Raw genomic sequence first — 125,792 nt, forward strand, 5'->3', positions numbered from 1 at the left:
TCAGAACTTGGTGAGCCTTGGATCGCTTCACTCTGCATGAGCCCGGACAGACTGAGCTTGTCAAAATCAAACCAAATTTTTGGCCGATTTTTGCTCTGGACTTATAATAATCAAATCTCCAGTTATGAAGCCATTAGTGGCACAGAAAAAAAACCCAGCCCTTAGAAAAACTTCCTGCATGACCTCGACATTAATTTATTAAAACCAATCCTCTAGGACGGTGGTTCTCAACCTTGGGGTCATGACTCCCAAGGGGGTCCCGACTCCCAAGGGGGTCCCGAGATAATTTACAGGGGTCGTCAGATGGTTGTAGAGAAAAAAATAAACTAACATATTTTAAATAAAATACAATAGCTACAGTAGCTATCACATAGAACAACTATGGAGCAATAGCTTTTCAGATAAAGTATTCCAGCTCAAGACTTGGGCCGACCAGAGGTGTCCGACAGCAGCACCATCAACTGAGAAATGCAAAGCGCCTGCGGTTTTAACAGAGCCCCGAGCTCCCAAGCTTCAGAAATATCACCCTGACTTTCTGCAATATGGATTTACAAAACGAAACACACCTCACACATCAACAAACCCATAGTTTTATCAACACAAGGAGGGAGAACTACGGAGCTAAAACTAGGGACAAGAGTTGAAAATGAACAATAGCTATAAACTCTCTATGCAGTACATCAGTTTCACACTCTGCATTGGATCTATGTTAAATTGCATCATCCCTATCAAATAAAATTCAAATAAAATAAATAAATAAATAAAAGACAGTGGTGAGTGAGTATGCTAAAGTCCCTGCTAAGGCCCTGGCAGCTTCATATGAAGTGGCATATCATATATCATTCATGACGTGGCGAACGACATTAAAAACCAACTCATGAACAGAGTAAAGAAAAGATTTTCACTGCAAACGGACAAATCAACAGATGTGTCAGGTTATGTGCAGCTGCTGTTTGTAAGATATAGCCATGAGGTAAAAATGTATGAGGATATGTTGTTTTGCACATCACTGGAGGGAACTTGCACAGGTTGCGTCATTTTTAACAAGCTGGACAGTAAAATGCACGCAGAGGGACTAAGTTGGGAAAACTGGGTCTCCATGTGTACAGATAGAGATGCTGGTATGCAGGGGCCAGCATTTTGGAAGTCGCTCCGCATGTGAAATTTTCACACTGCATTATCCAGAGAGGCCTTAGCTAGCAAGAACCTTGAGCCAGAACCCAGTGGTTCTCCAAAGGCAGTTAAAATGGTTGTGAAAACCACACAGTTTGCCACCCTGTGCCATGAAATGGGATCAGACCATGAATCACTACTGTATCACACAGAGGTCAAATGGCTAAAGTATTGACCGGACTGAACTGCGTCTAGAGGTCCGTATCTTCCTATCAGATTGTGGTTCTTCCCTCACTGACCATATGACTGACCTGAAGTTGGTAGCTCACTGTAAATGTAAAATTTTGTGTATTGAATGCTAGTGCACCAGTCCACAGTTTAAACAGCATTTAAAATGAAGCTGGAGCGATGGGCCATGTGAGTCGAGGAGGACTGTGTTGAAATGTTCCCTGAACTCGAGGACTTTATGGACAGTTATGACATAAGCATCCAAACAATGAAGGGAGTTACTGCCACTCACCTCAGAAGCCTGCTTGACAGGCTTTCAACAGATACTTCCCAAAATATGACACGCCAGAGAAACACAACTGGATACGCCAGCCTTTCACTACCTCCAGTGCGCAACACCTGTCGTTGGAACTGGTGGATGCCCTGTTGGACCTCTCTTCTGACTGCACATTACACACTGCTTTCGTATCATGCACATTGGAAGAATTGTGGCTGTCAGTGGCTGCGGAATACTTAGGACTATCAAAAGCTGCAATGGATGTACTTATTCCTTTTGGATCTACATATTTATGTGAAAAAACATTTTCCACACATTCATCAAGAACAAATACAGATCACGGCTCATCAGAGTTGACGATGATCTTTGTGTGGCAGTCTCCAACATAAAACCAAGAATACAGGTGCTTTGCTCAAATAAACAGGCCCAGCCATCCCACTAAAATGTGTGAGGGTAAGTGAATGATGTCCCTGCTACATATTGAAAAAAAATTAATGAACTGATTGATGGCAACAAGCCATTAAATGGAAACAGACTGAATCTCTATTATTACAGGACAATGTACTGAATGAACTGGTACAAACAGAATTGGTGTAAACAGATACGAAAACAGTTCTTAAACTAAGGCCTGTAAGACCATAATGCTATATACAGCACTCTGTTTTTATACATGTTAACAGGCCCAGTTACCTCAGTAATATGAGAATGTATGTATATCTAGTATTGTTCTTTTAGGCCTAAAGCAGACATGTTGACTGTGAAGGTGCTGTTATTTCAATAAATCTAAAAACAAATCTAAAGCCAAAATTAGTTGTTCTGTCTCGAACACCAAACTGATTATTCTTGGGGGTTGTAACCCAAAAAGGTTGAGAACCACCGCTCTAGAAGAGTTATCCCGATTTGGTCAATCGGCCGGCCTCTCTATTGTCCTGTTTAATGATAGGCTTCTCATTCAATCTACACAAAAGCAAAAGAGTGTTCTGCTGATTATGGTTGACCCTAAAAGTAATTGGCAGGCTGCTTGCCAAAGCAGGGAATTAATCTAATGTTTTGGAGCAATGATGAATCAAAAGCATTCAGAGGAGATAAATCACAAGAGGCCCAACAAACAAATGACAGTGACTGTAATTATCAAGAGGACTTTGTTTTGCAGCTTCACCGAAGAACTCTGTGTACTGAAAGAGAGGCAGTAAACCTCTGTGAGACTGAGGACGCAGTCTCAGCAGACTGCCGAGCTTTTGTGTAAATTGATGCCTGGCTTGGGGAGGCTGCAGATTACTAATATCTGCTGAGAGGTGTGAACACGAGGTTGCTGGTTCAAATGCAGAACCACCTGGGAAAATGTGTGTGAGGAAAGTTAGTATGAAATGCTTTCCCCCTTCCCTTGAGGCTCGATGTGTCGTTTCAAAAATCTGTGACCCATCAGATTCTGTGACCCAAAACATTGGCCGCTCCGGCATCTACGAAACACGCTGCTAAAGTTCAACCCCGGCCAGGCAGCAAACTGACCACTTTCCTCCCATCTATCTTGTTAAGATTCATGGCGGGTGCCGTAAAACACAGTGAGTGAGCGTTGTTAACTCTTGTAGGGAGTGAACATCGCATACGTTCAGTTCACTGTTTACCAAAAACATGAGCACGTTCAATGAACGGCGCTCTTTGAGCGTGTTCATTCATGGCACTGTCCATAGCAATGGTGGCAAACCAAACTGACTAAAAAATATACACACTTTTCTGAAACCAAGAAATAATTAAAACTGACGGCCATAATATAATCTTTTATTTTTAAATTATTCAGGAGACCTTTGTGTTTCTCCGTTGAGGCGCATTGATCAAAATACTTTGGGAATCAGCAGATTCTCCATCTTCTATTTTTTCAGATAAGTAAAGGTTAACAAGGACACATTGAATGATTTTGTTTCTGTGTTTGCAACTTGTTTTTAATCAGCATCTATTCTTTTCTATTTTGTGATCACTGAGTGTCTTCAATTGGTGAATGCAAATCAGATATAAATGGGTGGTTGGAAAATCAAACAACATTTGTTTCCAAATTTAACAATAAAAATAATTTAGAATCCAATTACCAATCATGACTGATGAATTATGAAAATATGTCAGCAGGAAAATGCCAAAAAAACAGGCCTGTTAGTTATTATGTTGTGATGTTCTGTTTGATGTGGTACAGTTTTCTCTCCAAGACACTTTTGCCACTTCCGAGAGAACTGCTTTCTCTGCAGGCGATGTGCTGAAGGTGCTCCTTGTGGATCTTTTTAAAGAGCATAAATATGGGTATTCATAGGATTCTGGAGAGCTTTCCGAACGGTGCAGAGCTGTCCCTCACCACTACCTCAGGATGGATGTTGGGCAGACACTCGAGTGGGAAGAGAGAGAGGGGAGGAGGGGGCAGTTAGGAAAAACCGAGGAGGGAGAGAGACGAGTGAGGATGCAAGCCAGTGCTTTCATGTCTTTCCAGTCCTTCCTCTCACATAAGGGTTTACTCAGAGAAATCTGCCGCCTGTGATTCTTCATAGAGTTCTGAATTGGCCCCATCGGTAGGATTTGTTTGCACAAAAGGGAGACATTTGGACTGGGATTATCACAGGCCCAGACCTCCATGTCTCTGCTCAGTGCAACAGCCTGCCAGAGATGGTCCTTCTTGCCAAACTTTTGCAACTCTGAACTGAGTCGGTGTGCATGGGGCTATAGTAAGAGCAATACTTGGTGTTTAAAGAGTTTGGTAGGTGGTGTCCTTTTTTTTTGGCTTCCCAAAACACAAAAGCAAAAGTGTAAAGAATGGGTCAAACAGTGTGTTTATCGGCTGTAATGTAAGCTACAACCGTTAGCATGTCTGGCTAACTAGCTTACTACGAACAGATTTTTAGCATATCATGAATGTAGACATTAAGTGCATATTTGAAACTCCTTTTACAAGATTCTCAAATGTGTGAGTTTGAAAGAAAAAGTCAGAGACAAAGTTTGTAACGTTAGCGTAATTAGCTAGCTAGCTTTGGCTGGTAAAGTCTGCCAGTGACATTCGTCATTCCAGCCAGAAAAATTGGAAGGTTGCCCACCATAAATAGAAGCCTGCTTTTGGTGGGGGTTTTTGTGTTTGGTTTTCTGCTTTTTTCGTGTGTTATGATAGTTTTTATTTTATTTTATTTCTGTGATGAAATCTACCATAGCTGATGCTCAAGAACTGCAGATGAAAATTTGCAATGTGGTACAGATCATTTATTTTCTGTCCCTGCGAATAAATATATAAAAGTATAAGTAAAGGATGTGCCCAGGAACCCCTCTAAATGCCCATTTCCACTTCATTACCATCCTTTCCTCTGGCATTTTTTCACCCTCAAATTAATTCTCAGCGTTACACCATTTCTTTATTGCTAACTGGAGAAAAGAACGGATATTTGCAAAAGTTCGAAACATCAGTATTTTAATTAGATAATTAATCGCAAGATTAGTGTGTCAACATTTTCTTTTGCAGTTGTGTTTCAACCATCTGCTGTGTATCATGAAGTATGCTGCGTACAAGAGAACAAGCAAGGGAAGGCACTGATTAAAGGAAATTTGGTAAAAAAAAAGAGCTTCTCATTAATTTGAAGCAGTAGCACAGAACTCTCTGTGTTTCCCCATTGAACATAAAAATGGTGCAGCTGCTTATCCAGCTCCACAAGTATTAAAAAAAAACCCAAAGATTAGTCTTGTGAAATAATTTCAATCAGATTTCCCTTCAAAAAGATAAAATGGCATTGCATCATATCTCTTACAGAAGCATGAAAATGTTGATTCTCTCCCTGGGCCAAACACACAGTAGCATCAGAGCCACCACAACAAAAATAAATAAATAGATAAAATGCAAGGATGCTCATGGGAAGAAGAAGACAGAAATGAGACATGGGGGATTTGCAAAATGAGAAAAAAACAAACATTACAGCTGGTTTTGAGGCACAGCTGCATCTCATCGGCGGAGCTTGAACCCTGAAGTCTTTTCACTGCCCTTTATGAAGCAGATGCAACTTCTACCTCTCCCGCTTCTTCGACTTTACATTATCTCCTCTTCATCTTCATCACCCACTTCTTGCTGCTCCACTTCTGAGCACTGCTATTGTGAGCATAATGGTCTCAGATGCACAAAAACAGAGATTTAAAAACACATAAGAGGGAGGGTGGAGGAAGGGAGAGAGAAGCTCCAGAGATGGCGGTGGCATTGAGTATATTTTTGTTAAGCTTCTTTACTCATGCCCCACAGATGTACAAGAGATGATGCAGCTACCATCGAGCAAAGACCTGGAGAATATCATGTTTGCCTCATTAAAAACGACACTCTCAGTGAGGTGAGCTCAAACAAACAGACAATAGGAATAATAAGACGCCCTGCAGCCCTTCACATATTCAAATGAGTGGGCTACACGCAGATTTGCTCTTCATTATTTAAAAATGTTCCGTCCATGCTCACTAAATACGACCAGCCATCGGGATGAAATAAGCAGAGAGGGGAAAAAAGAATCAATTCCAGAGTAGTTCATAACTGCGAAACAAATTAGTCTCCAGACAATTAGGGCACATGAATTTTGCATTGTGTCATGTGCAATATGAAGCAGAACACCTCGAATGCAGCAGCTAAAAGGTGAATTAATCAGTTAATTAATCAGAGGCTTTTCACTGAATTACACACACACGTTTCAACAACTTAAAGGGGATGGAAAAAGATATGAGAAGAGTCCCTTGATATAATTGCATATGCATCTTCATTGACATAAGGAGTAGTCCGTTGTTGAATAAAAATACTTTAATTAAAAGTTTACTCCCAGAACTACTATTTAAAATTCAGATTGTTCTAGATACCACAAGTTATTTTGTGTTATTCCATAGTGTTTCAAAATGCATTTATTATCACATTTATAAACACAGTCATGACTTTCACTCCATCAGTATGAAATTACCACTAAAGAAACAAACACTTCGTCAAATGTGTTAAAAATAAAACCTTCCTGTCAAAAACTTTAACCACTGTTACTCTTCATCTTTTTATTTCAATAAAGTGATGATTTTTAAAAAAAGAAACCCTGAAAAAAGACAGACAACACTGACATATCATGTTTTACGTTGATATGTTAAAGTTGTTAGCAAACAGTTGCTTATTTACTCATCGAGCAGATACGGAGCAACATTATCATTATCATTCATTATTCACTTTCCTCATATGTCTTGGCAGAAATCCAACACATATGTATCAGACATATGTATCAAAGCCTAGAGAAATAAAACCAAACTATCTGCATGACTAGATATCACAAATGTTAAGTGAAAAGTCTAAATTTTTCTATTAATTTGGGTGAACCACACCTTTTTAAATGCAAATGTTGATGTTAATTAAATTCCTGTAGCGCTATAGAGTGGCAAAATGTAGATTTATGTAGATCATAATGTGGGTTATTACTTCAACTAAGGAATCTCTTTTTCTGGTACATGACTTGATAAAGGCAGCCTGAATCTAAGGTTCATTTATTCCTGGAGAGAATCATGGTGAGAGACTGGTGGTTTTTACGTCCCATCATCAGGACACATTGTGTGCAGTAATGGTGGCATCTGCCTGAGCGCACACACATTTTTGTAAACACCATAACTTTGTAACGATTTATGAGAGAAACATCACTACTCACACAGGCTCATCCTCGAGAGAAGAAAATCTGATTCTGAGTCTGGAACACCTTGATTTATCCCAAAACTTCTATGACTCATTAGGGCTGACAGTACATGTTCCTATACCAATCATAAGTGAGGAGAGGGATGATGACTTATAAATATGGGTTAATTAAGGAATTATTTTATTATTATTAAGGAATTGCCTTAATTAATGACTAATTTACTAGAACAGGTTCTTGTTATTAATTAATGAGGATTATAAAGATTAATTCCACTGGTCAACAAACTCCAACAATAAAATAAACAACCAGCCCACATGTGTTTTTAGCCATGCTAGTGGCATGACTCTATAGATGGCAAAGTCAGTCCGTTGGTCGGTATTTCAACAACTATTGGATGGATTGCCATGACATTTTATACGGCATTCATGGCTCCCAGAGGATGAACAATACTGACTTTGGTGATCCCCTGACTTTTCCTCTAGCGCCACCATGAGGTTGACATTTGTGATTTTGAGTGAAATGTGTCAATAGCTATTAGATGGATTACCATGCAGTTTGATACAGACATTCATTTTCTCCAAAAGATGAATTGTAATCACTTCGATGATTCTCTGACTTTCATCTCGCGCTATTACCAAGTCAACATTTTAATTTGTCCAATACTTTGGTTTATGACGAAATACCTGCAAAACTAAAGACATCCCCATCATCCTCAGCTGTGCTTTGTGTTTAGTGCTAATTATCAAATGTTAGCATGCTGACACGTTAAACTAAGATGGTGAACACGGTAAACATTGTACCTGCTAAACATCATGTTAGCATTTTCATTGTGAACATGTTAGTATGCTGACATTAGCATTTAGCCTCACAGAACTGCTAGCATGGCTGTACATACTTTGTATAGTTTGGTCAAACTAACTTTTTTTTTTTTTAAACCACGACAAAAAATTAATAAAGACAAAAATACTTAACTATATAAAACCACATAAATCACATGATCAATCATTCTGGAGTGATTATCCTGACAAAATACTTTACCTCAAAATTGAAAGTTTGACATGGTAACATTCCCACATCCCCCAAATACAGATGACCTGATCTCATTATGCTCATAGTTAGCTGCAAAGCAATGCTCAGACACTGACTATGGGGCTTGTTTTGGGTCCAGGTTTGTAGTATGTATACCTTTTTATACTTTTTGTGCTTTTTTGTTAATTTTCTGCCACTCAAAAACATCAATGTGGCCATTTTTGTCAGGGAATACTGCAGAAGGCAATAAAGTAAAATGTATGTTTAAATTATGCATATGTGAGGGAAGTACTGTGAGTACAAAGCATTAGAAACAAGTCCTCAAACAATGGTTACAATAGAATTCCATTCAATATGCAAATTTTCTCCATGTTTTCAAGGCAATCACAAGTATGCTCAGTCATTGCTCTTTCCTGGACATGGTCTATTTTTGTATTGAATGGAAATATGTATATTTTCTGAATAAAGTTTTTTTTTTTCCTGCACATTGCAGTTTACAGTATCCAGGAAGAGGAAAAGGATGCATTTTTTCATGGCACAGACAAACACTAATAGGGATTCAAGGAAATAAAAGTTGTCACATCATAAATTGATTATGTCTGTTAAATTTCACTGTAATCCAGTTTTCCTTCCTTCCAGTCTTGTGTTTGTTGTCAGTTGAGGAGTTGCAGGCCCTGCATACTGACAGCATGACGGAATCTAAACAGACTCAGTCACCAAGATTTAGTCTTCACTTTTCAAAGCAGAAGGAGTAACATGTACATTGGTCAAATGGATGTTTTATCAGGCAGCTCTTCTGAACTTATGACAGTCCTCTGAACACCCCAGTGGGCATGGAGGAGTCTCATCAAAGGGTGTCATTAGACTGACGAGAGAAATGAACGGTCAGATTCAAAGCTTCCTTTGTGTGTAATTAAGGAAAATTATCCTTCACAGTTTTGGCAGGGCAGCGGGCTGATGAAAATTTCCCTCCGCTGCGGTCAGACTGCAAAGAGGATAGTAAATAACTCCACTGAAAGATGTCAGAATGTCTTATCTAACATTTACTCCAAAACTTGTGCAAAAAGCAGTTACATGGAGTTGACACATTTTCTGAACATCTCCTTTTGGAGTTAATAATAATTCAAAATGCACTGACAAAAAAAAAAATTAAATAAAAAATTTAAAATATCACTTTATATAACATACTTTGAGGTAATTATTTGATGGAGAAGTTACAAACATATCAAAACAGCTTGGTTTGCTTTGGCAAAATTCATAAAAAGAAATCCATAAAAGTTTATTGTAAAACATAAGCCTAATTTAATTAATTGTTAAGCTGTATGTTTTCAACAACGTAGCCTGTAACCATCTGTCCAATGTGATGATAGATAACTTTGTTTTGTTGCAGTCCAAGTAGCACTCAATTTAAAGCTTCAGTATAGACAACACTGTACATTGGCAAATAGACTCAAAACTCTTACTTAATGTTAAATGGCGACAAGTTATGTGTTGTGTGACTGCACACAGCCCAGTTACGTTTACCACCCTGCCTGTCTCCAGTGGGTCACATATGTTGCATTGTCCCCCAGCTCTCTCTCTCCCCTGACTTCCTGTCGTCTATCTACTGTCCAGTTTCTAATTAAGGCATAAAATGCCACAAAAAATACTTTAAAAACAAACAAAAAAAATCTATAGTGTAAATTTTAGTGTTTACTTCACACAGGAGACTTTTGTTCCATGACTCCTCACTTGAAACATACCGTGTCTTAGAACAGTAGGCCACCAAGCCTGATGAGAAGTGCTGTATTAAAGGAAAACATCAACATTTTGGGAAATAGGTTCAGTTTCTTACAGAGAGTTAAATGAGAAGATTATTATTAATTTCATGTCTATAGGTAATAAGTATGGAGCTGGAGATGGGGCATGGTTATCCCAGCTTTGTATAAAAACTGGAATCAGTGGGAAACAGCTAGCCTGGCTCTGTCCGAAGTTAAAAAATACTATATTTTAGTATCCTTTGGGCTGTGCGCAGACACCTCACCTTACCGACATCACTGATGTGCAATAGGTTGGTACCAATGATGTTCTGGGTGGTTTTAATCACCCGCTGCAGAGCCCTGTTGTCCTGGGCCATGCACATCCCATGCCAGTTTGTCATTTTTGCAGTCAGGATGCTTTTGCTTGTTCCTCTGTAAAAGTTACCAAGTCACATACCATGTAATCACAACCTTTCGAATGTGATCTGAGTGATTGGCTCTCAATATGTCCTCAATGCGTCTTTTACATTTACACCTGTACTTATAGCTGTCCACTTGTAATCGGATCAGTAAGGACGCATGTTAATGCAGGTGTGAACAGGGTCTAAGAAATGTTCAGGTCCTCTGTGTAGTTCTGTCAAGGCACCGAAGCTGGAACCAAACAAAAGAAGTACCTACTCTAATTATTCTTAGTGTTAAGCCATTGTGATGAGCCAAATCCTTTACCTTGACTGTGAACATCCTCATCAACATCATGTTTCCTCAGTGGAGGAAATTTTGCTGTTTCACTCTTTAGCCTGAATACTAAATACTACCACCTGAAACTGTCAGGAGAACCTTTTCATACTTAATGTGCTCTCACTGGAAATCAACCTGAAATCCAGCTGCCTGTTACAGAAAAACTATTGTGTCACATTGAATTTCATCTCTTGCTTTCTTTATTTTATTACTCTACGGCTTGCAGAGGTGTTTTTCTTCATTGCTTTCTTTTTTTTTTTTAATGAACACACAGGTCTGCCAGATCCCCCACACCACCGCCGCCACTGCTGCTGCTGCCACACTCTTTCCTTCCCAATTCCTTTTGTCTTCCCAGCAATGCCGCCTCTGGCATTGTGATCACAGCTTCAAGGTCCCAGAGGCCTGAGCTTAAGTTGAAAGTAGCAAGAGAAAGGAACTCCAATTAGCTTTTTCCTCCTTTAATAATTTATTTTCAATAAAATAAAAGAATCACAGTCTCTTTAAGAAAAATAACAGGACAACATCTGTGCTGGTTTGTGAGCTCCTGGAGGTACTGCAAGTGATTTGACATGAGTTTGGCAATTTCCTCCCACTCTATCGAAATTAAAATGACAAACACTGACAGAGCATTGCACAGCCAATGCCATCTTTTCTCTGTCAGCATTCATTTTCCCCATTCCTGTTAGCTACTGTTTAGCAGGGGGATTTTTCCGCAGGGATTCTGGGGATTCCCAAACTGAAACAAATTACAGTAAAGCACTGATTATTTTGCCTAATGCTTTTAAATATAGAAATATCCACTTCTAGAGTCCTGCAGGGAACTGAAATTTGGGCCTGAACCTGGCCCAAACCCAATTTTAACACCAAATCACACACTCTTAGCTGCTTAGCTCTCTGCTACTATAATCCTGTGATGTGAGATGGAAGGTAGTGATGAGACAGATTCCCATGTTCACAACAACTTGAAGCAGTTGTATGATTGCAGAGCTGTTTGAGGATTAAACATACTGTGCATTGGCAACATAGCACTATATCCATGGAATTTGGTGGATGTGAGACGTACATTATTTGTCTGTTTTTTCAGGTTTTTTGTATTATTTAGGACTTATTATGCTCATTTCCAGCTCTCTATTTTTATTATGGGATTCCACTAAAGTAGTTTTGCATGATTCACAGTTAAAAAAAAATGTATTTATTAATTTATCTTATACTGGCTCTTCATGCAGACCGTCAGTTCATTCTCTGAAAAAAGCCGTTTTAGCTCATGCCTCTTTAAGCCCACTTTCTTCTGATTGGCCAACTTTCCGGAAGCCTGCCAAAGGGCAGTGAGCCACTGTAACCAGTTCTCTTTATACAGTATACCCAGTGCTGTGACCCCACACCACCACCTCATTGTTTTGCCGGGGAGCTGGACGGCTATGACAGCTACAGTAATTTAGCTTGGAAAATAGCGATATGGGGCACTAAACTGGATGAATTTACTGTTTATCGGACCACAAATGAGACAAGAATTAGGTTGGAAAAACGATAGACGCCACCAAAGCGGAGTGTTTCTGGGGGCCGAGCCTCACTGCTTACTGTACAAAAACACACAACTTTTAGAACTCTGTTCTGCCTCAACTCTCTGTGACTTATGGCGTTTCCTGATGGACAGATAGCTTTAAAGTAACCGCTAACTGCTGTCATTGCAGCTGGTGGTCCTTTTAGCTTAGCTGACTGCCCGGACTGAGAGCTTGGAGCCCCAAATGAGTGTTGGTGTTCACAACATTAGCACAGGAGCTTTGGACCACCGGGAAGAAGAGGTTTTCAGGACCAGGCTCTGAGCTCCCAGTCTGGGCAGAATCAGCTAGCTAATAGTACTAGCTGTACAGCTAACAGAGCTAACGGTAGCTATAGTTAGCAGTAGTTAGCGGTTACTTGAGCAACAAGTAAAGCCATCTGTCCATCAAGAAACTAACTAACTTTCCATCACAACCGAAAAAGCACTTTCTGTGAGACACACTGAACAACCTCCAAAAACTTGAAGGCCAATAGAGGAACTGCATTCAAGGGCACTTAAATATGTTAATGTTCTCTCTAAATGTTGATGTATTTTCATTCTACTTTTTAAATTGCTCATTACGACCAAAGCTACTCATATGTGCATGACAATGCCACTCTCACAAAATTCAATGCATGGCAAGATTGTACTCAATGTGCATTTTCTTGTCCACATAGAGGTAAAGCACCTTCCTCTTTTCTACTTAATACAGCATTTCATAGCACTATCTTCCACTTATTGTACAATAGACATCATCCTCTCCAATTTTCTCACCTCCTCACAAACTTTCTTATGATGCTTGGAGAGGGAGAAATATAGCAGGCTGAAAAGTCTAAGCCAATCAGCGTTGTTGAGCTCCTTCTTGGATGTTCAGTACAAGGTAGCCTGGAAAGCTGACAGAGCCAATCATCACCAAAAGGCCATACATACCCCCAGAACCTCCCCCTCCCATCCGGGCACCTCCTCATGTCACATTAACCTCCCCCCGCACGGCGAAAGATGTGCGTGCATCCCACCAACCTGGAGAATCTAGCGTCATCTGAAGAGTGCTTTCATTGGCAGGATCATCACGTTGCAGCTCTTCAGCCCCCGAGGCAAATACTGTATCTCCTCTGAATTACTTTGTAAGACACTTAAACTGCTTCAAAACAGGTAATATCACTCCTGAGATCTGCTAAGAAGTCTTTATCACTTTATTTGCTATTTGAAATAAACACAATTTATAGGCCCAACATGACATTTTTTACTATAAATTTGCAGAATATTCACCCTTAAATGTATTTAAGAGTTGGAGTCATACATTTAAATTCATCAATTTTTGTTTACATTTGGATTTAGTGTGCCTTTAGCAGTCCTGCAATACGCTTGTATTTCTTTATAAAGAGAGTGTAAAATCTGCTTTAGAAATACAGTGAAAGTTTATTGATCTTCATGGGCAGATTAGGTTGCTGTAACCGCACTAGTAGAAGGGTTCTGCAGGAAACAAAGAAGCATCTCAAAGCAAGGTGTAATGCTGTGTTTGGACTGATGTTAATGCTGCATGAAAAAATCATCACCATTCCCACCACTACATTTGCACAGCATGGGTGCTGACGCAGATCTGCTAGCATGTTAACTGGCCACTGACAAGCTATTATCACAATGTTATTTTATGGATTGGTTATTATGGTTATTTTACCAGGTCTGGGTTTGACGAAAATGTTACAATGGATACATTTCAGTAGGAATTTACTATTGAAAGTGACTTTTGTTGTCTTATTATTACAATGGCATTGAGCTGTGCCCTCTTCATTATCTGATTTTCACCAGCCAGACATTCTGAACAGAAATTATTATTAAATGTATCATTTATTTAATTGATTCTTCTCATAATAATCCTTTTTAGCTCTGAAAACTCAAATAACAGTGATAAACTGTTAATGTTATCTTTGTTGTAGACAGTTTTACTGATTTTTGGACAGTTGGGATTTCGCTGTCCACCATAAAATGATTGTCGCTGTGATAGCTTTACAAAAATCCTTCCCTCTAGTGTAATAAAGACACCTGATGTAAACTAGCATCTGAATCAATATGCACTATGCAGGGATGCAGAATAAGCAGGAAGTGCCACAATCAATAACAAACCTTTTTAACGTCTATCCTCTGAAAACAAATTTACTCCAGAAAAGTATCATGACTACAGTTGAACAGAAATGAAGCTTAGTGTAAGTTCAATCAGGAAGACTGACTATCTTCATGCTGATCTATTTATATATTCTCTGTTCCCACTTCCACCTCAATCAGTTGACTCACTCTTTAAGTTAAACCAACCAGATATTGCCATGACCTCGGTAAGCCAATCATCTCGTTGCTGTCAAAGTTAAAACTGTTCCTTTCTCTGCTGCTGTCAGCTGTCATTTCAGTGTCAGCTCGATGCAGCCGTCCTCCACCCTATTCACCTCTGATTGTCATCACAACCAGTCTGCCCAGTTGGTCCCTTCTGTGAGCTCATCAGAAGTCCTGACCAAAATCTCATCCATCCAGATCTTCAGCCATTGCTCTTAACCCCTTCATCACCTCCACCAGTGTCTAGACTCCATCGGAGGGGTATTACTGTACAGCTCACGGCATCACTATAATATGACGTCACGACGGGGTCTAATCGCCTGTTCATTTTTCTTCACCTTTCCTATTTGTGCACGTCAGTACATTTTATTATTCTTTAAATTAAGTCTCTCCTGATTGAAATACAGTATGTATGCTATGCAACACACTAATGTGAACTTCTACATAATCATATACAGATGACACAGAGTAAAAAAAATAGATACAACCTTTTAAGTAAAACTCAAATATAAAGTTTTCATGTTTTGTTTGAACAAGACCACTTGTTTAATTTTTAATCTTGTTAAAATTATGAACCATAAGCAAATATCTTTATAAACTTTATGTAAAACATGTTTGTTCTTTCTTACAGTTTGTTTCTGTGTTCTCTTTATTTTTATCAGTTCTGTAATTCTTTTTGAATCCCCGAAGAAGAGTTATGTTTCTCAGACAAAAGTTTCCTTTTCAAGAAGTCTCTTTGAAATGTATTTCCCTCCACTCAAGTCGAAGGTTGTTTTTCTTCTAAATCTATGGTTTCTTAACTTCAAAAGGAACCAAAAACCAAGTACAGTGTAACTTCCAGCACCATTTCAGTGTGTGTATGCTCTTGTACTTCTATCATTAGAGGTGAGGTCCGATTTTTTTTTTCGCACATTGAGACTGAAGACATTTTGGTCAGTCCTCAGGGTCAAGAATTGGTCAAGGTTGGAATTTGGTTTTGGTTACCGTTTGAGTCTTCCCAAATTTTGTTCAGGGGTTTAGGATCGTTCGTGTCTTGGTCATCTCACTATCTTTGGCTCCTTTAAGATGACGCAATCTCACAGAGAGCACAAACTCTTAAATTCCTTGTGCCTTTTACTGGTTTAGAGGACAATTAAAAGCCAAAACGACATTTGTCACCTGTTTGTCATGGAAAATGGATTGTGATGGCTACATTTATTAAGTTTTCTTGCTTTTTAGAAGGTGAAAATCTTTTTTGTTTAGTTTGGGCAGAAATTAAGGTAAAAGTAGCTCAACCACACCTATAATACCTTTACTTCCTACACCACCATTTTCTTTCTAGTCATGTTTCCTTCACTGGTAAAACTCTTTCTTTCCTCACTTATTGTGTTTCACAAAACACGAGGAGACAATGGTCCAAAAGGAAGTGTTTTATCTAGCTCTGAAAACAGCTAAAACAAATGCATGTTTATTATTAAGGAAGTGTTTTATCTAGCTCTGAAAACAGCTAAAACAAATGCATGTTTATTATTCCTCATTTTCCACTTTCTGGGGACACTTGAAGTACGTGTTAATATGTACAACAAGTGACTGGGTAACAGAAACTGCCTCTGTTTCTTCTTTTGTTTGTTTTAGAGAAACATTGTTATTATGATGTCTCTACAGTGAATTGTGAAAGTCTGCCACAAACAGGTCACAGCTCTCCTTGTATTTGCACATTAAAAAGCCTCACAGTTTCCCCTCCTTATTATTATTCTTTTTTTTCTCTCTCTCTACAACAGTGAAAAAGGTCCCTGCAGATGTTCCCTTGGCTTTCATGTCAAAAGCCATCTGACTGATACGAGGAAATGTCAGCCGAATCCAAAAGTGAAAAAACAACCTGATTATTCCTTTCCGTGAAAGGTCACCTGTGACACAGTATCTCGAAAATGTAAGATAAATTTGTACATTAGGTGTACCCAGGCTGGTCACATGCATCTGTCTCCGATCAGCCTAATAAAGAAACAATTGGCTATAGACATGCCATAGACACGCAAAAGATCAAATCTATGGGTTTCCGATAAACCCCATATAATTCAACAGCGACTGCAACTCATATGACTTTTGTTATGCCTTCACAGTGAGTGTACACGGTTTATGGCAGCTGACATTGGTGTGTGTCGCACCACGAAATCTGATGTCTCCTTCAGGCTGATTGTGCGCATGCAGTCATTTTGTTTTCTTCCACAGGTGACCGCCTTGTTCACTCATACAGGCAATGTAAGAAGATTGCTTTTTATGGATTGCATTCTTAACGGTTGGGAGTGATGCTTTTCTTTGGCTGGCTGGGGTGCTCTGTACAAATACACAGTGGATGATGGAGACACTTTGCATTGTGCATCGGTACAGCACCTCGTGGAAAGATTCTCCTCTGATAGACGTGGCAATTTCAAGTTGCAGACTATCTATGTTTGCAGGAATATTGCACAACTGAGGTAATATTGTGATGTACATCTTTTGGTGATTTACTGTATATTGTAGGTATAATAAAACCAATATAGGACCAGAGTGGATGGATGAGAACAAAACATACACTGGTGGTGTTTCATGTGGTTCCCTGCTGAGGATGGCACAAATTTCCACTGGAACTCTGACAGTGAATGCAGCACAGTGCGTCTTTCCTCTTGCCTAATGATGCAAATTATTAAAATGATTTCCCTCCACAACCTGTTTCATGCATTTCCTTCCAGAAATAATTGAGGAATCTTTTTATGTTTTCAATTAACTGCTTCTCTTTCTTCCTCCCTGGTTGACATTCATTCTAATTGCTAAAGATTCAGGCTTTACTTGGAAATGTTGCGGGGCATCACAATAATAGGCACTTTATTTTCCCTGTCAATCTTCCACAATGGGAAGGAGAAGTGTGAGGGGAGTTTACAAATAATTACTGGAAGAAAAATATACATTTTTTCCTGCTGCAGAAAAAAAAATCATATTCCTCTCAGGGAGTAATTACAGTCAATACTGACACAGTACAATTGTATAATTTTTCAGGAAATTTGCTGCACTCACACGTGATACATATACATCTCTAATCCTTCGTAGATTTGTTTCTGTTGCCTATACCATAAACCAAACCCTTTTGCATCAGGTTCCTCTTGCGTCTTGCGCTTGTGTTTCATTGCTTAAGAACAAGTTTGATACTGGAAATCACCTGTGCTCCGTTCTAAAGGAAAATGCCACTAAAATGTTTTTTTTCTCAACCCATGCAGGCTTGAAAGGTGGTTATTAAGGTGGTTATTATGAGTTGGAAGTTTTGTCCTTCATAGAAACAGCAGCTGTGGTCAATTTCAATCAATTTTGGTTACAATGGATGGTGACTCAGTTTCCCTGAAAAGAATGATGAAAACATTTATAGAAACCTCTCAGGCCACTTCTGCAGTGCAATTCACTTCTCCACTGTCCATCTATGTGCTCAGTATGTTCAGGGCTGCCAACTTTTCAATTTAGTTTGGAATCAGATTCAGTAGGCCTATCGGTGAAGCTGGTGCATTTTATGAGTAGGCCTTCTGTCGGGGTCATCAGTTCTCAACCCTCGACATAAATATACAAGCGGATGTGATTGAATAACACATGCATGTGTTACTTCATAACACATACATACAGACTCTAAATTACATCTGAATGGGGCTTCTGCTGTACATCCTCTCCAGTTCCAGTTGATGAGAATAAACTCACCGTCCTAACTCTTCCAGTGTCCTGATGGAGGTGAAAACTAGGCTAGCCTTCCTGGCTGTTTCCCTTGGGAGGAAGTGGCAGATGTACAGAACCATACTGGCCCTCCCTAGTACATATACAACACACTCACACAAACACACACTAAACTAGAAAGCTCTCCAGGGTTCTGTCTCAAGCTAAGCCAAAAACCCAAGCTGGGTAATCCCAAGGGAACTCAACTCTACCACCGGCTCTCCCCTACAATCCTATTGGGTGATAAAATCCAGAGAGCAAATGGAGGTAGGAGGGGGCGCTTGTTTTGTTCACAGTCCTATATGGTACTGTTGTCCCTGTGGAGAAAGTGAGGATGGCAGAGGGCGCAGCTCGGACACATTGGTGTTTCTTGACTTTGTGAGGGCCCAGCTGAGTCTGGCCAGCTGTGAGCACGCTTTATAACATCATAAAAACACACATATACAGTATACACACTATCATCCCTCTCCTGGGGTTTAGTAGCACACCACATACATTTTACGCAACAGTTAAGATTCATCAGCCATGATTATGTCATGTAACAGAGGTGGAAGCAAAATCAACAGGAAAACATTTTCTTTCATCACTCAAAGCATTCTGGAAGCACAACAATCAATTTCAGACTAATCCGACAAAATGCAGCGGCCATCTAATCAGGAGCAAGGCCGCAAGGTTTGCCTTGAATCATGGCACGGCAGCATCATGCCGGATGCCTGGTGCTGGCATGGAAAATCAGGATAAACACACCAAAGAGCCAAAACGTGCCAGAGAAGAGACTGTTTGACAAGCCAAGATGGGGAAAAAAATCATTGGAAAAATACATCAACTGAGCTCGGCAGTAAAGATAACACAGACAGATACTGTAAGAAGATGTCAATAGTGCTATATGGAAAATCACCGAGCACTGTAATAGCAGTCAGTGAAATATTAGTAGGAGGCCATGTGTAGGAATTTGTTGTTGATGTTTTTGTGTAAATTTCAAGTTTTTCTAGCATATAGAAAAAGAAATGTCTGTACAGTACAAACAGTAGCTTGTAAAAATAAAGAAAGCACAGAGGGCAGCATCCTTAAAATGGCCAACTATGCCGCATTGTGATTAATATTGACCTGACAATGATATTCAGAGACTTCATACAGCGTAAATTAGCTCCTAGCATCAAAATATCAACTTTGGGGATACATTATAACAGACTATGCAGATATGATTTACAGTCATGAAATATTTACACCTAATATCCATATACAATCTGTGAACTGATGGAGTGGCCTAATAACACCCCATTTCCCATCCCCCTGTGCAAAGCAACCAAAGGTCAACATCTGCTCTCGCCAGTTTGGAAAACACTGGGAGGCAGAGGATGACTGGGGGGGTTCATTAAGTGGCAATCACAATCTGAAGTGTGAGGGCGGAAATGAAGAGGCTGTTACACTATGTTGTAGGATAAAATCATTGCACCCAGTTTCAAGCACCAAATCCTGATATGTGAAATTTTAACTGTATCTCTACGTGCTTTGTCTTTAAAGACATACACCAAAAATCAATACAATAATTTTTTCCAAAAGTAAAGAGTTTCCATGGTGGAAAAGTACCAAAACATCCATAGAAACCTCCCAAACAACTTCAGTAGCTGCAGTCAAATCCATTTCTCCACTCTCCATATCAAAGCTCAGTATTTTATTTCATATTATCAAACAGGGTAGATTGGCTGAGCATACATGGTCTTTTATAGCAGCAGCCTGTTAACAGTTGCACTGAGAAATAAATTAAAAGTGGGATTCCCGGTAGCTCACCTGGTAGAGCGTGTGCCATTAAGGCTGAGTCCTTACCGCAGCAGCGGTTCAACTCCAACCCACAGCCTTCTCGCCCCCCTTCCTGTCTCTATCTATAGCCATCACTGTCCAATAAATGCAAAATGCTTAAAACAGACAGATAAACAAAACAGAATAACTGACAATGAGCAAGGTAAGTGGAAGGAATTATTATTACTTAATTTTCCCCACAGACAAAATATGGTTATGAATCTCTCCTGGTTAAATCATCAGCAGTAAAGCTGAGTACTGTCCTCAAGCACAACCCTGTTCTGACAGGAACAGTTCTACTAGTGCATTCAATAACTAGCCAGCAAACATCTAAATTCACTTTGCATTTCCAGTTGTAGTTCACTGATAAGCTCTCAGGTACATCACTCAAATAATTACTTTTCTTACAAACAAAACACTAGAGTCATGAAAACCAGTACAGCCACTGTAAAGCCAGTTTTCCTGTCCAATAGAAGAACAGGAGATGGGTGCCCTAATGCAGACCAATGTGTGCACTTACAGACAAGCTCAAGAAGGTTATGCATGAGAATTTAGTGTAGTAAGCTACATTTTGGCAAAAATATGAGTGTTTGGATATTCAGAGGATAGAGACAGAGAATGGAGCTGCAACATTGGTTTGAAAAATAAAATAAACTTTGTTATCTGTTCTCTGTGAAGGAGCAAACTATAAAGTTTGTGCAGCCACCTTTGAGACACTGAGGGCTTAAACAATTATTGGCTACACAACACACGCTTGTAATACAGGGTTAAAAAGGGTAATATGAAAGGGATGATCACTCTATGCAGAAAGTTGGCATAATTTAAGCTGCAGTGGACACATTTGCATTTTCATGGCCCTGAATAACAACAAGTGGGGATTGTTTCCTGCGGTTCAAACTCTTCAGTACCCAGATGTCAGTAAACCTCACACATCACTCTCATGTTCAACCTGGCTAGTCTATGATGCCTTATATCAAAGGAAACCGCAGGGACAAGAAGGGAAGAGACATTTGTAGTCTCTTCTCTAAGATTTTTTTCCCCATCTGCTGTGGTTGGCTGTTAAATTCAGTATATCTGATCCACCATGCAACACTTGTTTCAATAAAATTTTAGATATTGGATTTGATTTGCATCCTCATGTGCACAGCATGTATGGATCACTCTGCATGGCATCTCGCATTTCACACATCTCATCACCGCGGAGGAGAGAGACGGTCCCTGCGGTGATACATAGCAGCTTCTGCCAGGGGTCCATCATATAAATAAATACACAAATACACTAAAGCACAAACACACATTCACTCGGCCATGCTGTGATACTTGGAGCAGACTGACTGAATTTGGAGAGGAAAAAAGGTAATCCAGTTTATTTGCTTATTGACTGGCAGGTTATTGCATATCAGGTTTGTGAAACAGAACGTTGAACATCAGCTGACTAACTGTAAAATCAGATCATGATAAAACCTGGCTCATACTACATCAAGTCGGATTTTCTCTGATCCTCCTCAGAGTCATCCGAATCGTCACCTCCGGGACCGCACAGAACTCTTCTCCAGCAACGTCCTCTGTTTTCTCAGTGTACAAGTGAGCGGCTCTCCATCCAGATTATTTATCAGGCTGGAACATGGGAACTGAGAGAATGGTAACTAACTGTCAAGAAAGAAATTGGTCGAGCCCTTTTCGTCTCTCCTCTGCTGGTTCAAGATGGCAAAAAACCAAAAACACATCAATCTTGCATGTTGTTGAGAGATTTCAGACACCTTTTCAGGGAGATTTGGTTTGTCATTTGAATAATTTGTGTCATTGTTGTTTCAGGGCCGGACCATATCAGCAATTTACAGCAGCTGTGCGGTCTCTAGCCGTGGTGTCTTGTTTGGTCTTTCAAACTATGACAAACTTTGTGTGACAGTTGTGTTTGCACTGTAACACTGATTCAATATAGAAAAGCGCGAGGCTCCCAAACCTAACTTGCCATATATGGTACTCTGGTAGCTCAGCTGTTTCTTGCTCTACACAACTATTTTGATTTATCTTCTGACTACATGGCCGTGACTCCCTTTTCACCCCTCTAATTTCAAATTCCCCTTAGATTTGTGTAAGATTGTGTAAATCAGAGAATGCATACTTTATAAATTTGTAAGATAATAAGCATTTTTATTGTAGTACTGACTCTTGCACTTCTTAAACTTGTTCTACCGTTGATTATCAACTTGCTAAATGTTCCTACTGTAATTTAGATGTGATTATTGTTCATTATGCATTTTAAAACTTTTTATTATGTAGTCAGAGTACACTGCAAGACTGAAAGCAAAAGCCTTCCCAGCCAATGCAGAGCTTGGTTTGACAGGACCAGGTCCAGTCCTTTCTTTTCTTTTTTTAACTGCAAAGATACTTCTTACAGTAACAAGGAGCTGAATCATAAATCAGACAGCCAGGACCAGCAGCCACTGCACATGTCCATCACAAAGCACATGGCAGTTTGCATGACTGCAGTCCAAAAGTCACTGTCAGACCGCCAGCTAGTCACAAAACAGGCAACTGTCACAAGGAAGAGATATAGCTGACAATTAGGAAGCTGTCATTGTCATTCTCTCCCAATCATTCACATATGAAATTGACCAGTGGTCTAGAATGGGTGGATAAACTTCATCTAGTATTTTTCTTCCTTTTTTTGCTTCACTGTTTTCTCTCATTATTTGCCGTTGATGCTTCACAGAGACTTTACCCACCTGTCAATTCTCACTAGCGATTTGGCCATCAACCACAACACGGAGAGGGCATCTGGCATGTCCCAAGTTCTCCCTTCGCATGACTTCCAGGAAACCGCTGTGTCCATGCAGTGGATGAACCAAAAATTAAATAGTAGAAAACTGGGAGAGTATGCTGGGATGCCGTTTAATAACCTTCTGCTCTTTCCACATCTGCATGAACTGAGAGGAAAAAGAAATCATTTGAATGAACAGCTCTGAACTGAACTGCTATCTAATCTTGTTGGTAGTGCATCAGAATGAACATTCATTTAAACATGAATGAGATGAAAACTACAAATGCAACTCTGGACTGAAATGGTGCCTTAAAGGACTTAGGCTTGGGTTTATCAATTATGATATATTTAACTTGTCAGTTTCTTTGCTGAGGTCTGAGGATGTTGCAACACCAGAGAATATTTTTAAGAATAGAGTTCATTAACAACAAGACCAGAATAGCCTCATAGTCAGGCTGATTCTTAGTTCGTTATTCAGTCTGTTCATGTTAGCCGTATCTGTCCTGCAGACATCATTATCAGTCAATACAGAAGCTGCGGTAGCGGTTGCTAGGACCAGCTAACTAACGTTTGTCATATCAATCAAAAAAATGTGTTGAGTAGACTTTATGGCACAGAGGAATAAGATGTATCAGGTTTTAGATACACAAACAATACTTAATAAAAATCAGTTCTTTGTTGGTCTCGGTGACAATAACTAAAAGTATTAGTAAAGTTGTTTCCTTTGCTGGGCAATGTCACGGCATCCCTAGATCCCAGTGAGTACACAAACTCTAAAGGGTGGCTAAAACTGGAACAAATAATAATTATTAGTAAGAATTAGATAGTAAAATGGTTAAAAATGTACATGTTGTTATTCAAAAGTTATAATTTATTTGACGAAATCATTTTTAAAAACTATTTTACGATTCTAATCTTACAGAAACTGAAAATTGAGTATCAACATAGCATATCCTATCCAAAAAGTAGGAGGTTGAGACTCCAAAAGAATGTGCTCTGCCCTATATTTAATGATTTCTTTCCATGACACTTGCTGTTTCTGCACCTTTGACAGTTCATACCAGCATCATCCTCATTTTGCCTTTTTCCTTTTTGCCTTCATTTTTTATTGTCTGTCTATCTATCTATCTATCTAGGTCTTACTTTTGTTTCATCTCTGCCTCTGTGTCTGTGCGGGTTTACCATGCTCCTCTAATTGTTTTCTCATCTCACTCTCCGGGGATGTGTAGGCATGGCCTTATTATCCCGGCTGATCGATGTGATTTATAGGTTTAGGGAGTAAGACATTCAATCTCCTGGGGATAAACCGAAGAAATCAATCACACACACTCTGTGCTGTGTGTGTGGGCCAATCCAGACCTGAAAACTACTTTCTCCAAAGACCATCATGGAAGCAGTAGCACTCTTCAAATCTAGCTTCTGTTCTTTTTTCTCCCAAATACTCAATTTAATTTTTATGCCAGCATAGGGCTTTGTGCGTATGCTAAAAATATACACTATCTTGATGTTATTCAGCTAAAACACCTGGAAACACATTTTTCTCACAAGTTGCTATTTTGTGTCTTTCACTATAGTTACGCTGATTAATTTGTTTATGCCATTGCACTGTGCAGTAATTTGCCATGATGCAGATGGCCTCCTTGTTAACGTAATCACGCTGGCCCTCATGAGGACAGCAGGAAATCATATAGCTGTGGAGATAATTCCCACTAAGATTGTAATTGCTGCCATTTTTTTCCCAAAGATTTTTAATGGCATTCATCTTCATTAAAGAAGAAACAGCAAGTTGCATCACATATGATTCAGGCCTAGATTGAATGTAAACTTGCAGCTTGTTTTTTATTGATCCTATACATGACTCAGGCTGGCTGATAAAGGCTTAGGGGCAATAAAAACCCTTTAAACACTGTATTCGATTAAAGTTAATCTGATTTGTTAAAATCTCTCCCTTATCCTTGATGATGGATCACACTGTACACCTGCCAGAGAGATGTGTGACGTCAAATCAACATACGGCAAGCTGTGTTAGTCGCAGTGTGACTTCCACAGGATCGATACCATCCAGTTTAGCATTCAGAATAAGGCTTTGGGCTAAACAGAAGAAGTGTTACACGTGTAAAAGACTGTGGATCATCTCCATCCAGCAGCTTCCTTTAGCACTAGCCTTAAGCTAATGCCATCGACAACTGGTATTAGCAAAGTTGTGAGACAGGTTACTGCTAGTTAACTGTCTTTTGACTGTGTTTTTTGGCTTTAATTTGAAATAGAACATTGTGCTTTAAAGTCATCAACAGGCTGTTGTTTATATAAGGGATTTTCATTATAGGAACTAACCCATGACTGAGACTTTAATTCAATTCAGTTCAATTTTATTTATATAGCGCCAATTCATAACAGAAGTTATCTCATTGCACTTTTCCTATAGAGCAGGTCTAGACCGTACTCTTTATAATATTAATTACAGAGACCCAACAAATCCCACCATGAGCAAGCACTTGGCGACAGTGGCATGGAAAAAATTCTTTGGACAGAACCAGAGTCAATGGGGGGCGGACATCCGCCACTGCCGTGAGAGACAGAGAGAGAGAGTGACAGAGAGAGAGAGAGAGAGAGAGAGAGAGTGGTTTTGGGGGAGAGGGAGGCACAATGCAAATACCACCTTTTTTTTTTAAATAGTAGAATAGTAATTGTAGTATTAATATTAATAAATTAGTAATAATAGGAATGACAGCTATAGGAAAAATAATGTCAGCATCAGTAACAGAGCCAATACCAACAAGTGTAGCAGCTGCCGCCGAGCAGGAACACGGGGGCAGCAGGTGGCCCACCACAGATCCAGACTCTGCAGCTCCGGAGGCAGAAATAACTGCTGAAAGCGACAGAAGGAGAGAGGAGAGAAACGAGAAAGCACAAAACTACGGAAGAGAGAAGATGTTGAGTTAGTAACATGCATTAATGGGATAAAAATGTACACAGATGGAGAGGGAGAGAAGGAGAGAGGAAAGAGGTGCATCATGGGAAGTCTCTCGACAGTCTAGGCCTATAGCAGCATAACTAAGGGATGGTTCAGGGCTCACCTGAGCCAGCCCTAACTATAAGCTTTATCAAAGAGGAAAGTCTTTACATGGCCAAAACTTTAAAGCTCCTATAATCAAGATTTATATATTAACAATGCAGCTCCTCTCGGCTTTACGGAGCTTTTAGAGCAACTTTCATCTCATTGTTCTGGTTTTATCAGCCCACAGGTTATGTCATTTTTGATGCAAAGTTGACATTGTTTGTCTTTGTTATGACAATTTGACATGAAACTAAGACAACAATATGAGCAGGGAAAATATTCAATGTCAAAACCAAACCAACCACATTTGACATTTGATTTCGGGATGAACGGTCTCTTTAAGCTGCACTTGGACTTTTTCATCGGATACTTGACCTCACTTGAGGTAAACCTTCACTTAGACTCTGACTTAGAGACTTGAGCTTTGACTCTGACTTTGATTTGGTGACGTATGAACATCTCTGGCTTTATGCGACACCAGTCGCTGAGCTCATCGGAAACACTCCTCAGCCTGCGGGGACACAACCGGTTTACTATCGCTGGATGATTTTTATCTGTTTTCCAATGACTCAGTAACTTCAATTAACTCCAATTAGACTTGTTTAAGGACAATTAATCATTAATTAACCAAGGGAGGAGGGTGGTAAATATTTATTTATTCATCATACATATTTCTTGTTTTTCTCATGATTATTTTATGAGCCATTTTTTTTATAATGTGTGGTCATGTGTGCAGCATTTTAATGTAACGGGATGGTGTCCCTGATTGCACATTCATCATGGATGTTAGACCATAATCTTTTATCCCTGCTTCAGACAGTCTGTTGATAAAATCCAGTGGAGAGCATAGACCACAAAGTTAATAGACTATCACTCCTCCTAAAAAGAACTGATTGTACTATTCAGGAGGGTCACATACACAGTGAGAGGGGTCGCAACAAAAGCGAGAGCAAAAGAAAAACTGGGGAAAAGTGAGTGAAGTGAAAGAGTGTATTTTGAGTCCTGCGGGTTATTCAGGGCCTTTCTGCTACAATTGCCGTCTCTAAACATTCATGAGCCATAGAGAGAGTGAGGGAGGGAGAGAGAGGCAGAGTAGGGGAGGCAGAGAAACGATGGGAATGGATGGAGCAATAGCACAGCGCTCAGACACAAGAGGGAGAGCTGGAGAGGCAGCTGCTGTGTGAGCTCGTCCACAACGCTTTGAGCAGGTATAGTGAGCACAGGCAACAGAGGGCGAGGTGGAGAGAGAGTGCAGGAGGAAAAGGAGGGAGGGAGGGACTAAGTCTGTCTTTTCACCTGAAGATTACTTTGTCTCACACTTCTCTTACCCTGAGTGCTGGAAGGAGCAGTGACAAAGGAGCTGAGTTCATCAGGAGTTGCCAGCTCTTGCTCTCTTGCCTTTTTTTTTTCTCTCTTCTACACGGGGGTCAGCTGGACTTCTCTGCAAAAACCCCGTTGATCAGCCTCCACTGGAAAGACTGAGAAATAGAAACTGGCACGTCAAGGAGAGAAAAAGTGAGAACACTGCAGTACATGGCACTGGCTGCAAAGGAAGAGAAGTTTCACTGAAAATCTACGACTGAGAGCTTTTAAAGGTAGAATTTGGATTTATTTGTGTAATATTTCTTTGTTAATATGCATCTGATAACACTGCATCACCTCAACTGGTTGTAACTGAATGCGACTACTTACATCTGGATGTAAAATCCCCATCACATATTGATTTGTTGCACATAATGATCAGAACAACCTGTTACAAGGTAAGTCTTTAAATGCTGCCTTTCAGTGCTGGCGGACTGTCTTCTATCTATGTATATGTGTTGTGTTTATCAATAAGCAATCATCATCATTTTTAGAGGAGCAGCAGCACTTATTTTACTTAAGTGAGCCACATGTGGGAAAATGGGTTACAACATTGTAAAGTAGAATAGAGTCATGAAAGGAGGAAGAAAACAGGTTGTGTTAAAAAGGTAATCTACAACAGAGCAGAGAATAAAGAGAAAAATCAGAAGAAGGAGAGATAGTGGGAGAAACAGGGGGAGTTAGAATGAGCAGGGAGGAGGTAGAGAAAGAAATACATGAGTGTGAATGAGAGTTGGACTGAGAAAGACAGATAGAGAGCGTAAAAGAGGAATAGGAGGAGGGGGGATGGAGGACTGGAGTGGCGGGGGCTTGCTGGCAGCCAACTCAGTAACCAAGGCAGCTGACATGAGGGAGAGCCAACAGGGGACAGTGGGATTTCTATTTTTCACCCTTGCCGAGATACGCCGGGGCTCTGCCAAGTCCCCTGCCTCATCCCCCACGGATAAAGATTTCATTGTGCGGCGCTGTGACCGAATTCATTAAGCATCTACATGTACTCTCCCCTGGCCGCACTTACTCTCTGACGCGCTCTATCTCTTTTTTTCCCCAAACTCCTCCGCTCCCACTCTCCGGCTGATACTCACTCTCTCCATCTGCTCCTCCTCCCCTCTCGCTTTCATTATAGTCTCAACTGGCCCTTTAATCAGCTCAACTCGCGCTGCATCAACAGTTGTATTTTGTTAAGCTCTGCAGTGAATAGTAAACACATATGCAATGATTCTTGAGGGAGGATTTCTATCAAGACTGGGTCTAAACCCAAAGTTTATCAACCTTGGTTTCGTGATGACACATGGGGTCGCTCTGTATGCAATGGGGGGGCCAAGGAAGATTTAATAGATGGAAACTTAGCAACTTTGCTGGCGTGTGTTGTGGGAATTTGGGAAATTTTAGGCCAGGAAAGAGTTGTGAAATGTTGACTTTTTGCAGTTTCAATGTCACAATGAAATTCTGTAAATGCAAAAGGAAAAACTAAATTGTCTATTTCGTTGTTTTGTTTTTTTCATTTCTTATTCAAATTTACATTATCTCCAGAATGACAACATTAAAGTGACTATAATAAATGATTTCATAATAACACTGAATCACATGACTACGTATATGTGAAAGGGTTCACTCGTAGTGACAAACCCAAAGACAAATATCAGTCTGCAGTGCCCCTCATCTCTATGGAGCTTTTTAGCATCTTTCAGCTTATTGTTTTGGTTTCACTGCCCACAACTTTACTGTTTTGGGCATCAACTTCTTTTCCAGCAGCAGCAGGCAGCTGTTTTCAGTGAAAAAGCTGCCCAGCACCAAACAGCAGACAGACAGTTAGTGACTAGCTGGTGAACATTGTGGATCACTTAGCAGCAAGAGATCCAGACATTTCCCTTGAGAGTTGGTGGTGACCAAATCAGAGCTAGAAGGAGAGTGAATGCTAATGTTACATTTCTGCTTGATGTGTAAATTAGCAGAATAAATTAATTAATTTAAATTTCCAAGTTTTAGGGATGCCTCTTGTTGAATTGCAAATTTCTACGCCAAATCGTTAAATGTCAGTAATGTAAATTTTTAAAGCTACATTTTGGAGATTTTGACGCCCCAAGTGGGAGTATCAAAAAAGACACTGTGGCGAACAACAAGGAACATCCCTCAACTTTTGGGTATAGTCCCTCAGAATTTATGTTCATTTCACAAAATTTTTATGAGACTGCATTGGGGGTATCTAATAAAAACTGACCTTACCACATACTTTAGGGATGCAAATCTCAAATTTGTTTCAAAAGAAATAACACTTCCTCTCGAAACATGATTTAAATACTTGGCAACATCCACATGCATACATTCATTTTAATGTTTTCTCACAGTTTTCTTTAAATAATCAGTTTATTTTAGAGGTCATGGTGAAAACAAAGGTACCATTACATTAGAGAAGGGAATGACTGAAGTTGGCGAAAGGTGGATTCAAATGGTTTTTGTATGTGTTCACTATATATATCATGCATTAGTCTTTTCATGCCTTTCTCCACATTGAAGACCAAGTCATCATCTCTTTAGGTAAAAGGCTGGTAAAAGGCTCCTTATTGTTTCCAAGATGTGAGACACTTTGCTTGTGGTGAAATCAATAGCCCAGTAAATTCTTAATTGAATGACTGCAGGGCCTGGAGCCTGATAGTGCTTTATGGGCTACCAGAAGGAGCCTTTGAGAGCACACGGAATAACAAGGACCCTGCCGGCATTGTTGTGGCCTGGAAACAACGTCAAGTCAATCAGCCAGGGCTGGCAGCGACAGCGGCGGTTGGAGTGTGTTAGCGCTTGTACACCTGCCATGTTACATTTGAGCAGAGGCTGGTGTCATATTACCTTCAATTGGCTTTTGTTTCTTTTGAAACACTTTTTTTTGGCTCATTTGATCATTATGCAGCACATTTTCCCAGTGTTACTCGACACCAGGGAGTGGTATCATGGATGTCATCATGGTGATCGAAGACAGAAAACCACCCTCAGGGTTGTCGGGAAATGGACACTGAGTATCAAAACAAGATGTAAGTTTTCTGTACACAAAACACCCTCATAGTATTTTGTAGCAGAGCGAATCCTTTTGTTGGAGCTGTAACTCATCTAGCCGAGCTGTTGATGGATTGACTGACCTCGGGGCTATTGTTACCACTTCAACAGAAGCAAAAGACTACAATGCATTCTTTTGGTCAATTTTCTGAGTGTCATGCTTGTTTCGCGCTGCAGAATCTCACCGATGACTTTGTTAACCAGTTTGTCCACAATGGAAAGTGTGTAGATGTTCTATAGTAGAAATTATATACTGAATTAGCATTCTTTTAAATTGAAATGAATGGAAGTCTTGATCATTTTGTGGATTGAACAGTATAACAAAAGCCAAATATTTAGTTTTACTCAGAAAATTGAAAATGAGCATAAAAACAGGTGGCTGGAAGCACACTGACAACCAACCTCCCCCAACAACCTCATCTTTGAGGGCAACTGCTCCAAAAAACTTAACTGAACTTAACTTTTGTGATTAAAGACATGTTGTCCAACCTTGTTCTGATGGAGCATATTTTGTCCCAAACTACAGCAAGGATTAGAAATATTAACAGTTTTAGTAAAATATGTCTGCACTTTAAAAAGATTCAAAGCCACAACCAGCACTACAAGTTAAAGAAGAGGCACAAGGTGGACAAATGGACTGAGGCAGCTAAAAATACAACTATAATTTAAACTGTCAGAACCAACACACCTAATACAACTCAACACAACCTTAAAGAACACCTACAGAAAGTAATATGTTCATTCCCATGGCATTCTGAGTTTTTAAATACAGGCAACACTTCCCCTTTTCTCTCGCAATAAAGTACAATAATGTTCATGTTCATGTGTGCATGGGCCATTGTTTGTGTGTTTGTTGAAACAAATTCCTCAATGCCCGAGTCTGATCATTCACCAGAAGATGCAGGTTTTCATTTCATTAAACTGCCCCTGCAATTCCCTCTAAACTCTGACAGTGAATTTTTCCATCCCCTCTTGGGCTGAAGAAAGCAATCATGTTTTCACTTCATTTTTTTCCAGGACTGACTCTCAGGTAATGGATCTATTGAAAATGATGCTTAAAGTAATAGACAGAAAAACGTCATCTCTGAAATTAATTTGAATTGATTCTCCCCAGTCTCTTTCCCCTTGCTCTGACAAGGTTTTGAGAGGGAAATTTCAAACATTCAAGGCCACATGTAAAAATCAATTTCTTAATTAAGCTGATCCGAGAGATGAACTGTCTCTCTCAGTAGTCCTCACTGTGGACAGGAGAGCAGTCGGAGCACATACCAAACTTGCCTTAACTGTTGCATGGTAACATACTGTAGAGCTCATTTGTGTTCACTGAACAGTTGGTGATTTTCAATAAAAGACAGCTCTGTTTATTAATTGGAGCATTTGTGAAGCACATAAAGTCCTCAAAAGATGATTGTCTTGATTTGTATGTACACACACTGCTCACTGAAATGATCAAGATGACAAATTACTTCTCAAAAAATGAGAAGGCGGTAAAGACAGTTTGATGCCATCTTGTTTGCTGTGAATCTTTAGAGCTGCCCCACAGTGCAGTGTGTGGACACGTCATCATCCAATGAAAAACAATAGTACTACGTACACGCCAGCCCAAACAACTGATGGTGGCTGTGTTTGTCAAAAGCTGCCAAAACTGGTATCAAACTGGAACAAAGCTAGGTTTTGCAATAGAATACAAGTAAGTTAGCAAGCCCATGTTAGCTAATGCAGCCTAGACTTGCCTTGAATATTCTAGCCTAATGTTATCTCCTCGAATGGACTCTTTTACATCTCTGGTTGTTTGAATATGAGGGAAGGTGTGTGGTCGTGATAGAATACAAATTAGGATAGGAGAAGAAAGCTTTTATGTTGTTGAAACAAACAGCAGTCAGACAAACAGAAATCCGTTCTAGTCTACCAACGTTAGCTTGACTGAGGTGGAACACACATGGACTGCTAACTTCCATGGTGTGTTTAAGTGTCTTTGGATGTCATTTTAACCATTTTTAGCTAATCATTAGCAGGCTACCTAGTTTGCACATGGGTAAACATTAATGCAATCAAATATCTCTTTAACATTACTTACATCATCATTAGTGGTTTCCAAGAAGAAAAGCACAAGACTCCTTTCTGTCTTTTTACCAGATATGCGTGGTCTTTTATGTCTAGGCTGTAGCAGGCAGACATCTTGGCATGGAAGTAATAAGGGAACATGATATCTTGTTACAAGATGGTGACCCAGTCTTTCCAAATAGAGTTGCTCACTGAGTACATACGGCAAAAAAATATTCAGGCAGCAGATTGTTTGGGCCAAATGTGTGGTTTTAACCTTTTTTTTTTCAATGGACCTAATTGACTGGCTCAAAAAACAAAGAGCAATTTTGGAGTGTCTTTAATACTCAGAAAACGTAAAAGTGCTGCTGTTTTGTAATGATGGTGCGTGGAAAAAATCGGTCACATGACCTGCAGTTCTGACTTTGGCCACTACTGCAAAATAATCACACAGGCCAGTTCTGGACCTCAGAGCTTGTGTGAGGGCAGTCCATGCAGTGCACTCTGCGATGGGATTGGAGGACTGACAGTAAACAGGATGATGTCAAACTGTCTTACTTCTGCCAATACAGGTGACCGAGTAGTTGAGGAGGATGCCCCCCCCCCCCGCACACACACACTGAAATGTCACCAGCTTAATTAATGTGCTCACTGTCAACCTGTTCAAACATCCTACCCACTCAGTTATCATAGTCTGGATTAGAGCGCTAGGAAAAACACCTAAAATATAAGCGCAAACTGTGATCCGCAATTACATCAAAAACAAACATCCCCTTTTTAATTTTTTAACAATCAATCTCCTAGGCATAGGCGGAAAATAAACAGCTAATCGACCTTCAGTGAAGGCCAAAATAATAATCACATTGCATAAGGAATACAGAGTGACCTTGGTCCTGGCAGACAGTGATTACGTTTTATTGGCCCAAAAATAGGAGCCCAATACTCACCGCTGTACTCTGGCTGAATAAAATGGAGCACGGTGGGGAATGAAATATAGTCTCTGGAGTCTGTGAGCTCCAGTCAACTTTTTCTCTCCTACAGCAATGGAGGGGATGAGCAGCCATAAATCTGACCCAGAGATCCATTAGGTTTTTGTGCTCTGCAGTATCAGGCTACTCTCTTTTTCTCACTCTGTCCACTGCTCTTTGGACTAATATTGTAAGTTGCCTGGCTTTACTGATTCAGGCTTAACTGCCAACTGAAGAACGCAGGGCCAGCCCACAGCTTATTTACCCGCTAGGCGATCTTGTTCCTTTTATACTCAGAATTGAATTGTTTGAAATTGAATGGGGGGTGTCTGTAAACATGCAAGATAAAGTGCATAAACACATCCTATGTGCCACATGTACCTATCCAAACCCAACATACGTAATTTAAAACAGACTCAATCTGAAAGGGATCCAAGGACCAACACCAACACTTGCAGCAGCATAATGCATCTCCAATTAACGAGCAGCCAGTATTTAACACATACCAGCAAATGTGACTAGCCTAAAATACAAAGCCTCTTTATTGACCTCTTACCGCCTACTTAAACTTTATTACCCCCCTCATTTTGACAACCAACTTGCCGTAACATCTCCACTCAAGTTGTACTACTAACTTTTTCGACATAGTTAAAGACACGTTGTACAACCTTGTTGGTCATGCATGTTTTGTCCTTAAGGAGGAAAAAATATAAGGATTCAAAATAACTACATTTTTGGCAAAAAAAAAACTTCTGCTACGAATTGACAAGCAGCTGAAGTCGAACAGTGTAGCAATAAATGCAATTTTTCTTACACTTCACAGCTTACACCATTTGTCTTGCGTTAAAATCTTTTTGTATGCGACTTCTACGCACCACGTGATCAGAGCTCATTGTGAATCCAGAAAAACCTGACCGATAGTGTTAATGAAATGTTGGCATACAGACCCGAGACCAGCAGCATTAGAATTGGCTATTTCCTGACCTAGTTAGACTGAATATAATTTTGACCCAGCCCGAAACAGGAACCAGGAGGTCATTTTTAGACCTCTACCCACACCATTCATGAAAATTGTTATTTTAATAATCGGAAATGTTTAGAATACTTTAATCAGCGATAAATATAGACAATCGCGCTGACTGGCTGACAATGGTTGTGATTTTTGGACAATACCAAATGCTCCTGCCTGGGAAAATTAGAGATGTTACAATAAAGAAAGAGATGACTGACTTATGAGCAAATTATGGCCATTTAAATGTATCATGTTGCTTTGTATTGATCAAAGGAATTCAGGATAAAAAGAATTTTGTTGCAGGAGCTCAGCAGTTATAAGTGAAAATGTAGAATTCGTTAAAAATGACCTTTTTTGTAGCGCTCTTCACAAAAGAAGCAATCAATTCTTCCTTGGCTCTGTATCTTCTCCTTTTCATGTCCAGGCTTGATGTGAAACCTGTTACTAGAGTGTTTGTGTGTCTGTGTGTGTGTATGTATTTTTTCTTTGTCTCTAACCTGTGAATACGTGTGTGTGTGTGTGTGTGTGTTTTGGGGGTGGGGTGTTTGCATCAGCACAGATTGCTCATGAAATATGACCTCTGGAAAAGTTTCCTGTACGTATTCTCCTCCTTGAACTCCAATCCATTATCTTCAGGTATCAAATTCATCCCAACAGGTGTAGTGTGCTAAATGATATGGGCGGTGGCAGACTGCCACAGATGCTGGGATGAAAGAGAAGCACGAGATCAAGTGCAGAGCAATGGCCCTCCTTATACACACATATACCCACATACCTTACACATTTCACAGGGGCCCTATACTGCAGTTATCACCCGCATCATCTGCAGCTGTGAGGAAAGTGAGAGCGTCACGCCATGACAGTCATCTGATGGAAGTTTAGTGAGGTTTCTTATGTTCTTTTTTTTCTGTCTTGCAGAAGATGTGACTCAAGCTTTGAAGACATATTGCATTGTAAGATACAGTTTGCTCTCTGATTGGCTGGAAAGCTTTTATCTGAGCTTACCTCAAGCATCATTTTTCTTCCATGTCCTGAAGCATCCGATCGATAAAGCAAGAGTCATGTAGACAAAGAAGACAAAATCAGAAAAGAGAAGTCACATCTGTTCCCTACTGTTTACTAAGACAGGCAAGAATTGCTAGTTGTTTGAGGTAAAAAAAATAAACCTTTGGCTACACTTTTTGCATTATAGTGCTGGAAATAAAAAAGTTTAGACTCATCCACTCCTGCCAAACTCTACTACACCTCTATCAAATAATACCTGATCACATCCTCCTTCAGACATAAATTCTGTAACATTGCTGAATTCATCTATGTGTCAAAGTAATGGCTTTTGGGCTTTTAAAGCAGCTGAAATCAATATTTTTATATTAATACTGCATCAAATGACAGTCTGTAATGTGAAAGGGGTCGCTTGTAGTGATGAACCCACAGACAATTATCATTTCTGCAGTTTTCCTTGGCTGTAAGGAGCTTTATAGCTTCTTTAAGCTCACTGTTTTGGTTTACTCTCACTGTTCTCATAGCTTTTTTCCCGGCCGCAGGCAGCTGATTTCAGATTTAAAAAACTCTAAAACCCCAATATACACTATCTGCCCAGCACCAAATGACCAAACCGACAAAGTTAGCGACTAGGTGGTGAACATGGGGAAGCATTTAGCAGCTAGAGAGACAAATAAGTCCCTAAAGAGTTGGTGGTGACCAAAAAAGAGCTAAAAAGGACAGTGAATATTGACTTTACATTTGTAGCCAGAAACACGACTCCAAATGAATGTTAATGTTGGTCCGTGTTGGCTAGATGTGTAAATGTGCAAATAATTGCTAACACGTTTACCCTATCAATCAAAAAAGGTGCTAAGATGTCAGTGTTGTGTTTACAGCTTGTTGCACTGCCAAAAATAAGTTAATGCAAGCTCAAGAGACAAAAAGATGTTTGTTGTTCCTTTTTGGTCATATTCTTTATATAAAGTTGGATATCATTATTCATACTGATCATTGATGTTCTGAACATTAATGTGGTTTTCCGAAGGTTTTGTTTCTTTTTAGCGCCAAAATATGAGGATAAAAATTCAATGAAAACACGCAGTGTTTAGGGGAACTTACTCAAACATGATGCTCAAACGTGTAACATTTCCAGCACATTTAAGAATCCTAAGTCTAAAATGGGATTCATTATGTTATTATGTTAATCTACATGTTCTCAGAGGTGATTGACGACATAAACATTAGACTGGTTATAAGGAAGATAAATATCAAGCTTAACAAATTAATGCATGACATTCAATCATAGTTTTCTTCAAGTACGAAATTTTCTCCTCAAGCTGAAATAGCTTTTGCTATTGGCAGAAATGGAATACAATATTTATAAGTATGTTTTCATTAGTGTATAACCACCTGAAAATAAGAACTGTTGTGATTTTGTTACCTTTGAATAAGCCGTTCTTATCCACAGAGGGAGCGGGTCTCCTTCCACGGAGGTCGCCATGTTGCACTGCCATGTTTCTACAGTAGCCCACAACAGACAAACCAATCACTGGCTCTAGATAGGGCCGTTCGTGTTTTTCGCGAGTTTCACGGTCATCATAGTTTCTCCTACATGCTTGGAAGGGGAGGGTTAGATGAGTGGTATTCAAATGGTTTCAAACTGCAATTTCACTGCTAGATGCCACTAAATCCTACACACTAAGATGAAATTACTTGTAAAGACATATTTTCTTGCAGTTGAATGATACATGTTGCTGAACCCCATTGAAAGAGCTCCAGTTAGAACCTATTACTTTGCTCATGCAAAGTCCCTGCCTTGTGTTCATAAACACTGTTTGATGGGGCCGACATCACTGACGGCTTGTTGCAGTGATGGGTGGGAGTGGCGAGGCAGGGACCTACCATTCCCCCCCTTTACACACAAACCCAGATGAGCCTTTTGATCTCACTCAACCCCAGTTCAAAAGAGATCCACCCCTCAACCACAGTGATAACCCCTGAAAACACTCACTTCAACACCTGTTCTCCCTCCCTTCCCTTTGAAATGACATTACCTATGTCCTCTTTTTCAGTTGAGGAGTGTTTAGGAGTAGATGAGACAGAATGGAAGCTGTAGAGGAGGAGTGAAGTGAAGTGAAATAACCACAGCAACAGTTATGATATCTAAAAATCATTGTTTCAACAGCATTTAAATGACTATATTTGTTGTCAGCTGGGCTTCATGTCATTTAAAGAAGTATTAAATGATTTTTTGGACACTTTGGGGAAGCAGAACAACCTGTATTCACAACACGAAATCACCTCATATGTTCGCTAACAGTTGCCTATTTCCACTCAACTGGACACAGAGAAACATTTGCATTTATTTGGAGTCTTGTTTCTGGCCACATAACGAATGTTAAGTACAATATTCACTCTTCTTCCAGCTCATTTTGCTCATCTTTGTGTTACTTTAAGCACTATTAATTGATTTCTTGTGCTCAACTATGTTCACCAGCTAGTCGCTAACTTTGTTTGCTGTTTGGTGCTGGACAGGTAGCGGGTGGGTTTATCAGAGCTTTTGTTTTGTCATGGTAGCAGTAACAAGCTGCTGTAGTGGCCTAGTTTTAACCTAGGCGTTTAGACGTTTTTTGACGTGTAAATTACCAAATCAGTGCTTACTGGTTTACGTTTCATATCCAAGAGTACAGCTCCCAAAAAATTAATTGCATAAATATATCATTGCTAGTTAATGGCGCAATGTCAGTCGAGGACACAAGCACAATCCCTTCTTAACTTCAGTGGCGAGCTCTTGTGGCCATATGTTTGAGTTAGAGCCTGTCTTGTACAACAACCTACCCCGCCTTGTCAAGTGGGCCCTAGGATCCATGTTTGCAATCACTTCAATTCTTAAATCCTACCTTTAAATATTTGAAGAGCCAGACATCGAATTAAGAACAAGGAGAAGAGAGGCTGCACAGAGTACATGCAAGAATAGGAATGCATTCATAATGAATGCGTCTCAGTTCCCACTCTTGATTTATTTCAAGGCAAATGAGCATAGCAAGTGAAATTAACTTGTTTTACACACTTAACATGTGATGCGAATGGCAAATGTTTTTCCTGAGTTAGGAATGCAAGGACTTGCATCTGATTATTATTTAAAGGGAAATACACTTTTTCTTTGTCAGATATAAAATTGAGAAGTTCAGACATTCCAGGTGTGAATTTTATTCCTTTATTTTTTAGGGAAACATACTTCCCCTCTTCCTGGCTTGTGTATGTCAACTTCAGTTTGTCATTTCTGACATTTCCCAGAATATGTTTTTGAAAAGTGCCAGACAACATGCTGTATGCAGCTGTGGGTTACGTGTGAGCAACAGTCAAGAAAAAATGGGAGTCATGCAGTGTGTCCATGTCCTGTAGCTGTATGGCATCATGGTCTACTGAACCCACTGTTGTTTGAAAAATTGGTCTCTGTCTTACAATGGATTTTTCTCTGTATGAAGCTTCAGATGGCTGAAAATGTTGTCTTGCTATCAGACGTCACTGTGGTTGGGATATTTTTATGGATCACATCACCAACACAGATATCTACATGAGAAAAGAAATACACCACCAAACAAGAGAGATTTAAGGGTTTTAGGATGGACCTTTTCTGTAGATGACAACATACAGTACTATTTCAAAGATTAGATATAATTTGGGAAATCGCTGCAGGCAGAGAACCCACTGGGTAGGTTTATGGTTTAAGATTCTGAACTACACTTCAACAAAACACTCAATCCCTTCGTTTTCATTCTCTGGTGGGCAAACCAACCAAAAACTGCAAAAATAATAATAATTTTCCCTTTTTTTTGTTGTTAGTTTGTTTTGTAATGGGAATTGGAAGCACACATAATCATGAGAGAACCTGTATTTGAAACAGCAGGACAAACCTTCAGAGTCATGTTTCATTTGCTTAGAGGACACTCTAATCTGTCAATTCAACACCGACAGCTTTACACATTTGGTGTTGCCGGATGGATTTGTTTTTATGGCTGAATGTTTATTAGAGCAACTGAAGTAAATGACTTCTCTTGAGGAAAATGCTACAGCACAGTTTATTCCCTGTTCCTACAATTACACAGCTCCATATAGTGCAACACTTAACAACACTCACTACACTTTTTTTGTTTACTACAGTTTTGAAATCATAATTTGCAAGTTTACAGTGTTGTGTTCTGCCTTGTAAGAAAATTATGATTAGTATTCAAACAGAAGGAGAGAGGGTGTGTGTGATTCTGTTTGTAGACCATCTGAATGTGCCAAGCTGAAATGAGTGAGCTGAAACAAAAGTCAGAGCATTGATATAGTGAGTAAGAAAGAGAAAGTGAGACAGAGACAGATGTATGTAAACAAAGCAGGCAGAGAAAAGGCGAGGTGGAAGCCTGCTGAGTGTTGGACTCTGGATTTGTCTCCTCAGCTGCTGGCTAAGTCTGTCATCTGTTCAACGGCTGAATCAACATCTGGTGAAACCCGCATAAACACAGCTCTCTGAGCCACCGATGGAGAGGCAGTGAGGGAGAGAGAGAAGCTTATACACTGGACTGGGTGTCACAATTGTAATACACCTACAGAGAAAAAAAACACGAGAAGCAGAAGCCAGAGATACAGCATTTTAAGCACATCTGTAGTCAATTCTGTTGGAAGTAATGCATTAGAAAGCAGGTTCCCTACTGTAATCACATTACTGTTTACTGTAATAGAGTAATGCTGGATATTAAAGTTCTAATTTTAGTCATCACATCACATTTACTGATCTTATCAACAGGTCATGACTCATATTACATATGCAGTATTAAAAATAATTCTGAAATATCATACCTTTTTAAGTCTATATTTATTTAGTTTGCCCTGCTCCTGCATTACAACAAAGGGAGAACATAGGTAGAGGATGCATGCAAGAAAGACGAGAGGCAGTGAGATGAGAAAGAGATCCGACATGACAGAGGAGGAGGAAGAAGCTTTTTAATAGCCAGAGGAACATATTTAGTTTAGCTTGTCATCTGGCAAAGCTCAATAGGCATTTTAGGCATTTCCAGGAGGTTAGGGTAGGTTAGGGTGTGGTGAGTGGAACCAAATTACTTTGCAGGCAATTAGTTAAACCTTGATCAAACCAAAACTTTAGACTGCACGGCTCATTTATTTGAGTCTGAACACCAGTTTAAAGGTGCACCCTTCCTCAGAACAAACATGGCACTGTGTTTAAAAAATGCAAGGGTCTGCATTGGTGTGCGTGTGTTTGCTACAGGTGCTGGTTAGAAGATGAAATATGGAAGGCCAATCTGAGTAATATATCCATAAGTTTGAAGGTTTGTTAAACACTTAACAGCAATTTATAATAGGAAGGATTTTACAACTCTGCAAAGTTATCATAGTGACGATCATTTTCTCTTCCTCCTTGACAATCATGAAGTAACGGTACAATTCCGCCGTTTGCGTTATAAAGTTATATACCAGAAATGTGTGCTTGTATGTATTTGATTGGCCAATGTGGTGTGTTGCCGGACAACGTTGCATTGTGTTGTGGCCAGGTTGAATTAGCAACCAAAGCCCGCTGTGTCTTTATCGCGGCTGCGTCAACACGGTAGTCTCATTGAAATGAGAGGGGCTACAATCAATTTTCATAGTGCTAATGTCAGTCTTAACCCTGATTGTCGGCTTTCACACTAACCGTTGTACTAATCTTTGGTACGTTTACATAATGCTTTCCTTATCAGAGTGCCAACCATATTAACAGAAAACAATGTTGAGCTATGCAGGATTCTCATAAAAAATTGGAAGTACAGAACCCCCAAATAAACAACTAAAAGCAGAGATCTACGTACGTTCCAAGTGATTTTTTGTTTTTTAATTTGATTTAGGTCTCGCATTAGGACTAAACTGCATCTCCCATCTCAATTGCTTCTCTCAGAGTTGAATAAGACTAAATTGACTCATAAAATAACAAGATTCTCAAATGTTCATCCAGTTTGAGAGAGAAGGTGGGATTGACCTCTATCAGGAAGCATTGATTGCTTTTTCTTCCTTGCATTACTTCATCGATGTCACTATAAAACAGTATGGCAATTTGCATGCATACTCTATATTGTAATTCAGCAACTGATGTAAAATGATAGATGACAGAACTTAAATTCAGTTAATAACAATTTTTAGTCTCACTGGCTGTAGTTAGGTTGATTACAGAAGGTGATGAACTCGTATTTTACACTTCAGTCAGCATCACTTTAGTCAAAGAAAACTCTGTTCTGGGACCTGGGAGTAGCAAACCCCCCCCCCATAGGGTAAAGAACAGAGCAGGCGTAAATGACAACAGAAAGGACATTTATTAAGTCAGACATAGCATGAAAAGGAGGAGATGTGGTGGAGGCAGGTTGCAAAGTGGCTTGCAGAGGAAGTAGCTAGGGTAGGCAGGCTAAAGCAGCTTAAATAAGGCGCCCTGTGTGAGATTTTCCAATTGGGTACATAGAAGGGAATCAGCTGAGCCAGCTGATGTGGGCTGGCTTTGAGCTCAGCAGCTGTCAGCTGATGTAGCTGGGATTGTGAGCTGAGCCTGACTTTGTGGCCTGCCTGAACTAAAGCTATGCTCAATTTTCGGCAGCAGCAACAGTGGTTTGGAATAAATAAAAGAACTGTATAGTTAGCATAAAAGGCGAAGAAAACATCGCTATCTACAGAAACTAAATCTTCATCAACAAGAAATTCAAGAGAAAGGATGCCACAGTGCCTCCAACACTGTTTGATAAGTGATCGTTGGAAAGAACGCTGCAGAAACAGTGATGGCAACATAACACCACAGATGGCGCCAAAGTTAACTAAAAACAATTCACAGATTACCACTTTAAATGATGTGTTTCAGTCAGCCATCACGGGCCATCCTCAATGCATCAAGCTGTCGTTCTATTTCTGGGCAGTGGGAGAGAGATGTCCTATATCAGTGCCTGTTCAAGCTCGCTTTATGGGAGACCTCCTCCTCTTGCAGTTCAAGTCAATTGTCAACATGATTTATGGAGATGTGAGCTATCTCTAGACTGGCTCCTCAATCTTCCACTGATGAATTGGTACCATCGGCCCATGTAACCGTCGTTTGTTTTCTTCACTGGCCAATTTCCATCCACGCTAACAAATTAAACCTGCCATGTTTTTGAGGAAGCAATTTTTTTCTCCCTTCTCCTTTTTCCATACATGACCTGCTCAACAATTACCAGAGATGTGTGATTGACACCAAGGACTGAACTTCACAGAACAGTTTGCCACATCTTTTTTTCCTCCTCCAAGCCTCTGATATGAGTAATATCCAGATTTTTAATGGAGGTATAGTGTCATAACATTTAATGGTTAGGAACTTGGTTTGGATGACATGTTCTTTGAGGACATTTATCGGACTTCACACAGCTCCCTCTGAGACACTGAAGGCTTTATACAACTTTATACGAGTCTCACATCTCTCAAAGACACGCACCACTTATTGCCCCAATCATCTCGTATATCTCACCAACACCAATACAACTTGATTAATGTGACTGGTTTTTATGAGCGGGAAAAAAAGTTCTGCAAATTACAGAGACAATTATAATACCACAGGAAACTCTTCGAAAAACAATGGAAAGCTCCTGCAATCGACATAAGCGGTGGTAACTTTTTAATGTTTGGCTATTTAAGTTTATAATTGACTCCTCTCCACCCCCACTAAAAGGAAATGAGGGTCCAGTGAGCAATCAGCCATATCTTTATCCAGTAACTGTTGCCCTGCTGTGCCCTGACCTGCCGGCCTGCAGAAAAAGGGAAATTAACTGCCAGCAAGGTGGCTGAAAGGTAGGATAAAACTGAAAAGGCAGCAGGTTTCGTGCATGCAACAGCCAGTATGTCCATACAGCCTGTGAAAGTGTCACCGATCAAAATCTCCAAATGTCATCAACATACTTAAAATGTCAGTACAGCTAAAAGGTTGTAATGCAGAACCTCATCAACAACTTGAAGTATTCTTCAAGTACATGCAATATGATTTCATATGAATCAGAAATCAGAATCAGATCAGAATCAGAAATACTTTATTGATCCCCGAGGGGGTCTTTTGTTCCACGCAGCTCACTATCACATCAGTGCACACAGGAATAGAAGTACTAAGCAAAAAATATAATACACTATAATACAGGTCAGAAAATAAATTAAGTACCAAGTGGGTATAAGTATAAAATTAAAATAAGTGGGTTTACCGGTTGATGATAATAATATGGTATAAAGTAATAGTGCATGAACTGCCAAGTTAAGCTTATTAAGATTATAATGAGACGGAGGATATTGCACAGCAGTAATAGAAGTATGAATAAATATCAATAAATAGGGAATTTTAAACTGAAAAGAGTATATTGCACCGGAGTATTAACACAGAATATTGCACAATTATGTCAAGTATTGCAGAGATGTTAATGATCTAATGTCCAGTTTAATGACCTAGGGTCATACAGACTGACACTTAGAGGGAGGAGTTAAAAAGTTTGATGGCCACAGGCAGGAATGACTTCCTGTGGCGCTCTGTGGTGCATTGTGGGGGGATGAGTCTTCCGCTGAAGGTGCTCCTTTGTTTGACCAGCACGTCATGGAGCGGGTGGGAGACACTGTCCAAGATGGCATGTAGTTTGGCCAGCATCCTCCTCTCTGACACCACCGCCAGAGAGTCCAGCTCCACCCCCACAATGTCACCGGCCTTACGGATCAGTTTGTTAGCGTCCGCTACCCTCAACCTGCTGCCCCAGCATGCAACAGCATACAGGATAGCACTGGCCACCACAGACTCATAAAACATCCTCAGCATTGTCCGGCAGATGTTGAAGGACCTCAGTCTCCTCAGAAAATGTAATCCTATAAAGAGCTTGAGTGTTCGTAGCCCAGTCCAGTTTATTGTCCATGTGTACTCCCAGGTACTTGTAATCCTCTACAATGTCCACACTGACCCCCTGGATGGAAACCGGGGTCACTGGTGCCTTGGCCCTTCGTAGGTCTACAACCAGCTCCTTAGACTTTGTCGCGTTGAGCTGCAGATGGTTCTGCCCACACCATGAGACACCACAGCCCTGTACTCAGTTATGACGCTCACTTTAAAATCAAAGCATTTTGTTAACAAGACTAAGAGTCCAGTGCCACACTAGCAGCTCTGTGAGGCTGTACATCGGCACAATGTTGCTTTGAGCTAAATGCTAACATAATCATGCTAACATGCTCACATTTCATGGCAATCCACCCAATAGAAATTTAACTCTAAACCACAAATGTCAACCTCATGGTGGCACTAGAGGAAAGGTTGAGGGATCACCACAGTGTTTAGGATTCATCCTGTGGGCACCATGAATATCTGTATCAAATTTCATGGTAATCCACCAAATATTATGGAAGCCCTGAGAGGCAAATGAAATAACAATTCTGGTGATCAATTTTCTAAGTCTCTAAATTGTTTTCTCTCCTGTGTTTATGACTTAAGAATAGGTGAAAAAAGATTTTGCCAGGATAATCTTTCTAAGTTCATTAATTTTATTTTATTTTTGCATGTCAAACAGGTGGAAAAAAGTTTTGAAAGGTGAAAAAAGTTTGTTTTTCCATCAGCTTTGAGCACCACAAGTCGAGTGCCATCTAGTTCCATTATATTCCAGAGAAGGCACACATCTCTACAGTCGATATCTCCAAAAGTCATACCAAAACAATCTAGATGGGTAAATAGCACTACAGGTAAGAGGAAAAATATGTATTTTTGATTTGGGGGTGAATTTTCCTTTTAAACAAGCATGCATTAAAGGTCCAGTGTGTAACATTTAAGAGGAACTATTGGCAGAAATGGAATATAACATTTAAGTATGTTTTCATTAGTGTATAATCGCCTGAAAATAAGAAGGGTGATGCGAGTGGTATTCAAATGGTTGCAAACTGAAATTTCACCACTAGATGCCACTAAATCCTACATACTGTACCTTTATATTATTTTATTATACAATATTTATATTTGAGAATTTGGTTTGAAATGATCAAATCATGAAAGATAATAAAACTGACAAAAAAGCTAAATATTCACTTTCCTGCAAGAAGCATATTTTAAAAGCAACATCCCTTGATCTGCCAGAAACAATGCCAGATTCTTGTGAGGCCAACACGGCAAAGAGAATTATTGAGAAGGACGTGTTTGGTAGGAATGAAAAGTAATCCCACTGTTCATGACTCTGACATTAATATGAGTTAATATCCACCAGCAAATTGATTGTCAAAATGAAACAACAAGATGCTGGTTGTCAAAATTCCTAGTTATTTGGTATATTTCCACTGAGCATTTAGAAACTGGAGGAATTAAAAAAGCTGTGGAGCACTGAAAGAAAAGTAATCGGGCTAAAAACAGCAGCAATGGTGATTCATGGTAGCTGTGGATTTCGGGAGACGGGAAGAAAAGCGTTAGGCTTTTAAGACTCTTCATCACCCCCCCCCCTTCTTTTTTTCCACTTCCGCACAACACAAAACAACACAAAACGCACACAAAGGCATGCACGTCACACTCTGGAGTATCACCACATATATTGCCAGCTGAGAGAGATGGATGGGGCAGCAGTGGTTCCTGATTTAGTCCGTACAATGAGGCTGAGTGATTTTCTCTGTGGAGCATGTCTTGCCTCTCTTAACTCTGCGAGGGGGAACTCGTCTCCCCGACCAACCAACCCCACCCCACCCCACCCCCCCACCCCACCCCCGCCGTGCTGTTCAGAAGATTGCCTCCCTTTTCCTGTTGTGATTTGGGTGATAACTGCTAATGGATGGAGCCCTGGGCACATTTAGGAGGAGAAATGTTGTTGAATCTTGCTTTGACTCTGTAATAAGATGGGAATGCTGGAAAACATGTTAACCTGGTGCTAAATGGTCTGTATCATATATTTTTGTCTTTTTGCACATTAGCAGGCCAGCATCAATTTTATCAATTGTATGTTAGATTATAAACTATAATGGATTTTTCTCCACCCATTCAATGCTCAAGACCTTGGAGGAAGTCAAATAAAGTAATGTTCTCCTTCTTCACATGTTTCTGTACAAAACCCTTAAACAACAGCTCAGCAAGGGGAAACTAAAGCTGTATCATCATAAACTCATATACGCAGGCACAAACACAAACACATGTGAACAAAGACTGGTGTGCCTGCACAGCCTGTACAGGCGTCTTTTAGCTTGCCTGGGGGTGGGCAACCCTTATCGTCATGTTGAACAAATGCACTGTCAAAGCTGCACTTTAAAGATGGGATGTGTCACAGGGGGCATGTGAGAAGCCCACTCGCCTGGAGGCAACACGGACGAACAGTCTGAAACAGAAGGCAGGGAGGATGAAGCAAACACAACAGGCGGCAGCGACAATCCTTGACATTTCACTGCGAGCACTCGTCTTAACGGCTGCTGAATACATCCTCTGAGCAGAGAAATGATAAATATCTGACGGGTGAGGAGGGAGAGCTTTAGCCAGATCTCCAGAGGGAAGAGTTATTGGTTTTGAGGTGAGAAGCCTGAGACACACAGGGAGTCCATTAGACTTTCATCCAAACAGAGCCAAATTAGATGATGGCTTTGTGCTCTGGGGCACTAGTCCACAAAACTCCTTACTTCATAAAACACCCGTCTGAGCATGGAGAACCTTCTTCAAGGGGCATTAAATGATCTTAGGGCTCATTATGTTTGAGTTTTATTTATGGAAAACAAATCTGGGAATAAAACGGTGTTTAAGAAGTGTATGAAAACGGAAAAAAAATATAGTCCTCCAAACCAAATAACAACAGGTTCTTTGTCAATGCCTGTCATTTTCTAATCTAACGCCCGTGTCGATATGTCAGTTATGGAAAGATTGTGGTTTGGGTTAAAAAAAACTGCAGTTAAGTTTAAGGAACAACCTTTGTCATGGTTGAAAGACAAACAACGTTGAATGTTGGACGCTTTGTTGAGCCTTCCATTCAACTGACCTCCTCCCTACAGGTGATGTGTTCAGACAGAACACAAACAACTAATATACTGACCTCAGATCTGACCAGGAACTACAGTGTCTCTTCTTTTCTTTTTACCTTTGTACGTTGAAGAAGATTCATAAAGCTGTGCCCACTCGCACCTTTCCATTCAATTTTATGCAATCATGCAGCATCTAAAATTTGCTTTGTCTGAACATACTTGAAGAGGTTTTGTGGTGCAACGTCGGCGACTATTTTCGCCTTCGCTGCTAACTGACAACTGTTAGCACTGTTTTCATTGTCAGGAAAACTTCAAGCAACCTTTCAAATTTGACCAAACGACCAAGTGCTGTCGTTTTTCTTGCATAGCCACGTATCCCGAGGAATTACGTCAGTATTGGACGATTACAAACCTCACGATTTCCGTTCAGTGCCAAAACACAGGAAGTAGTTTGCACTTTATGTAGCGAGGCAGACGGTAATGGTGTGGAGGTCAGGGTGCTGGATGTAGCACAGAGTTTGCATTCAATTAACACTTGCCTTTTCATTAATCATAACCTTGATCTTTCCCTAGCCTTAACCTGTGATGTTGCTTAAAGTGCAGATAACCACATACATATTTTCTGACTTCAGAAAACGTTATATTTCTTTTCTTAGCAAGTCAACACAAAACCAGCGAATGTCAAAGAACGCGCTGGACAGCAATAGATTGAGCGGCCTGGACAACGGTCGTGACATGACCAAGTTGCCTAACCTTCACCATACCTTAATCATTTTATTTGTCATGATCACAAACTTTCCCTAACCTTAACCATACTGCAGTTACAATGCCCAGATATTGTAGAAAGCGATAATTTGAAAAACATTGGAATTGGATTTAAAAAACAATGTCACCCAACATCTTTTTTTTAGACTCAATATCAACGTTCTTTTGAGGACAGTTTATGTAGCTTACTCCGAGGGTCATTTTCTCCCCATTTTTCTCTTCATTTTCCAGATTTTCTGAGCTGTCTTTGTAGCAAAAGGATTTTGTTTACTCTCAACTATGGGGATAATTGTCCTCTTGCAGCAGGAAACACAATTTACGGGGAAAATGCTTGATTTAAACATTTTTCAGTACATTTCTTTTTAAACCTCTTTTCCCCTCTATCAGTGACCAAAGAAAAATCGACAACTTTCACAGATTAATATAGTTAACCTATAATTAGAGCAGAGATGCAACAGATTTAGATGAATTACCTGTAATACTGGAGACGACTCTAAGACAGCATTGCTCTTATTTGTTTTTTGGCTTGAAAATAAAATCTGAGAACAGGAGTAGGCTGGTGGGGAGTCACAAATCTCCGCACCTGGCAAAGTACCTGTTGCTATATTTGAGTGTCATGTTGTGAAATCAGACACCAACGATTGTATCACTTTTAAATGAATCTGTCGGTGGTTTGAAATGCAGCTACAATTGACATTATCTTTGCTGTGGTATCAAGATTGCATCATTTGTTTCTCCTCAAACAAGAAAACAGTGATCATCCTACTGGCTGAATATTTCACCGCTGCTAGATTGAACCATTTGTTGAGATGTTTTTTTTTTTTTCAGGTCTCCTTCTGTTCGTCTCCTCCTGTTATCCTATTCGTATGCCCCCTTTTCACCTCTCTCTATTCCGTCTGTCTAGCACGCTGCCTCAGTGGGCTTTCATGCTTCAGTAGGTGTACATGCACCTAGATAGAGCTTCATAAATGGGAAGATAGGTCAAACACTAACAGAAGCAGGAGTGTAGTCGATGCAGTGCTTAAAGCTAGACGCATGGGCAGTGTGGCCAATTATTTTTTTCCTTCGCTCCATGTCCGCTTCCTTTCCTTTTCTGTTTCACATGTACAAATACACTGATGAGTCCTGCGTCACAGTGAAAAGTACCCTTCTCTTGTTAAAGGCTTTAAAAAACGTGTTGAGGGGAGCGGGTGTGGTGTGTGGGTGGACTGCTTTTTGTGTCTTCATATCAGTTTTATCTATTCTGACAAGTTTCCTGGCTATTCTGTACAATGCAGTGGCATAAGAGGAGGAAACCAACCTGTGCTGGCCCCAGTAAGAACTTGTGAAAATCAATGATTTTTAGATACGCTCGCTATCAATCCTGACATCTGCTCTGCCTCCTCTTCATCTCTTTCCTCTACGGAGCACAACAACAAGAAAAACAAGCCTCAGAAACGTTGTGCTTTGTGTGCGTGCATGCACATGTCGGTTCGGAGCGTGTCGGGGCGAGAGGGGTAGTTTGAGTACAGAAGGAAGCTAAATATTGGGTAAAGTTGTGGGAAAGGTTGCAGGCTGGAGAGCACTCACTCTAAATTATGCTAATTTCACTCAAAATTTCACTCCTGAGCCTCACTCCAACAGCGGTGGTGAGTGGATGCGATCTGAGACGCTCAAGGTCTGGGAGTGAAAGTTTGCACATCTCACTGTTAGAGGGATGCAGTTATTCAGGGATGGAGTAAGGATGGAAATATTCACTCACACACAGACAACTGTGACTCAGCTGTGGAGGGTATGAGGGGAGTTTTTCGGTGAGACTGCTGTTGTTGTTTTGTATTTATTTTATTCTTTTATTTTTCATTTATTTATTTAATCTATTTTTCTATATAGTTTTTCTTCATATTATTATTTATTACAATTATTTATTTTAGATTTTTTTTCAATTTTCAAAATATAGAACTGTATTGATTTTTTATTTTATTTGAATATATTTTATTTTTTCCTTATTCATTTATTTTATATTACTAATTAAACATTTATTTATTTTAGTATTCTATGTTTATATACTATTGTCTTTACCATTATTTTCTTACTAGCATGATACAGGTAGCATCACCAATCGAGCAATGTCCATCTTAAATGACAGACGAGTCACATCTGCTGGTTGTAAAACACACAGCAGAGATCAGAGAATCATGGCATTCTGGTCCTGAATTTTCTTTTATCCATTTGCTCTCCCGTCAGCCTTACTCAATTTCAGACGTGCTGGGAAGTTATTGAGACCCAATATTCTCTTACCCCACATTCCCACTCGCCTCTCTCCTCTACTTAAAGAGGCTAACATGAGACGCGACAGGAGGCAGAAGATGGAAGATTCGGCTCCTCTGCAGCAGAGTAAGCTTTAAATTACCAGATAGATTAGAACCAGCATCAGAGGGGCACAACAGGCCTCTCAGGGATCGGAAATATGTGGCGCGAAGAGGTGCAGGTCAACATTAGAGTGCATCCTAGAGCCACAGCTGCATATGGGCCCTGTCGCCACTAGCTGATGGCATGTGGAATTACACGTAATGATGGATGAGAAGTACTTGGTGCAGGCTAGACGATAGGCTCTGGGGTTAGGGTGAAGGATCGCAATCGGAGAGCAAGACAGCATACTCATGTCTAATTCACGAAGCTCAGTGAAACACCAGTGTAGGTTTCTGGGTGGGAGATGGTGTCTGTTCCTTTCAATGTGGAGAATGCAGTTATTATATGGGTGAGTGGAGAGGGAGGTGGACGGAGGACTAAATGAGGAGTGAAGATGTAATCATGGTTGGACAGCAGTGGAGAATCTGGAGAGGCAGATGACACTACAGCTGTGCTGTTACAGTGCTTCAGTTTCACTTTTTTGAGGCGTTTAGTTGCAGATAGTTTAACAACCTTTTCAGCGACAGAGCTGCTCACGGGGGCAGAAATAAGTTTTAACTTTTTTATAAAGTTTTCAGCAACACCAGAGGTTGGCAGCAGGTCCGTAGCTACTAATGAGGACACTGAGGTCATGTCCTCAGTATTTTTTGTCTCTGTGTGAATTAAGAGGTTTTATGAAACTGGGGAATTTATACTACTAATTCGATTAAAAGCTTACATACAGTATGGTGGGTATTTAATAATATGATTTTTAAACTCAGTTCACTTAAGTAAATAATAAAAACTTACAATTCCAAATAAGTAAAACATGTACATTTTTAAATTTTCGTTTTCGTTTTTTTGCCTTGTGGTGACTTGGACTCATGGACCGCAGTACTTCTAAAATCCTCGCTACAGCCCTGGTTGGCAGGAAGTCGCTGACAGTGCAGCTACAACGCCACTGGAGGTGCAACAGTTGTCTCACATTATGTGAAGATGCCTCTTCAACATTTTTGTTGACATCTCTGCAGAGATGAGTTACTGATGGAGTTCTGAAACTTTATATTGGCCACTAAACACCCCCTCTAACAATAGGAGTGCGGCAGCAAGGTGGCAGTATTCCTCATATTTCTTCATAGTCCTTTGTATTGGATGAAGTCAGGTCAAAATTTATATGATCATACTTTTAGCTATAGTATTGTAATTGATCACATACCATCTATATAAATAGTTGTTTATCCATTTTTGACATAAAGTTTGAGAAAATCCAACGTCTTCCATCATCAAACGGTTCTGATGGCCATAAGGAGGCACTAGTCCTTAGCTGTCAGTCATTCACTCTCCATTGGAATCAATTACTTTCAGTTTCTATCAGTCCAACAATGTGTGAAGATCAGTGTTACCAATTTAGTGACTTTCTCACTAGCAACGTTTTGGTCAAAACTTAACTCCTCTCCTTTGTAGAGAGTCAACAATAGTTTTCTGTGAATGTGCTCTCATGTGTCTGTGGCTCACTGGACTGACTGTTTTCAGTGAGCGTTGGGGACATCAGAAGCACGTTCAGTCCACCAATCAGCAGCCAGACAGAAACGCGAATGAGCTGTGAATGTGTTGTTCACCTGAATAAGACACACAGCTGTTGATGAACGCAGGTTGCATGGTAACTCTCAAATTATTTTTGAACTTTCAGGTTTAGACAACATGAAATAAAAGGATTTAATGCTGTAATGAAAAATATAGTTCAAATGTCATGGACTAGAGGGGAGTAGAAATAGGAAGAAGAAAGTAGATGGCACCCTTGGGCCTCTGGTTGTGTCATTTTGTTCTTTTCTGTGCTAGTCCCCATTCCCTTTGGGTTCTATTACAGCCTATACTAACTCCTGCTGCCCGACCAGATACAAACATAATCCCTCTGTGGTATAGTGAAGCCAAAACTCGGGGCAGGGAGCATGTTTAACATCTCGATTCTTCTCATTCCACCGTGGGGGAAGCGGTCTTGGCAAGATTGTGCTCCAAGATCAACACGAGGTTGACGGCCATCTGGTCTACAGCACTGAAAATCCTCAAATGGCAAATACCACCCACAGCCTGGGCTCTGTCTCCCAACAAACACAGCAGCAGCAGGCTTCAACAATCAGTCAGGCAGGCCAGCCCAACAGCAGACCAGCGGCCCCAGACCAAACTAGGGAGATTAGATCAAACAAACCATCCCGTGTGGGAAGGTGGCACGTCTCTTTAAACAGAGAGGTGACTGGCTTTGTACTCTTATTTATAGCAGCGTTTATCTGAGGGAGAATAGACTTTGTGAAGGCCAGGAGGCTCAGTCATCCGAGGGAGCAGGGTTTGTGAGGCAGTCAAGGCTGTGTTATACCACACTCCACGCTGGATGGAAAGGCGCTGTGCACAGGAGTACTATTATCCTCCTTCGCTAACATGCCCCCTCTGGATCATCATTTCTATGAGAGCTGCTATAAATCATTTTTACTGCAATGGAAACATCTATTGTGATTGCTTGCCCTTCTATTGGCAAATGTCATTGTCATAATAACACCTGGGAGGGTTGGCTTTACTGTGATTATGAGTGCCACGCTGATGTGGCTAGGTGTGCAGCACCAAATAATCAGAGTGAAGAACATCCTCAGGGGGAGGATGACTTTTATACAGCAGTTACCAGCTCGTGTTCTGTATGAAAAGTTCTGTGTGAGAACTTGAATAAAAACAGGAGGAATGTCAACAGTCGCTCTGTGGTTACATCCATGCAAGGCCCTTAAAACATATTTTATCAGTCAGCTTCTTATTATAAGCGATGGGATTCTACATGAACACACTATTTTCTGTGAGAGTTGGAACAGCTTTGGTTATTTCACAGGAGAGATTTCTACGCTACATAGTAACATTATACAGTTTGTACTGCATACAAATCTTAGTATACATATATTGTATATCGTTAGTATTCAATAAAACAATGTACTTTTTCAGTTTTGTGCTAACAGGAAGTGATAGAAGACATGTGCAGACAGATGTCTATCAACCTGCAACCTTTCAAAAGTGAAGTAAAGTGGTTTTCCAATATTTAATACTTCATTTTCTGTTTCCGAGATTTTCCAGGAGTTGTTTCTGTACCATCCACAATAATCAGAGCGTTTCCATGACCACAGTATATGCGTTTTCAGTTGCATTCCTGTCTCAATGAAAAGGCGATAAAGTGTCATAAATATGCCTATGCATACGGACATGTTCAACTAGAGCCTCATCGAGCTGGTCAGCCATGGTTGCTTTGAATGAAAGTGAACCCATATAGGAGGGGTCAGCTCTCTGTTGTTGTTTTTAATGCTATAGCGCCCATAGCTGCTTAGTATTAGTATGTAGTACGGAATGAGGACAGAGCTATGCACATACAATAGATGTGTAGGTAATTACTGAGAAGCAGTTATTTGCTTAAGTGCAGTGAGACACATGAAACAGGCAAATCATATGAGCTATATGCAAAAGGAGAAATATCCTGGGTATGAATTCTGCAGCATGCAGAAACCAGCGCCGAGCAGCTTTTTGTAAACAATATCTTCCAGGAACCTATATGTCAAACATTAGCATGCAGAACAACTGACTAGCGCACAGAGGAATTCTTTTGTTTGGGACCTGGGATGTGTCATCCTGAGTTAATAACATGTCAGCTACGAGGGTGGCTTCCTGCTCCCCCATCACCCTCCACTGCATCCAATACATCTACGTAACTCCTTTTTTCACTAACTTGTTTCTTCTTCTTCTCTGTCTTCCAATCAGTACAGCCACATATCAGGTTTTCTTTACTCTCACAGGACAGTGGGATCCTCTCCGTCTCTCTGGTTAGCTGTTCATAGATCAATCCTCTGCCTGTTTAGCTAATTGTCAGCAATTGTGAGCAGTGTGTAATTCATCCCCAGGCATGATCCATCAGCCGCTCGATTGTATTGACGTGCAGAAGTCTCCACGTCTTGACATGTGTTTATCACAGTACCGCAGAGAACACATGCAGAGAGAGGCTGATGGAGGTGCGTCATGTTGATGAATATGGAACAATGCACTGAAGTGGGGCAAAAGTCAACATGATTATGAGTTATGGACGATGCAATATTATTTCAAAGTTTATTTTTATTTGAATATTATTTATTAGTATTTGTTATTAACAATTTTTATAACATGGTCAACATATTGTTTCTTAACTCTTGCTTTGAGTATCCTTATCTTCTTTTGCCTTTGTGACTAACTTGGTGTAACAACACAATTTAAAATTGGGACATAATTCAAAATTGGAACCAATAAATTATTTGTATGTAGTTTGACATGAAAAACGCTTTACTCAAGGTCCACTTACTAGCTTTTTGGAGCTTTTAAATTGCTTTGGAAAGCACTGAAATCTGGTATTTCCATGGCCAAGAAAGAACTTTCACACTCAACTACTAGTACGTACTCTACTGTATTTATCTAACTATGTAATCGATATATTCATCTTCCTACCTAGCTGTTAATCCATTCTTCTTTCCATCCATCCTATAAAGTTATGCATACAGCCATTCAAGGTGATTTTTACTTATTTTGTTCAATATCTGTACATTTTGTTGTTGTACTAGTATCAGTCAAAAGTAATGCTAAAACAATTAATCAGTTAGTTGATTGACAAAAAAAATGTAACTTTGATAACTATTAAAAGCAAAAATGCCATTTGCTTGTTCTGGCTTCTCATTTGCTGCTTTTCTCAGTTTTATATCATTATGAATTGAAAATATCTAGGTTTTGGACTGTTGGTTGTAATGACCAAGTAATTTGAAGATGTCATTTTGGGCTCTGAAAACTTTTATTTTATAATGAACAAACAAATGATTAATCAATTAATCAAAAAAAATAATTGATAGATTTTACAATAATGAAAATAATTATTTGTTGCGGCCCTATTCAAAAGTCTGATCGACACCAGATGCAACTCACCTTTCTTGATAGACATGCAGGGCTTTAGAAAACCTGAAATTGTTCCAAAAGTATTGTGTAAGTAATGAACAGCAGGGCTCAGGACTCATTTTTTGATGGAGATGAATTACTGAGAAAGAAAGAATGGAAGACAAAAAAACCACACAAAAGCAGCTGAGACACCAACTGACAACTCAGCCTCAGCGCTCAGATCTGAAAGTCCAAGTCTCTGACAACAGAGATGGCAGCGCCTGCACCGGGTGACAAGCCCGATCCATTTGGCGCCGGCAAAGACACAAACACAAGCTGTCTAGAGGGAGTAAGGTAGACTTCAATCAGCTAAAAGGTGATAAAACATAATTAATTCAATCACCCACTCACTCTCACTCTCTCTCTCTCTCTCCATCCCCTTTTCCCTGTCCTCTGAGAGAAAGGCAGAAGAACAGCAGTGAGCTTTTCTCTTGTAGGGATGCATTCACACAAGCAAGTTAATGGGAAACTGCTTTCACATTTTCTTTCAAAGAAGCCTCCTCTTTCACTCTGTTTATCCAGCACTCGATAACAGGCGTGCATCTGATTGTGTGCAGTTTCACAAGGTGGCTCGCAATACAGCCCATGCCATTAAACACACACTCGCTCACACACGCACCATTACCTGTGCCCGCAGACAAAAATAGAGATCTTTATTCACACATGTTGAGACCCTATTTACACTTTTACCTTCAGTCAGTAACTGTAGACCTAGACAATGATAAATGACTGGCGGTGTGAGATAAATCACTGTCGAGTGAGCACATGTGTATACGCCTGTGTGTGCACTCTTGCCTCTGTTAAGTGTGATGCAAAATAAACCAGTGTGAGACAGCGTGCCATTAGCGCTGCTCAGCGCCCTCACAATGTCTGAGAGAACAGTAACTCTCCAGCCAGCCCAGCCTTCGTCCGTCAGGGTCAAGTAGGCCACCGCGTTACGCTCCGTGTGTCCTAGAAAAAGAGAGTGTGAGATATAGAAACATGCTGGGAGGGGGGAGATTAGTTAGCATCAGATTTCTTGTAAGACTGGTGTGAAATATGCGCCAGGAAAATTAGTTGTGAAGATCACAATGGCCTGAAGGTAGATGTGGAGAGATCAGAGAAGTGTGTGATTTGTGAGTGTGTGTGTGTGTGTACCTTTTTGTGTGCCAAATTGAGTAATTGAGCAGGTAAAGTGTATGAGTGAATCTGAGTGGGGGAGTAGATGTTCATTTCAGGCCATACAGGCAGCATATATCCCTGAGAACCGGTGCACTGGTGAAAGTAGAATCCACTTCCCCGAGGCGCTCGTCTCCCACTAGAGCAAGGTGTGAGGAATAGGAACAATAGCTGCTGAAGGCAGAGTCATGTTTCAGCACTATTGCTGCCTGCTGTAATACATGGCTACATCCTGTCTCCCATGACAACCAAGCCCTATGCTCTGGAGATTGGTCTGGTAACACAGGAGAAGTTTTGTCCTCGCTGGTGTTAACGTGACCAGAGTGGATAGTTGCCACTAGTGATGTTGTGGTAAATAGAATCAAGGAGAACAACCTCCTGTTAACAAGCTACTAAAAAGCTACAACAAATCAATATAAGTCAGTAACTTTTAGAAAAGGCATTCATTTCAGCTTTTCTTCCCTTAAAAGACTCTCGACTCTCTTGTACTTGAGTATAAAACTCTTGTCAGAAAAGAGCAGCTTCTGAAATACAATCTAAACTATCAAGATACAATAAAACTTTCGTTTTCTTAAATGTATGGTTTGCTGCTCATTAAAGCGGATGACTCACTCTGTTGGTTCAATAGCAGGGAACTCTGGCATATACTTATAAGCAAACACAACATTACTGAGCAATTAGATGCAAAAGATGTGTAATTGCACCTTATACAGATTGATATTATGTCACAAATTATTAAAACGTAATATCAGCAAGCTCATATATCATTCTAAACTCACTTGACATAGATTTACCATAAAAGTTTGTGGAATTTATTTGTGCGACAAATAATATGCAAACTGATTTTCCATGGCTTTACTCTCCACCTGATGACAGATTACCGCATTATAGTGCAATGTAGCATAGCCTGCATGCAGGACAGCACATTATAATCCCATTATAAACAAGTCATTTAGTTTGAATTGACTCTTATACTCTTGTTTTCCTAAAACCATGTCAAAAATATCTGCCAGTGGGGTGATATCATAATGAATACATTCATAATATCATTTGTTTCTAAAGCTGTTTTTCCAGTTATGCGAATTTCTAAACTGTAATAAATGGACTTGAGGCAGGTCACAAAACAAAAATCACCTAAAATATCTTTTAGAAACCATTAAAATTATGAGATGGATGTTTTCCAAAGCTGAAATACAGTTCTTGTCCCTTCTTTGTGCACCAGTCGGTGATGTTGACCATCAAGAAAAAACTAAAGAGCAAGAAACAAAGGGAGCATAATAGTTAGACAGACACACAATGAGAAAGAGAGTGAAGGGAAAACAGGGAGGTTTCTGTCTCAGTGTGGATAATTACATTTCTACCTTTCTCTAGCAGTTGCATAGCTTTAATGCTTGTAATTAATTTCATTATTTTTGGCCCTGGCTGTTGAGTGCAGATTAGTTCTCTCTGAGTTGTGGGGATAAACACACAGTAATTGCTTATTACTCTCAGAGCCCACATTAGATTATACTAAAGCCAATGAATTAGAAAATATCCAATCACCTTTAGCTAAAATTCAGAACCTGCTGTGATTGTCGTCGCCCTGTTTTCATTTGTCTGATTCATCATTTACTGCGTGCTGGACACTATGGATCAACGTATAACAATGCTCTGGCCCATGGAACTCTGCCGCATTAGTTCTGTCTTTGTTGTTTTAATGTTATAATCCTCATTTTGTTTGTATTTTTCTCAATTTATGACAAGGCTATTTACTAAAAAGGCATTCTAAATAGATTCTAAACCATTAATATACTAAAATTGATAAATTTTGATATTGTGCGTATGTATTCTTTGAAACTAGTGTTTACATAATCCTACTCATACTCAGTACAAAGAGTCACCCAAGTCGTAAAGTCTTTTTTTCTCCTGTACTATTTTTGGGAAGATTATCAGAGCATTGTTGCCCTTTTTTCAGTCTAGCCCTTTTCACAGCACACAGTAACATTTATATCCGGGAGCTGGCCACTGCAAACGCAGTCCTCTCCTGCTGACTACTGAGCAGCAACAGGCCGTGGATGAAGTGCCTTTCTCAAGGGGACCTCGGTGGTTGTTGTTTATCAGCAGCTTCCGACTGAGAATTTTACTATCTGGACTCGAACCGGCAGCAATAATTAGCTGATGAGTAGGTTACTGCGACAATTTCTTACCTGAAAATCAACACATTCATTGATTCCTCATAGATAACTATGTAATATTAATAGCTCAAGACTTCTGGATGTCTGTTTTAATTAATTTAATTTATTCTCTCTAAAATCTTGTCAACACCTTTCTCATTACAGACTGAGCAGAATAATCAGTGAGTTGAAAAAGACAGAAAGCTTTGTGTAATTTGCGAATCTCTAAAGTGACCACTAGGCCACTTTGAACTAGGGCTGTCATCAATTATTATTTACCAGTAATACAGTTTAAAGACTCGTATACACTTGGAATTGTTAAATGCATAGCAGATGCTTAGTGCCACCAAAAAAAAAAAAAACAGAATGACATCCAATCTATAATAATGATAACATGACCATTTGTTATACACATTTCTATTGTCCAAACTAATGAGTCAGAGCAAGTTGTAATTCAGTGGTAACAAAATTAGTTAGAGAACTAACTAGTTTTACACATATGGAGTGTTTGACCTCATGTAATACATAACATTGGAGCACAGTTCATTGCTTTAAACATCACACTGATTGTTTTCTATGTGATTTTGCCTACATTTGGCAAAAATAACATTAATCTAACGATATTGCACCATATCGCCCAACCCTAATAGGAAAGCAGTACACTTTGACAAGCAACATTTACAGTAACATCTTGTCCGCAGGGCCATGGAGAGTGTCGGCTGCACTCAGAAGCCTTTTGACAGCACGCATACCTCTAATATACAGTCATGTAGTTATACAAATATGTGAAAGGAAGTATTCTTGAAGTCTAAAAATATGCTTCAGGTTACAGTTACACACATGAAGTGTGAACAGTTACAGGGATGGGGGTAGATAACTGTCTGTCCTACCTACACTTTCTTACATACTGTAAAAAAAAATCTACCCAAGAGCAGTAAATTAGTAGTAATCTATTACAACCTTCTCCCCTCTTGTAAGAAGAATCCTAATATCTGACTTATCTACACTTACGTCGTGTGATTACACTTGAGCATCTCTCTGACTTGGGGCTCAACATGTTGTCACTTCTGCTCAGAGGCAGAAACCCCTTTGTCTGTCACCACCAGCCGGAAATCTACCTGAGAAGCACATCAGAGTGCGGGCTGTTGTGGACAGATCATAACTCACATAACACGATATCGACACGGACACCTTGTGTTCCATTAGGCAGGATGAGCGTTTGTGAGGGGCTGAGCGTGGACTTCTGACAATGCTTCGTTGTATGTAGCCAATTTTCAATGTGGCTCAGTGAAAAGACAACGTAACAAGATCTAGCAGTCGGAAGAGGAGATGGGGGAGACAATGATCCAATGGAAAGAGTACAGTAAGACAAAAAGAGGGGGGATCACTGTGGCAACGTAAAAACTTACATCCAAGAATATGTGTGCAAATGTTTTTCTTAATAATATCACCTCGATTTGTATTCCACCGGCATACTTGGTGCTTTGTTCGGAAGTTTTGTTTCAATCACCTGTGCGCTAATGAAGCTGACAAACATTACAACTGGCCCCCAGTTTGGCTGGTTCACACAAACCAGAAAATAATTATTTTCTCGCTTACCTCCAGTGGTTTCCAGTCATGCAGCTACTGCAGATTTATTTTCTGCTTGTCTGCAAGGTTTTTAGATACTCAGCTCTGAGATTTCTGCCACCACACCAAAACAATGGAGTTTCGTTTGTTGATCACAACACTGAAAAATGATCAGGAACTACTTTCTACAGCAGAGATGATGTAGTACAAACTGTTGATAGCATCTTCTGCGATTTATCCAGAGTAAACGGGACATTTGCTTCTGGCAAGACTGGATTAGCAACTGGGAAAAGCAGGCAATGGCCCCAGGACACAGAACTCAAGGGGCCCCAAAAGCTCCAGGGCCATTGTGCGTCAAGTTTGTGCTAATGTTAACAATGGATAAAATGACCACGTGCAATGTGAAAGGGGTCGCTAGCAGTTACGAACCCTCACATAAGTATCCCAGTCTCTGCAGTTCTTCTCAGATCTACGGTGCATTTTAGTGACATTTTTCAGCGAAAAAGCTCTAAAAACCAACTGTGTGCTACCTCAAAATCTACTTTTGAGACCTTTATCATTTCAGTTTTGCATTTTTATGCTCCATATTCCTAAATTAAAGCCTTTAGCCAAATGACCACACAGGTAGTCAGCATTAAAAAACCTATTTACATATTACATATACATATTGCACACAGAGTGGGAAAAACTGGGGTCTTAATAGTGGTCCAGCAGCAGATTTTTGCCCGGGGGCCACCTTGCAGGTTAATCCAGGGATGGTTTCTCGAAAGAGATGTTGCTATAGATTTTTTTAAAATGTAATTTTTAAAATCTGTGAGCATACTAGTGTGCATGTGCCAACGTGCATGCTGTCTGTTGCCGTAGCTCCGTCTCGTCGTCTTACATTTTTTGCTGTAACAAAAGAGTTTCCCCTTGGGGATCAATAAAGTATTTCTGATTCTGATAACTAGCAAAATTCCACCCTATTGCATTGGGGCAGTACCAGAAATGTCTATCTAGAATGTACCTAGAACTATCTGCATGGCTTCATACCACTAGAAGTAAGTAAGTTCGTGTTTCTAAATTAGGTGACCCAACCCTTTAAAGAATGTGTATTTTTTCTAAATGATCTTTCCTCTACTTGTAGTCCACCTGCACCTCCTCCACCATTCACTCCTTCCTGCTCTCCATGCTAAATAGTAGGGACATTTTGTTCTAATCCCTTGTCAGCCCCTTAGACAAAGTTGTCTATTGTTCTTATGGAGGTTGACAAGCTGAGGAGCATAACACACATCAGCTTATTAACGTAACCTAGCTTGACTAACAGATCAAATCCATACTCTCAGTTTCTCGCTGTCAGGTCCGCATGTACGTACAAACACATGCAGCATGCGATTGCAGAGATGCAGAGCACTTTAAGGCCTGACTACATTTTCTTCTGAAGAACTGGAGGAGCTCTCATGGGATGCAGCAGTCTGGCCCTGCCACTAAAGGTAATAGGGTCAGACAGCTGCATATTAGCTTTGGATCATCTCCTTTGACACAGCCGTTGATCTCGCTGGCAGCAGCAGTGCAGTGCCCATACTTGTACCTGCTAGGCATATCTGTACTCACTGCAGAGAGGGGGTGGGTATGTTTAAGTAGCGGGCAGTGAGCGGAGCGCCTTTTCCCTCCACACTTACCAGGTACACTTCACGCCTCGTGGACTCTCCGTGCAGCGCTTGCCTTCAAAGACTCACTCTCTGCATGGGAAGGATGGCAGGTTTGTTTCTTGCAAAATGCATTGAAGCAGGTGTACACACACTAATGGCTCTTATCATAGGCTACAGAATATACATTCACTCTAATATTCAACACCCACTCTCGATCCATGCATTTTGTTACAGGACGATAAACAAAAGATGGGAGGTCAGGCCATTCATTTCACAGAAACAAGAACAGATCAAACGTATAGAGCTGCTTCTCCCCAAGGCCCCTCATTTGAACAAGACAAACACAAGGCCTGTAATTAAAGATGTAACCAACGCTCTGTCAATTGTTTCTCCTCTCATCCCCGCCGGCGCGTCGCCTTGCATTATGGCACAAAGCTTAGTCTGGCGTGCTCCGTACACAAGGCTACGAGTTAAGGTTCAGCTGTCCTCATATTCACTCAGCTAAAAACTCCTTTGCCCCTTTGAGAGGGAAAACAGCACCACGGCTTCTGTGTTGTTCTTTTGTGTTAAGCTTTATAATATCAGCGAGTGGAGATAGTGAAATCCTTCAAAGGTCGCAGTAATTCATACTGTATGACTGAGCAGGTTGGGATTTGGAGTCTCGCTCAAGGACACTTTGACAGTGTACATGACTGTTGATGGCTGTATGCTGGCAGTAGAGGGAATTGAACCTGTGAGCAGATTAGAGTTTTTGCTACAAACATCTCTCGGAGAAGGAGCCGCTCTGGAGGCAGAAATAATCGCATTGATTAAGTTAAAACTCAATGAACAGCAGTATTTCAGAGCATGTTGAGGTTATTCACAAAAGACTCTGGTCAAAATATGATTGTTTTATGGATTACTTGAATTTTTTTCCTGTTGATAGCAGAACACCTGGTTTTAATAGTAGTTCCATCTTCTCTTGCCTTCACTAAGTTACTTTCTATTGGTGTCCACATGGGAAATATGGACATTTGAATTTTGTCTAATTGTTTATCTAGACATTAGTGCCACAATTGTTCAACTACTGTGCAACATGTTACTGCACTCTTGTTAATTCATCACCCTTCACATAGCTCTCATTAAATAACAGGATATGTTTTTGACACACCTCAAATGCTCATTTTCCTTCATGGATTTTGCTCTTTCAATCCATATCGTCCTTAGCCTAGGTCTCATTGAAAAACATGAGATGCTGTGTGTTTTTTTTTTTTTAAATGTCAACACCAACAATCATTAAAGAGCAACTCAATACCAGGCTGGAAAGCAGTGTTCACTGTTTCAAGTCTGTTGCCCGTGTAACTAAACGTAAAGGATAATTCCGGTTTATTACTACTTAGATCTTATTTTTATAGGTTTTGTCATAGTTTGTATAGGTTATGACTAATAATAAAAGTTAATTGTTGATCTGGGGACGGCATCACTATAAAGAAGTCTGACAGGGGAAGAAACACGTGCGGTCAGATGATCAGACAGGTTTTAAACAAACATCCAGGTTAGTCAGACTTATATGGATGAAACAAATGCACTCACTTTCAGTTTTACATCCAAATAAAGTGGTTTAGATAATCTGGCTGTTTACAACCTGTCTGATCATCCGAACACTCCGGTCTGACTTTGTTAGGACTTTGTAGCGATGTTGCCTTGATTCCAGATCTCACCAATTTCTCTGGTGGGTACAATGTTTTCATAACTGATCAAAATTGGAAACAAAGCTAGGAAATTAAGACACAAGTTCTGATAAACTGGAATTGTCTTTTAACTGTGATGTCATAGTGTACTGACCACACCCTGGAGTACACTGCAAAAAGGTGAGAAGTTGAACAACTAGATGTCAACAAAAACAAGATTTTTAGCCGCTGTTAAGTTGCTTTTTTAAGGGAAAATACTATAGTTGCTTATTATATTTATTTTTCTGTAATGAAATTTGCCAGTACTGAGGTAGGATTAGGGCATTGTTTGCAGCATGGACTATAAGTTACACTGGGTCTCCTTTTCCAGCTATTAACTTTAAAATATTCTGACTCTAACTGATATTCTGCTCCTAATATTTCATGTCACTCTGACTTTTTGGCTACAGCATCTCTACTAAATGTTGCAGATGTCAATTCAGTGAATGTGGAGGTGTCACATTATCCCATTTTGTGCATCGGGAATGAATTCTGATTTAATTTTCCCTCAGATAATGCCCAGATCAGCCCCAGAAGTGTCACATCTTCAAAAACTCATTCATAGCAGCGGCAGCAGTGATGGCAATTAATTCCGACTTTAGGAGCGCCGGCCTGCTTTCTTCTACTTTCGTCAATACCAAATGTTTCCACATTCTTGGGATAGTTTTTGTCAGCTCCTTAAATGAGGTATTAAAATTCTCCTTTGCTTTCTGTGGCTGTCTATCCAGCACACAAATGACTCTCTTTTAGAAATAACTGATGGTGACGTTTCTCAGACGCCTCCGGATTCAGCAACCCAGAATGCTGCTTCACCGTGGGGCTGAGCACAGCAGTAGAGTCATTAGAGCAGTCAGAGAGAGACGATTTCAGATCAGTTTGTCACCAACCCCTGGGTTGCAACCCCAGTATAGCGTTAATGGGACATTATTAAATCAGCTAGAAAAACAGGTGCCAGATTTGACTCTGAATCAAGCAGCCACTTAAAGCATTGTTTCATCCTGCTCTCCTGCTTTTTTTCTGTTTTCTCTCTGTGTCTCCTTTTCGCTTGATATGTCTCTCCACTAGCAGTGTAGCACTACAATCAGCTGGATGTCAGCTACAATCATGATTCGATAAGATAAAGAGTAGTTCAATACACTTGTGATATTTGAACAAAGTTGGAATGAAAACAAACTGTGGCTGTATGAAATCCTTTTAAAATTCCTCCTCAGGTATAACGTGCAAAAAATGTGATTTAAAATTTCACCATTCCAACTTTTTCTGGGTTTGGGTGCAAAATAAGTAAATATTAGAATCTCTTGAATTAAAAAATAAGGCAGCTTTAGTACAAGCAGGTCTGTGTATGTAAACTAAAATGAAGAATGAAAAATGAGTATATAAGTCTGTCCTTGTAAAACTCATCTTTAAAATTGATTTCAGATTTCTGAGGACAAGGACATTTTTTAGCCACACAGGTCTAGGAATGGCAATGTAAGTTGGTTGATCGGTTCACTACTTTGGTCCAGACTGAAATTTCCCAGCAATTATTGCATGGATTGCCTTTAACTTTGCTGCAGATATTCAAGGTCCCCAGAAGATGAATCCATATGACTTTAGTGATCCCCTGATTTTTCCTCTAGCACCACCATGAAGTTGACTTTTGTGATTTGAAGTGAAATGTCTCAACAACTTTTGAATGGATTTACATGAAATTTCATTGATGTTCCCATAAGGGTTAATTGTTAAACTTTGGTGATCCCTTACATTTTAATCTAGTGCCATCAACAGGTCAAAATTTGTATTTTTGATACAATTTTGGTTTATGACCAAATACCTAAACCTAAACTAATATAGTGAACATGGTAAACATTATGGTAAACAAGCATCAGCATGTTGCTATTGTCATTGTGAGCATGTTAGCATGCTGACTCAAGTATTTAGTTCAAAGCACCGCTGCGCCTAAGTATAGTCTCACACAGCCGCTAGCACGGCTGTAGAATCTTAGTCTTGTTTAAAGTTTTAGAACAAAATGCAAATAATCCCTTAAATGAACAAATAAAGCAGCTTTTTACTCATAGATCTTTATTTGCATTGAGCCAAACTGAAGTAAGAAAAATGTCTGCATTAGAGTGTACTGTAATTGTAAAACAGCAATTTAAATATCTTTACACAAGATTTGTGCAGTCATTTTTTCCCTCTGGCATTTAATGTATGCAAACTGAAACTGTGTCATAGAGGATGTTTAACGTTCAACAGACCTTGTTGTGAGCAGTTTTCATGTAGGAAGAAAGAAAATAGTTCCTACATGAAACTGCTCACAACAAATCTGTAGAGTATCATGATTTCTGGAAAAAGTCATTGCTGTTGAGTTTTTCAAATGTATTTTTCTGGCGCTTTGAGCACCACAAGGCGAGTGCCATATAGTCCCATTATTTTAAAAAAAGGCAGACCTCTCTACGGCCCATATCTCCAAAACTCGGAAACTCACACCAAAACAATCCAGATGGATAAGTAGCACTACAGGTAAGAGGGAAAATATGTATTTTTGATTTGGGGGTGAACTGTCCATTTAATGCTGTCTTCTTTATCCTGGTGTACGCTCGCATGAGGGTGCACAGAGGTTGGCTGCTGCTTACAAAGCCACATACACACATGCACCTTTTATCCAGCGGCACTTTGTAAAGTCATCAACATGGGAGTCTTCAACGTAATCGCTGTAAGCGCACAAAAGAGAAAGTCATGTTCTTGGGTGAAAAGGTTCACCGTCTAAAGTCCAAGTTTCTTTGACCCCCAGATAGCTTGAACAAAGTCAGTTGCAAGGCAAAGGTTATGTGGATCTAAGACCTTCTGAGATGAACAGGTCCTTTGAAGCTTTTAGTTGCCAGGTGACAGAGAAAAAGCATATTTTCCCCTGCACAACCCCACTGAGCAATCTGTTACAGACCTTGGGAGTAAGACTCCAGGTGGAAGGAGGACTTGATAATTATCCTAATTGATTTTTTCATGCACCAGTAGTTAACGAGTAGTTTGCCATGATTGGGCAACAGCTTCATCTACAGTGGAGTACAAGTTGGACTTCTTAGGAGATGATTATAATGGAATAAATAATATGTCCTCTCCTCCTGTTATAACTCATGTTCCTTTCCTCTGTTTAGATTTATCATGTTTATGTAGCTGGAAAAGAAAACGGAAACTTTTCACGCACGTAGCTTTGAAAGGAACCACTGTTTTTTCCACTGTGATAAGCCAGGTTTGTTTCGAGGTTGAAGGAGAGTGGCGGATGGCTTTGTTTAAACCCCCACTGAACTATTTCTTCCTCTGATCACTGAATCAGTGTGGAACTACAAACACACAGAAACCAACAAAGGAGACATTTATCCCGTGTGTGTTTGTTTCTGGTTATACGTGGCTGCCTGTGCGTACACCTCCCGCATACCAAACGTGTAATGGAGCGAGCACACTCCCCCTAATTGTTATTCTATTGACTCTGGGAAGTGGGGGTAGAGACTCAGATTCAGCCAAACCTGCTGATATGAGACGCGTGCACTTGCTACGGGGCAGGAGCCCTTTTGAACCTGAGATATTGTGCCCATTGGTTTAGTTTAGGTTAATTAAGTTCAGAAAAAAAGCATCTTTTTATGCTTACAAAAAATGACTCGAATGCTGCCACTGTGTGAGTTAAAGTACTCTGGAGTGGGATGTTATTTTTCATTTGAAGAAACATGTTTTCCTTTTTTTTCTTTCTTTTTATTTTTGTTAGCTACATGTAAATAATTAAGCAGGAATAACATTGCAGACAGAATACATATGAATACATTCATAATTCAGGCATTTCATGTTCTGCGTGCATTCGTGTTTGTTGCTTGCATCAGTCACAACATATGTGCCCCCCCGCCGCCCCTTAATTTCTACTTCAAAAGTTACTTTAGTCTTTCATTTAAGATTCAGCCGACAGGGTCACAGGGGCAGAGCAGAGAGTGGGGGTTATGGGGAGAGACAGAACAGGGAGGGGTAAATATCAGAGCAAGATACACTGTTCCTGAGGTTTGTGGTCCTGCTGCTCCGAGGCCCCATGTCTCCTCAACTCCTGTCAGCTCATCAAGGCCAAGTCCCTGCCTATCCCCGCTGGAATACCGCATCAAACAGCCCGGGGAGCCTTTTATCCCAAACAGAATGCCGCCCCTTGTCACAGCGGAGGCTCTGCAACAAGCTGCAGGCGGATGGCAAAGTTTAACGCGGCGGAGTGAAAGTCAATACCCTGCCGAGGTGGCGTAGCTCAGACACAAGAGGGGGAAACGGTGAAAAGGTCACCAGGAAAATAGGATCTTGAAAGACACAGCTTGTCTTAGACAAGAGCACGCAAAGCAGGAAGCCAGATGATGCCAGGCAGTTAATGTCACGGTTCACTCTTTCGACCCAGTGCCAATTCTGATGTCTCACAATTAAGGCCAAACATCTTATTTTTGTCTTTTCCACCAATTACTGTAAAGGTTACTGCTTCAGTTGTGAGCTTGGCTTGTGTATACAAATCCTCCTTTCACATGTGCATCTCCCTCAACAAAGACACAATGACTTCCCCGTCTAATTTCCCTTTGTTTCGACCTGTAGCCAAAATCAGACATGAAAAGGCTTGACTGCGCACCCCAAAGACACAGAAGAGCTCTTTGTACTCAGGCTTGTTCTGCTCCATGCCATTTTTAATCTCAGGCAGAAGAGAAGAGAGTTGCTCCTCTTATCTTAGATGACATGGAGGCTTTGCTCCCTCTCTCTGGTGCTCTCTCATCTTGTTCTTCTGAAACCTAACCCTCTTTTATGCTTTCCCCATGTGGTGGTTGTGGTGACAAAGTGTATACACTGAATGAGACTGGCTGAATTTTGTTTAGGTTATTCCGTCTGAAGGCTGCTACATGATGAGTCGGGGTAAAGAAGGGTAGACGGCAAGTAGGGTATTACCATCCTGTGCTGTATTTTTCATCTAGTCCGGTGCACCTAACTGTTGTCATTATTTTTAATTGCCTAATGGATGTACATCACTATTAAGAGCTTAATTAACTTTCAGTCTTGGGAGAGAGGGTCAGGAGTGTTTATTCAGTGGAGGATTATCTGCTTTCTCTGGTTACAGACCTCTGAAATGTCGCCCATGTATCCTTAGTTGGTGACACAACCGACCCAATCCAAGGCTTTTTTGGTGGTACTGAAGTTGTTATTAGTCTCAGGTTGTGTAGATTCAGACAGATTGGACCATCTGAAATGTAGTGTTAGTCATAGCTTTGACAGTATGTTTTCAGTAGGGGTTGCTGTGCTGTGCTCCTGAAACCATCAAGAAACGTTTGTGCTGCTTGTGATAATTAAATTAAAAGATACTGTGGGTGAAAGGGACTAGGAGAAGAGGGGTGTAACGCGACAGGAAAAAAATCTGACAATGAACAATACAAACATAGCCACCTGAAGACCGTTTTAGCGTCACGATCAGTTTTATCACTGTTATAAGTCTGTGCTAATAGTACCTTCTTATAACATCTAAGATCTTTAGTTAAATGTCTGTTCTTCTTAAGAAAACATGGAAATAGCTGACTTAGGGTGGGGGTAGGACTAACGCTAACGTAGCTACAATAATACGTTAGCTAACTTAACTAGCTACCTTGCAAATGGTAGCCAGCCAGCCTGCTAAACTCTGCCTGCTAAAAGGATAACACAGTGTTGTTCAAAACATGGCTAGCGCTTTAGTGTTCACACAGACATCTGAGCAAACACAGACATTTGCAGATGACATAATTTAGATCATGAGGATCCTTGCCTAGTGTGTGGGCATAAATAGGAAACAATAGGTGCTAGTGTTTCATGGCGTATAGTATACGCTGGTGGTGTACAGTATGTTGCACTTTAGCTTGCTTTGTGGAAAATATGACTCTAAATTGTCTGTTGTTTTCCTCTATTAGGCTCATTTAACCCACAAATTGTGTTTATGTAAACAGAATTGTCATTCTCTGTATACTTGCAAACTATAACCCTACCTATGTATCGACTGAAAATGATATTAGAACAGGTGGATATTTAAGTTACAAATGACTGCTTAGTGGAAAAAATGGCTAAGCAAGACGATAATGTAAGACTGAATAATGGAGTGGTAAGAAATGATAATTGAGAGGATTCTTGTCCAGAAAGGATATGTAACCCTAACAACCATGAAATCTGCTTTCCTAATGAAAGACCTCAACAATCTGTTGTAAGTCTTGGTGAAAGGTACAATGAGGTGACAGAACAAGTCATGGCCTTTCATAAGCCTACAGCCCTCAACCTTAAGAGAAGGCGTACTTGATCCGATGCGTGAAAGCACCGTGTCCTTGTAACATCCTGCATATTATCACAAAACCAAAGTCCAGCAACATGCAGAACATAACTGTATCCAATCTATTTCTACGGCAGATCTGGGCCTTTGTGAAGGGATCCGAAGGGACTTGTTTTCCAGACGTCTACCACCATAACAGACTTTAAAAACCGACAGAGGCCTTTCCATAAGCCCTATAGCTTCAATTTGTTCTGCCAATTATTATCCTCCGCTCTGCCATAGTGATGGAAGGTGTTGTTCAATGGGCCTGAATGCCACCCTCTCTGTGGCCCGCCTTGACAAAGAGGGAGCCCCTGCCTTTTTCTGGGGGTCCAGTCAAGCATTCGCTGACAGATTGGCTGGGGCGCTAACCAGTCAGGTCTTCAAAGAGACAAAGAGTATGGGGAGTGCAGCGGGGAAGGGAGGGGGGCCAGTGGTGAAGAAGAATGACCTGCCAAATGAGAAAGAAGACATATTGAAAGGGACAGAGTGGGAGAAAGGAAAAACATATTGAACCGATGGAGAAGTACAACCTTTTGACCATCTGGCTCGGTGGGTGACAACAGCCTTCATCTGTATTTTTAGAGCTGTACAACACACCAAATTACTCTGTCAGGAAGATTAAGGAGAGTCAAAGGGCTGTCGAGTGGAAGGCAAAAAAGAGCAAAGTCGTCCCAATGGGCTATGAATAGTGGAGAAACTCAAAACTTTGCTAGCTTATGTCTGGAGCTCTATCACTTTATTTTGACTATAAATATAATATGAAAACAGTCCAGACTACATAATGAAAAAATACAAAAATAAGAATCCGAGCAGCAGCCTAGAACACTTCTTGTTTCTGTGTAATATATTCTCATTTCTGTTTAAACATGGTTGAGTACATCTCCAATATAATTTCACTTTCCTAGTCATTCTCCTCCTGAGCAGAAATATGCAAGAGACTCAACTCTGAAAACCTCTTTTTGCTGCATTAATTCCATGATTGCTTAAATGAAACACTGCTATTTTCTCGCTCAGTGCTTAACAGGGATCAGATCTCCGTGACCATGACTAATCTTCTGCTGCGCTTTTTGTGTGTATTGGCATGCGCCTAATTTTTCAGGATCTTTTTGCCAATTTGGAAAACTAATTGCTTTGACTCTGACTGGGCAAGCAGCGGAATATAATGCAGTATAAAGCTTCATCTTTTATGCCCATAAATCCCTCTACAGATCCAGCCGTGTACAACACTGGCTCATTAAAATGCATTAGGGCAGGTTCGCCGGAGTGAGAGGGAAGGTGATTTTTTTTTTCCCCCTCATCCTTTGCGTTTTCTACTTCGCTGGTCAGTGATCCAAGGACCCTGCACTCCAGGCAATCTCCACACACACTCCCAGCCGTCACACACTCCTGAGTTTTTCCCCACCATGCTGGTCACTTTATTCACTTGCAAATACCCAGAGATGAAATGAGTTGCTTTTGTGGTGTGGGCAGGAGCATTTCCCTCCACTGCTCACTATCTCCCACCTCATGTCTATCTCTTCTCATTCCTCCATTCCTTGCTTGCCTGATTTCACCCCACCTCTTTGATTTCCACCCCCTCTCGCTGTGACTTCACCCCTATCCTGCTGTCAATCTACCCCCCTAAGACTCCTTCTCTCCCCTCCTCCTCTCCTTTCTCCACTTCTTCTCCATCCACCGCTCCTTCCCATGCCTGAGGTTGTAGATGTCTGGATTACACTGAAACAGGGGGGAGGCCGTCCCACTGATTGTAAAGAGAGGGACAATTGGTCCTTTAGTCTGATTGGGTCCCCAGATAGGCAACACGAGGGAAGAGAGTGTGCAGACAGCTATGAGAGGCAGACAGCAGTGGTGACAGAGTAGAGGCAGCAAGAGAAGATATATATATATATATATATATATATATATATATATATATATATATACACACACACACATATATATATATTTATATATATATGTGGAGAGAGGGGAAACTTTACAAAGAGGACAGTGAGAGAGAGCCTGGACTCAAGGTGACTTTAAGGAAACTGATGCACTGCAGGCAGTAGCTTTCACAACTTTTACAAGGGAAATTTAGCGAGCGTGCAGGGAAAAGAAGAACAAAGAGATAAGAGAAGAAAAAAAACAATCGTTTTTTCACAGAAGAAGGACTGAGAAAGAGGAATAAAGTTGAAAAGGAAAAAGGTAAGGCAAGGAATTTTTGCTAAAAAAAATGATCCTTGACTTTCACCGGTCATGTTTTGAAACACAATAATGCCAATGAGAAACGCCAATAATACTTTCAAGCTGTTAACAGTGAATGGTTTGGATGATTTAAGGGTGACTGGGGATTTGTCAGCTGTAACTGAGCGTTGAAACACTCTGAGTGGAGATGGAGAGTGCTGGGATGAATGAGATACGAGGTGGGAGCACTATTTCATTACTGTACTGAATCAATAGTTCATTCTTTTGTGTTAATTGATAAACAATGTTTACAGAAACAAATAAATCGCATGTCTGGCTGTCAAAAGTAGGTCATGGTGATTATTCAGAGAGCCCTGCCTCAGCTGGGAGGGGGTTTGGTGGCACATTATAAAACTTTTGTGAACACGAGCTCAGGCTCAAAGCGTGGCTCCAATTCTCAGCACGTCTGCACTGTCGTTACTTCAAACAAGTCATGCTGAAGGAGAGGAATGCCTATCTGCTTTTTACGGACCTCTGTTTGGCATTCAGACCTCATTCCTTAGCCAGAGCCACAGTTCTAGTTTCTCAAGATGAGGACAGATTCTTTTTTTTTTCTTTCTATAAAACCCATTAAGCTATCGCCTGTCTTGTAAGCTCGGGTCGACAAATAAGACACTAGATTGGCATGTCTCACTGGGGCAGAAAGGCTTTCCTTGCCATTATCATTGTCAGCAAGAGGCGGTGATGGATCCTCTGAAAGATGAGCATTGTGCGCAGGCCTCCATATAAACAACACCTTTCAGGTTTCTGTGATGGTGCTTGTGGTTGAGATGTCTTCAGTGACATTCCAGCACAGGAAATGGTCTAATAGAGGAGAAGGTTCTCCAGTTGCCACCATGTGGTGGATGAAACCTGTACATCCAATTCTCCTTCTGGACAAAACCCCAAAATTCAAAAGAGATTATGAGTTCGATATTAATTTGAAAGGATCTGTCCCCAAGACACCGCTGTTTAATTTGTGGCGGAGTGACAGTGATTGCAAACTTTTCCAGATGACGCTTATGCATGGTGACATCATTTCCATGCACCAGTGGCTGGGATGAATGCCAGTTTGTGTGATTTAATTTCTCCATAAATGACAAGACTCCTTTTATGGCCTCCACCGAGCGATGAATGAACTAAATGTGCATCGGGGAGGGAAGGGGAGGAGAAGGAGTCAGTCCAAAACGAGAGAAAGGATTAAGGAATCGGAGAGAAAAATAAGTGTAGAGTTCAAATGATACAGTAACACAGACATAACACAGATTTTAAAAAAGAGAAAAGAAAATAGAAAAGGGATAAAATGAGAAAAAATGAATTCTTTCTTTTTTTGTCCATGTTATTGTAGGGTACAGAAACAGGAGTAGCAGAGGGTTGAACAAACTTCTGGAGCTCACCCAGCACACAAAGGCAGATAGAGTGGAGGGAGGGTCGAGTAATTAAAAACACCTTACAGTAAACGAGCCGCGGGGAGGGAGATGCTCGTCACGGCACAGCGGTGGCGGCGCACACAGCTGCACAGACCGAGGCCCGGGGAGCTCCCTACAATTAAAGAGCATGGCAGAGGCAGGTTCAAAGCCTGCCCCATGCCAACGTCTCTGTCCTGAGGGGGGACAGGGTTAGAGGAATGAGGACAAATAGAGGGTAGCTCTGACACACACATACACACACACACACACACACACACACAGGCACGCTGTGCATCCACAGAGAACTCATATTCATACCCACACACAAACAACTGTGTGATCTTGAGAGAGTTTGGCCAGAATATACACCTCCCTTAGCCTGGCTCTGCCTTTGAAGGCTGCCATCTCTCCCTGTGAGCCGGCTGAAGAAACTGAGTCCTTGCTGCAGGCGGTGACGGTACAGACCCTTTGCTTTAGAAACTAGAAGACCTGGTCATTGTATACCGTCTTTATACACACACATACAAAACATACCAGAGGCCGTACTGCGGGGAAGTTAGTGCAGCAGAGTCTGAATTTAATTACATGTAAATAAGTAAATAAACATTAGCATTCAGAAATTAAAAACTACGCTGGGTTGAGGAATGTGGCTTGTCACGCTCAGCACTCGGCCCAGGAAGTGAAATTAGATTTAGCAGCTGTATTTAAGAAAACTCTTCTACATTTTGCAACAGCACCCGCTCTGCTTATTGTACTCGGCTTATTTCAAGACACTTTCTCATGCTGGAGCTTCTGCATCTAAAAAAAGCCAAAATGCATCGATGCAGCCCCCCCCGCCTGGGTCAGAGATATACAGAGCCTTCGTGGTAGCATCACTTTCCACCGTGCAAAATCAACTGTGGTTAACAAATTGGCCGTGACATTTGCCCTGCCAGGGTGGGTGGAACCCTTCGTCATGGGTCCACCCAGTTTTTAAGGACCTTTTCCTCAGTCTGGGAGGCCTCTTTTTAGAGCTGAGGTGAGTGGAGCACAGACATGGCCACTGTGAAATTAACACTTAATAATGCTCCACATAGCACTTAAACAGGGCCGACCCATACTAATGTACCACACACTGAGTTGGCCCTTGGTAACCTCATTTAGTGAATGGGAGTTTGGAGGTTTTTGATAACATTAGGACTGGAACTAACGATTGTTTTTGCGATTAATCAATTAATAGTTTGGTCTATAAAATGTCAGAAAATGGTGAAAAATGCCCATTGCAGTTTCCCAAAGCCCAAGAGGACATCCTTTTTTGTCCAATCAACAGTCCAAAAGTTAAACTGTTATCACATAAGTAAAAAAAAAAATCAGCAAATTCTAACATATGAGAAGCTGAAACTAGGTAATGTGTGGCATTTTTGCTTGAAAGTGACAACGATTAATTGATCAAAAAAAGTTTTGCATTATTGCATTATTTAAATCAGGAACTGTCTGAAGAATCTGACAAAGCATCCAATCCCAACTTTTGGTCCGACATTTAAGATTTAACACATTTCAGTCTGTACCCTGTAAGTATTGAGGTTCAAAACCTAGCTCAACATCCAAGAATATTTCCAGAATAGGCTTTTTTGTTTTTGGTCATTTGGGCATTACCAACTCATTAATCTGAACAGGTGCTATTATGTATGCTGCCTCAGCCCAGTGGTGGTCAGTCAGTCGTACTGTAGCAGTTGTTTCCTGTTTGTTTTCCTCCATTGGAAGGAAACATTCACCTCTCTCGCTTGTGTAGAAGCAGTTTGATATAGTCTGTTGTTGTCACATCGCAGTTAATGGAGCAGCAGGTGGACTTGGAGTAAGATGATACAACAATATGGCCCATCATTTTGTCACACCAGCTGCTCCCCCTGACAATCAAAGTCTCTTCCACTGTCACTCAATTTCTTCCTCCCTCTCAACAAACACCTTTTCTTTCAGGGGTTTCTTGTTTTTCAAAACAAACATAAAAATTGGATGTTCCTATATTTCTTTTGCCATTTTTATTTCCATTTCCTCTAATACTGTTACACACTAGCAACTCTAAATTGTGTTATTGTCTATTGTATACAAAGGCAGATTTTCATCTCTGAAGAATGTTTCAGCCTGGTGAGAAAATACCTCTTTGCCTTAAGTCTGGCAAAGCTTTTTCATATGATTCCTCCTCCACCCTTCACCTCGCTCCTCATCCCTTCATCTTCCCATCCCTTCTATCCGCCATTCACAGCTTGTGTGGCCAGCTGCTTTTTCTTTAAACAAGTGAAATGCCTTAAGATTAGCAGAAGAAAGATGTATGAAATGTTTTGCCAGCACAATTATGTAGCATGTCACATCATTAGGGGCGACAAAATGGAGAAAAATGTCGGGTGCAAGTTGTGACCTTTTAGGGGAGGAGCTGAGAGGGGAGGCCAAGGGTTTGTGAGTGAAGAACAGGGAGCTAATTTGACTTCATAATGGCACCCAGGCAGCTTGAATAGACAGAAAAGAAGGGAGCAGCAAGGTCAAGTGTCACCCATCCTGCCAAGCTGCTCTCTCGCAGGGGAGGCCCAGAAACAAACACACACACATGCATGCGCACACACACACACACACACACACACACACGGCCCAGCCTCCCACTGACAATGCAGCCACGCCCCCCCATCCTTCCCTGCCTTTTGTGCCGCTTCAACAATGATTAACTGAGTTTGGCGATTCAGAGTCTACAGCAGCACAATGCACTCTCTCTCACAAAACATAATAGAGTCAACCCATGACTCAAACAGTCTCTCTTTCTTCCGCTGTGTTTTTTTTTAGCCCCAAACTCCTCCCAAATCTCCCCCTGCAGCCTCTTTGCTTTTCTTTTCCCTTCTCCCCTTTCTCCCCCCTCTCTCTTTTTCTCTGCCTTTTGACCATAAATCCATCTATTTGTCCCCCAAGCTCGTTAATGCAGAAAGAGCAGGCATAAAAACAAGATACATAAAAACAAGATGCAGGTATAGAGAGGCAGTGTAGGTGCGATGCGCTGCATGTGAAAAGGTACTGATTAGCTGAAACTGATGCGTAACCTTAAAAAGCATCTCCTGCAAGAAATTTGCGATCTTAAAGCATTGCTGATCTTCGAGATTCATATGATGTTCGTATCAAAAAAAGCAATGCAGAGGCAGATAGTATTTAGAGGCATGAAATCCAACATACAGGCAGTACCATAGGGGCCTTCAAAACCTGAGATATGAAAAAAAATACACTTGTAATGAGCAGTGTGCAGAGCTGACAGGAACTTGTAGAACATGGTGTGAGTAAAGCTGAGCCGGGGTGTTAACAAAAACACTACAATCTCAGAACATCACACCCCTGGGCCTTTTACAGAAGGTGTGAAGGAGCTCACCTCTCCTCGTGATAGGAGGAGGAGGAAGGAAGGGAAAGAGTGTGTTTTTTTTTTGTTTTTTTCCGATGTGAAATGCCTGATTGTCCCGAGTTGGAGGAAAAGGAGCTGAACCTGGTGGTATCAAAGTGCACAAACATTTCTTTTTTCTCCTGCGGGCTCTAAAAAGTTGCATTAGTTATGTTTCCCTTTAAATGCTTTAAGAAAATTTCTGGAACTTCGGCAACAAGAAATGTTAATTGGTGCATAACTACCTTTATGTGAATATATTCAAGAGATCATGACAAGATTACACAATTAAAGGAAATGTATAATATTTTGGGAAATATACTTATTTGCTTTCTTACAGAGATTTAGATGAGAAGATCCATACCACTCTCATGTCTGTGTGTTAAGTATGGAGCTAAAGGCAGTAGGAGATTAGCCTAGCTTAGCATAAAGACTAGAAGCAGGGGGAAACAGAAACAGCTGTCTCCAAAGCTTAAAAATGCCTACCAATATCTGTAAAGCTTATATTTAATACAACATATATTGTTTGTTTAATCCATACACAAACAGAAATGTAAAAATGACAATTTGTGGTTGTAGAGGAAGTTACGCGGTGAAACTATTTCTGTGCAAACAATAGTTTATCCATCCGTTCAGTACTTCTGTGCAGTGTCTCGTGTTGTTGTGTGGTTGCCTGGTCACCTCGTGGTGACGACAAGACTACAAGAAGTCACCATTTCCGGTTGTTGTTTACCAAGAAATAGTTACTGCACGTAACTCGCTGTAAAACTACAAATTGTCGCCATGTGTTCCAAGCTGAGCTAATCGCCTCACTGGGGACATTTTATATATATATTCTTTATATTTGAACTCTCTGTTTTGTTTTGTACCTTTTGTCACCGTCTTCTTCTCCTCTCATATCACCTTCCCTCCTCCTCCACGTGACCACATCGACAGTACAAGAAGAACTCCCTCATTCAGCTGTGATAAGGCACACACAGACACACAGCACATTATAACTCAACAAAAACTAGTAGAGGGCTAATCTGGAAGCAGGAGAAAAGACTGTGAATACGTGTCATCCGCAGGTCTCCCACAGTGCAACACAGATTATGGCTCAGTATACGACAAAAGGATAATGCTGTGAAAAAGGACATAAATCTGAGACTCATCTGTCTCCATTTTTCTATTCCAGGACGCCAACAGTAGCCAGAAAGAAGGGAACCAGGAAACAACTGCACTTGTGAAGAAAGAGGAAAAGTCTTTTGAAATACCACTCTGTGCTTAACAATGGGAGACCGACTGCATCTTCCAGCAGTTGCCAGCACCTTGCTCCCTGTGGCCCTCTGCATTTTGACCCTTCTGCCTCACAGCCTTCTGGGTAAGCCTGCAGAGGAGGAAAACGCAGGCAGCTCAGCATTGCTCCAGAGGGTGAAGAGAGGCTGGGTGTGGAACCAGTTCTTTGTCCTGGAGGAATACACCGGACTGGAACCACTTTATATTGGAAAGGTCAGTGTTGACTACATGCACACATATATGCGCACACATAAAGGTATAACCTGAAGAAATACGAAGTGTGCAGGATTCTTGCTTGTTAGGGGAGCAGCTCTTCTGCATGACCTTTCCACTTGGTGTACTTGGTGTGTAAGGTGCCTCAGTGTAGGTGTTGCAAAGAGATTTCAAACAGTGCAAACTAAAAGAGCTACAGGAGAGCTCAGCAGCCTGGAGGTCATCTGCTGCTTGGCCAGAGCTGAGCACATGAATGCAAAAAAGAAGATCATAGGTGGGCAGAGGCAAACTTCATCGACTACAAAAAAAAAAATCCCAATTTAATCCCTGGATGCACTGCGTCCATATTAAGACAGCCTTCGTCTGTCCACTTTGAACCAGAGCCAGACAGCAGTTACTGAGTTAATTTACTCGAACCGAGACTTCGCTCAGTCGACCCTGTTCCACAGAAGTGGATGGCACGTCTGCAACACAACCGACATGCTCTGAAAAGGGCAGACAAGGGATGCTCACAAAGGAGCACTTTGATCGCTCAGTCGCTAAAGTGAATTGAACATTTGATCAATAGTTGTAAAGCCAGTCATCATCAACAGAGAGACACAACAATCTTGCAAACCGCAATGAAAATTGCCATTACATCACTAAAAAAAAGCATTTTTTTGTTGAAACTTTTCAAGTTATATGTAAAGTGTTTGAGCCAGAGCACGTCATTGTAAAAATAATCCCACTGAAACATAAAATATTCCGTCACTTTGATCTCTCTGTGGCCGTCGGTATGATGATTGCTATTAGCGTGCTTCTCTTATTTATATTTTATCAGCTGTGGTCAATTAACATTATCTTTGTGAGTTAGCTAAACCGCAAACTGTTATCAGTTAAACGTGCACTGCAATCCAGTGTCTGTACGCTCAGCCAAAGTTATGTTGCAGAAAGAAACGTCGCTCTGTATCGTTATGACATTTTAAACTAAAGGGAGTATTGCATGTTTTTGCTGTTCGACAAAAAACGCAAAGTACGAGTCTGTACTGTACATAAACTATCTAGTGTTAGCTGCCTGTGCGGCATTTTCCAGTACATTTTAGCTAGATAGCAGTTGCTAACTAACACTTAACGCTAGCAGATAATTAATAGTCAGAATCCTTCAGTTATACTTTTAAGCACAATTAAGTAACATATTTTAATCACTTTGATCAAGATCTTTGGACATTCAGGACCGAGCAATTGAAAATTATTAATTCATTTTAAGTATCCCAGTACTATAGCTGTTATCACTAAATGTGAGTTACAGTAAATTGGTCTGGTTTTCTAGCTATAGATGAACTTTATAGATGTTTTAAAGTTTTTTGAAGTTGACTCTGAGTCAGTGGCCCATTTCAGCATTGGTGAAACAAAGAGGTGCACTTTATTGATGACCCTATATTTGTATCCATATGATATTTTACTTTCTTACTTACTTTAGTGTAATAGAATATAACATTGTCTAATATATAATATGCAATATTCATTGTTTTATAATATTTTGTAGCACCCAACAGGTATTCAGTTTTTACAGTGGTGCTTATTGTCCCCCTTAAATGAGCAATGGCCCCCTAGGACACTACTAATGGGCCCATTTGACCCTCTCCTAGACAACCCTGGCTTAACCACTGTATTGTATTGCATGTAAATTTTGAATTCTAATAATACCGTGCCTGTTGTTTCCACCCGATAACAAATTGAAATGGCACTGAACTGAATAATGCGTGATTCCTGCAGAGCATTCTGTCAGAACTTGGATATAATATAATAATATCTCTCAGTGCCCATATGCAGAGACGTTAAAACACTTTCTTTTCCCAAATTCCTAAAAATATTCTGCCCTGATCTTAAAAGACTGATTCCAGACCTTTGATTGAATTTGCCGTTGCCTCAGTAGTCCTCGTAGACTTTTAAAACACTGCAGTACTAACCGCTCATCCTCTGAAATTTCCCTTTGGAAATGATGCAAACCTGCCTAATTAGTGTTATTATAATTTCCCTGCCACCGCTCGGGAATACCGAAGAAAATGCTGGATTCCAAAAAGTCACGCGCTAAGACCAGATAGAAGAGTAACAAGTCCTGAGAGAGTACCACCATTGCTGTAGAAAAAAGGTACTGTATCTGCTTATGTGGTATGAAATATTCCTTACAGTTGTTGTAGCATATTCCTCCTATACCTCTTCTTCTTTCCCATTTAGCGTTTCTTCACTGATTCTTTTCAAGCCACCCACCCTAATTTTTCCAAGCTGAATAAAATAAGTGATTTTGACAGGCCAGGCTACTATCCAGAGAGCCACTCAGGCAGAAAGGCATTGTAGGATATGACAAAGCTGGAGAAACATGTACTGTAGCCTCCCCCCTAAGGGTTTTTCCCCCCTTTAGCTCAGTATTCAGAGCTGCGGGGATGTTGGAGGTTTGGGCTTTCGGCCGGGACTGAGACCGAGCAAGTAATTGATAGCCTGAGTGTCAAACTCCGTCTTTTCATAGGCTTGGGTGGAAAGGAAGAATCAGTGCAGGAGAAGGCGGATAAGGCGGCGAGAAGGCACCAGCCTGAGATATATCACCACGAGACACGGGGTTGAAGCCCACAATGGGGTGTTGATTAAAAAATATTTTCTGGGCCGTGCTGGGGTGCGTGACGTTTTGCAGGAGAGAGTGCAGGTGGGCACGTTGTCCGAAGAGATAGGAAAAGCTGTATTGTCTGCTGCTCAGGGAATGATAGGTATTGTGAAGATTGCTGCTGAACTGTCACCGGAATAACAACAATGAGTGCTGTAACTGAAAACTTTTAGCAGTTCAACAACCTCAGCTTGGTCATTTCACTTAGTGACCCCAGACCACGAAAGGACACAGTGAGTATCTTGAAAGGAGTGTGTGTTTAGAGTCAGCGGGGGGATTTTTGTCAGGGCTGTGTTGTGTGCTCGCTGTGCACGCCTGTTGATTATATACGAGACAGACGTCAATAGGGGCATTTAATTCTGCTCTGCCACATTGATGGCAGTAAGTACTCATCATAGGCAGAGACCCTCTAAGTACAAAGTAAGGAGTGATTGCACATCAACAGGCTGGCATTTGCACTTACAGGCCACAAAAGGCTTCTGATTGCACTGCAGGGCCCAAGGCAACAATCGGGCTGTAAGCTGTGATTAGATGTCTACTTACAGCTACAGTATTAATGTACGCATATAACCACACACCACCGCTGGCGGTCTAGAGTAAATTTACCCACTGATTCAAAGATATTTATTTTATAACCATACAGAGAAAGCAGTATCCTTGACACCATTGAAGACACTGCAAATAACTTTAAATCATTAATCGGTTACTGAGATTGTGGATTCATTTTCTGTTGACCTGTTGACTATAGAAATCAGCAGACACTTGGTATTATGCTCTACCAGGCCTGAACCTCGACCAACCCCACTAACACATTTTCAATTGGATTCAGATCAAGAACTTTCCACTGTTTGGCCCCAAAAAGTCCTTTGGTTGTCTTGTCTGTATGTTTAGGATCACTGTGCTGCTGCGTTGTTCTAAAATTAGGGGATGTGACCTAATTAAATGTTCTCAGAAACATGTCACTGTTCTAATACTTTTGGACTGCACCATATTTCTATTATATTCCTGTTGGTTGGTTTCAACTTGAGACCACTGTTACACTTACACTTTGTTGATGTAGTTTTATTTGGGATATGCTGTCATGATTTTTGAGACTGATCCCCTTGCATTTTTTTTTTTTTTTACTGAGGCACACGCAGTTTGGGCACAGATTTAACTATTTGGAAATGCTTTTAGTTGTCCCATGTTACTTCCAAAACCCTTGAGATTTCTCCAAAATAACACAAAAAGTGGATCTTTCTTTGGGAATATGCATTGTGGAATAACACTTTTTTGACTGAGTTATAAACATCTAATTTGAACATCTCCACAGCTCCACTCAGACATGGATAAAGGCGATGGCTCCATTAAGTACATTCTGACGGGCGAGGGCGCGGGCACCACCTTCACCATTGACGACAGCACTGGGGACATCCACGCCATCCAGAGGCTGGACCGGGAGGTGAAGGCCCAGTACATCCTCCGCGCCCAGGCCCGCAACCGCCTGACAGACAGGCCTCTGGAGCCAGAGTCCGAGTTCATTGTAAAGATCCAGGACATCAACGACAACGAGCCGAGGTTTCTGGACGGGCCCTACCAGGCATCAGTACCCGAAATGTCCAAAATAGGTGAGCAGGGGGAGATGAAGGCAGACAGCTGGATGGAGACAGAAACTAAACTGTTGCATGTTTGAGGTTGTTGTTTTTAAGGGAGCGAATAGCATAGTACATAATAGCCCTGCAGAGTCATCATTGTCATTTGTTCTTACAGGCTCGTCTCCATCTGCTTCATTCACTATTCATAAACCTACTTTTGTGGTTACTTTGAAGTAAATAAGCATAGTTAATGTCTGGAGCTGCTTCAGCCACGGATGGAAAAACTCGGGCTGACCGGGATCTTTCATGCACCTCATCCTCTTATTCCCATTTTACCCACTCCTCCTCACTTTTGCCTCTATGTTTACCCAGGAACATCTGTGATCCAGCTAAGCGCTACAGATGCCGATGACCCCACGTATGGCAACAGTGCTCGTGTGGTCTACAGCATCCTGGAGGGCCAGCCTTATTTCTCAGTGGACGCCAAGACTGGTACGACGGCAAAACTCCCTCTAAAACACTCAGTCTGTAACCAGAGAAACCAGCATTTTTATCCATTACATGGAGCATCTGATGGATTTCAGACTTCACCAGCCACTATTTTATGAGCTCCATATGAATTTGTAATAAGTATGAATGATGTTAGATGACCTGATAAAGTCGACAAACTACCACTGATAGTCAGGATTTACTAACTCGGCTGACAGCTGCTGTTAATTCCCCAACTTCTAACACTGTATCACACTGTAATTGCACCACAGTCTGATTTTAGCAGTCCACACTTTAAGCCCCTGTGTATACCAACCAGCTCTGAATGTGGGAAGCGCAGCATGGCTCCTGTTGTTGCTATGAGACTGCCGAACACTTGTCTGAAACATGGTGCTCTTTTGTTACAACATGCAGTATCTCAAAAACAATATGAAAAATATGTGCTAAGCACAAAGTGTGACTTCTCTGTTGAAGAGAGTTAGACGAGAAGATTGATACCAGTCTCATGTCATGGGAGTAGGGTTGCCACCTTCAATGTGGAAAAATGGACACCTTGCCAGCGGCCCCATGCCCGGGGGACACAAATCAAGCGGGGGAGTCTGGGGGTCAGACACTTCATTTCTGGCTTTCTGGTGAATTTTTATGCACCAATTTGTGCTTTTTATGCATCAATTTCAAACTCCTCTGCTACTCTCAACCTGTAAAGAGTCAATAAGAGTAAAGCACAGTGGTAGTCCTCTGCTGGATGTTGCTTCAGGTCGGACAGTCCACCACGGGCAACAGAAAATACAGTTTACCTTGTACTCTTTCCCACTGACAGACAGACTTGAGCTGGAGACATTCGCAGTCATTTTTTCAAAAATGAGCGAGTCCCCGTAATCAGGGCAACGATGACGTTGAGTGACTTAATACTTCTCTGCTATGTCTTGTCAAACTCTTTTGGTTTTATTATTTCTCATGTCATTCCACGCATGTGAAAACGTAGTGTATGCAATAGAGTAGGGAGTGCACGAAAATATGGGACAAATAACGTCCCGTATTGATTCAGTAACGGACAGTGCATTTTATTTTTCAATACGGGACGATGCCGTATTGTACGGGACAGGTGGCAACCCTAACCCGGGAGGCAATTAGTTTAGCTTAGCATGAAGACTGAAAGAAGGGGGAAACAGCCAGCTGTTATATCATGTAACTAGCCAGCTAGTTGCATGATGTTACAAAAGATGATAGCTAAGAAAAAGACCAATAATTTATGACAAAGGACAAATATCAGTCAAAACAGCCACATGCAGTGATGTTTTAATATTTGAGAAATTGCAGAGCAAGACTTTTAAATAAATCACAAAAATCACGTGGACACCAGCAGAGTGGAGGCTGTTATAGCAGCAGATTAATGTCCATGGTTTTCAAATGAGATGTTGAACAATCGCATATGGATGTAATGTTTAGGTGTCCACATACTTTTGGCCATTTGTTGTAATATATAAAAAAAATAATTAAGCAAGGTGGCAGTAATAAAAGTATACAAAGCTTGTAAATGAGGAGCTAAAACTCCTTAAGCTTTAATAACGAACTACAACATTGCAGCACATGGTAACAGCATTCATAACTCCAGCTACCACTTCCAAAAATCCATTAGTTTCCTAAAAGCAGAGAGTCACTGGCCATTGTTTACCACAGCTGCCTCATTTCCTTGTTTGTCAGCACAGGAATCTGTTGCCAAACCTCTCAGGCTGTGCTGGCCATCAGCACCCCTTCAGACTGCTGCTGCTGTAGGTTCATCCATCACTGAAACACAAGTGGCTCTACAGCTATCAGCTATAAGCACGGCACTGAGTCTTTTATTGGCGGGAACACGATGTAAAACTTTAAAACATATAGCTCAAAAATTCAGCACTGTTACATGCACTGCCTTTCTTACTCTTCAGCACAAAACATCACTTGACCTTGGTTACATTCTGCTGCATCTGGCAAAACTGTCTATGTATGGATGTCTGAAAATAATGCACTGTTGATAATAGTATACAGACGGCGTCTGTACAATAACTTCTTGAAGGTTGAGTACCAGGGTGAAAGCAGGATACATGCAATGCAATAACCTGGTTAGTGTACAGAGTCGACAGTATTTTTCTTACAGTTTAAATGCGTCTGAATTTTACCAGTAGCTACTATCCTTCAGTTTGTTGTCAGTTTTAGTCAATGCTTGGATTTACTTATTTGGGATGCAAGCATGTACCACGTCAAGTATTGATTTTTCCTTTCCGCACTGCTGTAGCAGTGACATGTAGCGTAATTGTGCTACCGTGACTTCATCTTGGCCCTGAGACACCACGCTGAGACCAGGGTTTCAGTGTATGTTCTTTCTTTATTTCTTTTCTGTCCACACGCTCTTTCTCTGCATCTGTCCTCTCTCCAACCGCCTCTCCTTCTCTTCCCCCTTGTGTCCAGCATGCTACTGTATTTAAGGAGAGAATAATTAGTTAACCGGGTTCAGCTGTGCCAATTATCTCTCCTTGATGCTGCTCACCTGAGCAACTCCCCCACCTCTCCCTCTGCAGCTTACAGCTACCCACACCCACCTCCACATGACACTTTGCCTCTTAAGTCTTTGTCATGCACACATGCACACGTAACACCATGGTAACTCAATTAGATATACATAACTGAGGTTTTACCTGCAGAAATCTAGCTTTTTTAACCAAGTAACCTCCAATCCCTTATCCTGAAAAAGGAAACCAGGGTAGCCCATAGCTCAGGTGGTAGAGCAGCATGTATGTTGGGCAACAAATGTACTTTTCTTTAGACAAAGGTGGCTGCCAAGTGGATGTTACGTGATAAAATACATGACGGTTAGGAAATCTTACACTAAAGGGACTAGGCCAGAGATGCAAAACACATCATAACATTAGTTAATGCGGCTCACTTTCCGTTCTTGTTTAAGAGATGTATTAAAGTCTCGATTTGTCGCTTCATGCGGGAAAATAATTACATAATCCCACGAAAAAAATGTAGACTCTATGCAGTATCAAGTAGGATGGATGAGATGTTTTTTCTCTATTGCAACCCAGTAATGAAGTTGTGTTTAAGCCATATTGTCTAGTACAGCTTTAACGAGAAACACTGTGATTAAACAAAATCTTTGCATAAAAAGTACATTAGTCTGACAAGTTTAATTATAAATCACTAATGCAGCCTCTTGTCCGGTCCATTGGGAGCGTTGACATTCCAGGACACCATTGCTTGGACTCATGACCTTAATCTGTGTCACCAGTTCCCTGTTGACCTTTAATTCACCTCATGTGTCTTTCTTTGCACTGCTCTCATACTCTCTCTGTCTTGGTTTCACCCCTCAGGCGTAGTCCGTGTGTCCCTGGCAGATATGGACCGGGAGACCAGAGAAAACTACACTGTGGTCATCCAGGCCAAGGACATGGGCGGTCAGCTGGGGGGGCTCGCTGGTACCACCACTGTCAACATCACACTCAGTGACATCAATGACAACCCACCCATGTTTGACCAGAGTAAGAGATGGACAACACTTCCTCCTTACTGCACTCTGTCTTATTATTCTCGCATTTTTGTTTCTTTCCTGATTCACTTTACTCCCCTTCGCTAATCCCTCCTGTGCTCTTACAGCTGAAAAAGAAGCAAAAGTTCTGATCTGTTTCTGTCAACAGTAGAGAAACAGTGCAGCCTGAGATGTAAGACTATATTATGGCATAATATATCACAATACAAAAATGTGACAATATGCATCATGGAGCTAAAAATGGATCTCAATATTAACTCAACCTTATCAGTTATGACTCCCAAAAGTTACTAATTATTGATTAAAGATTATTTTCATTATCGAATAATCTGATGATTATTTTGTTGATTAATCAATTAATTGTGTCTATAAAATGCCAGAAAATGATGAAAAATATCAATCACAGTTTCCCAGAGCCCAAGGTGGTGTCTTCAGATGTCTTGTTTTGTCCGACCAACAGTCCAAAACCCAAAGATATTCAGTTGACAATGATTTTTTTTTAAAAAAGAGAGAAAAGAGAAAATCCTCACTTGAACCATTGAATGTTTGCCCTTTTTACATGAAAAATGACTTTGTTTGAGTTCTAGTTTTCCAGAGGATGCAATTAAGTAAAAACTGCTGTATTATAATTTAGTTTACAGTCTTAAAAAAGCCTCTTAAAGTCTTAAGATGTTTGGTCTTCATGAGGATATTATCATATATTTATATTTTTTATTATTCAGTTTATGCAGTATTATGCAGATAAAGTTCTGATTGTAAAGTAGCTGCTTTACTTTTATGTAATGGATTCTTTTATTTGCATTTTGCACCAAAACCTATAAGAAAAATAAAAAATTTTATATATAAGGATGAAATAGATAAGGAATTTTGCACAGTCGCAGTTTGTTTTCATTCCAACTTATCATTAGTGTAGAGTGAAGCCTGTATTGTACATTGTACAGAACCGTGGGCTTACTGCATTGTTAAATCTCTCACCCGACATGCAGACATTTGCGGCTGAGACGCACCACAAACCTCAAGTCAAAACCCTCAAATGACCCTGAAGTTCACTTGAATTTAAAAAACAACGCGCTGTTTTGTTTCAACGCTGATACTTGTGGTTTGACTTGGCAGTGTGTTTCAGCTGCAAATGTCTGCATGTGGGGTAGTAGTGTGGCATGCATGCAATAAAACGTGGGCCTGCATTTGTAAGCCATGTGTGAACTCTTATATCCAAAGTGACACACACACCATGAGAGTTTACTGTTTTGTATGGGTGGCTCCACTTCTATCCACCTCATTTCTCTCGAGCATCCAAGCTGTTAGCCCCTCTGCCCTTCTCTCTCTATCCACTTCTGGCCACCAGTCTCTGGCCATTTACCCCTTGGCCTCCTCCCTCCCTCAGTCACCAGTTGCACCATGCTGTCTCTTTGATTCTCCCCATTTCTGCTCCTCTCATTACCATCTTCCTGAGGTCAGGGGTTGTCTAGCTGTCCGTGGTCATCTCTTCCTGGCCGACGGGTGGCTTCACTACTAGACAAAGAAAACACCCGCCACCGCCCACTTCCATCACTAGTCCCCCACCAATTAGTGCCATCACTTCGATAGAACTTTGATTGGTTGTGAAGAGCTTCAGGGATTCCCCTCTGTCAAGCACAATGTGCAGGCATTTCACTTTGGACTGCAGGGAGTGCCACAAATTGGGCAGCTGTCACCTCTTCTTTGAGGTTAAACGGTAGATGAAATTGAGGCTGACCCATGAGACAGTATATAACCCTATTGTGAGGCTTTTATGGAGCCATTTATTTTAAGCTGTCTGAAATGTAATTTTGAGAGGAGAGAACAATCATAGAGACGACGGAAGAGGTTTGGCTCCCTCTAGAGGATGAAAAGGTAAAACAGATAGAAAAGGTGTGACCGGATGATCATTCTGTTCATTTATTTCCTCAGGGCTGTATCAGATGAGCGTCCCAGAGTCAGCTCCTGTGGGTTCAGTGGTGGGTCGTATCTGGGCAAAGGACAGGGACATTGGGGTCAACGCTGAGATGAAGTACAGCATCATTGATGGAGATGGAAGAGACACCTTTGACATCAGCACTGACCCCACCAACCTTTTTGGCATTATCATGGTGAAAAAGGTACACAGGCAACCTGATAAAGAATGTATAAATCTATATTTTTACTATACAACTTAAAGGTAATAGATTATATAGATACTTTCCAATCATTCCTCTTATCTGACTTGATATTAATCAGAAAACAAGTCTTATTTGATATTTGTGACCCTGATATGAATCCCGAAAAGGCTCCTTTGTCATATAGGGAGAAAGTTACAAAACTCTCTCCGAAAATCAGGCAATTTAATTTTGCCATGAGAGGTACAAACATTACATAACTTGTAAAGTGCTGTCTGCAACCCATTCTTGATTCTTAGTGTGTTTTGGTAATTTTGGCACTAAAATCAATACTTTTAGCTTTCATTTATTTATGAAGAAACATCTGTCTTGATCTCTTCACCTTTCTGCAGTAGCATACTTCATCACTTTGTCCTGGCATGTTACCCCCCCTGATATACCCAGAATGTAGAGAGACACGATGTTGACTTCTACTGTATGGACAGTATAGTACTGTGGGAGATTCTTTATTTAATATCAAACTGGCACAAATTCAAGTGTTTCTTGAAGGAAATTATAACTGACAATTCGTACTGCAAAGAGCATAACTTATTTGCTACACTCAACTTGTGTTTAAAGCTGCAGCCAAAGTGCAGCAAGAGTTCAGTTTCCATGAAAGGATTCATCTGTATAATGCCTTTATGCGTGTTCACACTCCAGCCACTGAACTTTGAGAGCAAGCCCAGTTATACTCTGAAAGTGGAGGGCACCAACACCCACCTGGACCCTGCCTTACGCCACCGTGGGCCCTTCAAGGACGTCACCATCGTGCACGTGAGCGTGGAGGACGTGGACGAGCCCCCGCTGTTTGACTTGCCAGCGTATTACATCGAGCTGCCAGAGGACACTGAGATCGGGACGGTGGTGAAGACGGTGTCAGCGAGGGATCCTGATGCTGCCAACAACACTGTGAGGTGAGGAAAACAACGAATCAACACCACCATTGCGTCATGTGGTTTTTCTAGCTTCACTCCTAGTTTTCAACCTGCTGTCCTGTTGCTTTCTAAGAATTGTGAGTCTGAACAAAATTTCACATTTAGTTTCAGTACAAACATATATACTGTACATGTTATTTGCAAGTTGTGTGAGTCTACAGTTTATAGTCCAAATAGGCCACTAAATACCCAAAGAAAGTAACCTCGAAAGCACAAATCATGTCAGTTGTTAAAAAAAGTATAAATCATGTAAATTTGTATTCAAAAGTTTAATAGTAAAATGTAGCGATCATCCACTGAAAGTCTGTTTTTAAACATTTTTCACAACGCACAGCAGCTGTGTAGATTGTAGTACATTTTTCTATTTATTTTGGTACGGCAAAAAAAATGATAATGGAAACCTACTTCTACTTTATCTATGTAAACTCACAGCAAATATATGTTGTGTTATTTTTTAAATGCAGCATAAGACTGCAATATATGAGTTGGCTGCCTGACAATGTTGCATTCATGAGCTACTGCACCTATAAATTGTCAGAAAATTAAACCAAGGTGACAAACATGACAAAGTAAATATGGATTTGACAACTCCTTCGATTAAAAATGCAATAAAACAATAAAAGAGTTTGGTTGCTGCTTAGCTGCTGTCATTACATTTTATTATAATAATAGCTAATTGCAGAATATGTCTCTTCAATAACCAAATACAATTACTGCCAATAACATAATTAATACATGGAAACACATACAAGTTAGTTGGATTAGAGCATTTTAAGTACCTGGGTGTTTTCCTGGATTTCTCCCAATGCATGCTGGGAAAGGCTGTAATGCCAGTAAAACATGAGTGAGTAAAGCAAATTATCTGTTATTAGAACAGTAGATGTAGCTGAATTTATTAATCCAGAGCAATTTACCAAGAGTTGGCAGACAGGGTTTTCTTGCTCCAAGTGGGGATCAAACTCTGTAGATGTAATGTTACATGATCACCAGCAGGGGGCAGCATCCCAACATGACTCCTCATAGCAGGCTACGACTGCAGGCTCTTTAGCAAAGCAACATTACTGAGGCACTATTTATCAACATGTGTGCTTGAGAGCTCCATAGTGGGACAGCTGATACTGATGGAGGTGAGGATGAGGAAGACAAACATAATAATGTTAATAACATCCCTGACAAGTTTCAACATCCAGCAATTAGTCAACACACAGAGACTAGGAGCTGAAGACTTTCACTTCACTCAATTATAGGAGAGTATGTTTTGTGCTCTAACAGAACAGATGTTGCGTGGTGGGTTTACTGTCCAGACTGCACCTCTCATAAACTAATTAGACATAAAGCCTTTAATTAGGCCATTAATCATCTGAAGGAATCAATGACTGCGGCAGTAAATGAGTGTTTCACATGGCACAGGCTGCATCCCGTCCCAGCTGTCCGTTTTACAACCTCGATTAGGACTAAAAGTAGTGCACGGGAAATGGATGTAGATGACACAGTGGCTGTGTGTGTGTGTGTGTGTGTGTGTTGAGAGTGTGTTTGCTGCTAAACTCCTCTGTCTGCATGGACACTCAGCAGTTTCTCTCAAGTGCTGCGTCCGAAATTTCTTCTTCATTCACTCATTTGCTATTCTCTACAAAACCAGACAGTGAACAGTGAGCAGAAAATTGAGATTTCAGACACTTATGAACAATCATCATTTTCCCCTTCCCTGACAGGTAAAGTGTCACATAACTGTAATTTACCCATCGAAAAGCAAATCATTGCATTGGAATTTTTAGCAAAAAGTAGGGCACATGCGATGGACATTTTTCGTTCCATTGTGGGAATTCTTGAAGGGAAGTTGGACATTTAAAGGTTCCCTGTGGAGTTTTTGACCTCTAGTAGCGCTGTTGAGCTGTTTTTCTATGAGTGGGTCTCTGTTTTGTTTATAAGCACGTGCAGACGTGTAATGGTGTCACACTCTTCTACTGATCAACAGGTGGCGGTAACATGAAAAGATACGCTGCAATGTGCCAGCAAAGGCAGGGAAGACGAAGACATAATAAGCAAGTAAACATGGATGTAAACAATGCCAGATTTAAAATACTTAAAAAATCGGATTAACAAATGTGTAAAAAAAAAAAAAGGGAAAAGGAAGTAAATGCACTCGACACATTTGTTAGACCTCCAGGATTAAATATAATGGTGGAAAATAAATGCAATGCGACGGTCCACCCATTTTTGCCACATTAATAATGTTAATTAACTGCTAAACATTAGTTTAGCATTTAGTTTACCTGAAAACAGATATTCCCATCCAGTTAGTTTGTCTATAATCGGTTTCTAAATTGAAATTTCATAAAATTTCATAAAACATTGTAATATACTGTATATTGATCAAAATCTAAAATAACATGTCACGATCATGAGGATTTTCTGCCACCTTAAATATCTCTCGACCCCTTAGATTCTTACATAGTCCCGACCTCCAAGTTAGGAACCACTGCTCTAAATTCTTTGATGCTTGAGGAGCTCCGCTGATGACAATTAACCAACTCTCTGATTCCTGGAGAGAGCGGGAATCAGAGCTGTCAGCCACTGATGCAGCTAAAGCTCCAACCTGAATCCCCACAGCTGGCACTGTGTTCTGACGGTGAATCACTGAGAGATTTTCAAAAAGCCGGTTTGGAGCATGAGGAGAGTTCCAGCACAAGCAGCAGATAGCTGAGGAATCAGTTGAGGGTGACAGTGAAGAGCTGAGGCCAGATACTGCAGCAGCAGCAGCAGCAACAACAACAACATCAGATAACATAACAAGCAGCAGGTGACCTTCAGTCTCTCTGTGTGTCTCATTTCCATTTTACATCTTTCTGTCCTTTACCGACAGCAGCATGACTGGCAGATATAGCTGAACCCACACAAGCACGTGGCCCACACACACGCACACACACTTTTCACCTGCCACTCAACACATTCATACACACACACACACAAAGTAGCCCTTCCTCATGACTGTGCAGGAGTGATATCAAAAGAGATCCTTCGGGGAGAGCCTTGCCAGCCGTGGATGTGCAAGTCATGACTGTTCCCTGTCAGCACACAGTCCGAAACACACACTGCAAACAACCCTACAGACATGAACACACACACACACACACACACACACACACTACTGCTGACGTGACTCTAATATATCATTTGCAAATATCCGTCTTTTATTAAATGATTAATTGTGAGTTCTGTATGTCATTAGTCGAAAGCAGTTCAGTTTGTTGCAGTCTTTCCCTAACTCCAAAAAATATACATAGTTTCAGTATTTCATGAAGCTTTTAATGCTGCCTAAGACTATTCTACCCAGATAACCAAAAACCTATACATTTCGCATGAAAGACTGAATTAGCACAACTTCAGTCTAAAACATCGTAAAAATATATTAGTTTTCAAAAATCGCAATCAGCTGAAGATAAAAAACAAATTCAAAAACAGTACAGACAGTGATAAAAAAAAACATTCGGCAACATATCATATCATCAAAATATGTGATGAGAAAAAAGAGATCTGCCCACTGAGAAGCTCTTGTATTAGAATTTCGGACTGACTGCAACATCATCAAATCCTTAAGAAAGCACAACTTTTAAGTTTAGAAAGAGACACTGTGCTCTTCTCTTATTCTGGATTCAACTTTTGTTATACACAGTGTGTAGGATTTTAACATTGAGGTGACTGGGCTGAAAGCAACACGACGACTGCACTAATTTTTGCTAATTTTGTCTACACAACAGTAAAAAAAGAATCACAATTTACAAAGATATGCAAATGAAACAAAAAATCTTCTTATTTTACCTTCTGGGCACTTACAGTTTCCCTGTCGCCATGGAGCTGTTTTTCTATGTGTGGATCCCTGTTTTATGCCAGCAAAGGCAGGGAAGAGGAAGAATGCTAGCAAGTCCATCCACTTTTAGGAAGAACAAGATGAAGAAGAACCACTGCATGGAGTCTCAGAAGACAAAGGTGGTATCTTTGGTGTGCTAAACAGTAAAACATCCCAATTGACAAAGATATGCAAAGAACTGAAATAAAGACAATTCTTCACATTTCAGAAGCAGGACACAGGTCATGACTGGCATCATTCACTTGGTAAATGACTTGAAACAATAAATAGACTTTTGATGATTATTCCCTAATCAATTCAACACTTGTCCTCCTCTTGGAAGTGATTTGGACTGATGGAGACAGACATACACACCTTTTTTTCCAGGTGAGAGCAGAGTGAAGCACCTACAGGAGAGGTCAGTCCATGTGTGAACACAGGACACCTCATGGTTACATAAACAGGTTTCTGCTCCACAGCCTGGAAGAGGATGTGCTCTACATCCTCCTGCATCTCTGGCTGTTGCATGTCGCTCTCAGAAGAGTGTTTTGGAAAACGGCCCGCGGTGGCAGGAGACGAGCCAAGGCGGCACACTGCAGGTCTGTGTATCCCCGGCGTCAGTTTGGCAGAGGAGGCAGATACTCAGATTAAGCCTTATCTGGAGCCTCTTCTTCTTATTGTGCCTTCAGAAGCTGCCAGCCTGACGCCTTATCGCACAGATACACACACGGTGCACATGCTGGATTGTGTATGTGCGTGCGCTTCCCCCCTCAGATAGGATTACAAAAACACACAAAGATGCACTTCATTTAACGCTGATACTTCACACGGCACGTGTCATTTCTTGTCACCAGGTATTCCATCGAGAGGTCCAGTGACCCCGAGAAGTTCTTCTACATCGAAATCACTTCTGGGTCGCTGATGACGGTGCGTCCGCTGGACCGAGAGGAGATCGGCTGGCACAACATCACCATCCTCGCCATGGAGATGAGTACGTCTCACACACACACACACACACACACACACACACATAGGCTTTCTCATGCAAAATCTCCACCTTATCAACTAATTTCTGTCTATAATTGAGTCCTAAGAACTGTGTTTTTCCTTATTTCATGTCAGTGCAATGAAGATATTTCAAAGGTTTTTTCACTTTTTTTTTTTAAGAAAGAAAGGTTTTAAAGTAGAACTGAAATTTGAATTCTCACTTTCTGTGTAAGAACATACAGTAAAGCATATAAGGTATGAAACAGACGCACTGTCAGCTTCCATGGTGCGCTACTGACTGGAACACGGCATCGCCCTGTAAATCCTGCGAACAGTGATACAAGAAGTTGTGCTGTTGAGTTTGAATTCAGAATTTGCGAGGCAAACTGGCTTCCAGTAGGTAAGTGGAAGCTAGCTTTCTATTGTTAGCACTGATTCCCACTAGATAGTAAATTTCATAATTTTCATCTAGACTTAAATGATCTATTTATTAATTACAGTTTGGACCAAATAAGTACACAAGTCCAAGGATATACTGCATATACTGATTATCGGCTCCCATCCGGAAGTCATTCTCAATTGTGAAAAAATGTCTTGATTCTGAAAACAGTGTCCAGATGACTACGACTGAAACCTTTTCTACGATAGAGCACTCCTGGACGAATGAGGGACTACACCGTCTCATATACTGATTAGCAAACATATTGTTAATTTTAGTTAGCCTTAAAGGACTAAAGTTACAGACAAAAGTGACTTGATTTGTGGAGAAAAAAAGCCCAGAAAAACGCACAAATACAGAACCAGTGATTTTGGAAAACAACTCCTGCAGAGTTACATAATGTAGAGCAGGAGATGCCCTGCAGATCTGCACACAGCTGGTGACATCGAAAGTCACCTTCATCCCCCTCCCTCTGCTTTGTTTGTCTGTCTGTCTCTTTGTTTGGTAGACACACCTAAAAGGAGATGGTAATTTAATTAATTAAATCACTTTTGCCTTGGTGGCTCATTAAAGATGTGACGGAGAGGGCGAGAGAGGACACAGGTAGGAAGGGATGGAGAGAGAGAGAGAGAGAAAAGTGACAGAAACAGTGTGGAGGAGGAAAATTAGCTGGAACAAAATTAAGCTGATTGATTTGCTGAAATAAATAAGCAACATTAAATGAAGTAAAAGTTATTTTCACTCACATAATTCACTCATTACCAGTAAGTTACTCCTCTCTGTTTACTCTTTTAATTTTGCTTTTAACATGATTTAGTAGCTTTTTGTGTTATTATTTATTGTTTTATTACAACGTAGAGCACTTTGGACTGCATTTACTGCGTTATGAAATTAGATTGAGAAATGTGGGAATAAACTTGTTATTTTGGGGGGAAATTCTTTTTTATTTTACATGAAACATTATATTATGACATTAAGTTGAAATATTACAGCAAACATGACTTACTATCTCGTAATTATGAGAAAAAATCATGTCTCTCTAAACTTAATTTTAAATTCTTCTTTCTTTTATTAAATCATCCCAGTTAAAACTCTGGTCTCATCCTTTTCACACTCTTGGTGGGAGATCATTTGGAACAAAACGCTCATTTGTTTAAGCAACTCAGTCAATATTCACGTTTTAATTGAACTGCTTCGTACTGTACTTTAACTCAAATAGATTTACACACCACCAATTTCACTTCACTGGTGAAACGTCAGCAAAGTTACAGCACTTTCACTCGAGCTGGCTATTAATTTAAGTGCTTCTTTCTGACCCTCAAACACACACATATCGAGTAACACAGGGCCGCATGGAGCTTCGACCTCCAGAGCAAAGTCACATCATTGATTGATTGATCATGTGATGAAACCTGAGAAAGTAGTTTCTACCCACTAATTGTGTTTCTATTGCCTATTACACAGCTGGTTAAGATATGCAGATTGCTGATTGGTAATGGAGAATAATAGTATTGTAATCTAAGCGTAAGAAGCTCTAATGTGCCGCAGGCTCGCTGTAAATGAGGGGAAGATTAAGAGACGCACAGACTGAACTCAGCAGGCTCCTCAAAGAGTCATTTATCAGAGTCTATCAATGCATCTTACAGCTTCTGACCAATTTGTGCATCTACTGTATGTGTTTGTGTGTTCCTGCAGATAACCCCACACAGATCGCGAGTGTGTCAGTGGCTGTGAAGATCCTGGATGTGAACGATAATCCTCCCTCGCTGACGCACTACTTGGAGGCTTATGTGTGTGAAAATGCCAAAGCAGGGCAGGTACAGAGACACCAAACGTCTGACATGACAAACATTGCATCACAGCATGGAGAATGACATAGTGGTGGAAAAAAGTACAATTACTCAAGTACTATACTTAAATACAAAGTTTGAGGTGTATTTTATGCTACTTTATACTTCTACTCCACCAAAGTCCAGAGGAAAATACAAAACTTTTACTCCACTGCATTTATTTGACCGCTAAAGCTACTAGTTACTTTGGAGAGAATGATTTTACATACAAAATATATTATCATCTTCAAAAATATGATGCATTGTTATCGATTAAGCTCCCAACAATATATTAAAATTAACTCCACCTTAACCAGCTACAACATTAAAATGCTGCTTACACATGAAATAATCAGTAAAACAGATAACAGTCCACTCTGAAACACCCTGAACAGGGCTATTAAGTACTGTTACTTGTCATACTTAAGTACATTTTGAATTAGTGCCTTTCTTCCACTGGGATCCAACTCTGCGTCTGTTGATGTAATCCAGCTGATCCAAACTGTGACAGCGGTGGATCCAGATGAGCCGCTGGGCGGACAACACTTCTACTACAGCTTGGCTCCAGAGGCCGCCAACAACCCCAACTTCACCCTGAGAGACAACCAAGGTAGATTAAGCATTTGTACTGTCCAGCTGCACTGCAAGGATCCAGATGGCCTGTACAGTAATAGATACCCATTTAGGTTAAAGGTGGACATAAAATCCATCTTGTATGATCATAGCACTGCCTTGTAGCATCAAAAGATCATCAGTTTTCAGATGCCTGAGGTGCAATGCCCAGTCCCTCCACCATCTTCCATCACCAGAAACTCTGAAAGCTTTAGCTCCATGTGTTCTGGTAGAATAGCTCCTAAACCATACACCAGATTGCCTCCAAATCTGACTGGGTTAGCATGTAAAGTCAGTGTCAATAAGGACAAGATCACATATGGGCTAATGGTAAGGGTCCTTGGTTTGGACCAAGGTGGCCTGGGTTCGACTCCCTGTATAAGAACAGTGGTTTCATCTTTGTATATATTGTAAGTAAATACTTTATCAATCCATTTACATCTTCATGTGAAGATTTCTAGAAAACACAACCCTACTCACATGTGCGTCTGTTTGCATCTTTCTCTTGTGCTTTCTGTGTTGTATTTAAACCAATCTGTTTTTTATGTATCCAGTGTTGTATCTTTGATTTTTTTTTTTAAATCAAAGAACCAGATATTTGTTTTCTTTGCTAGAAAAGATACAGCAGAAAGCTAACAGGAAATGAGGGGAGAGAGGGAGAGAAAGAGGAGGGACATGGGTCATGGTCAGCATCACCAGAAACTCTAAAAGCTTTTGCCAGTTTGTCAATCAGCAGACTCCCTCCAAATCTGACTCAATGGGTCAAAATCTGAAGTACGGTGCCATAAAACCATTTGTGATGTAAACGCAATATTGTATGTCCCATATGGTCTAGTGGTTAGGATTCCTGGTTTTTACCCAGGTGGTCAGGGAGCAATTTGGGGTTCAGCATCTTTCCTAAGGATACTTCGACATGCTGGGGATTGAACCACCCATCTTCTGATTGGTGGATAACCCCCCTCTACCTCTACGCCACAGACGCCCGTTATGCTGCCACAGATTCTTGTCCCATAGCACAGAATAAACTAGCTCTAGTAATTAATCGTAATTTGACCTCTATATAAATACCGTACTGTAATTGGTGCTAAAATGTCACATATAGCATCTTTAATCATCACTTTATCTTTATAAGTGTAGCTAAATCCTCTGAAGGCTTTAACTGATTTGCTCTGGAATATCAGCACCCAATTAATCCTAATCTTAATTGATGGGTCAGAAGGTAAAGTACATTGCTTGTGAAACACTTATCCTACATTGTCTAGTGGTTAGGATTTCTGGTTTTCACCCAGGTGGCCCGGGTTTGACTCACGGTATGGGAAAAGTAGTTTCATATGCAAGAAGGTGGCTTATTTCATTCAGATGTAGCTATCAGTGAGGTCATGTTGTTGTTGTCTGTAATTACACATGGTTGTTTTTAAAGGCTGATCTTAACATTATTTAGGACTGAATACTATTTGCATATAGAACCATTCATCGTCACAGCTGTACAAACCTTCAATTCTCCCAGTCACCCCCATCTCCCATAACTCTGTGCTCATTCACAGTTACCTTTTGTGAACTTGAATATATACATGTCCTGCCCTGTTATCTGTAAAAGTCACCTTTTGCAGAATAAGCGATCTGAGCTCAAAAGACTCCAAACATCTTGTCTCTGTACACTAACTCAACCTTTCCCTGACCTCTTTGTCTCTTTCCAGACAACACAGCGTGGATCCTGACGCGGCGCGGAGGCTGGTCACAGCAGGACCACACCGTCTTCTACTTGCCCATCTTCATCTCTGACGGCGAGCAGCCGGTCCAGACCAGCACCAGCACGCTGACCATCCGCGTGTGCAGCTGCGACCAGGAGGGCAACGTCATGTCATGCAACGCCGAGGCGTACAGTCTGCCCGCAAGCCTCAGCAGAGGAGCACTCATTGCCATCCTGGCCTGCATCTTTGTCCTGCTGGGTGAGGATGTGCAGCAAGGAGCCAGGGGCCTTCTGTGATATTTAATCTGAAACAATGTCAGCTAACATTTCATAGCCTTGGTTTAGGCTTGACCTTAGTCACCTGTCAAGCTTTTCTTGCACAGCACATATTCAATTTACAATGATAACAATGGCAGATTTACCGACTCAATTCTTAGTAATTTTTGAAACAATATGTCCTTGATTTCACACAGATACAGTGTAAAGCCGGTTTCTCATTTCCAGCCCGTGATTGTCAGTTTTGCCAGCTCTTCTTGTGAGGATTCCACACTCAAACAAAGTCACGAGAGAAAGTGATGATTAAAGGTGCTACAATATATGCAGGGATAGGCGCTAATATTTTTAAGCACTGGCCCCACGGGCCACCAAGCCCCTAAATTTGGTGGCCATTTTTGGTGAACTGTAACGTTACATTCGAGAAGGTTCGTAGTATAGTGATAAGAGTCGTAGAATTTCATAACTTTATTTGTCCCTCAAATGAGTTTGAAACATGAAAATTGGAATTAGACGTATGAACATGCTAATTCAATAGGTACTTACCTTACGTTATTATTATTCAAATCTAACAATATTTAACTAATGTTAATAACTTCTAATCTTATGTGATACAATTCAAAAATTGCCGGCTAGATAGTTTTCATTGTTATCATTAACGTTATCAGCTAATTAAACACTCAAAAGCATAAATAATCATCACTTCATTGCATGTTTGATATAAACATCATTGAATAATCTTTCAACTAAAATGGGATGAAGTCGCAGCGAGCAAAGATTTTTTAACAAAATGTATTGCTGCCTCTTGAATGAGTCAACCTGCTGAGCCGTCCTGCTCACTTTTACAGCTCTGCAGGGAGAGATAAAGTGGGTCCGTATCAGCCTCCAGGAGAAAAGAAAGTGTGATGCCATAGGGCAGCTGGTGCTAATGAACACTATATATTGCCAAGATGCAAAAAGAAACCCATATTTAATCCTGCTCCGATGATATCTCACTGGAAGATGCCTGAGCTAGCTGTTGAAAGTGTTGAGTTTGAAGACAAGAGTTTGAGTTTAAGGCAGATTTTTGCTTCAAGACAAACCAAAGTGCGCTAATCCCTCTAATGCTGTACACCCCTTTTCCATCTTGTTGTTATGTGGTAAAGAAGTGTGTGTGCAGCAAACAGTAAGTCACTTCTGAGGTGATGAAACATTTATATTCATTAGTTTGGCCTAAGCAGCACATTTTGTGTTTATTTTCTGCTCCAAGGTTGATTATTTTACACTAGAGGAGATATCTCACGAATACTTAAAAGCAGCACACTCACTAGCTGAAAGGTCAGGGTGTAAAACAAAGTGCTGCAGTGATTTTAATCAAGGCCCACTGCTGCCCCGAGGCTCGCCCTCAGTACTTTTACATTCTTCTACACAAGTTTAAAGTGCAGTCTGACCAGCAAAATGTTTTCCAGCTAGAAATTCCAGTTAATTGCAACTGCATGACATTTTTCTGAATTCATGTGCCTTTACGTTCGGCATGTAATGAGGCATTTGTCCAAAGTGAAGGCATTAAAGGTCATTTGTACAAGCAGGGCTCTTCTCCTGCCGGCTTTACTGACACATTAAAAGGTAAAAAAGCACCTAAAATCTAGTCATTGTGCTTTTTCAGAGATTTGTCATTTGAATTGTTGTTCAAATTAGGGCAGCAACATTTTTTTTTAAATCATTAAACTGTTGATTATTTTTTAGTTAACTAACTGTTTGATCTAGAAAAATTGTGAAAAATGCATCATCAAAGTTCTGAATCCAAAGTGATATTTATTATTATTACTTGGGTTGGTTTTGTCCAACCAAAAGAACAAACCCCAAAGATAGTCAATTATATAAAACAGAGAAAAGCAGCATATTTTCACATGAAAGAAGCTGAAGCCAGTGAATGTTTGTTATTGTTGCTTGATAAATTACTTAATACATTAAACAATTAGCAAAATGGTATCAAAATACTTTCACGATTAGTTAAGACTTCATACATCATGTATCTGTTGTATGAAAACATAAGATTTGTGCTTCTTTTTTGCAAAAGCCTGTGTTGATTCCCATTGAAAGTATCAAAAAAATATCTACTCTAGCTATGCTGACTGTTTCTTATCTCTTCCTTTGACCAGTGATGATTCTGCTCATGCTTTCCCTGCGCACCCATCGCAAGAAGCCCTACCTGTGCGACGAGGAGGAGAACGTCCACGAGAACATTGTGCGCTACGACGATGAAGGTGGCGGCGAGGAAGACACCGAGGCCTTCGACATCGCCGCCATGTGGAATCCGCGTGAGGCGCACCACCACCTGGGCAAAATGAGACAGGACATGCTGCCAGAGATCGAGAGCCTCTCACGTTACGTCCCTCAGGCATGTGTCATGGGCGGCGGCGGGGACAGTAACGTTCAAGGATATGTGCTGGCGAAGCTCCTGGAGGCTGACATGGACCCGTGCGCCCCACCTTACGACTCCCTGCAGACCTACGCCTACGAGGGGGAAGGTTCGGTCGCTGAGTCGCTCAGCTCGCTCCAGTCGGGGACGTCCAACATGGACCACGAGTACGACTATCTCAACGACTGGGGGCCTCGCTTTAAAAAGCTCGCTGAGATGTACGGCGTGCTGGAGACAAACAGTCCTCCAATGTGGTAGAACACGTGAACCTTTGCCTTTTTAATCTGAGATAAATTACGCCAACAAAAAGAAAAAGAGAGACAAAAACATCAGAGAAGTGACACAAAAAGTGTGCAAGAAAGACACAATAAAGCCGGGATGTGCTCACGTTCACATCCATGACTGTTAGCACTTGAATTCCTGCCGAAGCCTCGATTCTCCACAGCCTTGAAGGCCTGAGATGCCCGCAGCAGCAGTGCGAGCTGGTTTTAAATCTCCCCCAGAGACAGGCTGGATTGGCCCGCAAAGGAATGGCTTCAAAGCACATGTTAACTCCCCCGCCTGACCCAGCCACAGGCAGAGCCCCTTTGGTTCAAAGTCTTGAGCGATTTATGCCAGAGATGAAAACGAGAGAGAGGGACTACCTTACTCACAGCAACACGGGAGACAAACTCTGAAATGGTGATCCACTGTTCTGAGTTTGTGCTTTTATACGACCCAAGTCAAAGCAAAAGCGAAAAGTCATAGCTGCAATCAGAGATGTGTTCTTTTTTGGTTCATCTGTGGCAGGTCTTAATTTATTTCTTTGTTTCACGTGCTGTATTTATATTTTTTGCTAACTTATTTGGGTACTTCACACCAACACTGTAGTTAAACTGCCGCTATGCCAGAAAAGATCACAAATATGTTGTAACATACATGATGTAACTGCCCTCGTTTTCAGTCTGTGTGATAAAGAGTTTTCCATCTCCAAATGTCACGTGACATGCACAGGATATGGCGATGTGTAATCCCATGTGGGTTTTCCAGGTTGATGTTTATTGTATTATTGTTTTTGTATCATTTTTGAGCTATTTGTATTGTAACTCTGTTTTTTCCCAAAAACATAAAGCAGTTACACATTCATGTGGATGTGATGGAGGCCATTTTTGAAAATATTTTGATGGTCAAATGTTACTCAAGCGGAAAGTTCTGCACACCATCCCTGTACCTGGACGAGCACATGACCGAGTCGCCTTTCATTTCGGATCCACCACCGTGCCAACCAGAGTCCGACGGCAATGAGGCTTGATCTGTCCTGTTAGAGATACTGTGTCGCTTTTCTGCCTCCACACAAATGTGGCTTAATCCTCCAATCCTGTGGACTTCAGAGACATTGATAATCTGCATTAAGTGCCAAATGTAAAAAGGACAAAAAAGACATTTTGGATGAAAAAAGAAATCTACAAAACACAAACACCAAAAGATAAAAATGGATTTCACAAACTGCGAGGGAAGTGAAGGTACATTTTGATAATTTGATTGGGTGAAGTTTACTTGAAATCTATGTGGTCAGTCATGCTACAGTAAGTGGTATGTGAATGTAGATATTTTTTGTATTCTTGGTAATAAAAAGGAAAAAATTACGTTGCTTCTCTCCTGTCCGTAAACCACCTGGAGTTGAGAAAATTGTTGTTATATTCACAACATTGATGCAAGAAAAGAAGTTATACTTTATGAACATCTTGGTGGCAAAATGTGTGGTTTGGAATAATAAACTGCTTCTTTTGGCGGTGAAGAGCATTATGCAATCCCCTGAAGCATGACAGAAATGTAAGTCCTTCAAAAGATTAAGTAGCTCTTCAAATTTGCAATCATATGCTGAATTGTCCTCCAAAGTGCAGCTGATTCACTTTTCATTATAGTTTCCCTCAAAGTGCTTAATTTGCTTGACTTATTTTGTTTTGCAGCGATAATGCTTAGCATTGATTAAAAGCTCATCCCCCACACTGCCTGCTGTACCTGAGCCTCGAGCCTCGGGAGCACCTTGCAAAATCGTTCCATTTGATTGCTTTCACAGAAACATTTATATGAGCGATTGGATTCATTTGCCAATAGGAATTAATCAATTATAAACAAGATTCTCCACCTAATTGCTTATGTCAATCAAAGTGATACGAGTGATGGACAGGAGAGGCAAAAGAAAAGGAAAGGAAACGAGAAAGGAAAAGGTAAAGAAAATTAAGAAGTGGGCAGCAAAAGAAAATAGAATCAAAGTGATAATCTACCCGATACATTATTTTCCAGTATTTTCACTATGAATTGCCATTTCCATTGTCAAAACAAATAAAGAAATAAGTAAAAAATAAGTGGCTCTGGCTTACCTGCTGGGCGGCATTCAACAGTGAAATTGCACAGAAGATGAGCCTATAATACTCCCAGGATTTAAATTTTCACTTAAATGCATTCATATCCTCTGCATGCTGAGCAGAACACTTCAATTACACACTGGGGATTTTTCTCTAATTTGTCTCTCTTTGTTTTAACATTCAGCAGTCCACAAAGGCTTTACAGATCTTTATGTTTCTCCATCTTGCATCACATCACAGTTTCCTCGTCAGTATTTTAGAGAAACACTTTCTAACCTTCAACCTTGTCTCATCAGTCAACACTGTTAGTGCACTACAGCAGGCCTATTCAACTGGCGGCCCGCGGGCCACATCTGGCCCAGAAGCAACCTCCGAGTGGCCCAGCATACATAAATCTGATACATGGCAAAATAAGTAAACTACATATATAGTGTATGTTTATTTTACCGCCATCTCCAAACGCCTGCTATTTTTATTACATTCATTTGCATTTGTTTAAAATGTGTTCATTGTTTGTTGGTTTTAAATAGGCTGCTGAAAATGTAATTAATTTCATTTCAATTTTTGTACTATGAGAAGGGTGGATGGGGTATTGTTCACAGTAGTTTTAAAAAATCAATAAACAAAGTTTGAGGGGAAAAAAACAGCTAGAGGAAACAGACAAACACACAGAAATGTGATGAATGAATGAAATAACCAAAACTGTTCCAACTTTGTTCATGTAAGACCGCATTGCTCAGAATAACAAGCTGATTGAGAATATATGTTTTAAATATACAAAAAAAATCCAAATAACAGCATATTTGCTGTTATTTGGATTTTCCTTTAAAATTACCCTGCAATTCATGGATATTCAATGAATATTTGCTTGTAACTTTGGCTATAAGTTATGATTATTTTTACTGTACTATCAATAAATTTTCTATTTTTTTCATTTCTTCAATTGATTCATTGTTTAGTCTGTTATAACAGCCCTTCAGACAGGGCTCCTTTCCCTGCTTCAGCCTGGAGGGCGGAGTTGGTTCATCAAGGAGATTCGGCTCACCAGGACTCACTGCCTGATAACTGCACATGAGGTAGTGGCAGTTGGCCAGTCTCCCCTCTCTTTCTGCGGCCTTCAACTGCCTTAGTTTTCTTGAATTTAGTTTCTCTTTTAGGTAAGTTACAACCTCTTTGTCGTGTTCCCTCCTTTGTCCAACCTTGACCCGGATTGTGAAACTAAAAATTGCCAGAAAATATACACAACAGCCCAGAACAGTTTTCCTAGAGCCTGTCTTATTTTTTTCTGAACAAAAACTGAACAAAAAAGCTTCAAGGATTTCAGTTCATGATAATATAAGATAAAGACAAAAGTTGAAAATCATCACATGCTGTTGACTGATTTTCTGTTGATCCACTAAAAGATTCTTTGGGAAAGAAACTTGATGTTTTGACATATTTTTGCAAGGCAGTTTTCTCCTTTTATTATTCTGTGAATATCATAATGTCATTCTCTAGGTTACCAAACTCTTCAAGCGCTCCTTCAGTCTACTCCTTCTCAAAGACAAGAAGCATCTGCGCTGATCTGTGACCTTATTCCCTTCACTCCTCACCATAAATCTCTTGTCAAGAGCATTTGTCAGCATATAGAGCTCATGTCCTCTAGTCGCTTTCCTCCTCAGTGCCCTTCCCTACACTTTGCCCCCATCCCACCGCATAAATGAAATCCTAACAACCCATAGCAACCTCTTTCTCCTCGTGCTTTGTATTTGCCCCTTTGCCAGCCTCTCCCAGGGCCATTTCCAGGCCGGAGCAGTGCCATCCAAAAGGCCCTGAGAGGGTAATTTGTCTTAAGCTCCACTGCTCTTTCTAACAGACGAAGGAGCTCACACGGTAGAAGATAATAAGAAGCCTTCCAGCTCTAATCCTGCTGAGAGTAAACCGCAGCAGACCCACTGAATCATCCCCTAATGCGAAGTGGAAAAACACACTCCGCTCTGCTGGAAATTGAGGGGTGGAAAGAAAGGCAAACTCAAGGCCCTGGGAGAGACCAACCCATCTGACATGTGGAGTTAGAGAGCGAAACATATATACAGACCCAAATCGCTGCCGGGCCTTCTCTCTCTGATCCTGTTCTTATCTCTGTCTGTCTCTCTACCTCTGCAGTTCAACTCTTATTCTGTCTATCTTTATCCTTTCTCTTTCAGTCCAACACTTGCTTCTTTCTTCATTCCCTTCTTTCCTCTCTCCCTCACTTGTTTCTTTTCTCTTGTCTTTCCCTCCCCGTCCTCCTCTCAGCCTGGCTCATGAGTGCAGCGATGGGTTATTTCTGCTTTATCTCTTTAAGCTGCAGCAGAACATGAGCTTTTGCCGTCAGAGTCTTTGCTGCGAGAACAGAGAGCGGTGCATCAGCGTCTCACAGAGGTTTACAGTAACTTCACACACAGGCGCTAGTGCATAGCTTTACTTTTAAGCAATAATCTGCTCATTTCTTTTTGTTTTCTTCTTCTTTCTTTGCATGTTTTTCCATTAAGTCTTGGGTGCTAAGTGGCTATTAGTTAGTGGTAGTATAAAAAAAATCAAGCCCTACAACAAAACCTTGCTGAATAGCATGTATGTATATATGTATGTCACTTCATTTGTCTGGACATGAGTGGTATAAACTTTTTAAAAAACCTCATTACTGTTTAATATTTCTTTATGGATGTCATTTCCCACAAGATCAAGACTGTTGTGGGTTAAAACTGTCACTTGGTTGACAGTAGGTGCATTTCCATCCACCTGTTTTTATGCACATTTTCAGTTTGCACATAAAAAAAAAAACAGTGAAAATTAGAAAAATAAACTTGAAATATTGCAAAAGTTTTTTACACCTGGCTTAGGTGGAAAAGTTGGTGCATCGATTAGAGCAAAATGCAACAAAGTGCAATGGAAACTTAAAAATAAAATAAAAATAAATCATGATATGCATGAAGCATGTGACTTAAACATCCACTGAAGTTTCCACTGAAGAGACAAAAAAATCAGATCTGTGTGGAGCAATGAGGAGACTGTCACATCCTTAAATTAATACATGAAACAAACATAAATGTCATATTTCCATCGCGTTTTCTACACGGTTTTCCACCATTTGAGGTTTGACTGCTGCTGTTTTGATTACTCCATCTCCTCTTGCAATGATTTACTGGCACCCGACTGGAGAATTAGCACCACCAACTGTTCATCTCAATGAACCAACTCCTAATATTTGCACAACAGTAGTGGATTGAAATGCACATTCATTTATTTAGTCCATTTTCTGGAAAATCAGTTAAAATTTGTTCTGCATTCGGTTGGAAACCTGGCCAGCGGGACGGCAGGAGCAGCTTTATCACGTAACAGAAAAGCTGGCCATAGAAGTCTAATCAGCCAAACACCACACACCTGTGTGAGCTGCCTTGATAGCCTTGTGAAAACAGAAAGTTCAGAGGGAGAATGGATAATGACAGCCATGTATGGGAAAATGATAACTTGTATTATGACTAAGGAAGCATGCAGTATACTAACTTGTATTGCCCAGAGTACAGTACAATTATTTGCCCTGAAATACAATAATTCTGGAGTATTTCTACAATTATTTGGTTTTTCTTCATTCCAAACAAAGTAAAACACATAATTTTCTAAAAATACCCACCAGACTTGCTTTGATACTTGAGACATTAACAAGTGATAGGTAACAAATTTGACACTTAATATAATGAAATATTTTTTTGGATCTCTTTCAATTGGAACCATTTTGGTAACAGCTTATTTCCTGGAGCTACATAAAAATAGAAGAGCCAAAAATCAAAAGCAGCATCAAAGCATCCCTGATCCCTCCCACTTTTAGAGTAAAATAATTATAAGAGATACAGAGCTGAAGCATCCACACACACAAGAAATATACAGGAGACACTGCAAGGATGGCAAGTACTCTCCAGGTGAAGATGACAGCACCATGACAGAGGAACACAAGTACATGTTCTGCTTTCTGTCTTATACCAAGTAAAAATTATTCAAGACGAGGCAAGACATTTTCATTCTGCGCTTCAGAGTGATTTTTGATCCTGTACGATTTGTTTCACTCCTGCCTGCTTCGCACATTTTATTATTAATGACATTGACAGACACCTTCATCTCGGGGCCTAAATATATAAATTGAAATGAAGCAGTGGCGAGGTAGGGACTGAGGTGCGAAGTGATCCAGGAGGTGTTAACTACAGCTGTCAAAGGCTATAGATTAGAAAGAGGAGGCTAAAAAATTAAAAAAAATCCCCCCACTGGTCCTCCAATCCCTGCTGTTCCCCCTCTCGTCCTCCTCGCAATGACCAATTTGTTCAGTTGTTTCCTGCATCTCGAGAGAACAACCCCTGCGCTTCTTCCTGCTTTGACAAAAAAAAGAAAAGTGAAGCATGATAACACAAACTGGAGCTGACAAATTGGACTTGGCACACAGCATATTAGGTATCCTGGACCCTTACGATGAATTCCACCTTCCACAAATAGAAAAACAGCAAGGGGATGGAAGGAAGGTGATGGAAGAGTTGAGCCAGTTGATATGAAGCATTTGTCAAATCAGAGCTGGATTGGGAAGTGGCTACAGCACTGCTTGTTGTGCCTGTGATAGTGTTCTTATTGAGCTGCCAATCCAGTAAATCACAGCAGGACTGTTTGTTTACCAGCCTTCTTTGTTTTGTCAGACCATAGCGACTGAGTATGTGTGGATGTGACTCCTTCCAGGTAGACACCGTACATCTGTGTGGGTTAAATAAACCCATCTGCATCAGAGTGTTTGTTGGCTTTTGTCTACTTGAAATTATCTTCTTGAAATTGAAAAATGTCCATGTTTTTCTTTTTTGTTCTCCTCTGCAGTTTTCAACCTTTAAACCTTTTGGCAATTTCCAACCTGGGCCGTTTAAAATTGGGCAATGATTAAGGGCTTATGAAAACACTATAAATAGCATTATTGTGAACAGGAATGTTCACAAAAATGTAAACATTATTAACATTAATGTAAACTGTAATTTCAACTAACCCTAACCCTAAAAAAACAACAATTTGTAACAATTTATTGCTGATCACATTCTCCAACAATTTACATTATATTTGAAAAATGTATTGTATGTCTGGATTCACCAAATATGACATGAATTACATTTTAGCGTAAATTTACAAAATCCACGCTAGCAGTGTTTACAGTAGCCAGGCAGCAATGACAGTGAATCAGTTATTGATTATTATTGAACTTAAAGGAGCACTCCAACGATTGTACATACTCATTTTACGTAGTCATCCTGTCAAAACTGTTGTAAATGTCTTCTGTGGCTCTGGAGGGAGCTTTCTGGTGAAGTCATCAGCGTTATCTTGGGTTGGGAACGCCAGATCTATTAACAGAAAGTCTACATTACAAAATAGTGGCGTGGAAAGGAGTTTAAAACAAGTGGGTGTTCAGCAGGCAGCGAGCATGCATATGGGAAATGCAGGCTCCAGTGTTTTTGGAGCTTGACCTACAGTATATAAAGGACTAAAGGTCAGGATATCTCTGCCTCTGCTGCTCTGGTTTTATGGAATAAAAGCTTCTAATAAAAGGAATAGACTACATGGAGTGAGGTTGCATAATACACAATTGTTGGTATTGCGAGCGAACATTTATTAAGGCCTGGGTTGAAAACTTTAGAACCTATCCTTTAAAACAGTGGTTCCCAACCTTTTTTGCTTGTGACCTTTTAAAAGAAAACAAAATTAACTTGCACCCGCTTGTCAAAGGTTATATACTGTATTTATGTGCTCTAAATACTTGATGAAAAGACAGATATTTACCTTGACAGACTATTTTAGTTTTGTTCCCTGTATTTAGTTTTATAGACCTAAAGAGATAAAACAATCCAATATTCCACAAATAAAAAAACAAATATTATGTAGCAGGTATATGTTTTTGTCTTTTCCTAACTAGTTAATCATCTTGTGACCCCTCAGATCTATCTTCCTACACCTTGGCGTGACCCACAGGTTGGGAACCATTGCTTTAGTTTAAGCCCATTTTCGACCATGTAAGCCCATGCAAAAAATATGAATTACCATAATAATCTGATGGACCAATCAAACCACCTGGGAAGGGCAATCATGTCTTATATTGGCCATGAGCCAATAGTCTGCAGGTTTTTATTTCAACCAATCACCTCAGCAGGTGATATCACCACAGGTGATTTCTACTTGAAGGTGTGCTATTCAGTGAAATCAGCAGGTGGAGTCTTTGGTTTAAATTAAATCCTGCAGGCTCTCAGCCCTCCATGGCACATGATTGTCCATCCCTAGAGGCTAAAGCCACCAAACAACACATGGCTGAAGGAAAACAGAAGTCTTCTGTGCGTCCAGTCACGCACACATGTAACTCCCGCTGCGCAGACACAGGTTGCAGTAAAAGCACATCATGTGCATTTTGTGAAGGGAGCGGGACTTGCATGCACACAGGTGTAATGCACTGTTGAGTGTGTCCATTAAATCACGACATAGTAGCAAAGTGGACGAAGCAGAAAGTTTATTAAATTAACGTTAAAATTTGTATCAAATGACAAACTCAATGTTCATCAATATAGAAACACATGACTCTTTAAATATTCAACATGGCATCTGAGAAACAGTTTTCTCTGTCAGTTTGCTATGGCTAATGTTTCTAATACTGTAGTACCCATAACCTTCAGCAGCCTTTGGTATGGAAAAGACTCCACCAAAGCTATGAAATCAGAATTTTTGCACATATTCAGCACACTTTGTTGTTGCAGTCAAGAACAAAACACCAAACCATATTTGCTGAATTCATCTAACACAATCTGATTTAAACTTGAATGTTTCAACAAAGCATAATTTCTATAGCTTCAGCTCACCATTAGCGGGAAGGACATTCAAATTTGAAGCTAAATTTGGTTACTGGAATGAATTGAGTTTTTATCAATAAACCAGATTTTTTTTTCCAACACATTTTCTCAGCTTGTAGTTTTAGTGTTTCAGCTGCCTGTCACCTCATATTTTGTGACAGGATTTGTGACATCACAATTTTTATAAGTGGGATGAGGAAACTTGACACCTTCAGAGGAAGTAGGAGACATCTTGTGTCCAGCAGTTATATTTTTGAAAATAAAAATATTTGCATATTCATAGATTCTTGATTTCTTTCAATAAGGGAGAAAAAGCAGATGTAATTTTAAGAAGAACATTTTTGGTGGAAAAACTATGAGACACAAATTACTCAAAGCAGTTAAGTTTTGACAATTTAGTTGTTATTGTCACTCCCCACTCCCTCTGTGCTGTGATGAGGTCAGAGAGCTGTACATATTCAACATTCACATAATAATCAAGTCCATGTGAGTTGGCTGACTGAAATATAACCTTTTAAAGAATAGATGCCATTTTCAGATATAACCACAATGCCTTGAAGTGCAATGTGAGTGCATGTTAGCATGTGAAAGTGAGTGAATTTCCCAATGCAGGCAATGCCACTTTCATGCTACACAGAGGATTAAAAACACTAATTCAATAACAACCATATCAGTCATATCAAAACATATCCATACTGTTGACATTTCTTTACTGCTGTCTGCCCAATTAGTGCTCAGCAGGATCCTGAGACAGACTCCTATTTGTGTTTGAAAAATCAATATTTGAGTCTCGTCAGGAAGCCGAGCATCTGCTTCATACATCTGCAGTATAAATGAAGGCTCATTTTGCTTTATATTTGAATGTATTTCATCTCGTTTAATTATACAAGTATAGCCACTTAATGACATTATTAACTGACTTGTGGCAGCCATTCCGAATGTTAGAAAGAATATTTTACAAACAACCGCAGGAGAAATCCAAGAGGCCTTGAGGGCAGTAAGTTGAGAGTCCATTTCCCCTTGACACAGAGCATCAGAGGTCAGTCATGACACGCTCTGACATCCACATCCTCAGGTGGGGGAGACGGTGGGGCTTTGAAGGACGAGCGGCGAAGGGCATGCCTCAGGCTACATCGTCGGAGAGACAGGGATGGAGAGCGAGAGCGCCTGTGCTCGATGCATCACAGGAGCTGCCAGTGTACATCACTCATCGACACACTTCACAGAGATCCAGCCATGTGAGTGAAGAGCAGCTGCCACCGCCTGATTCTACCAGCCAGCTAGTTAATCTACTGAATACTGTCTGATAGCATGTAAATATTCATATGTAACACAGGTTCAGAAAAGTATAAGTAACTACCTTTAAAACCAGGTTAATAAATGTCTATAGGTTCCATTGCTTTTAGCTTAATTTTATACACTCACCATTATACAACTTGCTATAAAATCCTTAACTGCCTTCTATTTATCTTTTTTATATCTTTTTAAAAAATCTTTGTATACTTTTAATTTGGCATTTTAATATCTTAATACCAAGCTGTAGTCCTTGTCAAACATTATGAACTTGCCTTGAAAATTGTCTTGCTGCCTAAGGTCAATATTTTTTGAAAAAGAAAGGCTGTTCAGTAAAGGGGTGAAAAGCTCTGTCGACGTTCAGACAGGGTTAATCTGTTCGCAAATTTTTGTAACTAGAAAACTGATTAACCAGCAGTCACACTCGACCAAAACGGCTAGCCTAGTTCATCTTTTATCTTGTGTGTTTAACGTGTAGAAATAGAAAATGAGATTTGGTGGATAAGTAGCAGTTAGCTAACACATTGGAGCTATTTACTAACCAACAAGACCTTAGCCCAGACTGAAAGCGTCACAAGTTCCATCCTAATTCCCCAGGTGATTCTTGGATGTACCGTATTGGCTAGCTTGCTAGCTAACAAGCTATGACGTGTAAACAAGACATTTTTGTGTTGGAAGGTGTAGTTTTCCTCTTGCTACTGAAAGCTAACAGTTCCCTGTCATAGTTAGCCACATCTCCCTATCCTTGTGTGTTCTAGTGTGCTCTCCTCTCCCTGTGTTCCTTGTCTGTCCTCTGTTTGTCGCTGGGTGTGTGAATGTGTGTGTGTGTGTGTGTGTGTGTGTGTGTGTGTGTGTGTGTGTGTGTACTGGCCTGGGCGGGGCTCCCTGGTTTTCCCTCCTGCTGCTGATCACCGGCACACCTGACGTTCATCAGTCATCCACATGATGACATCATCATTCATCACTCTCCAAAGTATGTCTACCTGGCTCTACCGTACAGCCAGCGCCAGATCGTCTCCATACACCAGTGCGATACCTTCATCACGGCGTCTACCTTGACCAAGTGAAGTTGTTGTTACTCGCTATTGTTGTCTCTCTTGTAACCTTGTCTGTTTCTGCCACAGAGCTATTCCCTGCCAGTGATCACAGCCACCGTATCCTCTCTGATTTCTGCAAAGCTGCCTTCCCGTTCTGCCTGCCATGCTACACGAGCCAGCTGCCTTGCCTGTTCTGCTTATCACACTACACGAGCCAAGCCCAAAACCTACACTTACCATCTCCGTCCTCTGAGCCTAGCCGGTTCTTCACGGACCGTGTCTACTACATCATCACGGGCTACAGCGGACTACACTGGACTCGCCCGCTCTGGAATAGCGCTTATCCACCTGTGATTGCTTGCAGTTTTATAATAAAGACTGTTGCTACTACAATCCAAGTTACCACCTTGTGTTCTGCATTTGGGTCCTTAGATCGTGTATTACGACATTCCCTCCATCCATTACATCCTTGACCTATTTCTATATTGAATGCACAGAGATGAAATTGATATAAATCTTTTCATCTAACACCCACTAAGACAGCAAAAAGCTTTTATTCCCAAAATGTTGGCGTATTACAGTACTTACCAGGGCCTCGAACCTGCCCTATCTTTTTAAAAGTAGCCCAAATTCTTATCTCCATCTTTGGAGGGGTTTCGTGGCCAATGCGTAACTTGGAATAGTCTAACCTTTCATTGGGGGAAACCACCCAAATGGTACAAAAAGTAGCCTAAATAAGCTACCCAAAGCCATTTTTACCCGCCCAATGAAACAAAAAAGATCCGGCTTCACTGACACAAACACGTCCTTTTTCTTTTTAATCCCACCTCTCAACAGAAAGCTCTCGTCTGACACATAGGACCATGTGACACGTTGAGATTTGGAAGATTTGTGCGTGTCTGCTCCTTTGCGAGCCTCTGTGGACAATTAATCGTAATTAATCATTTCTGCGTGGAGAGATTTTAAATATTTATTAAATCCAGCCTAAGTTGTCACATATTTTGAATGCCTTTCTCAACATTCTTACATCTTCTGATTTTTTTTTCCTGCTGGTAACTTTTCTGCAGAGTTTGCCCACACACTGACTGCGCCCTCATCTCTCTTACACTGTAACTACAGTCCAACAGGCACACTCACAACCTCATATTGACCATCTGAGACTGCTTTGTCCCACTGAGAGAAGTGAAGCGAAGCATCTCTCTTCACCTCTGACTCCACATCCCTCCAACCAACAACAGCAGGGAGAGAGCAGCCGTGTTGTGTCATGGCCTCCCTGACCGAACTCCAGTGACAAATGGGAGGACAAACAAGCTGGTACATACTTCTCTGTATGTACTGGATGTAGTTTTGTCATGATATTTATAACACAGACTGAAACTCTACACAAGTCTCCAGACATCAAGGATCTTGCACAAGGGTGCCGCAGCAGTTTATACGGTTAAATAACCTTGAAAGTTCAGTCCGATGCATGTCTCTATCCCGTATGTGTCAGGTTGATGCCAGGACGAGGGTGGATGTGGGCGGACAGAAATCGGTACCTCGTGAGAAGGCGTCTTGTCAGGTCATAGCGTACACAGAGCAGCATGATGCATATTCCCAGGATTAGACACATTTGTTTTGAGTTGAGTATGACCTCCTTTAATCAGTCATACCGCCTCTCCAGCCTCCCCGGTGCATTCATTAAGGCCGAGACTCATAAACAGATCGATGGCAACGGAACAGGTAGAAATGGGGCCTCAAACGGGGTCAAATGCAGTCACTGCTTACATGTAAAAACACTAAAAAATAATCACAAATAAATGTATGATCCTAACTGAAACGTTGGGGTTTGGACTGTAACTGAATTATCCACATTAAATATAATAATTACAATCTATTCATTTCTAGCTGTATTCCCCAAGACACATTTTAAAATTATGAATGTTATATATCACATTAAAAGATACCTTCAGACAGCGTTTCAACCTAAAAGAAAACACTTCTGAGGTAGTCATATTGAAAACACACGTCTTTTCATGCAAAAGTATAGTTGTTTTGGATTATGTTTTATTATTGACTGGAACCTCCTTGTTCCTTGTTCCATCCTTTACCCCTCCTATATATTGTAAAATCTCGTGGTGGAAGAAGTATTAAGATCTTTAAAGATCCAGCGTGTAACATTTAGGAGTAGCTATTGGCAGAAATGGAATATAATATATATATAATATTTAGTGTGTTTTCATTAGTGTATAATCACCTAAAAATAAGAATCGTTGTGTTTTCATTACCTTACAATAAGCCATTTTTATCTACAGAGGGAGCGGGTCCCCTTCCACGGAGGTCGCCATGTTGCACCGCCATGTTTCTACAATAGCCCAGAATGGACAAACCAAACACTGGCTCTAGATAGCGCAGATAGCATTTTTTGCAAGTTTCGCAGCCACCGTAGTTTCTCCTACACGCTTACAAAGGGGGGGTGAGGTGTGCAGTATTCAAATGGTTGTAATCTGCAGTTTCACTGCTAGATGCCACTAAATACTACACACTGGACCTTTGAGTAAAAGTAGCAATACCAAAATTTAAACATACTGTGTTACAAGTAAGTAAGTTGCATTAATAATCTTACTTAGTAAAAATATGCAAGTATTATCAAGAAAATTTACTTAAAGTAGAAAGTAAAAGTACTCACTTTGGGGCCATAATGGGCAGGGGTTGCATGGTTTAATTTACTGTATAACAATGCATTGTATTTAATATGCTCATTATAGGTTTTTAACTAGCAACTACCAGTACCTAATAAATGTAGTGGACTAAAAAACAATGTTTAGTTTAGAAAACCTGAAGTGAAGCTAAGGTTTTTGAGCCATTTTATTTAGGTGATTTTCTCTCTTTTTCTCTTATCTAAGGCATGCATGCCGGCTATTAGCCGTATCTGTGTTCACTCCTGTTGTGCCATCAGATCAAAGGATCTTGCTTGGCAGTCTTGAAATAGTATTCGTGATCTGATGTGTCTTTTAAAGGAGGAAACTCGTAAATGCAATGTCCTGCATTCCAGTGGAAAGAACTGCTCCCACGTTTGTCGTGTCGTGAGTGAAGAGAGAGAAACAGAAGCAGACAATTAACACATTTAACACACAACCATTACCTTATTTAAAAATATATATATATATATATTTATATATATATATATTAATCTATGAACTGGACATCTGGACATTCCTGATGGGCCAGTTGTGATTCTTGCTGTGTTATATAATTTTCATTAAAAACGTCCACACCAGTACATGCATACATACACATACCACATCACATTTTATCCTGGGGTCTATGTGGCTCAAAAGCACAAGCCAGAGTCTGAAATGAATTCTGACATCTATCAAATGTCATTCGAATTCATCTTTGATGGATAAATTAAAAATTAAGATGTCATACCCCTGACAATACTTTTATGTTATTCCTGGTGCAGTTGGTGATAAATTGCAAACTGCTGAATTCCAACACTTCTGCTCTTGTGTCTTTATTATGTCTCAATAGTTAAAAAAGAACTCAATTCCATACATAAAACACAGATGAGCAGGTGAGCCAGGAAGTTATTTCCAGAACCTGGTTTGATGGGTTCCAATCTCCTGTTAATCCACTGGTGTTTGCATGTTCTCCTCATGTCTGTGGGAGTGAGTGTGGATTGGTGTCTAACTGTGTGATAGACTGGCGACATGCCCGCAGTGTACCCTGCCTCTTGCCCAATGTGTGCTGCCTTAACAGGTAAGCAGGGGTGGCAACAGAAATCTAAGATAAAACCAACACTTGTACTATCTGCATGGTTAGACACCGCTAGGAGTAAGTGAATTTTTTGTGATTTGGGGAAACCGACCCTTTAAGGTTAAGGACAAGTCAAAATAATGTCCTCACAAGTGACAAAAATAGGAGTGTGTGCACTGTTAAGATCTTTTCAGGGGCCTGAGGTGGGGACAGGCAGGCAGGCTGATGACTTTGACGGTGGGGGATTTAGTGAAAATGGCTGGCCTAGCGCTTTCTCCACAACTGATGAATTAGACAAGCTGGAGCATGGCTGCGAAGAAAAGCGGCCTTTCTCACACTGAGCAAGTGCAGGTGTTTGCCTCTGTGTGTGTGTGCGTGTTTGCCTGTATGTGTGTGTGTGTGCATAATTTTGCTTGTCTGCCTTTATGATTGTGAGTATAAAAAATGCACTGCTTGCAGAAATTGGCTTGCAGGCCTGTGTGATGATGGCACAATAAAGGTTTTTACAGTCAATACTCCAGTATAGTCCAATAATTTGCACAGGGCCATGCATCGCTGGGAACTATCTGAATCAATAAGTGGGTAAATAAATTAAACTGGCGATGGGACAGTCGAGGAAATACACAGCCAAATGGCAAAAACGTCAGTGAAATTGAGAGAGCAAGCGCTTTGCGCTGCCGCTGGCACCGGCAGAATTAATTTCAGTTTATGCCTCTTTGAACTATCAAAACACACGAGGCTGTAGAGCGTGTGGGTGGGAGAGAGCAAACTAAATCCAGAACCACATTCCTAATGTAAAAATATGCTAATGTGCATTTCTACCACCTGCAACAAAGGTCCTGCCATCAGCTAGTTTTACAGCCCTGTCACCACTGACGGCAAATAATCTGTGCCACAAATCTAATTAAGAAACAATCTAATTGAGGATGAGTGTTTTTTCCGCTAGAAAAATACATTTAAACACCCTCTTGGGACCATTGGGGATCAATGTTGTCTTCACTGGGTTTGCAAGCTTTTGCTGAATTCAGGAGAAAGGAGGAACAAATTTGATATGGAAACTTTCTGAGTCTATAAATAATGCAGGAAAACCAAGATGAGTGGATAAGATGTATGAAGAAAAATATCTATAGCGGTTGTTAAGAACAATATTAGCCAGATGATTGCATCTTTCCATCGACAGATAATCTACACAGGGGGGGTAGAAAAATGGTTCAAATTCTGTGCCCAGTGGGACTTCTGGTTGAAGAGACTGAAGAGGACAAGGACTCGTCTGAGAGCCATTCAAATCAGAGTAGAGGAGCAGCGATTTGAGCGCAGTGGGAAAAGAGTTTGCCATTCTGAGTGGACTGCCAGGGATGAAAAGCTGGCTGGGCTGTCTTGTGTCAGGGGAGGTTACCTGCCATTTGATGGGCAGAGGAGGAGAGAAAACAGTCAAGAAGAAATAAGTGAGCACTCCAGTTTGGACAATTGAGCCTCTGCAGCAGCCTCATAATCAAGATCAAGATTCAGCCAAAAAACTGTGTCAGAGCAGGTCGTGCCAAGTGAAAATGGTTAAGTGCCATATTTTAAAGGCCCATGCTAGTGGCAATTTTTGCTACAACATGCATACTTTGCATTTACTGCTGACCATTTAACAAATTACCAATACTTGTGCAGTACTAGCTACAAGACAAAAGTCAACAAGACTAAGAGTCTGCAGCCATGCTTGGCACAGCAGCTAAATGCTAACATCAGCCTGCTAACATGCTCACAATGACAATGTTAACATGCTGATGTTTAGTAGGTATAATGTTTACAATATTCATCATCTTAGTACAGCATGTTAGCATGCTAATATTTGCTAAGTAGTACTAAACACAAAGTACAGCTGAGGCTGTTAAGAATGTCATTAGTTTTGCAGATGTTTGGCCATAAACCAAAGTACTGGACAAATAAAAATGTTGACCTGATGGTGGCGCTTGATGTCAGAGAATCACCAAAGTTATTACAATTCATCCTGAAGGGGACACGAATATGAATTCGTAGAAATCCATCTAAAAGTTGATGAGATATTTCAGTCTGGACCAAAGTGGTGCACCAACCGACCGACTAACCAACAGGCTGACACTTTCATCCCTCACGCCATTCAACTAGCATGGCTGAAAATAAAGCAAAAGATGGGTCACACACTCAGAAAATCAGTTGGGAAAATGATGTTGCCCCTATTTATTTTGTTACAAGTTACATCAGCATCCTGAACAAATTTGCAAGAACATCTGACATTTTAGAGTCAACTGTCAAACAGCAACCTTCAAAATGTAGTAAAGAAAGAATAAACTTTAAACATAATATACTTTTTATCATCCTACTTTTAATTGGTTTTGTCTCCTTTGACAGAATTGTCAGTTTTGTAGAACACAATCTATAAATAAACATCACTAGATGAATTTGCCAAACCACTTCATGGAGAAATGTGTCAGGGTGGGAATAATGACCGCTTGGTCCTGGAGTGCAAGACTCTGCTCTCTCCAAACTGCTTACTGTTTGTTTACTACCCTTGCTGTCATCTGCAGAGACACAGTATTGAAGCGTTGAAGGATGAGCAGTCCGTCAGACTGACGCCAATTGATGGTTTACTCTCCAAACTACAAAGGTCAGACTGAAACAAGCCACTCAGCTCTTCTGGGGTTTGCAGATCAAAAGAGCCTCATGGAAAAACTCCAAGAAGTGGGTGTGTGCGGTTTGTTCACGTGTTTTTTATACACATGCACACATGCATATATCTTTAATTGTTTTATCCTGTCTTTTAGTATTTTGTATTCTAGTCTCTTATTTCTGTTTTTAGCCACACTAGCGGCATGGCACTAGGAATGTGCCGGCCACTTTGGTCCAGACTCAAAAACTATTGGAAAACTGGATTGTCATTCAATTTTGCACAGACATTCGTGGTCCCCAGAGGATGAATCCTAATGACTTTAGTGATCCTCTGACTTTTCCTCTAACGCCACCATGAGGTTCACATTTGTGATTTTGAGTGGTTTTATTGGATGGATTACCATGAAGTTTGGTTCAGACATTCATGCCCTCCTCAGGATGAATTGTAATAACTTTGGTGATCCTCTGACTTTTCATCTAGCACCATTATTAGGTGAAAATTCCACTTTGTCCAATATTTTGTTTTATGACCAAATACCTGCAAAACTAATGACATTCCAGGCTAAACTAAGATGGCGAATATGGTAAACATTATATCTGCTAAACATCAGCACGTTAACATTGTCATTGTAAGCATGTTAGCATGCTGGCATTAGTACTGCTGTGAGTACAGCCTCACAGAGCCACTAGCATGGATGTAGACTCTAAGTCTTGTTATGCTGAAAAGCGTTTTCCTTTAGCTTACAAGGGTGTTCTAGGAATAAAGTTAAAAAAAAAATGATATTAATTCTAAGATTTAGTGTTTATCAAATGATCCGTTGAATAGTTTTATAATTACTTAATTGTTCATCTAAAAAATGTCCCCACTGTCCTCACAGCATCATCTTTCATTTCCTTGTTTTGTCTGTGCTGCGTTCAAAGATCTTAAAGGATTTAGTCTTTGATGAAATGAGATAGAGAAAAATCCTCACAGTGGAGAAACTGGATCCTACAAATGTTTTGCATTTTTATTTGATAAAGTACTTAAAAAGGATTAATCACTTTTTAAAACTGCTGAATAATTTTCAACAATATCGGACTTTTGAACACTGAGCATCTTGTGGTAAAAAGGGGATGTTAAATGTTACATAAGAAGGCCCAGCAGTGGAAAAGCTAAAGTGATAGGTTAAATAGAAGCCTGCAGAAAAACACACACAACACACACTGAAATCCATCTTGTCCTTTCCCTCCGCCATCACACCAACAATCCCATGCGAAGACTGACAGAATTCTCCAACAAAAGGGCCACTTCTTACACAAGCAGTGCTCTCGGCTGCCTAAACTCCTAATGAAGCCTTCGCTTAATGGGTATCCCTGTGTTCCTTGACACCTCTCCTCCAAGATTAGAAGACGCCAATGGGCACGGAGAGACAGACGAAGAGGGAAAACGAAAAACCATGTCTATTAAATCAGTAATTAAGTCAGAGCCAGGGAGTCAATCGGAGAGGTAAAAACCTGAAGAATCCTGGGGCAAAAAAAGCGGCGAGTGTCAACCGGTGTGATTAAGTCCTTGAAGTGTAATGATTGTATATTGCACGAGAGAATCAGGGTATTGTCAGCGTCAGAGAAGGATTTCCAGGAGTGAAACAGGAGGGAGGGAATGGGAAATGACTGCATGTGAACACTTCAGGTTCTGGAGCTCTGGGAGGAAGGAAGCCATTTTGGGCTACACTTCAAGCAAACAAAACTCAAGTTCAAAGAATAGCACGAGGGCTGAGTGGAGGAGCTGAGTGCTCGCCGTTGATAAAGCGTACCATCTGTTGTTTATACCCCACCGTTACCTTGTGGGCATCCTCTGTGAAGAAAATGAGACAAACACATGGGAGCCGGTATATCAATTCAAATTAAAAGCCCTATTATTTTTCTTTTACAGTCCCCCGATGAGCTCTTGGTTACCTCTCGAACGTTCGTGTGCGCTTGTGAATTCTATTGTGCAGTTAGCAGCAGCCACAAACAACATCTCAACTTCTCACACTTGTTTTTCACACCAGATGTTCCTGTCAAGAGTAAGCTGTCTCTCGGAAAGGATTGGAAGTGGCTCAGGATCTGTTTGGCCATCTGCCCTGCTCACGGCAAAGACCACAGTGGGGAATATGTCTGAGCAAAAGGTCCACTGCTGATTGGAACGTGTCGTGCCTCGAATCAGGCCGTGTGTTTCCATGGTGGATGTGCAGAAAGAGGAAATTAAGAAGCAGGAACGTTGTGATGATCGCCATTTCCTGTGCGGGAAGCCGAATTAAACCAGAGAGATATGAGGGTGTTTTGTTTCATGTGGACATGGAGTATCTAATATTCATGACAGCACTTTTATCTATTCATGCATATACAAATTACGTGCACAGAGAATTTTGTTTTTGACCCTATTTCCAAGTAACCCAGTTTTAGTTCAGTGCATCAAAACATCATAAATACATCACCTGGCTTGGAGAATATTTCTTTGGTATGGAAACTTTTTTCTCCTTCCAGTATTGGTTTTCAACTTCAGTACAAGCTCATTGCTTTGAATACATTGTGATACAGACAAAAAAATCTGATCAGTTTACTTATCACAAGGAGCACCACTCAGTCTGTGAAAACAGTGGTATAATGTCTCTTGTTGCTCTGGAGGAGCTTCGTCAAGACAGAGAAAATGACCCTGCTGTTGTAATCAGGGTTACCTCAGCGTGGGTTTGAGACTTCTTTGAAGAGCCTGTGTTACAAACTGGAAGTTTGAAAGAAGTTTAGTAAGTAGGGGCGTCTAATGAAAGATGCTGGTTTGTCTGTAGTTTATCTTCTCTTTTAGTAGTTATAACTCACGTGTAATCTCCCCTCTTTGTCAAACCGAAAACCAGGTTGTAACATTAAAATGAAAGAGATGGAGTCTGGCCATTAGCTGGGCTACTCCCTGCATATAAACACAGTTACTGACAAAAAATCTTCAGCAAGCACATAGTGATGACATGTCCGTGTGTCCACATAGTTTTGGCCATATAGTGTAAACTGACATAGTTCTTTGAGTACAGAACTCTGGAGGACTCATATTTTTCAAGGACCAGAGAGTAAAGTCGTTCATGATGAATAATCAAGTAATTTAAGGAATTTGTTTCAAAATGTTAGACTTTAAAAAAAAGTCAAACTGGATATGAAGCCTGAGTGTCAAAGGTCAGTATATTAAAACACATGTTCTATCATTAAATCATTAAGTAATCATGCAAGCAAAGGTCTTAAGATGACTCTTTACTTAAAAACCTAAATGTTTTTACTTTCATGCCAGCACTCATTTCTTTTGAGTGCATGTCATTTTGAATTAATTTCATTAAATTCAAACCCATTCATTAATTTTGCTCTGATCATTTAAATTACCATGTAACTAAACTCTGATCTATTGGTGGGAGTTAAATTCAACAAGATAAAGTGACCTTGAGGTCTTATTCCCTAAAGACTGCTTTAAAACTAAAGCCCGAGTTGTTCTTCAGTCCACTTTATGGTGTTTTTGCACAGTGATACAGCCAGTTTTTCAGGTTCAGAAATCTAAACCGTTCCATAAAGAGCTCTCAATGAAGCCCTCAACAGGTGTTGGCCTCCAGAAAAAGATTAGCTTCTGAATTTCACGAGCGTGGGATTGATTGGTTATGTTCTCCTGCATGGTGGACGCTGTCAAAATGCTAATGAGGGCCTTCGTACCCTGAGAAACCCACCAGCCATTAGTTATTGCACTGTTCCTGGAATGAGGGTCGCATGTATGCAAGTGCAGACACACACACACACACACTAATTAACCTGTCATTACCTACATCTGGGTAGCGATCACACGAGTAACAGAACTGATTTTCCTCCTCGTCCGTACACTGAATTAGCTGGCTAAGTTGGGGTCATTTTCTTGAGCTGTCATATTTCAGTTTGTTTGATGATCCCGGGTCGGCCCGGCCGGCTGCAGCTTCTGTCCTGGAAGCAGGAACGAGAGCTTAGATACACATGGACATTGTTAAGGATCAGTTTCTCGCTGAATAAGCATGTGGGGTCCAAAGTGAGGACAATGAAGAGGACTTTGTCCACAATGTGATTAACATTAAACCCAGCAGAGATGAAGTACTTGAAAATATATAAATAGAAATAAAACATGACACTGTCAACTATGGGAACTGTGTTGTCATGTTCAAGTATTTCATTATCATTTAAGTATTAAAGAGTTATATATGCTTGTTATGACCAGACACCCTTTTAGTTATCTTCAGCCAACCAACCCATTCAAGTGTTTGCATGAAGTCCCACCTGTTTATTACACAGAAGTTGTTTGTTTTTGTTAGTTTTGTCATTTGTCTTTCTGGTTGGTTTAGTTTTATGTGATTTTTTTTTTGTGTTTGTGCTATTGTCCCTGCTGGGATTCGATTCTACGTTTCCATGTTATTACTTGATCTTTTACTGTGGGGAACTAGACAATGTTCAAATGATCATATCTTCAACCAGAAAAAGAGAGAAGATCAGACTGGAGGAGCAATCTGCAGAAAATGAATCCTTATAAATCTTTACAGGGAAAAAAGAACTTGATGAACAAACTAGAAAAACAAACAAAAAAGGCCTAACTGCATACATACTGTTCATGTTGGTAAAACGATCAAATTAGTTAAAGCATGTCAGCATAAAGCAGACTAAAATAATGAACAGTGACATTTACTCAAGTACTGTACTTAAGTACAGTTTTGAGGTACTTTACTTGCATTGAGTACTTTTACTTTTAATACTTAAAAGTACAAAAGTACATGATTGTACTTACATACTAATACTTAAGCGACATTTTTGATGTAGGACTTTTACTTGTAACAGAGTATTTTCAGTGTGGTATTACTTTTACTAATGTAAAGGATCTGAACACTTCCTCCACCACTGCAGAATGTCATGTGTCATATGTGTCAAGTGCTAACGGGTTACACAGTACTGTAGTATATGCGCTGTAGTTTGCACATGAATTGTGTCCCCTTAAGAACACATTGCTCTCGTAGGTAAAGACTGTAACTTTGGTGACTTGAGCATTTCCCAGTCGCAGTCTCCCCTTACAACATACTGTACACCTCCATCTTTGTGAAAGTTGCAACACAGAACTTTGTCCTCTAATCCTTTCAAATATTTAAGTTTTCAGCTGCCTGACATACTGTAGGAGTGTTCTCTGAAAAATTGATATTGCTTTTACTCACTCCGTTGCACACTGTCACCCAACACTGCCTCCTACAAATAGGAACCATAACTTTTTTTTTCAGTATGAGGAAAAGAAGTCTCATCTGCTGCCAGGCTTAAACAGATGACAGTCTCCCAAGCTTATGCCAAGAATCCATGATACATCCTTGTGAGCGCTCGCATAATACTATACTGATACAAGAAAATAGTTCCCGTGACAAACCTGGAATTAATACTGTGTTACAGCGAGGAAGCTGGAATTTCTGACTTGAATAAAACATGCAAATGATATCATATATGTAAATTTCAGCATTTCATGAATTTAAATCTTTGAATTTACCTGCAAGGTAAATTAATAAATCACAACTGTACCTTAGGAGGGTTAAGTTGTACTCAATTATCATTACTGCATGTTAACTTGTTAGTTCAAAATGTGTTGCAGAAAGAAGCTGTTACATGTATAAGTAGACTGGAGCTAGTGGTGCGTTATCAAAAAGAACACACTTCATTTTCTTGGCTGCATTAAATACTTATTTAAAGAAAACGAAAACAATAGGGAAATTTGAAGAGAGTTTTGCCTGTTTCTGTTGTTGTTGTGTGGAAAGAGTTTACAGAGTAGCATGCCACTGAATCCCAGGTGCATTATTCTGCCAGTGTGCATGAGTAAAATCAAGCTACTGATCTCCTCTGGTAATCCAACTCTGAATCCTGACAGGCTCAAACTACTAAAACAGTGACTAACATTAGTGGCAACAGAAACAGGACAGCTACTAACATTTGCAAAGAATATAAAAT

The 125,792-nt window shown here is 40.4% G+C and overlaps 1 protein-coding gene across 4 annotated transcripts; it reads left to right on the plus strand.

Annotated features, from left to right (window-relative positions):
• The first annotated feature begins 27,196 nt into the window (after positions 1 to 27,196).
• Positions 27,197 to 105,025, plus strand: LOC122866885 (cadherin-20-like). Of its 4 annotated transcripts, XM_044177100.1 has the most exons (13): positions 71,696 to 72,186; positions 72,321 to 72,404; positions 78,176 to 78,489; positions 82,440 to 82,734; positions 83,074 to 83,193; positions 86,544 to 86,711; positions 88,649 to 88,836; positions 89,533 to 89,786; positions 94,509 to 94,645; positions 96,776 to 96,897; positions 97,402 to 97,519; positions 99,219 to 99,470; positions 101,626 to 105,025. In XM_044177100.1, the coding sequence occupies exons 3-13, from the start codon at positions 78,271 to 78,273 to the stop codon at positions 102,141 to 102,143; spliced, it is 2,391 nt and encodes a 796-aa protein (XP_044033035.1). In that variant the 5' UTR covers positions 71,696 to 72,186; positions 72,321 to 72,404; positions 78,176 to 78,270; the 3' UTR covers positions 102,144 to 105,025. The 4 variants fall into 4 exon arrangements, with proteins under 4 accessions (XP_044033034.1, XP_044033035.1, XP_044033033.1 ...); XM_044177099.1 differs by lacking the exons at positions 71,696 to 72,186; positions 72,321 to 72,404 and adding an exon at positions 27,197 to 27,565; XM_044177098.1 differs by lacking the exon at positions 72,321 to 72,404 and having other exon boundaries at positions 71,697 to 72,186.
• The last annotated feature ends 20,767 nt before the right edge of the window (positions 105,026 to 125,792 follow it).

Source organism: Siniperca chuatsi, linkage group LG19 (genome assembly GCF_020085105.1).
Source record: "Siniperca chuatsi isolate FFG_IHB_CAS linkage group LG19, ASM2008510v1, whole genome shotgun sequence".
Taxonomy (NCBI): domain Eukaryota; kingdom Metazoa; phylum Chordata; class Actinopteri; order Centrarchiformes; family Sinipercidae; genus Siniperca; species Siniperca chuatsi.

What these genes read in the sequence shown, in the direction of transcription:
- LOC122866885 (XM_044177099.1), top strand. Translation starts at nt 78,271, where the DNA reads ATGGGAGACCGACTGCATCTTCCAGCAGTTGCCAGCACCTTGCTCCCT. An exon ending in ACCCGAAATGTCCAAAATAG is followed by an intron (nt 82,735 to 83,073) that starts GTGAGCAGGGGG and finishes ATGTTTACCCAG; the next exon opens with GAACATCTGTGATCCAGCTA. An exon ending in CATCCTCGCCATGGAGATGA is followed by an intron (nt 94,646 to 96,775) that starts GTACGTCTCACA and finishes GTGTTCCTGCAG; the next exon opens with ATAACCCCACACAGATCGCG.